This window comes from Pinus tabuliformis, chromosome 1_2 (genome assembly GCF_031772625.1).
Source record: "Pinus tabuliformis cultivar Carrire ecotype Pingquan chromosome 1_2, CPIR1, whole genome shotgun sequence".
NCBI lineage: Eukaryota > Viridiplantae > Streptophyta > Pinopsida > Pinales > Pinaceae > Pinus > Pinus tabuliformis.
The window spans coordinates 634,318,233-634,462,411 of record NC_142298.1 but is presented as its reverse complement, the minus strand read 5'-3'; the positions used below and the strand labels follow the sequence as shown (position 1 = coordinate 634,462,411).

Genomic DNA, 144,179 nt, shown 5'->3' with positions numbered 1-144,179 from the left:
CCTAATGGTCAGCCCCTATTATTCATGGAAAAATGGTTAGCCACGTGATTATGATGTAAAAGACTCTAAAAGAGTCTATATTGTAACTCTAGTTGAGAGTTGATGTAGTCAAACTTAACCACTAGTAGGCTATTGGGCTTTGTTATAACCGAGTCACTAGGAGGAAAAAACATTACATTCTTTTGATAGCATTTTGTTCCATAGTTGAGCAAAGATAGCCAGGAGAGTTATGAGGTAGAGCAAGAGAGATATGAGGTAGAGCACACAGAGAACATCTATGCACTGTAGCAGCTCACGGGCCACAGACATTACTTCTTTGTACCTATAGCCTTATTTTCCAGATAGAAAGAAAACGAAGCGACCTCACCTTCCAGTTGAGTTTTCTCTCGAAAGTGTTTCCTAGAACATATCTTGTGTTTTATATGTGTGAGCTTATTTTGTCGTTCTCTACTTTTCTGCATAATATCCTTTTGCATGCATACACTAATCACATTGAAATTTATAGATTTAGAAGTTTAATAAAAATGTAAGTGTAAAAATTCAGAATTTTAACCTATTACTATCAGATCTGTTGTGACGAACTGTCTAGTGGAATATCCACGGCAGTTTATGGATCATTAATGGAAAAACTTTTCAATCTGGTATTGTTGGTTAAATACTTTTTCCTTTAAGCATGTTTTAGAAGATGTTTGTAACTTTGTCAAAATACTTGGCACTGGAAAGAATGGAAAAACTTTTCAGTCTGGTATTGTTGGTTAAATAATTTTTCCTTTAAGCATGTTTTAGAAGATGTAAGTTTGTCAAAATACTTGGCACTCATCCAGGGAAAGAATTTCAGTTCATACGAGAGCTCATCCCACTGATTGAATCACAAATTGCTCTAGTAAGTTTGTTACCAGCAATGACCAATTCTGAATACATTTCAATTGAAAAATAGTAGTCTTCATCCCATATTTAAGTAGCATGTCTGTTGCCCACAAAATAGTAGATAGCACCATTGTGCCATGGGCAGTAAGATGGGATGACTAACTATGATAATGTTATTTGTTGGTCAACAGAAAAGCTTTTGATTTGTTTTTGCACGTTTGGCCTGTGTGAGAAAACTTGAACCTGTTTAAGTTCTGCTTGTAGTTTTGTTGCCAAATGTAACTGTCATCGCTCTAGCAGCTATTATGTAAGCTTTGAAAAATATTTTCTTCTATGACTAGAAAGTGTTTTCATAAGACTATCCTCAGTTTCAAGAAATATTGGAGCTTCACCAAATATGAAACTGGCCTCTGGATACGATTTATCTACAACAAAAGGAAAGAAATGATAGAGAATCCCATTACACTCTTTGCTAGTTTAATGTTCCTATTTTGAGTTTGAAATTTTTTGGGACCAGATGAAACAAATTTCCCATGCTAGTTTCAGAGGACAAGTTATCTGCTGCCAGAAATTCTTTGTAAAATGGATCTCCAATTTTGTTGCATAAAAAATTAACACCTCTTGCAATTTTTTGGGATGTGTCTACCAACGAAGGCATAGCCTTTATGAAAATTTGAGCACACATTTTAACGATACAATTTTAGCCATCGTCATATCCTGAACTTCATCAACACAACTAACCTAAATATGCATTAGAACTCAGCTGACCATGAAGTTCACCATATCTGCAAATGTTAATCCTGAACTCCATCAACACAACTAACCTAAATATGCATTATAACTCAGCTGACCATGAAGTTCACCATATCTGCAAATGTTAAATTCAATATTCCTTGGCTTTTGCCTCTCATAGTGCAAGAAAACGATTATAGTATCTTCTTTTTGATTGGCATTTAAGATAGAAACCCAACAGTCTGCCATCATCAGTAGTTTTCTTGACTTTATCATGAAGTTTGAAGAATTAATTTATTTTGAACTTCCTTCAAGTTTATCGTAATTTCAGTTAATGCTACAGAGGACTTGAGTCCTCTTATCCAATCTGCACTGAAATGTGGCAAGCACATCGAGTTTTAAGTGTTCATAGTAGAATTTAGGAGCTAGTTTTGCATCAGGAAATCCATATAATGAATAAGCATCCACTACATCTGCAGCATCCGGATCAATGAGGTGGTATGGAAATACCTGAATCTGGTGTTCCGTGGTCTTTTGGATGGATCTCTCTATCTCATCATAGACCAGGAGGATCCAAGCAGACACACCCTTCTCAGGCAGCAACACCCTCACTGGAAAAGGGGAATTATTAAGCTTCTTAGAGATGAAGCATACAAATTTCTTGTTCTCCTCTCCTATATTTTACATAGCAGTTTGTCATGGTGCACATGAAACTTCCAGCAATTGAAATGAGATGGATTTTTATCTTTAGGTCCAAACTTCAGCATATCCAAGGGCCTTACACTCAGAACTAATGGAATCTTTTGCTTTAAAACAAAATCAAATCACTGTTCATTACATACCATGCCACTTCCTACCATATAATCAACAGCTTCTGTGTTTGTAATGTCTAGATTTTCCATTGCTTTACCTCCAACCCCAGTGGCAAGATATACTAACGTCCTCATAGCCTTTTGCATTTCACTTCTCTCACAACGTTCACACAGGGTGTGCTCACTCCGAACATGGTCATACCTATACTCTTAATACCCTTTCCCATTCCTTGGATCTCCCTCAAATCTCTTCCCGGCAAATTTTTTCTATGCTCCAATCTAAAATCAGTTCATTCTTTTTATATACCAACTTTCTCTTCAGTGGCAGTCATTGTTAGTTTGTTATAACCAACAAGCAATGTTTAGTTTCCCTTCCAAAGGTTGATTGCCTGTTTCAGCTAACACATTGTATTCTTTTGCAATGCGTGATTTTTCAGGAAAGCTAACTTAGAATACTCTACTGAAATCGGAAAACTTGCGAAAACACTGTTGGGAGTAATATCAGAGAGCTTGGGACTGAGCACTGAATACATAAATGATGTATTTGGGGATTATTCTCAGCTCATGTCATGCAATTTATACCCAGCCTGCCCCAATCCGGAACTGGCCCTTGGTTTAGTAGGTCACTCGGACCCCGGGGGCATCACCCTTCTAATGCAGGATGATGTGGGCGGTCTGCAAGTCTTGCACCAGGATCGGTGGGTTCCTGTCACGCCTATATCCAATTCGCTGGTTGTCAATCTTGGGGACATGACACAGGTTTTGGACATTTGTACCTTTCTCTCAAATTTTCTATAGACAGACCTGTACCTGTAATGTGTTTAGATGTTTGCATCTGCTAATAATAATAATTTTGCAAGTTTGAGCAGATATTGAGCAATGGCAAGTACAAGAGCCCAGTGCATCGAGTTGTGACAAACAACAAGAGAGAACGCGTAACGGTGGGGACAGCGTATGGTCCGTCTATGAACACATTTATTGCGCCTATTCCACAGCTCGTCGATTCGTCTTGTCCACCCATTTACAAGGGGTGTTCGTACGGGGAGTTCATGGATATGTTGCAGATGAACGGTCTGAATAAGAAGTCTGTTCTTGATTCTCTCACTATCACAAATCTGTAACTCTCTAGAACCTATTATGGATTCGTGGATTCATTCACTCTCACAAATCCATAACATTCCAATAATTACTGTTCTCACACATCCATAATATTCTAATAATTACCATGCATTACTGTACCCCATAAGGATATGTTATCTCCTGAAGAATCAATCAAACATTTAAACAATCAAACATTTAAACATTTAAACTGAATGTATGTAATTTCGTATGAAACATTATCATTATTTTTACATCAGATTTCACTTTGGAATAACTTAAATATTGTAAGTTTCATGGTATAATAAGACCATTTTTTTTCCAAGTGGGTATAGATTTAAATGACATTGCTGCAATGCTGGGAACACACAATTTGATAAGGTCGATAAAATTGAAGATGTTTTTATATAATAATAATAAAAGTGATTATATATATCGAAATTTTAATTAGTTATTAAGATACTATATTTTATATGTTATTATTTATAGTATATCGATTTTATTGATCACAAATCTTTGAAAGTAATATGATGGTGTAGTACATAATAATTAATTTATAATAAATATAAATTTAAATATATATAGGTTAGATTGATTAGATTATTATAAAATTATTTTAACTTTTGGATTTATTAAATTTTCAATGAGATTAAATCTTTTCAAATGTAAATCTCTTATTTAATGTAAAATTTGAAGAAAAATTTACATTTACATATATATATATATACTTGGAATAAAAGCACAGGAATCTCTAGAATATTTCCTCACATTTTCTGGATGTTTCCGTGTATATATATATATACTTGGAATGAAAGCACAGGAATCTCTAGAGTATTTCCTTGTATTTTCTGGATGGTAAATTTGTAAAAGGATTATATCTTTTAAAATGTAAATTTCTTATTCAATGTAAAATTTGAAGAAAGGTTTACATATATATACTTGGAATGAAAGCACATGAAACTCTAGAGTACTTCCCCACATTTTGTGGATGGTAAATAGGATTAACTGTTGGCCTTGATTACAGGGCCTCACTTTAATGAGAATCAAAGAGGGTCAAACTCATGATCAACTACAACTAGCAGCAATATTAAAAAGCTTGAGCTAACCATTGGGGCTTCTCTATATGTATAATTTATTAAAATCTTTTCACATGTTTTATAAATTTTAATGTGATATTCATGATATGAGTGTGGAAGAAGAAAAAAACTTATTGAGAGTATTAAGTTTTTAAATATTTTTTTAACAGAATGGGTAATTTCTATTATATACACTGGATTACATTTTTTTTAACAAAATAAGTACTTTCTATTATATATCCTAAATTACATAACCAAAACCATTTACATCATGTTGGACAAAACTTGCTTTAGTGAACTCTGCTGCTTCTAGATTCCAATATATCCACAGCAAAATTTTCTTTACCCCACTGGCCTTATGGCTACTTTGATATCAAAACCTACAAAATTGCCCAAGCAACAAAATGTATATGCAATACATAGGAAAACGTGATTAAACGTTGTTACAAGGACCAATTTCCTCGCTGGAGACTCATTTGCCCTTGGTTGCCATTGCATCTTCTATTAATCCACAAGAGGTCTCATATTGGTCCTTGAGAGCAGAGCTTGGCATCCCAGCCAGAAAGTTCGTTGGCCTCAACAAACAGTCTGCCACATGCAAATTTTGAACCGGTGGACATCAAGTCAAATTCCATCTTGATACATTTTCTGTCCACCCATGCCTCCGGACTTTTAAGCCGAGCCTTTGTCAGGGATGCACTAGATATTTATATTGCCCTCCAGTAGCTCAACTCGGTGCGTTAGCAAGTCTACCCTGCCCATGAGAAAGAAAGCTACAACACCAATCTCGCCAAGAAACACGAGGAGTCAGACAAGTAAAAATTAAAAAAATTGTAGGTCCTATAGACCAAATTGGTCTCAGTGCACCACCACCACCACCATCATCATCATCACCATCATCATCATCATCATCATCATCATCATCAATTTAAATAGGAATTCCACCGCCTTCTTCCAATGCTCCTCGTGAGGTTCTGGAGGCTTCCAATGCTCCTCGTGAGGTTCCGGAGGCTGATCATGTAGAGATGCCATCTCCAAACACTTTAATAATGAATAAGTGCGAGAACTACGCCCAGAGAAAAGGAAAACCGATGCCCAATGGCTCAACAAAGATTGCTTAAATAGATTTTCTCCTCTTAGGCTTCCCCAATTGCTTCACTCTACCTCCATTAATTCCTTGTCCTCGCTGATCTTTATATGGATCATATTCTCGTCCTTCCAACTACCTGTCACCTTGTTTTCGGCGCGCATGGACGATGAAACTGATCTCCACTTATTGCCACGAGCCAAATTAAAACCACCAACTAGCCTCTTGCTATGGCAACCAGTATTTCCAACTCCATAGACCCATTAATACACCCTCTAAGGACCTCGCGACATGGCGACATGGGTACTCTGCCATTTATTTACCGGTCAATTCGTATACGTAATTTTCAGGCAAACTCTTTCTGGTTAATAGTTATGGAGATGTGCATGATATCATCATCCATCTTGTTGTTTGTATTGATGGCCATTGAAACACGGCGGAATGTGTAACATATGCCTATCCATTTCTCACACCATTTGATATTGATTGCCATGGAATGTGCTCATACGAAATAAAAGACATGAGCTCGATTGTTGATAAATACTGTATACGAAATGATGTATCGGGTGGAATCAATACTGTACGCATTAATGTCATGTTATTTAAATTTGAAAACCCGCTTAATATTCAAATTCGAAGTTTGAACTTGTAAACCTACCCAGCCCAAATCTGAAGTTTGAATTTGTAAACCCGCCCCGCCAATGTTTCAGGGGAAGTAGAAGCCTAAAACTAAGCCAGCGCGAGAAAAATAGGAGTCCACCAGTAGATTGGTAGGATTTTCCTACGAGCAGCCAAAAGATTCTGTGGATTCTTTTTATTTTGAATTGAAAATGAATGGAATCAACAATGTATTATTTATTCTTTTGGTGTCAGTAGTTGCATTAGCAGAAAATACCGATATTAGCAACGCTCACGGAAGTATTTTTGCAGTAGAGTTTTTACGTGCCCATAACCAGGAGAGAGCTTTGGTGGGATTTCCTCTTCTGCGTTGGGACGCCAAAGTTGCTTCTTTCGCCTGCAATTATGGTAGGGTTCAGAGGTAGCAACACCACTGTGAAATGGTGCATTTGAAGGCCAAAGAGTATGGAGCGAATATGTTCTGGGGTAGTCGGGTAGCATAAGCCTGGCCCAAGTTGTTCAGGCTTGGATTGCCCAGAAGAAGTTCTACAATTACGATAAGAATTCCTGTGATTCTGAAGAGCCATGTGGAGTTTCCACGCAGGTGGTGTGGAAAACGAATACTAAGCTTGGGTATGCCGAGGTGACCTGTGATAAGGGTAATATTTCTCTGGTTGTCTTCAAGTATTTCCCCAGGGTGAATATCATTGGAGAGAGACCTTTCTGATTGATGAACGTTATGATTCAATTAATGTTGTTAAATGCAGTGAATAGGAACATATAGATAGATAGCCATAAATATATAGAGAGCATTTAAATACAGTATTGAAATTAAAAATTGAGGGGAAATAGTAGCACTAATTGCTTGTAGCCTATTTGAAGAATGAATGTTTGAATAATACTATTGTTGTATAATCTGGTGATAGCCGCTCGTCTCTAGAGTTGCCATATAGTCAACTTTCAATCTAATGCTAATATGTGGAAGATAAATAGAGGTTATTTTTGGTGACTGGTTGGAATAGGTGTAATTTTGTATTCAAATTGAATCTCATAAATTAAATACATTTAATTAAATAGTATTATTTTGATTTTTCTTACTTAAATTTAATCTTTTAAATTGATATATTTAAGTGGATGGCATGTTTGTCATTTTTTTCACTCAAGTCAAATATTTTAAGTTTTTATATTTAATTCACTGTAAGTCAAATTTCCAATCTAATATATTGATATATTAAATGAGATGGCATGATTCTGATCTTTTTTACTCCCATCAAATTTAGTAAATTAATATATTTAAATTTGAAATAGAGTAATTATATTATAATATTATAAATGATTTAAATATATTATAATATTATAAATGATTTAAATGTAATTTTTTTTAATTAATAATCCATGTTCAGGATTCCTAAAAAAAAATAAACAACATATATATATAAATTTAATGAGACAATCATTAAATTAATTCTTCCATAAAATATATTTAATAATTTTTTGATTTAAATTATCTCATTAAAATATTTTAATGATATCTTTTTTGATAATGATGATGATGATGGTTAATGTTCACTGAGACCAAAGTTTGGTTTATCGGACCTAGAGAAACAAATTATTTAGTTTGATTTAAGATTTTATTCCTATGCTCAAAAAGTTTGGAGCGAAGCCTCGAGAGCTCACTGTAATTTTGACAACGTAAAAGGTTAGGAAGGTCAGTATTGCAATAAAGATTTTGAAACTGAGATTTAATGTGGTTGTACGCGGGGCACTCTAAGAGGAAGTGATTTTCATCCTCGATGTTCGTATTCTCACAGAGATGATAGAACCTTTCCATCCATGGTGTTTTAGGAACTACCCAACAACCCGTTTCACTATGGAGCTCATGAGAGTTCGTTTTAATCTTGGTTATATTAATTTTCTTCTTTGAGCTAGTTAAAACAGATAGATACTTTTGATCTTCTAGAGTGGGATTGATGACCTCTTTATAATATCTTAATTTTCTTTTAGCTGTTAAACCTTTTTCACACCACATTTTTTCTTTGAACTTAAAAGTAACAATATTTTTAATGTTTTTAATGTTTGGCAATGCAACATTCTCGTCGGTCTCCCAATGGTTTAACTAGGCCCTGGTGTCTTTATACCAACCTCGTTTGAGCTTTAGGTGGCTTTGGTTGGAATTTAAAGCTAACTTAGGAAGTTTATGGTCTCCTATGTTATTGAGTTTGTGTGTGTACAACAGAAGCCTAGTCATAGCTAGGCTCTCGATAGGGGAAAGACCCACTTCTATAAAGAGAATAGGATACGGTGTGTTGCTTTTAATTTTGAGGTTATACGTTATAAAACGCTTATGGATTTGCTCAATTTTTCTCCAGAATTCTCTAGAGATGCTACAACCCCAAACCTCACATCCATATAAAATAACTGGAGTGACTAAAGTTTCAAAGAGGAACTTCTTTCTATCCCACATTACGAGGTTTGCCGTTTTACAATTATTTTCAAGACCAAAATAAGCTTTCCATCCCCCATTAATTCTTTTCTCAATGCTATAGTTCCAATTGAGCTTGTGATGAGTATCAATTCCTAGGTATTTGTAGGAAGACATTTCCTCCAAGTTACTGTTGTCATGCATAAAATTAGCGTAAGTGTCCTTCTTGGATTTGATAATCATAACTTTTGTTTTGTCAGTGTTAACAATCATACCATGGTAGAGCAGAAATCCTTAAGAAGTATAAGTTGCTTATCAAGATCAGATGGGCACTTTGCGAGAAAAACAATATCGTCAGTGTAGAGAAGAAGGATGATGACTATCCCAGCGAAGATCTTGCCAGCACATCCTGTTTCTTTTAAACAACCTTCTAGTTTGTCGATGTAAATGCCAAATAGGGTAGGGGAGAGGGGGCAACCTTGTTTAACTCTGATATTACAATTAATATCTTTCGACCACCCCTCATTGCTCTTAACTTGGCAATTACATTCTTGTATAACCTTATAGCGACATCTCTCAACTCAAAAGGAACCTTTAGCTCTTCTAATTTGTTCCAAACGTTGTTTCTAGGAACCATATCGAAAGCCTTTCTAAAGTCCACAAAGCAACAAAATAGATTGGATTTATCATTGCGGCATTCCTCCACAATGATCTTAAGCGTAACGAGGTGGTCTGTTGTTGAGTGCTGCTTTCTAAAACCCGCTTGGCCTTTAGCCCACTTACCTTCACTTTCAAGCCATATGCTCAACTTCTTTTCCAAAATAATACCATATAACTTGGCTAGGAGAGGGTTGATCATAATTGTCCGATAATTAGAGGGGTTATTTGTATCCTCACTTTTAAAAATAGGGATAATGAGGCTTTGTGTCCATGGTTTAAGGAAGCCTTGCTTGACCGCTTGATTGAAAAGCTTGTGAATGTGGGGGATGAGGATAGGACCTCCAATTTTTAAGATTTCCGCCTGGTAATCTTCAATGTCCTTAGCTTTCCCATTAGCCAAGCGATTAACCCCAAAAATCAATGTCTTCTAATGAGAAAACTTCTTTCGTTGTGAGCAGGGTTGCAAAGTTATCCATGACATTTGGAGATTCATAAAGCTTTTTAAGATAGGAATTTCAGTTGTGTAAAACAATTTTATTATTATCTTTAATTTTCCTAGTTAGAATCTGCCTCCAGAATTTCTTAGGAGCTACCTTAGAGAGGTGTAAGAGATTCTCGTTTTTTACGAATATACTGCCTTTTTTTCTTTTTAGTTAGGGCTTTGTATATTTTTATCTTGCCAATTTTAAGAGATTCATCAACAACTTCCTTAATTGCTCTCCTCGCACTTTTACAATTTTTGTCATACCATGGGTTGGTTTTGCTATTTCTTTCATTACTTGAAACTTCAATTGAGAACTTGTTAAAAGAATATGAGAGGGTTGTAATAAAATTATGATAGAGATTTTCTATGTTGTCTATACTAGATAAAGGAAGCAAATTAGTTTTTAATTCATTTAGAAAGAGATCTTTTTTATTTCTATCAAAGATTAACTTCTTTTGGCTATAAGGATTATCTTCTATGGGATCTCTATGCATGACAAAATTGAGAGTTATAAGTAAAGGCCTATGATCAGAGTCAGGGTCATGGTTGTTTAAGATGTCAAAATTTGTTAGTTCGTTGTATAGAGGGAGATCGGAGATAACATAGTCTACCACACTGCTACCAAGCCCATGGACTCAGGTCATCTGGTTAGAATTAGGCCACTTCTTTAGACCGTTGAAAAATTATGAGATTCTGAGCACTGCAGAGCTTGACTAACTCCGACCCAAAAAAAATTTCCCCGAGGTCTTCAGAGCTCCTCTTATACCGGCTAGCCAGAGGAAGGTCTTCGTCTAACCATTAAGGTTGGAATGATTGCTTAGAAGAATAGTTTGGTTGCTTGAAGTTCGAGCATTAAAGTCACTCATTGAAAGGATATTGCCTTCATTCCTTAGGTTAGAAATACTATTCTCTAAACCATTGTAAGGACTATTTTTATCTAGATTCGTTTTCTTATAGAAGTTAGAATTGATGGGAGGGGGAAATAACAAATTGCTATGTAGATCTTTTTATCATAAATGTCAGTGATTTCTATCCAACTATATTGGTTGTAAGGGTTGTTTTGATAAACCCTAGCATGGGGAGAGATGTTCTTTTTAATGTAACAAGCTATACCCCTAATGCCTCTACGGAAGGATCGCTTATTCCAGGTAGACCATAATGTAAAGCCATCTATGTTAGGGACCTTAGATTCTTTGTGCCCTCAAGTTTCAATAAGCAAAATAATATCAACATCATTCGAGATCCAACTTAGCTTGGGGCTTTTATTCCATGGAAAGCCCCGATAGTTCCAAGAAAGAACCCAGAGCATGTTGAATTGCTATTTATTATTATCTTTTTGGTTTCTATCTCGAATAATGGCTTTTTTATTTTTTATTATTGCCAATTTTCCTTCCTTCCTAGCTTCCTTTACTTTTTGAACCTCCTTTCTCAATTCTGCTTAATCTTCTGGAATGAGATCTTCATTTATAAATATTCTCGTTCCTTTTAGACTTGAGGTTTTACTAAATATGTCATACTTATGGTAAGTAGAGCTCACTTTTATTCGGATCAACCTTTTTTTACTCTCATTTAGTTTCCCCAACCTTGTTGCTTTTGTGAGACACGTTGTTTCAATTTGTAATCTATTATGTAATTTTGTCTGGGCTATGGCTAAAGTATCCTCGTCTACCTCCTCTTTCAAACCGAAGATTATAAGGTTCAAGGCCCTTTTGTTACGCTCATGGTCTAATTCTATCAATTTTTTCATTTCATCTTTAATTGGTTTGATATCTAATTTACTTGCCACACTATTTAGGGTGAAGCGGCTATTAACTTTTTCTTCTAGCTCTTTAATCCTATCCTTCATTTTAAGACTCTCTAAAGTATCAACACCTATTTGCTGGGATATTTGGTTCATATCTTGGTTTTGTTTTTCTATAACCTACAACCTATTCTCCATTGCTTCCATCTTATTCTCCAATAGTTCTATTTTATTTTCTATTTGTTTTTGGATCTTGTCTTCAAGAGATGTGAATTTATTTTCCAGTATGGCTGCTAACTATGTTTGTAGCTTGACTTCTCTTTCTTCTCTACGTTTCTTTAAAGACTCTATATACTCATAGAAGCTCTGTAGAGTAACTGTGCTAGGTCTACCTTTGGTAATATTTGGTAACTGTGGTGAATTATTCATATTTGAAAATATATGAGCAGATATGTATTAGAAAAATATAAGGAATGTGTGCACCTGATATCAACAAACCGGATTGTAGACGCACGTGCCTCAGATTGTTTTTCTATTACCGTAGAGAGATCGTGAATTATTACCGCAGAGAGATCATAAATTATGACAACAGAGATCGTAAATTATTACTGCAGAGAGATCGTAAATACATCACCTTAAATTATTACCGCAGAGAGATCGTAAATACATCACCCTAAATTATTACTGCAGAGAGATAGTAAATACATCACCCTAAATTATTAACGCACATCAAGTTTCTTTATTCCAACTAAATTAAGACAATTTACTTTCTTTTCACTGATTAATGCCCATAATGTTCACGTTGGGCTTAATCATTCATTCGAGTAGGCACTCATCTGTTACAATGGATGTAAATACGAGGACAAACATAATCTCAAGGATTGAGCACCAACGTGGAAAAACTTCTAATAAATGGACGGATCAATAATGGTGGCTTATAAATGACAAATAGCCTTGAACAATGGAAACTTTCATCAAACTCACGTCAACTTATATTAGAAACGACCACCATCGACATGTTAGATAGTATGAAGCACAACAAATTATTCACGAGTTGTTTATGAGATATATAGAAACGCTATAGTTTAATTGTGTTGTAGTTTATTTGTTTTGTATTTTTTATATTTTTTAAAGGTTATTCTTTTGACTAAAATTTGTTAGGATGTGTTGAAATTACAAGTTTTTATTGTGAATTTTACGTAAATAGTACAATCATATTATTAAATCTAATAGAAATAAGTTCGAGACATTATTTTTCATCATTTATATACTAATCAATTTTTATAAATAAAAATAATAAACCTCATTTGATATTATTTATATTAAAAACATTAATATTATTAATAATATTAATATTAAACATTCATATTAATACTAATATTATATTTAAATATTATTAATATTAATAGTAATATTAAAATTATTGAACTTTAACATTATTATTCAGTTTAATATTAAATTTAATAAAATTAATAAACGTACGATTAAAATATTGGTTTATTGAGGTAAAAGAAACTTACTATTAAAATTAATAAATTTATTATTAAAACCTACCACTGAAATTTACTTTGGCACCTCGTTGATTCAAAACCCCTTAGGCACATATCAAATCTCGTTTTGTCTCAATCATGCTAAATATCCATATGACAACAATCATGATGGCTTGTTATTTTGTAGAGTTTCGTTGTGGATCTAAATGCCATAGATTGTGAAACTCTATATTATATTTTTAGATCTTGGAATAATAGATTTAAGTTAGATTTTTAAAGTGGTAGACTTTAGCTCATTTTGGTGTCTCACATTTGGCAATGGAGTGAAAATGTTCAAATATTTATTTGTTAGAAGTTCTTGAGATAGAGGAACATGATTAGTATGATATTCATGGGTTAGCTCAAGTTCATTGCTTGCAAGGCTTCGCAAAGTTATGTCAATATTACACTTTCCAGGCAAGCAGTAGGCTAAAAGATAAAGTAGATTATCTTTTAACAACTTCTATTGAAAATAAATTTGTGTTATGAATTGAAGCCTAATTTTGAATATGATATTCATGGAATGAAATACCTTGCGGGAGCTCTTGAACACGAAACAAGTTAGGATAATGTTGCAAAAAGATTAGTCACTTGATAAATATTAGCCATGTCTTATTAATTATTTTTTAATAAATTAAACATAAGAGCAACCATTCACATATCTTCTATACTATTAATTAGATCATGTATTAGACGAAGAATATTCCCAAATTATCAAATCTTAACCATTTAGAATTTAAAAATTTGAAATTCCTCAAACCCTATTCAATTATAGGCCACAACTCTAGCCTAATTAAGTGTCTTAATTTTCCAAAGTACTAAATTTCAACCTTTTAAATAATAAAAAATCAAAATCGCTAACGCCATAATCGTCATGACTCCTCTACTATTTTCTGCTCCTTTGTGGCTCATCATTGCAAAGACCAAATCTGGCCAAAATGGATCTGGTTTCACTACATTTACCTCATCCAAGTTTCGCTATGAGGTCGCCCTGCAAAATGAATTTGGCGATCCCAATGCTCAATTCTTGTCACATGCATCATCACTTTGGTTTTGCCAAATCTTCTCGACAACAAATCATGCATTATTAATTCTTCCATTGTCCACTGCACTCTATTTGAACTCGAATATTCCACAATGCACTCGATTCAAGCTCGAATAATCCACCTTCCATCGATTGTAATTGCTGAATGGTTTCCTTGGGAATACAGGGGCAAGAGATGTGGATCTTTAATATATTTGTAGATGTTAATCCTGTAACTTTAGTTGTTTCGTAGATTCTCACGTGGAGACTATCCTTTGCACAACATATTTTGGATTATTTTAAAATCAGACTTCGATTTTGTTCGTTTTCATCACATTTAAAAAATATTCATGAATCTGCAATTGACTTAACCTCAAATTGATATGCTTGTTGTTTACATTAACATATCAATCTATTATCATGTTTAAGACTTATATTGGTTAAACTTATCATTACTATCATATAAAGAATATAAAAAAAAATACCAGTTTTTAATTGATTATATTATTTATTTTATTTTAAAATTTTAAAGTTGCACATAAAAAACTATTAAATTTCTAAAAAATAAATGGAAAAATTTGAGGTGAAATTTTGATTTGTAAGTTTTAAACTAGGTTTTTGATTGTATATATGGATTCAGCACCCTGAAAAACCCTAGGGCACTTTGATTGTGTAGGGGTTACCCATCAAACTTGTGATTTCAATAAATTTCTCTTGGATTTTAGAGAAATTACCCACTTGAAAAACTTCCAAAAAGTCGCTTTAAAGACAACTCAATTGTTTTATGATGTGTTATGATTATAATGAATTTAAAAAAGAACAATTAACAAATGATGAATTTAAGAAAGAACAATTAACAAATGATGAATTTAAGAAAGAACAATTTTGTATTTAAGTTTTTTTTTACAAACCTTTATAATATTAAATTGAAATACAATTAAAAAAAACCTTAAGAAATATAATTTTTGTAATTTTCAAAGAAAATAATGTATAGAAGATGTAAATAAGGTATATAAAGGATATTATTTAACAAATAAATTATATAAAAATATATATCTTTAAAATAAGTAAAGTGCGGTAAGTTAAAGATTAATATATAAAAATAATTATATTGGTTTATTTTAGAATTTTAATTTAATTATTAATAATTATTAGGTAGATGTGGATGATAGATATTTGATTTATGGTTAAGAGTTGGACTTTATTTCAAAGGTAGTTATGTCATTTTTATTTTTTAATTTTATTAAAAAAACCATATTCATAACTATTTTGATTTCTATTAAATTTTTATTTATGATATTAAACTTGTATTAGTCTTTGCCAATTCATTATTCTAGCAATTGGTTAATCACTATTAGTTTAGCATTGACCAATTTATGGTACGCTTTATATTTCAGAATGCTTGCAATCCATGAAATTTCCATTATTTGATTTGAGTAGGGATTAGTTTCTACGAAGTTTTTGGTTCGAAGTCCATGAGGAGGGGTTGAAGATGGAAGTCACATTGAGAAAAGTAAAATATCCCAATGTACTTCTCTCGATAGAACATTGTATAATCCTACTCATTAGGGGAATTTTGAGGTCTATGGGTCTACTAAGAAAAATGTACAACCAAAATAAACTTTATAAGGACCAATAGGATTCAAGATGATGCTGTCAACTATGGGGGATGATTCACCATTTTTGGAGTAAAAAAGTAACAAGATTAAAAAATAATAAAATAATAAAACTACTTTTTCAATTCCTATTTTCAACTTATCTCCCTAAGAGTTTCCTCAAATTTTGAGCGGAAGTACTCATTGAATGCAAAATTTAATTCCTCATCCAAGGAGTACCCATGTTGCATACTTTTGATGGACCCTACTACACGAAAAATGAGAAATGCGTGAAAAAACGAGATTGCAATAATGTTTTTCATGTATTTTTCATTTTTCTTGTAGCAGGGTTCATAGAAAGAATGAAACATGGGTACTTCTTGGATGAGAAATCAAATTATGCATCTAACGAGTCTTTCCGTTCGAAATTTGAGTAAACCCACAAAGAGATAAGTTGAAAATACGAGTTGAAAAAATAGTTTTTTATTTTTTCCCTCTAAAATTTGATGATGTAATCTAATCTTATTTTATTATTTCCACTATTATTTTATAATTTCCTTAGGAGGCCTATTTTAGACCTCGAAATTCCCCTAATGGATAGCATGCCACTATGGTAGATTATTTTCGCACCCAATGGACCGTTGACCTGAACTTAACATATATATAGCTCATGAAAGCCTAATGATAAGGCCTACTGAAATTTAAAGATAGGATGTAGTATTAGTTTTCCTTTTGAATTTTTACATTGAAATCAATATTTTATACAATGAACTTAATTAGTGACAAATTTTGATGAACAAGAATAAAGTCATAGAGGGACTTAGCTCATGTCCATCATATTTCCGAAACATAATAAAATATCCAATTTAGATAAAAATAAACACACTTATGCACATTCCTTTTTCACATGACATGATATACATATTTTACAAATACTTCTACATACATGTGTATATATTTATAACTCAGTATTGTGTTTGTTAGAATCCCAACCGAGTTGTGGGTATTTTGAGAGCATATGAGTGATTTTCTAAAATGGTTCTCATAAAATGGAGAGTAACATTAATTAAAATCCAATGGTGTTTTAGGATTCTTATTCGCACATTTACTATCATATAAAAAAATAATAGAATGAAAATGAAACATGATGTAGGAGCATTTTAAAAGAAACGATTTCACCTACATGAATAATTCCCTTTTGTATTTTTGTAAATCATGATATTAAGCCTAAGAGAATATGTGTTAGTTTAGAAGCTATTTCGAAGTGTTCTTAAGGGACAAATGTAAATACTATATTAGGTGAGGTGATATTAGCCTATGTAAGAGGGATAGATGTAGGAATATAATAGGCCTAATAGTTATAGCCTTCGTTTTGTCTTGATGATATTTTATAGGTTGGAGAGGATGAGAGGAGAAGGGGGGCACAAGAAAGAAAACTCTATAACATCCTGAGTAGTTATTAGGCTCGTGTAATGAAATTCAAAATATGTGTAATCACCTAGTTTTGCATAATCTAATGCTATCAAACTATATTCTTTTTGCATGGTATGTTTGATTTTATGGTGTGTGCCAATAAATTGTGAGGAGAGGCGGTAATTAAACACCATATTTGATCGTTTGTGTAGTAGATAACTACTTAGTGAAGACCCTTGCAAAAGGGTTGAGGAGTGGATAGAGGTCATAATTTAGAGGAAGGGGGAACCTTGAGGCTTTCTTTGTAGTTACAGTTAATTTGGAATCTGCAACAAAGTACGTATTACTCCTTGCATGGGGTTTTCCCTAGTCGAATACACATTACTCCCTACACGAGGTTTGTTGCAGGAGAATACACATTACTCGTTGCACTAAGTTTGTCACTGTGGAAGTGTAGTTCCACACCTGTATAGGATTCCATGCCGAAGGCTCCAAACTAAAAAGTAGAGTGGTTTTTTTTGAGGTTGAGCTCTGATTTCGGACCTCGTCCCTCCAACCCCCCCATTAACTCATAGTAGACTAAGGGGGGCCTCAGGGTAAACAAGGGCCATAGATTAAGCCTGCAATACAAACATGCCACCACAAGGTAGTAACCCTTTAATGAGGGCCCCCTGATAAGAGTTCCAACATTAGATCTCTTGTTGTTAATTGATGATAGGCCTAGGGGACCTTGAGGTGAACTTGGGTCATTAATAGAGTAATGCTAATGATCACACCATCAAAAGAAGGTTGGCCATTAATAGAGGTTGATCCAATAGCAGTGGGTGGTCCCATAAGTTAACGATTTCGGAATACAAAAAATTTCTTGTTGGTTTCCACCACTGCTCGACTGTGAAAACACAATGCAATGACAACACCAGCATGTATCATGCAACACCAACATGCATGGCTATTCACATATTGATGATATGCAGGGTTAGATATAAGCACCTTCCTCATGATGAAAATACATCTTTAGTGGTGGACAAGTTGTTGAAGGGGGTTCATTGTCAAGGATGAAAACATTTCATCAATTGGGGAGGATGTCAGGCCTCATGGTTGAGTGCCCATGCACACCTCGAATGACATCAAGATGGAGAGAGTGTTGGATTTCCCATCACAAGATATGTGACATTTTAGGATGTTTTGGGGTTTTCGCCCAAACATGGGGCAACTTGCCCATTGTCTGAGCTAGAGTGTTGAGGATATGTCAAGCAACATGGGCATAGGGTCTTGTGTGCCCATGGTGGATTAAGAGAATTGGAGTTTGATAGGTGAGTGTGCCCAAGGGCTGTGTCCACACACCACGAACCAGCATAACGAGGTACCCACAAAAGTTGCACACAACTTATGTAACTTTCGTATATATGTAGCGTCTGTATATGTGCATATGCAAAAGTTATGCACATATACAAAATTTGCGCATATAAAAAAGATATATGCATATACGGAAGTTGCATATATGCAGAAGATATGCGCATATATGGATGTTGCACATATATGAAAGTTTTGTGTATACGGAAGATATGTTCATATACGGAAGTTGTGCAGAGTTTCAGCCTCTGTATAGGTGCAACTTCCGTATATGAGCATATCTTCCATATATGCACAAACATTTATTCGCATATATGAAAGTTGCACATATACAAAAATTACGCATATATGGATGTTGTGCATATACAGTGGCTGAAATTGCACATAAATTTTGTATATGCACATCTTCCATATATGTGCATCTATCGTATATGTACAACTTTTGTATATGTTCATCTACCGTATATGCACAACTTCTATATATGTGCATATACAGAAGTTGTGTATTACTTCAACCTTTATATATGCACATATCCGAAAGTTGTGTATATATGAAATATAAGTTGCACATATACCGAAGACATGCAATACATAAGATGTGCATATATATAAGTTATATGACTTCTATATATGCACATATTTCGTATACGTGCATGTCTTATGTATATGCACATATTTTCCGTATATATAGTAGATGCACATATACGAAATATATGTACATATATGAAAGTTATGCATATACAAAAGATATGCGCATATATAAAAGATATGTGCATATACGAAAGTTGCACATAGATAGAAATTGTGCATGTTTGAAGATTGTCATAGATACATATTATGAAAGTTGCACATAGTTTTTGTATATGTGCAACTTCTATATTTGTGCATATAGAAGGTGAGGAACTTGGTCAGATGTGCCATTTTTGTGGAAACTCCTATATCTTCCGCTTGATTTCCTCGTTTTCCATAAGAGAGTGACAGTAGATTGTCCCATTAGACAAAGGTGCTATGGGAGTCAAATCGATTGAATGCTTCACTTATCAGTACAATGGTACCCCTGTAGGTGAAGAGAAGATATCCTTGTACTCTTCCATGACCTTATTAACTTGCTTCTACTGCGTGGAAGAACTTGTTCTAGGGGCCATGGATGTGGCCACGATCTTCCCCTTACTTTGTGAGTGAATCAGGAAGAAAAAATCCCAATAGAAGTTGCATACTACCTTTGCACTCCTAGTACCATCATATGTATCTGGTTCCTTGACCTTTACTCTTATTGAAGTGATGGAAGAATTTTTCCTAGCAACATTCTTCAATAATGCAATCCTCTATGACTACTCATTGATCAAACAAAGCAGACTTTTCTAACTTTTTTACATAAGTTATTCTCAAGTGGAATATATGTGCGTATACAAAAGTTGTGCATATACAAAAGTTGCACATATATGAAAGTTGCACATATACAAAAGTTGTGAATATGTTATCACAATTTAGCTTCAGGATAAATAATTCAAGGGTAATGGATTGAAGTAGTTGTTTAAAATCTTCCACGAAAAATTCAGGCACGTTAACAGATAATTTGTCAACATTGGCTCAAAAAATTTAAAACGTTGGCGCTGATAAATAAAATGGAAACACTCTGTTTTACTTTGTTTTTCCTTTTTAAGTCATCAACTTTGGGCACGTTTTTCGAATAGCTGCAAACGAATTTTTGAAAACCAAAAGATGTTTTTTTTGGGAACGAAACCATTAACAAAAAACATCTCTTAGTTTTTACATAGGTTTCATGGTTTGGAAGATACGAAGGAATATTTGCAACGCATTTTTTCAAATTTAAATATTTAATGATTTCTTGTTTTAGCCATTAACTTTGGGTGCGATTTACGAGAAGGTGGTGATGAATTTAAAAAAAACAAAAAGAGGTTTTTGTTAGGCACTAGATAATTTACAAATATCTCTTTCCTTTTTTACACAAATATTACGGTTTGAGAGTTTTGAATAGCTCTTTGAAGCCTAATTTTCATAAATTCACCATATTTAATTTTTTCTATTTTTAGAAAATTGCCCAATCAACTTTCAATTGGAGAGCCAACTCATCAATTTGTATTGAAAGAAAACTAAATATGGATAATGAGGTTTTTAGATCCATTTATTTTGGATCTTGGTAGGATATGTATATTTTTAGTATTTTGTATTAAAAACTTTCCAAAAATTGTGGATCTCAAAACTTATGTAATTTTTGTATAAATTAGAGGAATTGTAATAGATCAAGGTTGGACTTTGAGAGAAAAAACTTTATTGTAACTGTGTTCATTGGAAATTAATGAAATATCTCTTAGAATAGAAGTATAAGGGTTTTTGTTTTGTTTTGTTTTGTTTTTGTTTTTTTTTTTTTTTTTATTCAGAGATTCCTCTTTAGCAATTGTGGTATGTATCTCAGTGTTGTATTTCCTTCTTTGTTTATCATTATATGTGTATCTTCTTATCTAAATTGAAAAGCAGATGTAAAATTCATGTGACAGTGCTCTATATCTCATATTCAGATATTCACCTTTCAACTGATGATTTTATACATAATTCCTCATATTGTTGCTCTATTTTAAACTCTGAATGTACTCTTCATCTTTCCATGCTATGAATGAATTGATGTCTAGCAATTGTTGATTGTAGGCCTTTGAAGGCAATTACTCTTTTTCACCAAGCTTTGAAGGTCTTGAGTCAGTTTCTAATAGGAATCCATGCCCAATGGTATTTTCCTTGATCCCCAACCAAATCTATCATTCTTACACATTCAATCTCGCCACCAAGCATATGAAAGACCCGCTGTTGTTGTGACCTAGAGTAGTAGAGTTGATGAGAGATCCTTCTCTAGATTGAAGGGTCAACTTTCAATCCCAAAGTGGTTAGAGGTTACCTCGGTGACTTCCATCCACATCTAGGAAATTACAAAGTGATAACAACATATACGGGAGATATGCACATATACGAAAGATGTATAAAAATGAAAGTCGTACAACTTTTATATATGCATATCTTTTACTTCTTGTGCAACTTTGCATAGGTGTTTTTTCATTTTCAGCATGTGAACCAACCTTCTGCATTTTATATAGAAAACCAAATCACCAACCCTGCACAAATTCCCTTGAGAATCAAGCCTAATGAAACCAAAATCCAACCTAATGTTTCCTTTTTGGAAATTGATCACAAAATACCCCGACCACCCCAGATAGTAGAACCTGCAAGCCTTGTAAATCACCTCCTTAAAGTGATAAACTACCCACCAGATAGGCCTACTCCAACACTATCTCAGTGATGAAGAAAGGTCTATATGTCAATGAACATGTCAAAATATGCTTTGAAATCCACCTCTTCGTGGTGTGGATCCCACCATAGAATAAGCTTTGATGCCACTTGTCATGACCCCAAAGCATTCCCATGAGTTAAGATGTGTCGCGACCTCTAAGTGTGCGGCACCAATGTGTTTCCTCAATAATGGCACAACCAAATTGCAAGTAAAACACCTTGACTGTGCCTTTTATTTATACTTATCATGTGATTAGTTAACACTCGTTGCGAAATTACAAGAAGCCAATTCACAAGTACAACATGAAAATATCTACAGCCATATAAATGTGCATCATAAATCATTAAAGAACTTTTAAGCTCTAAAATGGCACTCCTAAGGAATATTATAAAATAATAGTGGAAATAATAAAATAAGATTAGATTACCTCATCAAGTTTTGGAGGGAAAAAAGGAAAAATATTTTTTCAACTTGTATTTTTAACTTATTCCCCTACGATTTTACACAAATTTAGAGCGGGAACTCTCGTTGGAAATATAATTTAATTTTGCATCCGAGTACCCATGTTACATACTTTCAATGGACCCTACTACACGAAAAATGTGAAATACATGAAAAAACGTGATTACAGTCACATTTTTCATGTATTTTACATTTTTCGTGTAGTAGGGTCCATCAAAAGTTTGCAACATGGGTACTCCTTGGATACCAAATTAAATTATGAATCCAACGAGTGCTCCCACTCGAAATTTGAGAAAAATGGTAGGGAGATAAATTGAAAATACGAGTTGAACAAATAGGTTTTTTTTTTTTTATTAAGTCCAAAAATGGTAAATCATCCCCCATGGTTGACATCATCATATCAAATCCTAATGGTTCTTATAAAGTTGGATTTTCTTGTACATTTTTTTAGGCCCATTTTTTACCTCAAAATTTCGCTAATGTCATCAACATCATAAATTGATGAACATCACATATAAACATATGACCAAAATCGTATATGATGGAGGGTTGTAATCTCTAAATATTTTATATTTGTCTCAATTATAAACTTCAATGTAAAATATTTGAGTTACAACAAAAGGAAGGAGGCTAGGGTTACTCCCCTACCTGTCCTCTCTAAACACAAAGAAAAAACCAACTTAAACATACAAGTCTGGGTCACCTCGAGTAGTACCGACCCAACCCATCCACCTGTCAGATAGAAAACTCTACCCTTGACCTAAAACTTTGGACTTATACCTCAATATGCACCTTCCTACACATCAATCATGTACCTGTGGATTCCTCTACTCTCTCTTGGCTTTGTCAATAAACGATCACCCTAACAAACCATTGTCCTTGACCTCGAATGAGCATATCCTTGAGCCCATCTCAGCTCTGTTCTTTGTTCCATTCAATTATCCTTCATTTGACACTATACTCTTTAGTTTTGTCCATCGAAATTTTGTTTTGTTTCATCATGTGTCTCCCCCATCCACTCTTGGAAATATATACATGTCTATGATGAGGGGTGTTGAACAATTACGACCCATTGGCTACTTGGGTCATCCATGGGTCGTTGTGACTCCACTAGTGTGCATTCTTATCCCCCTCATATGGTCCTACTTGGTTAAAAGCATCAGTCACACTCCACTTGAGCCAACATGCCTCATCATCACCCACTCAGCTAAACACATCATTGTGGGTACCTCACTATGCCAGTTCGTGGAGTGTGGACGCATCCCTTGGGGGCGCTCCCCTATCAACCTACAGTTCTCTTGGTCCACCATGTGCAAGCTTGACTCATTGTGCCCATGTCGCTTGACACCTCCTCGGCACTCTAGCTCACACAATGGGTGAGTTGCCCCATGTTTGGGGGAAACACCAAAACTTCCTAAAATGTCACATGTATTGTGATGGGAATTCCACCATTCTCTCCATCTTGATGTCATTCGAGGTGTGTGTGCACACTCAACATTGAAGTCTGACATCCTCCCCCAATAATAAAATGTTTTCATCCTTGACAATGAACCCCCTTCAACAACTTATCCACCACTAAAGATGTATTTGCATCATGAGGAAGGTGCTTATCTCTAACCCTCCATATCATCAACATGTGAATAGCCCTGCATGTTGGATCCCTATGTTGATGTTGCATGATACCTGTTGGTGTTGTCATTGCATTGTGTTTTCACAACTAGGCAGTGGTGGAAACCAACAAGAAAATTTTTGTATTTCAAAACTGTTAACTTACGAGACCACCCACTGCTATCGGATCAACCTCTATTAGTCTACAACCTTCTTTTGATGTTGTGATCATGATAAATACTAAATCAATGAACCAAATTCAATTCAGGGTCCTCTTGGTTTATTGTTAGTTAACAATTGGGGGTTTGATGTTGGAACTCCTATCGCGGGGCCCTCATTAAAGGGTTACTACCTCGTGGTGGCATGTTTGTAGTGCAGGCTTAATCTATGGCCCTTGTTCACACCAAGGCCCCCCTTGGTCTATTATGAGTTAATTCGAAGGGGCGGGGGAGGGTTGGAGGTACGAGGTCCAAAATCAAAACTCAACCTCAATAAAAACCACTCTACTTTTCAGTTTGGGGCCTTTAGCATGGAACCCTATACATGTGCGTAACTACACTTCCACTGTGGCAAACCTCGTGCAATGAGTAATGCATATTCTCATGCAACAAACCTCGTGTATGGAGTAATGTGTATTCGACAATGGAAAACCCCATGCAAGGAGTAATATGTACTCTACTGCAGATTCTGAATTGACTGCAACTATAAAGCAAGCCTAAAGGTTGCCCCTTCCTATGAACTATGACCTCTGTCTACTTCTTGACCGTTTTGCAAGGGTCTTCTCTAAGTAGTTATCTACTACACAAATGATCGATATGGTGTTTAATTACAACCTCTCCTCAGAAATTATTAGCACACACCATAAAATCAAACATACCATGCACAAAGAACATATCTTGCTAGCATTAGATTATACAGAACTAAGTGATTACACATATTTTGAATTTCATTACATGAGCTTGATAACTACTCGGGATGTTATAGAGTTTTCTTTCTTGTGCACCCCTTCTCCTCTCGTCCTCTCTAACCTAAGAAAAATATCAATAGGACAAAATGGAGGCTGTAACTAACAGGCCTATTATATGCCTACATCTATCCCTCTTCTAAAAGCTAATCCCACCTTACCTAATATAGTATTTACATACCCCCGGATGCGGGTGGTCGCTAGACACTTGGCATACAAGGCTCGTCCAAAGGGCAGGTGTCCGCCCGGACGAGCCAAGCATGACGGAAGGACACACCATCAATCCACCAACCTGCAGCATTTAAGGAGGGGAGTAAAGGAGGTTGACAGAGGCGTCCTGTCGACATTCAAGGCGAGTCTTGAGAAGCGCATCATGGCGCTTCATAACAGCATTCTCTCGGACATTCTTCCGCCATTCCTTTCTGCAACTGTTTCGTTCTCGCCGGAGGTGACGGAGGTTCTGAACTTCGCCTGCCATTCTTGCCCAGAATGTGAATGTGGGTGTGTTGCTGCTGAAGAGTGGGGCAATTGGCAAGCTCACAAGCAAGCCAATTGCGCCTCTGAGAATTTGGTAACGCCTATCTGTCTGCGTCGTTCGTTCGCTCATGTTCTGGCTTCGTTAGAAGGTAAAGGGGCACAGAGTTTCAGCTCGTATCCGCGTCTTTTGTCAGCTCCTGTTCTGGCTTCGTTAGAAGGTGTGGAGGCACAGAGTCTCAGCTCTCAATCAAGCATTAAGAAAGAGGGTCAAGGCTCTGCGGACACTGCTCTTGGCAATTGGGAAACTCAGACCTGGTCTGGGAGTATTTCTGGGCCGACAACGTTGTTACATTGTGGAATTGAGCGCTCTGCTCATAAGACCAGCATGCATCGCAATCGCGGAAGGGGCAGCAGTGGAAGGGGAGGTTATAGTGGCAGAGCCCCCTCGACTTCTTCCTCAATTGAGGAAACCTCTGATTGCAGAAGGCCGAGGGGAAGGCCTCCGGGCAGAGGCAGATTGGGGGAACCTCCTGCGCGCATGGATTGTGGGCATACGGAACACCCAATGGTGAGATACCGCCTCCCCTGCACCTTAGCCAATTCTACTTTCTTTGTGACTGTCTCTGTGGAGCATTGCAGCAATCCCTGGGAAGATGAGGATGACAACCCTCGGGCCAACCCTCCGCGTGTTCCCGGGATTGTACCCATGGTGGATATGGAATTCCCTGCTGTTGAGATGATGCGGCCCTTACATGACCCGGGAGCGAGCCTGAGAGAGCCTGTTTGTGACTCAGGCGCTGGCCCAAGCGACCGTGGAGCGCGCAACCTTGGTAAAGCTATCCTACAGCCTCCACGCTGCAAGGCAGAAGATGATCCGCAGACCACTGATGAAGATTGACATGCCCAGCTCACGCTCCAGGTTTTACAGCAAGAATTTTTCTTAGTCAGCTTCCTACGCGGTTATATATGAGTCTGTCACTCTGTCTCTATGTAATGGTGTCGGTTTTATGTTATCTCGGTTCTGTGTCGATGTTCTTCAAGTGTTTATGTCCATGTGTCAGCTGCATGAGTGTGGCTCTAAGTCTTTATCCATGTGTCCTATGTCCATGTGTCCTATGTAATTCTGGCATGAATTCTCAGGCGTCTACTGTCTGTCCTCGGACAAATTTTACAGGGTCGCGGCCCCGTTGTAATTTTCACAATGTAACTCTGCTCTTGCTGTAATATAATAGTTTAGTTTTACTTAGAAAAAAAAAATATAGTATTTACATACGTCCCTTAAGGAAACTTCAACATAACTTCTAAACCAACACCTATTCTCTTAGGCTAAGTATCATGATTTACAAAAATACAAAAGGGAATTATTCACGTAGGTGAAATAATTTCTTTTAAAATGCTCGTGCATCATTTGTCATTTTCATTTCGTTATTTTATTATATGATAGTAAATGTGCGAATAAGAATCCTAAAACGCCATTGGATTTTAATTAACGTTACTCTCCATTTTATGAGAACCATTTTAGAAAATCACTCATATGCTCTCAAAATGCCCACAACTCGACTGGGATTCTACCAAACACAATACTGCGTTCTAAATATATACACGTGTGTAGAAGTATTTGGAATATATGTATATCATGTCATGTGAAAAAAGGAAAGTGCGTAAGTGTGTTTATTTTTATCTAAATTGGATATTTTATGATGTTTCAGAAATATGATGGACAAGAGCTAAGTCACTCTGTGACTTTATTCATATTCATAAAAATTTGTCACTAACTTAAGTACATTGTATAAAATATTAGTTTTGATGTAAAAATTAAAAAGGAAAACTAATACTCCATCCTATCTTTAAATTTAAGTAGGCCTTATCATTAGACTTTCATTATCTATATATATATATATATATATATAAAGTTTGGGTTAACGATCAATTGCATGGAAAAACAATCTACCCATAGTGGCATGCTATCATTAGGATTATACAATGTTCTATCAAGGGAAGTATACTGGGTTATTTTAATTTTCTCAAAGATGTTCTATCGAGGGAAGTATACTGGGTTATTTTATTTTTCTCAAAGTGACTTCCATCTTCAACCCCTCCTCACATGTTTGAACCAAAAACTTTGTAAAAACTAAACCCTACTCAAATAAGAAATTGGAAATATCATGGATCGCGAGCATTCTAAAATATAATGTATACCATAAATTCGTCAATGCTAAGCTAATAGTCTTTAATTGATTGCTAGAATAATGGATTGACAAAGATTAATAAAAGTTTAATGTCATAAATAAAAATTTAATAGAAATCCAAATAGTTTTTTTTTTTTTTTTTAATGTAAAACTAAATCTATTAATGGAAACATAATGTACAGTGAGGCCCCGGCCTCTGCGGGTCTAGGTCAGCCATATGACCAATTTAAACAACAAGACTTAAAATCGAGACTGCCCCAGGAGGGGAAACCAGTCCGAAAACGAGATAAAGATAGGTACCTTCTGCCCACGCAGGGGCTACAATTCCAGAAATCAAAATTTACTGCCATGGTAAAATTCAAAATTGACTGCCAAAATTAACCACTGTAAAAGATCAAAAAAAAACTCAGAAGACCGAGCTTGACACGTGACCTGTGGCATGCAAATGCTAGGTGTCTTAGGACGGTGGCTTCTCTTCCACGATCGGACACCCATACTCTTCTGAATCTGTATCCTCTGCCTGCTTGCCACCCGTGGTGTCCTGTGGCTCTCTGTCATCAACCTGAACGCCTTTGGCTTTGCTGGTGGCATTGCCTCCCAACGTCTTTGATCCGCTTATGGACGGATAATCCTTGGCTTTCTGCGGATGGCTTGAGCTCAGCTCCCTCTGAACATTTTCGTGCAGCTGAGGAACCTGGTTCTTCGTAGGGCTGTAGGCTGGAACAATGCACGAGCCAGCTTCCTCCCTAAAATCCACTGAGACGGTGGCAATGACAACCGGTCGGTCCATGGAGCAAGGAAAATGGAATTGAGCATACTAGGTAGTAGCAGTAAGATTGGTTGACTGGGTGGCTCCGTCAGTCCGACGAACCTCACAGGGGCGAGCTCGTCCTCTTCCACTATGCGTATCCGGATATCTGCCATGGAAGCGGGAAGAGGAAGGGCTGGGGGGCAGGGAGGCTGACGGGGAAGACGAAGCGGTGGGAGGCAGCGAAGAGGGGCGGATGGCGCTACCGCGGCTACCACCACGCCTGCATCTCATATGATGACGACGACGCATATTGCTCTGAGTGGGATGCTGCAGTGAGAAGTGAGCCAAAGTGGCAGGAAGCAGGGCGAGAGCAGCAGAGGTGATACTGTAAAGAATAGGGGAAGTCAAGTCCGGGACAGAGGCAGGGGTCAAGGCCTCAATTTGCAGGGTGCAGTGTATAGACTGGGAGAAGTGATAACCATTGCCCAGGTCGATGCAACAGAGTAGTCTGCAACGCCTTCCTGTTGCGGTTCGAGAGCTTGGCTCTGCCGCGGCGGGGTGGCAGGAGCAATTCAGAGGCAGAATGGAGGAGTGTAGAGGGCTTGGCTCCATGTTTTTATGCTTACAGGGGAAGTCTCGATCCGCACAGTGGATTAATGGTGCCGGCCGAGGGGCAGAGTTCTACCTTAAATTCCCACAGGGGAAGGAACGGACTACCATGTGGCTCGGCCACCTGCCAGGCCGGCGTCGTATCCGCCTTGAATGCTCATCTACCACCCGCATCCGGGGATAGAAATCCAAATAGTTATGAATATGGTTTTTTAAATAAAATTAAAAAGTGAAAATGACATAACTACCTTTGAAATAAAGTCCAACCCTTAACCATAAATGAAATGTCTGCGATCCACATCAACCTAATAATTATTGATAATTCAATTAAAATTCTAAATTTTTATTCTAAAATAAACCAATATAATTATTTTTATATATTATTTTTTTACAAACCACACTTTACTTATTTTAAAAAATATATTTTTATATAATTTATTTATTGAGTAATATCTTTTATGTAACTTATTTACATCTTCTCTACTTTATTTTCTTTTTAAAATTACAAAAAAAATATTTCTTAAGTTTTTTTTGTTAATTGTATTTCACTTTCACATTATAAAATTTTGTAAAAAAATGTAAATATAAATTTTCTTTCTTAAATTCATCATTTGTTAATTGTATTTCACTATATCACTATAAAGTTTTGTCTAAATTGCTTTTTAAAATTCATCATAATCATAGAAGTCGTCTACCGAAGTGGAGGAATTGCCCGGACGGCCAAAAGTGGCCAGAATCCGGGCAAAAAAATTTCAAAAAATCTTGTAGCCGCAATGTTTGAATTGTGTTTTTGATGGTGGAAATGGATTCAGCACCATCAAAAACTTCGAGGACACCTAAAATTTTGAAGTTTAACAACTATAACTTGGATTTATGAAAATCCTTGCTGGATTTTCTCTAAATATAACCAGAATTTCCATAGCTTTTTGGGCAATTCCTCCAACTCATTAAACTACGGCCTTTTTTTTTATGTATGAGATACGACTTTAAAGTTTAGAAATAAAATAAATAATATAATCAATTAAAAATAGTATTTATTTTATTTTGTGTATGATAATAATGATAAATTTAAGCCATATAAGCCTTAAACATGATAAAAGATTGATATATTAATGTAAACCACAAGCATATTAATTAGAGGTTAAGTCAATGGTCGATTCATGAATATTTTTGAAATGCGATGAAAAAGTGATGAAAACTCGAACTTCACCATCTCGAACTTCATTGGATGATGCCTCCTTTCTAAATAACAATTCTTTCTTGTCAATGAAAAACTGTCTCCTTTCTAATTAAGACAAGAAAAGGAATTTTCTTTATGTATCCCATGGAGTATAACCTTTTATATGCAATTGTGTCTTATAACATGATAGTGTTGCACCCTAACCCAACATACAACATTGTAACAATCCTAGTTCCTTTGGGTGTGTTTTGAGAAATGAGGTCATCCTTTTATGAAAATGCACGCCCCATTGGCTCATTGTTATATATTTCAACTTCTGTGCAATAAATGGCCACATTGAGTCACTTGATATCCACCATTCTAGGAGATGCACTGGGATGATCTTTTGCTTGGATATGTGATCATGTGTTTGGCACTAGACTCTAATTCGTTAGCATGAAATAGGTTTGAGAGGGGTGTTATGGAAATATGATTGATTCTCCTATGAACATCTCAAATCTGCACAAATCTGTGCATAGGTATAATACCAAGCCATGATATTTGTAGCTTGGGTCTTTGAGAAGTATGAGGCATGCAATTGGCATTATTTGGTTTAATCCCACACCAACATTTACTCGTGAATTGATGAAACCAGAGCTCATGGGCATTCACTGCATTGTCATTCATTTGAATTCACTTATTCCATGTGTGGTTAACTATATTGGAGGGTTAAACATAATTTTGAGTTTTTATACCCTCTCTGCCACTAGTGCTCTCCATTATTTTATGTCTTTTCATTTTCCAAGCATATTTCAGGGTTCTTTATTGCATATTGGTGCTCTTCTAAGGCAGCACACCATATCGCTTCATCTACCATAATAATTCTTTGGACTCCGATTAGTAGTTTCCATGCATGCTTAATGTGCTTCATATGCATTGCTTTTCAAATGTTGATTTCACAGTTTAATATAAACTGGTGATAATTTATTTAAATATTTTATATACAAAATGATGTTTGTTTGTTAGGAACACTGTTTATTTTTTGAGCACTATTTATGGAACCTCGTTGGTTTCAATCCATAACTGCATAGAGTCAACCAACCAGACTTTCATTTAATTTTCTAAAATCTCTCACTTTAATCCAACTTCCTAATGTTGTTATATAAATGATCGAATAGAAACTAACTGTGGCAGCAAACTATCTTGAGCCATTATCTGGGTAGCGAATCATCCCTGAGACATTATCTGAGGCATTGGCCTATCTCTAAGGCATTATCTATAGCAACACATTAAATCTGAGGCTTCACTGTGGCAACAATATGTCTATGAAGCAATTCTGAGATAGAAAGATACCTCTAAGGCACTGTTGATGACAATAGATCATCCCTGAGGTATCAATTATGGTAGCAAACCACCTATAAGGGATTGTTTGTGGCAATGAATCACCCCTAAGGTTTTTATGTGGCAACAAATCATCTTGAGGTATGGTCTGGGGTTTTGAGGCAAGCAAGGTCTGGTTTGGAGTTGATTGTGGCTGCAATGAGATAGTGAAGTAATGTTTATAGGCAGCAAGGAGATATTCTACAGAGATTACTTTGCATTATGCGACAACAATTTAAGACAGTGCATTACCCTTTGTAATATAATCCAGAGAACTCCTCAATGAAATTAGTATTACATGCATAGAAGTTTAAACCAACATATTTTAGAATAATTTTATGGTTTTACACGTTGTCATATATTTCAACATTTATTTATGTAATGATCCTAACTAGTGTCCACAAACTTTTCTTCACAAATTTCTATTACATTATTCTATACAAATTGGTAGACCAAGTATTTATGTTGCTTTTGGTATTTGTATTATTTATGTTTTTTATTTAGTTAGAGGTTGGATTTGTTTTTAGAAATAACTTTAAAATGATACTTCAAAAGTTTGTTTGTGACTAGTTAAATGCTTGTTGGAACACTCTAATAAGTTTGCCTCAAAGTGTTGGACAGATCTTCAATGCTCACTTAACACATATTTGGTGTTACCGATTCTATTTTCTTATCGGTTTTTTATCAAGGTTTTCTTATTTTTATGTTATTATGTGTTTTTTTAAGAATGTACCCATGGGTGTTACCAATGCTACTATGGGGGATTCAATGATATTCACTACTTTTATGGAAATGTTAACAAATGCACGAGGGCAAGACGCTGCTATGATGATGCATGAGGTAAGCTTGAATATTGTCTTTTATATGTTCAATTATCTTATATTCCTTATTATATTATGCTAATTTATGTTTGTGGAATGCAAGCAATTGCTAAAGTCATTCCAACCCCTATAACACCTTATAAAACATCTAAGGTAATGATAGTGGTAAAACTTGATCAATATTTTTGTGCATTTAGTTAACTTATTTCACTATATATATTTATTAATATTTGTGTTTTTACTAAGCGTGCATTTTGTTGGCATGCAGGATTCATTTATGCCCCTCAATACAACCAATGTTGGCATGCAGGGATCATTAATGCCCCCATATACATCTAATGTTATGCAAGATGTAAGATTCAACCATTTATTTATGTGAGTTTGATTATGTTATTTGTTGAGAAATCTAGGGCATATATTTAATAAAGTTTTTGCACAACAACTCCATGATTTATGAGGTGTTATGAAGAGCTACATCATGCCTTCAAATGGATCACCCCATCCGTTTTTTTCTTCTTGTACATACAATACTATTTTAACAAGTAACCCAAGCAATATGTTATTCCAAAACATGATGTCAAGTTACTTTTTTAGGGTTTTTATGTAATCAAGAGGCCTTTTTAGGGTTTCTTAAATTCAAACCTTAGATCATACTCTTTTCCCTTTATGTCATTCTAGAGTTTATCCCATGCCCTAGAAATCAAATCATAGGGAACAAATACCTTAAGATTAAGGTTTCTGAATACTAGGGTATTTCTTAAAATATAAACCCATAAATTCAACCCTACTACATCTTATGATGGACCCTTTAAAAGAAAATTATTATACATACCTCATGGACACCTATCTGTACTGATTAGTATTTTGGTTGCCATGATTATTTGCAACTTTACTATACATTTCATTGATCATTTGCCACCTTCATGACCTTCTTTTAATGAGTCTTCCGAGATATTGTCATTCTATAATGGGACTTGCTTCTTCATGTGTTCATGAAACCCATGCCTCAGTCATAACAAAAATAATCTTCTTTTTCCTTTTTTTACATAAATTACATAGAATTGTGATTAGATATGTCATTATGAAGACCGAACCTAGTTACATATTTCAACATTATTCATCTGTTATTCCATCTTATTATTTATATTTGTGCCTTACAGGATGTTTCTAGGGTGACCCCAACAAGTATACAATCTGTTGGTATAGAGGGTCATGTTATGCCATCTACACCTAGACCAAAACCCCATAACATGCCCTTTACACAATCTGTTGGTATAGAGGGTCATGCTATGCCATCTACACTTAGACCAGAACCCCATAACATGCCCTCTACATCAAATGTGGATCTAGTCAGCATTCTCCCACCAGGACTAGAACAAGTTTCTTTAAGGAGTCTTATAGACTCACAAACAAGAATGTTAAGGCTCCTACCAGATATTCCTGCAAATGTTCAAATCAGACAAGAAATAATTGGACAAATTCAGTTATGGGAAATGTCATTGTTGGAGAGTGTAGCTCCTGCAAGATATCAACAGGTAAAATTATTTTATTTTTTTTATAATTTCATTTGTTAGGTTTAGGATCATTATTTTAGATATGAAAAATAGTTTCATATTTTGGTTGGGTTCTTAATAGTTCCACAATTTCATTGTAAATGCAGGAAGTAAGTGACACAGTGCCTAATGTATCTATAAGGGAACCTTCTTCAATCCCCAAGACTACAAAAATATCATCGGTGACCACAAAAGGAATGCAAGAAGTTACAATCTTGCTCACTTCAGAAGGAAATGTCTTGAAGGATGAAACAGGGTTGAAATTTTATCACTTTATTTTTCGTCGTGCAGAACAATTATTTGGAAATACCATCCAAATGGATTGGAGGAAACAAGCCAATGCCAGAAAAGAGGAACTATTTAAAGATGTAGTAATAGCATTGGTAATCCTGGATTTGATAAGGAACTTATTTTACAGATTGCAAGTAAATACATGCACTCAAAGAGGTCCAATTTAAGGACAAAGTTGACAAAAAACTTGATGTATCCACGTCCAGCTTGGATCACAGACCAAGTGACGTGGGATGAACTCATGAAAGATGCCAAGTTTAAGAGGAAAGTCCTCAGAAATCCAAACTATAGGCCATCTGCACAAGGAGGAGCTAAGAGATGCCTATGAGTTACAAGAAAAGCAACCCAAGCTAGGGTGTCAAAAATTGGATCTCACAAATTAGGCTTTGGTGGATATAATAGTATTCGTGGTGGTATGGTAAGTGATATTTCCATCTATTATATTTTCTATTTTAGGCAAAGTAACCATGGTCACGTTGAGTTAATTGTATCTTATTAGTTATTTTATCTTATAGATATGATTATCTTTGTTAATGTAGGTTCACCAGTTTCAAAAGGAAGCTTCAGAGGAAGACCTAAAATATGCTATATTACATGGTTCCCAAGGTCTTCACTAACACATGATAAATCGAGGGGAAAAAGAATTACTGGCTATGGATCCGAGGTTAGTTGTTTATAATATTATATGAATAATGCAATAAATCAATTGGAGGTTTTAATGCTATTATAACAAGTTAAAGTGTGTTGTGTATAGGAATCAGGTGAAACATCTGGGAGTGAGCATGGGGAGGAGATACAAGCACATGATGATTTGCTTGTTGCACAAAATCATCCAATAGTCATTCCTGAACCTTGGTAGGAAACCATTGTTGAATTTCAACGAATGGGAGACAGAAATAATGAGGAGGGTGTTCAACGTGATGAGCATTCCACACCCATAATTAATGTAGTGCCTCCCAAAAAGAGCACAAAAAGGATTGATATGTGTTAAATTTTAATAACTTGAACATGCATCGCTCTAACTTCTAAGGAGCGCACTAGGTTGTGAGGGTCCAAACATATACTAATTATGTGTGCAACAAAACAAATTTTGAAGATACTTTGTTTTTTTGATGAGTACTTACATATTATGGGCATCATTAAGACTGTTGCAGGTCATAACTTGTATTATTTGTTTGATTATGATCAATTTGATATGCTTATATTTGTGTTGTATGTAGATGACCTGGTCCTAAAAGTTAGTTAAAAAAATTCTATCCCATGGTGCAAGAAGAAACTAGCAAGTGAAGTTGACATGAAGGACATACACCTCATGTGTTATTTCTTGGTCTTGGAGCTTTGGCTGAGTTGAGGTGAGGTGGTCCTGGAATAGGGGTAAGTAAGCAATTGAGATTTTGAAGAAGTTTCGGATAATGGACAATAAACCATAGGCTACTTTTATGATACATATTTTGAAGTTATCAGTAGATTAAGATTCAAATTTGGTTGATTCATCAGCGTACAAAAAGTATATAGGTTCCCTAACATATCTGGTAGAATTTAGCAGTCAAATTGTTGTGTGCATGAGATCCCTTGTCTCACAAACAAGGGGGGCTCAGACACCAATTTATTGTCTAGCTTGGCTGCTAATATATGGTTGAGCTGAGGTTGCTACAAATATGCTCCATGGTCTGAGGTATGCTTGGTACTTAAAGGGCACACTGGCACAGTGCTTTGAGCTACTGCATGCTTTAGTGGATTTTGACAGGGCTAGAGATGCAGGTGGCAAGAAGAGTGATTCATGGTTTTGTTTCAGCTTGGGTTCAAATATAATATCTTTGTTAGGATGGGATACCCATGTGTGCAAGTTGAAGAAGTCCCTTTCTGGGCTAAAGTAGCCTCTTGTGCTTGGTACTCATGGATTTATGAGTACTTACAGATTATGGGCATCACTAAGACCGTTGCAGGTCCTAAATTTATTATTTGTTTGATTATGATAAATTTGATATGCTTATATTTGTGTTGTATGTAGATTACCTGGTCCTAACAGTTAGTTTAAAAAACTCTATCCCATGGTGCAATAAGAAACTGGCAAGTGAAGTTGACATGTATTATTTCTTGGTCTTGGAGGTTTGGCTGAGTTGAGGTGAGTTGGTCCTCCAACACATGTAAGTAAGCAATTGAGATTCTGAAGAAGTTTCGGATAATGGACAATAAACCCTAGGCTACTTTTATGATACATATTTTGAAGTTTTCAGTAGATTCAGATTCATATTTGGTTGATTCGTCAATGTACAAAAAGTAGATAGGTTCCCTAACATGTATGGTAGACTTTAGCAGTCAAATTGCTATGTGGATGAGATCCCAATACACTGTCCTAGTCATCCCAGCTGTATAATGCACAGTTGTATCGTTGTAACACTAGCATAGGCACCAGAAGCTATGCTACTAGAAAGGATTAAAAGTAAAGTAGGATGCTAAGACCTTAATGTCTTTGCATGTCAAACACTATACTGATACTTATTTCATTATTTACTTTTTAACCATCATATGCTAACCATTTTCGATGATGCTAAATTGAATGCTCTTTTTCCTGTTTCCTAGGGAATATTACCAGAGATCCTAGAAGAGTTACTGGCTGCCAGGAAAAGAGCCAAGGCAGACCTAAAGGTGGTGAACTAAGTGCTTCCTATGTTCATGTTACATGCTTGTATTTTTTCCACTTAGCATCTCAGTTTTTAACTTCCTGTAATCTTGTTTAGGAGGCTAAAGATCCTTTTGAAAAGGCTGTCTTGGATGGCCGACAATTGGCTTTGAAGGTAATTACAGCTTTGTCAAGTCTATATTAATTATGGCTTGGACATGGAATAAAAGTAAAACTAGGTATGCTGGTGAAACACATAAAATAGTTTTGACTGTGTGCACTTGCAGATCAGTGCGAATTCAATTTATGGGTTTACTGGTGCCACTGTTGGGCAATTGCCCTGTTTGGAGATTTCGTCGAGTGTGACGAGCTATGGTAATTTCATAGTTCTTCCATGGAAAAAAACATTAAATCCATGGACACCTTGATTCTCCCCTTGTTTTTCCTAGTTGTAATGTTATTGGTGCTTCTTTTACTTACAAGATAGAGATGCTTGCAGTCCTCTCTTATTCTATATATGCATGTATCAACCATTCACATTGATTATTTTTGGGCATCAATTATATCCATGTAATTCTTTTCTTCCTCCTGGCATAATGTTTTGGGTATGAACTGTAATTGACAATCTTGTACAAATAAGATCGAGTTCTTGAATTGCATTAATTAGTCATGTGTACTTGTACAACTAAGATGATATGCTTATGCCCTCTTATTATATTTTGATTACAAGTCCAATTTAATCTTTTGACACATTCTTTGTTCCATCAGACAATATCGATTTTACGTATTGTTTTAAAATTTCATATCATTAATCATCTCATTTTTTTTCCACCTATCAGGCCGTCAAATGATAGAGCATACAAAGAGGCTAGTTGAAGAAAGGTTCACAATAGTTGGTGGTTACCAATACAATGTTGAGGTAGACTATTATTTAGCAACTAAAGGCATTTGTAACCTTTTAACTGGATTAGTAATGACAGGAAGTACAGTTGTTGTATTGGTGATAGTCCAAGTTCTTGAAATCATAATGGGTGATATGATCCTAACCAAGATTTCTACTGTAAAGCTTGATATTATATTTTTATATTTGAATCTAGGTTGTATATGGAGATATAGATTCAATTATGATACAGTTTGGTGTACCAAATATAGAAGAGGCCATGACGCTAGGTAGGGAAGCCTCAGATTATATTAGTGGTACATTTACAAAGGTACAGTGTCAAGAATTTTAAATATCCATGAAGCCTCTAGAGTTGTTAATGATGTTTTTGTAGGGATGAATGTTTTAATATCACCTTTCTTTTTAAAACTAATCTTCTTTTGACATTCCACTTCCATGAGATCTTTGTAAATATGCATAGGACAAGATGATCAGTTATGCTTTTCTGTGGCTTATCTGCATCTGTTTAGTGCATCTTTGGCATCTAATCAGTGTGTTATTTAACATATGCTTTTATGCAGCCTATTAAACTAGAATTTGAAAAAATATGCTACCCATACTTGTTGATCAGCAAGAAAAGATATGTTGGGTTGTTGTGGACAAAGCCAAATGCTTATGACAAAATGGATACTAAAGGTGACAAACCTGATCTTTTTGTTTCAAAGACAGGCCTAAGTGTTTGTGAAGGCTCAAAATGCTCTTAGAAAAATAATTTATTTGATGCCTTCTTAATTATTAAATATTCTTGATCTTTTAAATATTCCATATCAACAGGCATTGAAACAGTGCGAAGGGAAAATTGCCTGCTGGTGAATAACTTGGTTATAGAGTGCCTTCACAAAATACTCATTGATCGTGACATACCTGGTGCAGTGCAGTATGTCAAGAACATTATTTCTGACTTGTTAATGAACAGAATGGATTTATCACTTTTGGTGATAACTAAGGTGAGAACAATGAATCCTTCTGCATGTTTATGACCAAATTTGTTTGACCATTTGTTACTTTTGAAATGGAGAAAATATGATAGGGGAAAGAGGAGATTTACATTGCGAGCAAGTCACTTATTACATATTCCTGGTTTCAAGTGTTAGAAGTATATACTATATACCTAGTTGGGGCAGGCCATGGAAGTTTTCTTTTTAAGTCTGTCATGTTTCTTCTCCCTACATTCTATACTTGGAAGGGATTCAGTCAATATTTACTGCTAGCAATGGGAGGAAGAAGTGTCAAGGGAGGCTCTTATACAATTGAAGAGAATCAAAACATGACAATATATAATATATCTGCATTTTTAATCTCATCCTGAGAAAAATTGATTATTGTTTAGTTGCAGCAGAAACAGATGTTTGCAAGTCATATCCTTTATCAAGGCTATCAACATATTCTTAAGGGCATTGTTGTTTGCCTGTGCTAACAATATCTTTGTTGAGTCAGGGTCTGACAAAGACTGGAGATGACTATGCAGTCAAGGTAGCACACGTGGAACTAGCTGAGCGCATGCGGAAGGTAAATACTGGAAATAACTTCTCAGAACAAGTATAATGAATGGTGCAATGCCTTCTGGTTCCATTTCAATTCTATCTCTCTATTTTTATTACTACAATGCATCTAAAGACTCTTGTAATATTTTGCTTTTTATTGACAATGAGTCCATTGTTGGATTTTCTAAATTGATGTCGTGTTTTAAAGCCAAGTTGCCCCTGGTTTACAGAGGTATGCTGCAACTGCTCCAACTATGGGTGATCGTGTTCCATATGTCATCATAAAGGCTGCAAAAGGTGCCAAGGTAATAATTAACCCCTTCTGTGCTCAGCATAAGTCTCGATATTGCACTAAAAAATGGTTATTTTAATTATTTTGTTATGTTTTATTTGGAGGCATAATTTACAGAGGGATTATGGATATAATGACTAATGTGTTTACTTGGGCTCAGGCATATGAGAAATCTGAGGATCCAATTTACGTACTGGAGAATAACATCCCTATTGATCCACAATATTATCTGGAGAATCAACTGAGCAAGGTGAAAGACCAAAGCATCATCACTTGCAGTTTATGCTCTTTTTGAAAATTTCACCAGTGTTTCAAATATATCTTGATAGATAGTAATTCTTTCTAGCTAAGTGTTTTTGATTAGTGCCTGTTTTTGCTCTGTAGCCGCTGTTGAGAATATTTGAACCCATTTTGAAGAATGCAAGCAAGGAGCTTCTTCATGGTAGTCACACACGAGCAGTTTCCATATCAACTCCTTCAAATAGTGGAATTATGAAATTTTCCAAGAAACAACTCAGTTGTATTGGTTGTAAAACACCTATCAGGTATTTAGTTAATACAAGTAGAGGGTGTCTTGCATGTGGTTTCCTTTCTTATAGTAGTGCACAATTGAGAGTAACTATTATTTCAGTTTGGCGCTTTAGAAAGCTACTAGGGTTCATCTTTTTGATGTGGAAAAATCTATGAGGTTGCATGATTCCATGCCTGCTCTCCTTGTAAGAAACTGTCTAGATTTCTTATAATAAGAATGTCTGGTTAGGTTGCTTCATACTGAAATTCATGATGTTACCTGATTTCATGTTGCCATTGCAGCAAAGAAGATCAGACACTTTGTTCACATTGCAAAGGAAGAGAAGCAGAATTGTATCATAAAATAGTTGCAAATGGTAAGCTGGTATTCTAATACCATTACTCTTTATTTGGAGAATTTAAAGTAGGCCTTGTGTCTCTTGTTCTTACCTAGATTTTCTATCATATGACACTAATATTTGATCAATGTCAGTGTGGGAATTAGAAATGCTCTTTGGTAAACTATGGACACAATGTCAGCAGTGCCAAGGCTCTCTGCACCAAGATTTTCTTTGCACAAGGTTTTTGAATGCTATATTTCAAGTATTACATTTTCATAACATGATTTAAATTTACATTATGGATGTATTTTGTAACATTTGTGTGATCATGTATTTGTTTTTAATTAATAGGATGTTTTTTTTGCAATTACTATCTCTTTTATACTTACATTAATGTCCTATCCTTATTGCAGTTGTGATTGCCCAATATTTTATCATAGGAAGAAAGCTCAGAAAGACCTAATTGAAGTAGAGGTACAACTAGAGCGCTGGCAATTTTGAGGATGCTGCCTGTGTAGCTTGTAATTTTTTGTATTATCGAATATTTTTGTTTTCCTGAATTTTCTTTGGTGTAGGTTTCTCTGATTTAATGGACCAGGGAATTTATTTGGTCCCTGAATTAGGATGAGCATGGTTTATTTATTGTACAGTAATTGTCAAGTCCTTGTTATTTAATGTTAACCAGTTCGATATATCTTTTCTCCTTGCAAATGAGATGGAGAAAAAGTCAAAATGGATACATACTTCCCAAGGCACACCCTATAAATGCAATGTGCACGCATATCCCAAATTTTAGGAGAGCACACACTATAAAACATAGATCTGCAGGCTTACATATGTATATCCAGACATGCATATAGTTGAATGGATGGATGGATGGATAGGTAGATAGAGATGGATACACAGATAGATTGGCAGGAGCAAATCCGAGCCAGAGAAGGACGCAAAAGGATAGGCACTACGCACAAAGAAGCCATCATATTTCTCCCTCTTTCAACAATTTATGCTAATTTGAAAACTTTACTGGTCATTGCATGATTGCACCCGTCAAATGAATAATCCGATGATGATTTGACAATTATACCACAAAATTAAAGGGTATATATTAGAAAGGCCCTTGGAACATTTCTCCCCATCCTCAAAGCAAATTCAGAGTCCCGTATGTCATCTTCATGATACTAATTAGAATGCTTAGATGACCAGCCTTAGCAATCACGATTCACAATGATCATGAATAGAACTGAACCAACCATCTATTGATTTGCATATCAATATTTTTCTGGCTGGTATATTGGATATAAAGTTCCTTGTGATGCTCTGCTCAACAAAAGTCATGCTACCACTCATATCTTTGGGCATTTTCTAATGAAGTGTGCTACTTGAAGCATACATTTTCTGACTTTCAACTTCTTGTGCACAAGAACATGGCCTTACCTATAGTGCCATTTTAACTTTTACAAAGCTGTCTATTCACATTTATTAGCAGGATTTTGGTTAACACCTTTAGGAGAAATCAAACTTGTTGCATTTTTTACATAATGGCATGCATAAATCAACTAGGGTTGTGTGAAATTATAATTATATTAACCTTAAGGTGAAAGAATTTTGTGGACCAAGAAAGGTTAGACTAATTGTTTTCAGTACAGATGATAAAGTTTGCGTGATGGTCATATAGCCTTTAGGGTGTACTTTAGTCACGCACATTTATAAAGTACGTGGTACCACAATGGTACTTTGCTGCTATGTCCCAGTACCCTTTTGGAAGGAAAGACAGTAAGGACGAAAGGAGGGTCATCGACAAGCAGCAACGGGAACCACCAGAAAGCTCTCGAATACGTAAACTCCATTCCAGAACCGTTCCGTGAGAAGAGTGAAGATAGAAAGACTAGCCAAGAAAACCAGCCCTCAAGGCATTGCGTTGCAGAACGAGGAGATCTTCTCCTACAATGGGGCCAAAACAAGAGGCCTCGTGGTTATAGAGCAGAATACAGAAGCGTGGTTGAAGAATCTTCTATTCAGGCTAAGAAAATTATTCGGATCGATAGACATAATGGAAGGCATGACCAGTAGACATTCAAAATGATTTTATTTTATTTTTTTAAATAATTTTTTATATTGTCTCTAGAGAGACAATAGTTTGAATTATGGACATTTATTTTTTTTAAATAATTTTTTATACTGTCTCTAAAGAGACAATAGTTTGAATTATGGACATTTATTTTTTTTAAATAATTTTTTTTTATTGTCTCTAGAGAGACAATAGTTTGAATTATGGACATTTATTTTTTTTAAATAATTTTTTATATTGTCTCTAGAGAGACAATAGTTTGAATTATGGACATTTATTTTGTTTTAAATAATTTTTTATATTGTCTCTAGAGAGACAATAGTTTGAATTATGGACATTTATTTTTTTTTAAATAATTTTTTTATTGTCTCTAGAGAGACAATAGTTTGAATTATGGACATTTATTTTTTTTTTAATAATTTTTTATATTGTCTCTAAAGAGACAATAGTTTGAATTATGGAATTGTCTCTAAAAAGACAAAAATGTAATTGTCTCTAAAGAGACACAAATGAAATTGTCTCTAGAGAGACAAACCAAATTGTCTTTATAGAGACAATAATAATATGTGTTCTATAAATTGTCTTTATAGAGACAAATTTCTGAGACATTATATTTTGAGACACCCGCTTAGAGACAATATTTAAGACAATACACAAGTTTCATTTTGTCTTAAATTAAGACAATTGACTCAAATATTGTCTTAAAACCCCCCTACATGTAGTAGTGATAGGAGAAACCATGGGTTGTCAAAACCATGGGAAAAGTTATGGGTTGTAAAAAATTGGATTTCTATGGTTTAATTTATTTAACTTTATGATTATATAGTTAAAATTATAATCAAGAGATTTGATCTCTCTCGACACTTGGTAGATCTGAAGTTAAGATGTATCTAGGTTGGTTTAATTCCCCCTTTAGATAGGATATATTCCACATGAATACCATGGGTCAATACCATGGCTCATTTTTATTTATTTTTATAGTGTTATTTTTATTTCTTTATTTTATTTTGACACTATGAAAATGTTTACATTACATTACATTAATCTTTTTTATTTAATTTAATCTAATTTTAATTTTTATGTAATTTGATTTAGTCAAAATGTTAAACATAACATTATATCTCTACCATATTGGGTTGGAGAGCACCTCACAACAATGGACCTCATCTCCCTTTTATTGATTCTCCTTAACAACCCTCTCGTTAAATTCTTACTTTTCCTTATTCCCATTTACAACCCCTATCCCTCTCATTTACAATTATTATCACTCTTACATCCCTTGATTGATTCTCCTTAATAATCTTGTTTAAAGGTTGCCTTTGTTGCATTAAACAACTTAAACTCCAGTATTTAAAAATTTGGAAAAAAATACCTTAAAAAAAAAACCATTTCATTTATAAATTAGATTATATGAATGATTTTTTTTTCTATTCACTTAATATTTTTTTCCATTTTTTCTATCTTTTCCCTTTTCTTTATTATTTTATTATGTCTATAGCAAGTGTTTTAAGAGATTAGTTCATGTTTACAAAATAATATTTAATGTGGTTAACCTTAAGTTGATATAATTTAGGAAACTTGGTATTAAAATGTTATTCTTAAAAACAAATTTTATTTACATTGGGTTTGTTTCGTGGTAGGTTTGAAATCCTCATCATGGAATATAAATAAGGAGGTGGTAGTTAGCTAACGTTATTGTGCATTTACTCTTATTCAGTGTATTCAATGCTTTATGTTCATTTTTGTATACCTAGTAAATACATGATATCCAATTAGGATTGATCTTTGGTAATGGTGGTAGCCTTGCTTCAAAGAAACAATGGCAGTAGGCCTTGGTTTCTCTTGCACCACATGTGGAGACTTCAAAAACTACCGTGATTGAGGGTTATGAGGTGTCAAGGGATACCATCTGACCCCATCTGGTTAAAGCTTGGGAATCATTAAGCCCCCATGAGTAGGTGTGTCTAGTTTCTATGACTGTAACAATAAATTGGATTATGAGGATGGTTTTATTTCTTTATTAAAATTTATGCAACTTGAATATTCTTCCCCGTATTTGGTTTTAAACATTAATGCATTCTAACTTTGACCTTAATGATAGCCTAAGTTTCATTTGGATATAAACATATTCGATGATATTTATGGCCTTTATGTAAATCAAGTCATTCTTGCTTCATAGCCTCATGTTGTGTAAATCCAAAACCTCCTACTCTACCATGAAACATGATCATTCGGATGCAGGTGACCGGGAGAGGAAGCAAGGTTGTGATACAGGATGATGGATCCGGGAAACTACTGATGAAAACTACGCAAGAGTCACTAAGAGATGGAGACAGGAAATCTGAGTCGACAGTGACTGTCTGCAAGGTCTGGCTTGGCTAGGAGGCAAAATTGCGCAAATTATGGGAGGAATAGTCCAGGCTGTTGGCAGGCAAGTCAGGCATGCTCTGCGCATTTTTCAGAACGAATGGGAAGCAGGGCTGGACAACTAGATTTGAGCAATTTTCCATAGGAATGGGTCGGGATGCATGAAGGGTCAACAGACAGGGATTGCACAGTTTTTTTGGGGAACTGCCCGAGTCACTGGCATCCAAAATTGCGCAATTCCCATAGGGAACTTCCAGTTGGCTGTTGGGGTCACTGGTAGCCAAAACTGCGCAATTCCCAGAGGGAACTGCCAGCTAGCTGCTCGGGATACTGGTAGCAGAAATTGCGCAATTCCCAGAGGGAACTGGCAGTCTACTGCTAGGGGTTGTTGGAAAAGAAAATTTCACTGAGGCTGGGAGGCTGCCTGCTGATCATCTTTGTGAAATTTCTGAGCTGAGCTGAGTGATGGGCAGTGAAAGGCCTGCTCATGAACACTGCACAATTTCTAATATGAACAGTTGGTTGACAGTCAGGAAGACTAACTGGGAAAACTGCGCAATTTTCTGAGGGAAACAGAGACGGGCACTTGGTGTTTGTCTAGCTTGTTTGCGCAATTTCCTCCATTAGTTGAGTGGGTGAAGTTAGTGGCCTCTGCACAATTTTTGAGGGGAGTTAGTCCTGGGGTGACTGCCGGGTCCGACTATCTAGGTGGCTAGCATGAGAGTTGATTGGATTGCTTGCGGGCAGTGCAACTTGAAAAGACTAGCTTGGTGCTTATGCGCTATTCTGGTTGACAATCGATCAAGTCGATGGCAGGGTGATGGTTCGGCTGTCAGAGGGGATTCAGGTCATCAAAACCTTCATAAAAAATGGCTAAGTGTGTGAACAATCGAAAGATGCATAGGTGACCATAAGAACACACACTCGCATGACTTGACAATGAAACGACCAAACCATCCAGACACACATGTTCAACAAGACTAACCGACAGTGTAAGCGATAAGTGTGACACTCATTACTGATTGTTCATTGATCGAGACGACGCTTGCGCAACAATGAATGTGACTCTGTGTGTGAGTGCGACAAATGCTTTCATAGTGAATACAACAAGCGCATACGAAGCGAAGACTTTGAGCATAACCAGAACATGGTCACAAGCATGACTCAAACATTAGTATACAGAGACTTGAATGCAATGAACAAGCAAGGCGAATGTAAAGACTCACATGAGCTTGCGGAGTGAACCTGAGTGTGTGCAGTCATCAAGTGAAACTCTTCAAGGGAGGTTCTGAAATTGGTGCAGGCCAAAATTTTGGAGGGTGGTTTTAGCCGCTACAATAGGGAGGTAGGTAATGGTTGAACCGTGGTCAAAGCATGATCAGGTCGTAGATGACCAGGCGGAATGCTTGCAGGGGGATCGATGTACCATATTGGGATCCCCAAAGTCATGTTAGGAAGAACCAGCGAAGCCATGACAGGGACAAAAAATACGTCTGGAGAGGGAAATAGGAAAGGCATCTGGCCTACAAGGTAATGTCCCTATGGAATAGCTCCTGGATGGTTGAGACTAGGATAGTTCCTAGTGGAAACATAAGAGAGGCACCCACAAACAGAGGAGGTCTTGGGGGGGTGGATCCAGAGGGCTCAGCTGGGATGGTAACTGCAGGGTGTTGAGGAACTAGTTGTGGATCAGATGTACCAGACTGCTTGAGAGAAGCTCGTGACACTTGTAGCATGCAAACACTCATAGAGTTAGGCTCTAAAATGGGAGGGGGAGGACTAGGGAAAGCATCCAACAATGAGGAATATTTATAGACAAGTTCAGAATGATGACTCCATTGTTGTAGCTCATCTTGTTGTAACTTTGATACAAGTTGCAAAAATTCAATCTTTTCTTATGTAACTTGCAGACATGTTTGAATGTATGTGACAGTGTATTTGATAGTTGCTATAAATTTTTACCCATCAAATTTAACGTGCCTCATAAATCAGTAACCGTCACTTTGACGTTTAATTTGGGATTTTTCCCGTCAAAATTTATAGTGCCCGTCTTAAGTTAAAAACACCAAAGTAAGACTAGGCCCAAGGTCATAACACAAATGCATACAATACATTTGGCTCACATGGTGCTGGAGCCTGGCACACTTTCATAGATTTGAATCATATAAAAAATTATCTCGCTATAGTCCTTTTGTAGATTTGAACTTTATGAAGGGAGATCTCGCCCTGGGCAACTACGAACAGCTAGATTATAATCTAGGTGTTACATTCAAGGAACCAACCAACCAGTCTATGTCAAGAATGTGAATTCAACCATCGAACTGTAAGTTAGTATGTGATTACAAAATATTAAAAATATACATGCGTTTTCTGGTGCGTATAACACTTAGAAGGGGTAGTGGGCTTGTTTTTGTTCCTTAGGCTTCCCTCAACCGTTCCACACTCTCCCTCTTGTTCGATTCTCGTCATCTTCCAACATCGACGAAGAAGTGTGATCGAGAAATAAAAGCATCCGAGGAACAAATGGTGATGTGAAGGGTAGTTGCACTATTTAATTCGACAACATTTTTGCCTGTTAGAAAGGGGCGAGAGGCTTATCAAAGCCCACACCAAATTAGAAATAATGGGTAAGGCTCCCTGCTACGAAAAAGTTGGGCTCAGGAAGGGCCCTTGGACACCCGAAGAAGATCAGAAGCTTGTTACTTACATACTGGAGCACGACCATGGTAGTTGGACGACTCTGTGGTAGAAAGTTGGGTTGCTGAGATGCGGGAAGAGCTACAGATTGCATTGGGCTAACTATCTGAGGCCAAATATCAAGGGGGGAAGTTCAGCGTGCAGGAAGGGCAGAATATTATTCAAATTCATCCTCTACTAGGAAACAAGTGGTCCAACATTTCTACTCACCTTACCAAGCGAACCGATAACAAAATAACACTCAAAAGGGGTAAGCAGAAGGTGGACCTCAAACTCATTCAAAACCATAGTCACTGCCATGTTATTTTCTTGAAACGCAAGGATGGGTCGCTAAAAAAAATGTTGGATATTTCTACTGAAGTTACCCTCATCGTTTACTTCAAAATCGACAAGATTTACAAGTTTGCAAGTCCCAAGTAAGTTGCCTTCTTCAATCAATTTCAATCTCATTCAATTGTTGTTTTTTTTTCTTTCTTAGTATTTGTTTTCTGTGAAATTATCCATGGGCTTGTCAAAATGAATTTCTCTGAGGTCGGTTCTTTCCCATAAAATTTAGGAGGGGAGTAATATATCATGTTAGGTTTAAAAAAATGTCTCAAATATTAGAAAAATAGCTTGTGATTTATTCCATAGTGAAGCACACAATTACCATCTTGAAAACTGTCAGTGCTTATTTTGAATATTTTTGTTTTTTGAGTGCCCTTGCTTATTTTGACTAATTTTGTTTTTTGAGTTTTTTTACTAAATGTTGTGGAATCAACCTTATTTTTAGCACAGTGAATTTCTCTTTAAAAAATAATAATTATATAGTTATTCAGTGAAACTTCTCTTACAATAAAAATAATTATTGAAGATGTTATAAGCTCAAATTTATTTAATGTACCTATTTAGGTTGTCAACTACTTCTAATATAGCTATATTTGGAGGATGCAACCGCTACTAAGTACATGAATAGAATAAGTAATGGTATTGTCTACTGTATGCTTAATAGGAAGGATTGTTTTTTGTAATTGGTTGGGCTGTATATTTCTTCTATGATGTGGACAATAATGTGAATCTAATTTTTTAAGATGGGGACACCATAGGAAAATATTTAGGATATTATGAAAATGATTAGTTAGTAATATTCAAATGCAGATGATGAGTTGATTACCTCGTAGATTGCAGAGTTTGCTTAGTCTTGACATTTTTCAGCTTCATGGTTTTAGGAATAATGTGTTCCAAATACGTGTAATGGATATCAAATTAGTTGAAAGGATGTACAAATATTTTAATTTTTTTGAATTTAGACTTCTGTGATCCATAATAATTATAACAACATCTTTCGGTAAAAATCAAATAAGAGATAATCTTGCCGATGCATTTCGAATCAGCCAGTGTGGTTCATCTTCAGGACAAGATGAGGAACCAGATCCAGGCCTAAAGTCAAACTAGTTGTTACTCTCAAATGACTAGTTAGTTGCTCTCTACATCTATTTATTGCATTGCCTGGATCTGGTTCCTCATCTTGTCCTGAAGATGAACCACACTAGCTGGTTCGAAACACATCGACGAGATTATCTCTTATGTGATTTTTACTGAAAGATGTTATTATAATTTTAAAAAAATATTTAGCTATCATTACTGGATTTATTATTCAAATAGTTCACAGTTGGTTGAAAGTGGACTTATAGGGATTTAAGTTATCTTGGTATAAATAAAGAGATCTTGGTGAGAATTCAGTAAATAAAATATGCAGTGAGTAAATAAAGATGTGTGTGCCTGTCCATAAATAAAATATTTGGTGAAAATAAGTTATAAAGAAATAGTTAAACATGTAATTATATGTTTAATAAATTCATATGTAGTAGATTATTAGATTTAAATAAGTTATAAAAATGGATAGTAGTTAAATTCTTGATATTTAAAAAAAAATAACTCTATCTCATCTACTAGTGGTTGAGGATCCTCATCATCTTAACTATATGACTTTCTTTTGTTTCTTTCACATGTCAAAATTTATGTACATAATCAAAACTATTAAGTCCTAAAGGCTAAAAAGATTTATAAATTCTTAAAAGTATGGTTGTATGCTATAGGGAAACACATATGCTAACTTAGGAAGAAACAAGGCACTCTAAGAGGGAGATTAAAGGAAGTGGAGACATGGCTAAATACATATGCTAACTTATGAAGAAACAAGACACTCTGAGAGGGAGATTAAAGGAAGTTGAGATGCAGGAATAGTTGAAAGAGAGTTTTTAGATAAGGGGAAGTCGACACTCACAAATTCACTCAGAAAGTAAAATGAAAGGCATGAAAAGTGCCAAAACGTCATCAAAATTTCATATGACGGGAAGAGGGAATTTGAAATTCCAGGCCTAACTACAACTCATGGAAATGGCATCAAGATTTTCACATGTCCACTAGTACAAGCACGTGATTCTCGACAATTTCTCTATGTACACAATTTGGGAAATATTAATAGATTTTACATGTATAACCAACAAGCATTTCAGGTTTGAACAATGGAAGTTGTACCTCCACTTTCTCAGGTATTGGCTTTGATAGCAAAAGCGACATGTTATTGTATTCAATGTCCAATAGATCAACTTTTTTTCCCTATCCGATAACATGTTTATTGTTTTGTTTTGCAGGAGATGAATTGGAGTTTCTATTAATCTATGGATTGGGAAGAGATGACATTTTTTAATGTGCATTTTCTCTTATGCCTTCGATCTTTTATGAAATGCTAATTTGAATTACACTGTTAGAAATATACAAGTTTTATAACATGTTTATTGTTTTGTTTCACAGGAAACAAATTGCAGTTTAAATTTATTTAATATTAAAAAAAAAATATTATTTAATTAAATTAATATATTAAAAATAGATAAAGATTAATATTTAAAAATATATAATATAATTATACATTCTAGAATTTATTAAATTTATAAATAAAAAAACTGCTGTTGCGCGCGCGTCTGAAGCCCGCGCCTGAGCCTGCCTGCGACTGAGCGATCTGAATCATGGATCCTCCGGATCCGCCTAGTGGGGATCCGGAGCTGCAACGAGCTTTCTCAAACCTGGTGAAATCTCTCCCTCCGTCAAGACCTAGACCAACAACAACAAAGTTTGTGAAGAAGCTGGATGTTTTACAGGAAGTTCTTCTGCCTCCGACCATTCCACGCATGGCAGCCATTTCCCTAGCAGAGAAAGGGTTAATCGGGCAATTTACAGGACTATGGCCATCACCCAAGACAGTGCAAAGATGGGTCGAAAGAAATTGGTCGGACAAGATCCAGGGCAAAATATCCATCAGATTCTGTGGTAGAGGATATTTTACCTTTCATTTTGAAACCAAAGAGGATAAAGATCTTATATTCAGAAACGGGCCTTACTTTATGGATTCCAGGGGCCTCTATCTCAACAAATGGACCCCGGATTTCGATCCTGAACTAGATATTCCAAGTGCGGTTCCAGTCTGGGTTAGACTTCCTCACCTCCCACTTCACTGCTGGGGGGATGACTCTGTGAAAGCAATAGGGAACGCGGTTGGAAAATACATAGACCGCAGTGAACCCAAAGACAACATGCAGGCTTGTGCGCGGATTTGCGTTGAGGTTGATCTGGGCCGAGGACTGCCGGAAGCAATCAAACTGAAAGTAGATGACTGGTGCCATATTCAGCAGCTGGATTACGAGCAAATACCCTTCAAATGCAAGGTATGTCACGAATATGGTCACTTTGCAAATAGATGCCCTAAAATAGTTAATGTTGAACCAGAAGAGCAAGATGGGCAATGGGAAACTGTTAAAAGAAAAAAATCATCCCTTCCCCTCAAGCCTTCGGACTCTGAAGCCCCTGGTCCTTCCCATCAGCACCCTCCCATCCAACCCTCTTCCCTTCATCATCCCTCTTCCTCCACCCAGCAGCCCCCCCTTCATCAACCTTCTTCTCCTCCTCGGATTACAGATCCTCCCATCCCTCCATCCTCTAATCCCTTCGCTTCTCTCTCTGAGGAAGAATCAGTGCCTGATTTCCCCTCCTCTGACCCTCCACTCCACTCCTCTCCCCCTCTCATTTCCCCCCCCCCCCCTGACTTCCCCTCCACTAGGATTACCAGAAGTTCATCAAAGGATCATGGGGCGCCCAGTGATATTCCAAAGAAACATGGGCCTGGCAGAAAATCGGCCAAACAACAGAGAGAAGAAAGTACCCAGAAAGACATTGCAATGGGCTCTCAAACTCCTATAGAATCCTTTATTCTTGGGCACTCGGATAAAGAAAACAACAACAAGGGCAAAGAGAGGCAAGCACCTCTCCACGTAAACAATAAATCATGATGAAAATACTATCCTGGAACAACAGGGGATTAGGGCACCCCTCCAAGATAGCAGCCCTCAATGATTTAACCCAAAGTGAAAACCCCGAAATTGTTCTTATCCAAGAAACAAAGCAAGATCAATCAGAAATTAATAGAGTCCTCAATCAGCAAAAGCGTTACAGTGGATGTGCAAGCGAAGCAAGAGGAGCCTCAGGCGGCATTCTAACAATGTGGGACAGTAATAAATGGAATTGTAACTCCACCAGAATACACCAGAACTGGATCCGTGCTAATCTAGAAAGTAAGACAGGTGGAGCAGCGGTAGTAATCTACAATATATACGCTCCGAATCAGTATAGAGAGAAAGAAGTATGCTGGAACACTTTGGAGGCTAGTATAGAAGATGAGCGGGACAACAATCTCATTATTGCAGGGGATTTAAATTTGGTATTGCATGCAAACGAGAAAAGAGGGGGACATTTCAACCCAGATCCTTTCAGAAATCGACTTGAGAGTATAATGGAGGAGCAAGACCTTGTAGATATCAGGCCCAAGAATCGAAGATATACCTGGAGCAACAGAAGAATAGGAGTCGGCAATATCATGGAACGCCTTGACAGGTTCCTCATAAGCATAGCGTATCTGTCCACCTTCACAACAGGCCAGTCAAATATTCTTAATGTCTCCGCCTCTGACCATTATCCAATAACGCTCACTTTGCATAGTCAATATCAGCTAGGACCTCTCCCATTCAAATACTGTTCCATATGGAATCGTATCCCGGAAGCAAACGACGTGGTGTGGCAGGCTTGGATACAACATGTGGAAGGCTCCCCAACTTATATCTGGGAAACAAAATTAAAAAGAGTAAGGCAGGCTCTAAAACATTGGGCAAAGACCAACTACCAAGAGCCTGAGTTGAGCAAAAAGAAACTCAAGCAAGAGCTGGAGGAAGTGCAGCAAAACATTGAAGCCTTTGGGCTGACCCAACAAGCCAAAGAGAGTGAAATAAAACTTTACTCTCAACTGAGACAAATTACAAACGACGAAGAAACCAAATGGAGATTGAAGTCAAGACAGCTCTGGCTCCAGGAGGGAGACAAAAATACTTCTTACTTTCATAAGCAGGCTACGGTTCAAAAGGCTAGAAACACAGTGAGCACAATTAAGGATAATGAAGGGTACAACTACAATACTCAGGAAGCCATAAAGGAAGCAGCCACCAATCACTTCAAAAACCTTCTGACTGAGGATAAAGGAGAGGAGGACTACTCAAGTTTGTTACGGCATCTGCCCAAAGGAGTCACACAAGAAATGAACAACAACCTCAAGAAAGAAGTAGAAGAAGAAGAAATCCAAAAAGCGATCTGGAGTCTTCACCCAGATAAAGCTCCAGGACCTGATGGGTTCCCAATCAGCTTTTACAGAGAGCATTGGCAGCTGATCAAAAAGGATCTCACCAAGATGATACGCTGGGTTTTAAAGAAAGGCAAAATGGGGGGATTCACCAACTCTACCTATCTAGCCCTAATCCCAAAAGAGAATAGACCTTCCACCTTTTCTAGATTTCGGCCAATATCTCTATGTAACTCAGCATACAAAATAATCACAAAAATCCTGTCAACTAGGCTAAAGCCCCATCTCCAATCTCTGATCTCAGAAAACCAAGGAGGCTTCCTTCCCAATAGGCACATCTCTGACTCTATCCTTCTTGTGCAAGAGGCTATCCACTCAAGCATAAGCAGAAAGGAGAAAGGGTTTGTTCTAAAGCTGGACCTTGCCAATGCCTTTGACAGGGTAAGGCATTCCTTTCTTTTTGCTGTCCTTCACAAAATGGGTTTTGAGTCCCCCTTCATTACAATGATTAAAGCCTGTATATCGGAACCCTGGATCTCTCCTCTGATCAATGGGAGGCCGTGTGCTGCCTTCCAATCCTCTAGAGGCCTTAGGCAAGGCTGTCCCTTGTCTCCTTACTTGTTTATTCTCATGGCCGAGTCCCTTAGCCAAATCTTGGACTTCAATAGGAGAATAGGTCTAATCACAGGCATCAATTTTGAGCAAGGAACAAAGAACATCAACCACTCCCAATTTGCGGACGATACCCTTCTAATAGGAGGAGCGTCCACCACTATAGCAAGACGCTTTAAAAAGATCTTAGATCAATTCATGGAATACTCAGGGGGGAAGATCAATCAGCAAAAAAGTTGCATATATGGTTGGAATACTTCAACTCACACCATCCATAGCATTGCAAGTATATTAGAAGTCTCCTACAAACTTGTCTGGAGCCATTTCACCTATCTAGGGATGCCAGTAAGTATGGGACCGCTGAAAGCTGACACATGGAATGAAATCCTTGACAAAATAAAGAGAAAAATGTGGTTGAATCCAGCAGGACGGCTTGTACTTCTCAAATCAGGTTTGGCCTCTCTTCCCATTTATCGTTTTTCTTTATGCCAAGCTCCTGCTGTTTTCCACCTTAAAATGGAAAGAGCTCTCAGACATTTTCTTTGGCAAGGAGGGAAAACGGAAAAAATAAAATTCAACCTTGTCAGCTGGAAGAATGTCATCCAGTCTCAGGAAAAGGGAGGGTTAGGAATAAGATCTCCAAAATTGCTGAACTTAGCTCTTGGAGCTAAAATAATATGGAGAATGATCACAGGACCTGCAGCTTGGTGGAAGAAGGTTTTAGAGGCAAAATACTTGAACAGCTCAAGGCAACAACTTCTGGAAATCAATATTCCCAACAGAGATAGCACAAAAATTTGGCAACTCTGCAAGAAAGCCATACCCTTCATGTCTCAAAATATCTCAAAAGTCTCAGGAGGGGGGAGCAGCATCAATTTCTCCACAGACAGAATTCTAGGACAGCATCCTATTAATTCAAAAGTGGAGGCAACCCCGGCCATAAACTGGCTAAATGGAAAAGGAATATGGTATTTAGCTCAAATATCACAATGGGACAACCATTCCCAAGCATGGATAGGGTGGAACTTTCCGGAATACCCCAGGGAGCTAGAAACCAGTCTTGCTGCCTTAAAGAACCTCCTTCACAGCAAAGCTTCGATTCAGAAAGGCAAGAAAGATGGTTATCGTTGGGATCCAACAGGAACTCAGTACACGGCCAAAGCAGGGCACCAACATCTTTGTGACAGCACCTTCCCACAGGATATTTGGAATCAATGGAAACTTGTTTGGAGAGCAGAAGCACCCCCCAAAGTTAAATTCTTCATTTGGCTGCTCCTGAAAGGGAAAACACTAACAGCAGAGAATTTAAAGAAAAGAGGTATAATGGGACCATCCAGATGTCCGAATTGCTGCAGGTCAGAGGAAACTATTCAACACTTGTTTATAGATTGCCCGGTTGCTGATGAATGCTGGAGAAAGATGGCCTCAATTGGGGATGCTCCATGGGAGCCTCAGGCAACCATTGCAGACACAATTCACAAATGGAGAAAGAATTGTCCATGGAAAGAGAAAGGTAGTAAATTGACGCAAAGGATATGGAATTCCATTCCCCTAACCCTCCTATGGAGCATCTGGTTGGCTCGAAATTGAAGGGTGTTCCAGGAAAAAGGCTTAAACATCAGAGCTATGTGTCACAAGGCACAGTACTTAGCGGTGGAGACAATCACAGTCCACACCAAAGGTAAGATAGATATTACTAATTACAGCATGGAAGAGAGGAACCTGGTCAGTTATGTCCAAGAGAACATAACTAGCGCACAGGATTTAAGCCAAGGAAAGACTCAAAGTAAAGAAACAAACAGGGCTTGGAAGCTGAGGTTAAAGGAAGCGGAATTTGCAAGCTGGTTGAGAAACTGTAATAAGTTTTACTTATTCTTTGATGGCGCTTCTAAACTAAATCCGGGCCAAGCTGGTGCTGGGGGTCTCATCTGCAATGCTAACGGCGAAAGAATACTCCAGTTCGAATGGGGACTGGGGGAGATGTCCAACAACAGGGCAGAAGGGTTAGCTTTGTACCAGGGCCTCACTCAGCTGATTAAGTTAGGGATAAGGAAGGCTATAGTGTTCGGGGACTCAGCAATTATCATTAGACTCATGGCGCAGAGGCTGAGCACGCCGAACATCCTTCTACAGCAGATAAACAACAGGAACCAGATTCTTCGTGCCTCAATGGAAGAAGTCATCTTTTATCACATCCTCCGTGGACTGAACAAGGAGGCTGACAAGTGCGCCAACATGGCATGCGAGCGCTCCAAAGGTATTCTGTGCTGTAACAATAACTCCTCCTTACAACCGTTACCATGATTATTCCACATCCAGTCAACAGCAGGGGTACCGTGGATAATAGAATCTATGACAGCCGACAACCAATCAATTCAGTTGGCAGAACAGGTATGGTAGGCAAGATTTTGATCAGAAATAAGATTGGGAGATCTGCTCAGAGTATGGGAATCAAGCGAAACGCAGGTGAAAATCGTCCTTGTAGGCAGACCACTTGTGCAATTCAAGATAAGTCTTTGACCATGAACGGGAGCTTTAGGAGATGTAAATGGGCCCTTTCCCGCTCATCTAGCCTAAGGACAGTTTCTATATATAGATGGGGCTACATGAACCTCCAACACATTGAGAACGCCTGTGTCCACGAGCAGACGAGCAAATCCGCATCCGCCTATCTTCAGACAGTTCGTGGGAGCCAACAAAATCACAGCAGCCCTGCGCGCGCTGTGGAAGTTGCTTGCAATAAGCAAAGAGATCTGAGTTCCTGTGCTAAAGAAGTGAATAGAGCAGGCAAGAACCATCCAACGTTAATGGACCGCCCGGAAGACTGCTTTCACTGTAGAGATCTACAGGCTGAATTTGAGGAACTGCGTGCTCAACAACAGGCCTTGGAGGATCAAGTGCGAAGTCTGGAGGCAAGACTGGAAGACCAATACCGAATTCTTAATGAGAAATATCGGGCTGAGATAAATCTATTCCTTCACAGAGTCAGCTCCTTATATGAGCAATTTAGCAACCTGGCCAATAGATGTAGTCATGCTGAGGAATCGATCACTTTCCTCAAATCCATGATGGACAAAAAATTCAAAGATGCTCCATCCTCTTCTAGCGCTAAACAGAATGAGCCAGATCCTAACCTAGAAGCGTCCACTGCAAGGAAGATCAGTCACATAGAGATAGATTAATTATGTTATGTAGTTGTAAATTTTGGTGTCTGCATTTTGTCCGGATTTACAGTAGTTTAAGAAGCCTCAGAGGCAGGAATACTAGAACAAGGATCAAGGAAGGGAACCTTTTTGTAATTCCTTGGATCCAGAATGCTCACGAAGCACTATATGTATGGCGAACAGCCTTCTCTTTTTTTCAGATCAATATATAGCACCCGAACTTTGTCTAAAAAAAAGAATTTATTAAATTTAAAAATATAATATTACTTCAATTGTTATTGATTAAATTATAATTTTTACTCATCCAAAATCCCAAATACTAAATGTCTAATCTAAAAGTCCAAATACCAGTTTATGTCAAATCCAATTATCATTTAGTTTATAAATATTTTATAACCTCTATCCCAACTAATCCCCTAATTCACCTTATTTATGACATATGTAATTCAAGCCAAAAGGTGAAGACTTCAAACATATATATGTCTATATGGAAGGTCCTACTTTTTAAAGGTGAATACTTTGGGCCTTGAAAGGAAGGCAGGTCGGTCTTATTTGAGGCCAAGTAGCGAGGGGGAGCACCCACCCTGAACTATTATTCAATGAAATGTTCGTCACTCTTAACTACACCATACAAGTATTCTATTTTCTATTGAGCCTAAAAGCGTGACGGGTTACCGCTCCACCCGCTCAGGGCCTAGAAAGGGAGAGGAAAGGTATACATCAAACAACTGTCCTTTCCAGCGCTGCAGAATAAGATGAATAGTTAGATGGCATAGGTCATTAGCGGGACTATCGATAGTTACTTCACCATTGAAGGAGAGGGTTCTCCTTACCCCCGACGACTTATAGTAGAGGGTTCTTGTAGTGGATTGGATGTTATTGAACACAAGGGTCAATACATAATCCTCTTTCTGCATGGGCATCACCAATGACAGATCATATGCCGCAATTGTATCTACCTTACTATGATCAATGACCCAATTAATCAATATTCAATCTAGAAAAACATCTCAATAAACCCATGCAGGCCATTACAACCCTTTCATTACAACTCTTCCTTAGACCAGACCAAGACTAATGCTTAGGTGAGATAACCCTTCCCAATGACAGATCTTATGCCACAATTGTATCTACCCTGCTATGATCAATGGCCCAATTAATCAATATTCAATCCAGAAAAACATCTCAACAAATCCACCAAGGCCATTACAATCCTTTCATTACAACTCTTCCTTAGACCAGACTAAGACTAATGCTTATGTGAGATAATCCTTCCCACAAGGCCAAGACTAAGTACTTAAGTGAGATAACCTTTTCTTCTAAAAATAGTAACTTCGATGGTGTTGGTCAGTAAAGGTTTGAATTCCCTTAAGTAAGACTCTTTTTAAAAATAAATTTAATTAACATTAATTTTCATTTTATATATATAATTATTAAAAAATTAAAAATATATATATTTAAAACTTGAAAATTGTATTCATATATTTTTAAATTAAGATTTTCAAATTCATGTTATGATAGGTCTAATAAACAACATAACATAATGTTACATGTATCAACATCATTATCAAAATTTTAGATAAATAATTAAAAATTTATTTATTTATAATAAAAATAATATATTATTAAATAAAAATAATAAATTAAAAATAAACATTATCAACATTATAAGAATTTTACATAAATAATTTAAAATTTATTTATTTGTAATAAAAAAATATATTATTTAATAAAAAGAATAAATAAAAATGATTATATTTATTATAGTAAAATGTATATTCTAAATAATAAAAAAATCCAAATACTACGTCAATGTAAATGTAAATAAATATTGCTCTAATGGGAAATGTAAATGTAAATATTACTTTAATGTCAATTTTATTTAGATTATAAAGTCTTTATGAACTCTTTCCAATTTTTTTTTTTTTTGAAATTGATTCTTGTTTATATTTAATATTTTATTTTATTATACATGTAGTAGGTATTGTATGATATATTCAGTTTGTTTTTGACCATTCAGTTTTGTTTTTGACTGGGTATTAATTTGTCTTTGACCAAAAATTTACTACACTTATCTATAATATAACATTATGAATTCAATTTTTATTATTATTAAAATTTATTTATTTGTAAAGTGATTGGTTGAGGTCTTATTAGGAGGAGTTTAGTAACTTCCATTTCTATTGATTACTAATTTTTTGTTTTTATTTAACTTGTTGAGTGCTTTTTTTTTCACAATATTTTTAATTTAACATGACATATTATTATATTGAAAACATATTTTAATAGATTTAATTATAAACAACTATATATATTAATAAAAATAAAACATACACATGTATATGTATGTTAATATAAACAATATTAGTTAATCATATTTCTTAATTTTTAGTGATGGCATTTAAGAATACAATATTTTATTAATTGTTTTATTTTTGCGATGAAATCTTTGTCTTTATTAGTTTTTTATTTAATTAAGCTATAGTTAAACTAAACCACATGTACTAGCTACTATATAAGCCTTATTTTAAATATACAATTTTTTTATAAAAAATATTCATATTCACATGTGATAAATATATATATATATATATATTAATTGTTACAATAAATTATAATAATTTTTATATAAAATTTGCGATAAATATATATATGTTAATTGTTACAATAAATTATAATAATTTTTAAACAAAATTTAAGATAATATATATGTTAATTGTTACAATAAATTATAATAATTTTTATACAAAATTAAAAAAAACAATAATGTAGTAATCTAAATAAAATGACAAGTTTCATGGGTTATCCCAAAATTCATGCCTAACCTCTTATCAACTTTATCACAATTTATACATATTAATACATAATTAAAAAAACAAAAACCATACTAATGTTTAAAATAGAAAAACCATAAATTCATATTCTTCTAAAATGATGAGTTTCACTGGTTCTACCCTAAATTACATCTAATTAATTATATCACAATTTACAGAAAATACAGAAGAGAAAAACCATAAACCATACGAATGTCCATAATGAAAAAACCTTAGATTCATATTGGTCTGGAAAGAGCTTATGGAAAAGCTTTGGTGCCTTTCTCGAAAGAGCATTTGCTTTAGAGTACATGTTGGAAATATAGCATTTAAAGTTAATTAACATTAACATATTTATTTCATCAAAAAATTTAAGGTAGAGTAAGGATATTTTATTTTATTTTTATTTTTTTCTTTCTAAATTTATAATTTAGTTACTTTAGATTATTTTTATATTTTTATAATTTATTTAATTTTATTAAATTAAATTTATAGTTTTAAAGTTTTTATGTAGTATAAACATTTATTTTTTTGCACGGTTTTCAATTAACTTTTTTTTATTTTTTTAAATTTATCTAATAAAATATAATTTGAACATTAATATAATAAAAATGCTAAATATTTGTATTAAATTAATTATACAAACCAAATATAAATATCCGCATTAAATTAATTAAATATTTGAATCAAATTAATTTATACTAAAATCAGTTCACTAAATTAATTTAATTTATAAATTAAATTAATTAGCTTATCTCTTAGATTTAAGTGTGTAAACTTTGAATCTTTAATGGTAAAATAAAGATGTATTTGGTTATAATGGTAAAATAAAGATGTATTTGGTTATACTTGAAGAATGAATAATTAAATTTAAATATGATTAATCCATAATTTTTATAAAGAGATTTAAATATTATTTTTATAATTTAATAATAATTGAAATATTTATATTATATAAAAATGGTAGTCAATTTTATATTTAGAATTTTTTTTAAATATTTTTTTTTACGAATAAATTTATGTTATTTTAAAAAATTAGAATATAAGTTATTTTATAATATAGATTATTTTATTAGAACTAGAATATTTTACTTAGTAGAAATAATATTAAGTTATTTTAGAATATATATTATTTTATAATATAGATTATTTTATTAGAATCTGGAATATTTTATTTAGTAGAAATAATATTATTTAGTGAATTTATGTAATGCTTTCTTAGTTATGTAGAATATATAATTGGATGGGTAATAATATTAATTAGTGAATTTATGTAATGCTTTTTTAGTTATATGGGATACATAATTGGATGGGTTCTACATGTCCATGTTTTTTTTTGTTTTCTGAGCATTAGATTCTCAAAAATTAGAATTAACAAAATGTTTTTTTTTGAATTTCTCACTTTTGGTCCAATTAATTATTATATAATAAAGTTTTGTTTTATGTACATTTATAGAGTTGAGTTGGTACTTTTGTTGCATTGATGCGTCCATTATAGTTCCAATATTGGTAAATAAGTAATTATGCTATTATTATTATATATCTATTTTAATTTATAAAAAACAATTTTTCTATACAAATATCTTTTTAGAATATTTATAATAAATACAAAATTAATATTTATTTTTAATATATACATATTGTATATTTATTAATTTTATATAAACAATTAAAATATTATTATTTTTTAAAAATATTTTTTATTTTGTTTTTTTCTTAATTTCGGATTCACACATAAACCTATATTATTCTTGCACAATAAACAAAATTATATAATACCAATGTGGAAAAATAACAATAATATTATCACCACATAATTCTTATTTATAATATAAATTATAACCATATCAATACATTCTTAAAAAAACAAAATATAAAATCAATTAATTATTATATTAATAAAAATACTTATCTTCAACATAAAATTATAATAATATTAATAAAAAATTTAATAATGTTGACCGATAAATCATAATATATTAAAACTTACCCTATAATTCCATGATTACAAAAATACCAAACTTCATACAGGTCATTGCGGGATGGCAGGGACCTTCTCCTATATGGAAAGAAGCTCAAGATTTGGGTCTACAAAGACAATTGGCTTTACAATGGAACAAGATATTGACAATCATAAAAAATATTGGTATCTATCGTACAGAGCCACATGACTATCTCACATGGAAGGGGAAAAGGAAGACGGATAATATAAGGGTTGCTGAAACCTATTTAACCATATCCATGATACAACCTCCCCTAACAGGACGTCAATTTCCAACTACCTTATGGAAAACAGGGGTTCCAAGCAAAATCATTATTTTCTCTTGGTTAGTTTTTCATAATAAAAATCTCATATGGGAGAATCTGCAAAAGAGGCAGTGGCAAGGGCCGGGTATCTATTTAATCTGCAAGGTTGGAGCGGAAAATAATGAGCATATCTTCCTACATTGCAACCTCACCTCTCAGGTATGGAGAAAATTATCCAATTTTTTTGGTTTCAGTTTTATAATGCATCCTTCCATAAAGGACTCACTGGAATGGTGGAGTGTGTAGAAGGCTTCCTCGAGGTCCATCCCTCAAATAGTTATATGGACAATCTAGAAATGGAGGAACAATGTTTTGCTCCAAAACAAAAATGAAGAGTTTCAGCAAAAAACTCACAAGGTCATCTCATATTACAGCAGTGTCATGCCACAACTCAAACAGCATAATAATAAGCCCAGTGGACAAAACAACATTTTGCTGGAATACCCAAGGGGCTTTTTTGATGGTGCAGCACAAAAAGGAATATGTGCTTGTGGTGTTTGCATCTCCATGAATGAACATCTAAATTTCAACATTCACTGGAACAGAGGGAAAGGTACCAATAACAAAGCAGAGGCAATGGCACTCTCGAGCCACTTATGTTTCAGTAAATATCTAAACATACCTGTTCTACATATTTATGGAGACATTATAATCGATCATGTCTTAGGGAAAATTTCCATAAACAATCTCCTTCTAATAGGATGGATGAAAAGAAATGAGTTTTTCTGGCAAGCACAAAATGGTTATTCTATCCAACATGTTGACAAATCCCAAAATGAACATGCTAAAAGTTTATCAAAGAAAGAGCTACCCCAAGAACCGGATAAATGGTATATGGATATATTGTTGGAAAATATTATCTATAACATGGAGGAATTTCTCCTCCCAGGAACATAAATCTGAATCTTTTTCTCTTATTTTCCTTGTTGATGAACTTTCTTTGCTTGGCCATTGGGCTTCTCACAGTGTCCTCTCCGAAACGAGGTTTCTCCTTTGCAGATGGTGATATCTAGTTTTCACTTGATCCTTCCTCATAATGTTTTTTAGGGGAAGATGACTCATGATGTTATACATGAAGCAAATTGTATTTGATTACTGTTTTGATTGGCATGTTTTGCCATACTATCTGTGAATTTTGTAAATTTCTCTCTAATATTAATATGAATAGCGCTTTTTTTCGTATGAAAAAAAAAAAACAAAAACAAAAACTACCAAACTTCATAACCACTTGAAAACGAGATTACAAAACAGCCCATTTTACAATATTTACTATTAAATTCCATACAAGACTTTTTGCAAAAAGCAAAATACATATTCACTTTGCAAGAATCAAATATCGTATTAATAAACAAAATTAAAATAACTGATCGACTCGGCGTCTAATCATTTGGCTGGAAAGTTATTTTTCGCTTAAATTTGAAGTTTTTTTTATAAATCTAAGTTTTTCTATGATTTATTAGAGTGTTTGAAAAGTTATTTTTAGTGGAAATAGATTTAGTACCATACTTTTTTTAAAGTCTAAACATAAAAGTGTTTGATTTTTTTTGGGTGAAATAGATTCATAAAATGTTTAAATTGTTTTTAGTGAAATAAATTCATCACAATTTCAAGTGCCACAAAATCACAACAACATAAAATTTTGAAATTCTTTTTCATACACATGAAATTGAATAATTGTAACTCAAATTTTCTAAAATTTCTACAAAATTAAGCAAAAATCATACTCAAATTTCCACTATTTTCTACAAAATTTAAGCAAAAAATCATACTCAAATTTCCATTGTTTTCTGGGCACCAATTTGTCGCCTCATTAGACTAGTTAGGCCGATAGGCCTTCCTTTGAGTGAGCCTTTTGCCGTCCTTTTGTTTCTAAGCTTGGCAGCTAGCGTGCACATTCAGCGGGCAAATTGTTCACGTCTGTTGTGCAATTTCTGTTTCTCCTTGGCCTTTCATTCTCCTATTGACAATTGGCATGGTTGCTTACAATTTCTGTTTCCTCATAATTTCATTCTCCTATTGACATCTGGCATGGTTCTTACTCGATATTTGGCGATGTACCTGCACGGAATGAGGTCCAGGTTCATTGCATCTATGGTCGTCCCTTCCATTTCAAGCAGATCCCAACTCCGAAACATGCTTTTCATTTCTCCCTTGGCCGTTGGCGCTCTGCAACCTCGCTCTTCTGGTGCTCGAGGTGAAACCTACACTAGCACACCACAGGTATCTTTTTCCTCCTCGGACTTAGAAGCCGTTGCAAACCCTCCTTCAGTGTTACAAATCCTCTCTCTGAGGTTTTCGCCAGGAATTTTGTTTATCTGCCTTGGATAGATCTTTCCCAATTTCATTTGGATCTTAGGTTCATTCAACAAAAGCGTAAGGTCAAAACATAATTGGAGGTGACAATGCCAAACAAATAGCAATAAATGGTTTGAAAACTCAGTACAGTTGAATGGAAATGGCATCAAACAGCAAGCATTCAAAATATTTCCCAGAATTCTTATTGCAAGGTCAAACAGAACACATTCAAGCGTGAACCCCTTACAACTACAGTAACTAATTTGGATAATAACAATTAACCTACCAATAAGAAATGTCAAAAACAGTTAGGTTGCCTACAAACAGTTAACTAGGCAAATAAGAATCGTTCAAGATCCACAACAGAACTAAAACGAAAATGGTGAAGCCCCTGCTGAACAAGGGCAATTACAAGCAAGTCCTTAATAAAGCTGAAACCACAAGTAAATTGCAGGGCTCTGGAATTGTTAAAAGATTCTCCAAGGAATTAGAACAACCATTGTACCTATTTATCTTTTTGTAAGTCTATAATGCCTATATTTATTTCGTAAAGGGGACATCCTTGGACACAGAGTCCAAAGTCCACAAATCACATAGGGTTTTTGCATTTGGTCAGACAGATATTGCAAGACGTCAATCCTATGCATCAAAAAATAATGTCAACATGCTTGTAATGACACAAAACCTCAGAATAGCAAGAACAGAACTATTCAGCTCTTGCAAGCAGGCACTTGGTTCACTTGTAAGTTGTGAGGTCAACAAAGTTTTAAGCCATACATCAGGGTTCTATCCCTGCTGTTGTATGTGCCAAATGAATAGCACATCGAAAAGTGATGAGGTTTTCACCAGGAATTTTGTTTATCTGTCTTGGATAAATCTTTCCCAATTTCACTTGGATCTTAGGTTCATTCAACAAAAGCGTAAGGTCTTCTTGGAAAGTTTTTCAACATTATCACCCACTACATGCCAACCCTCGTAGGTAAGGCTCTTGTTGAATATATGATGTTTATGTTATCATAGGTCTTTTGTTTTGCATGCTCATAGAAATCCACCGTTCGATCATATTTCAAAGCTTTAGCACTTGCTTTTGAGAGAGAAACCCCAGAAAATATCCCCTGAACGGCACAGTTTTGAGGTCGGTGAAGAAATTAGCGACTCGATTAGGTTTTGAAAGCTTCCGCGTTCTCTTTCCCGTTTGGATGCAAGTCTTTTGATAAAACTGTAAATGTCTTATATGTATTACTTCTTTCTTTTGTGAAAATCTGCAATTATACATTATGATGACTTGTACCGTAGAAATCTTAGGTTTATTTAACACTTCATGAGTTTGCAGGTGTGTTCCCCTCGGTTATGATTTTCTGAAGTTTTTGGTTGTTGGAATTGTCTAAGTCTCCAGCCTTGATATCCCCGATATCATTGCTACAAGATATAGAGCTGTCGCTGGTTTCGTTCAAGCAGTGAAGCCCTTTTTTTAGATTAAAAACTGTTGCACCACAGATAATTGAATATTTGTCGTTTTAAATATCTATACGAGTGGTATTCTGGGGCTAGCTTGTGGTTGAGATTTACAAGTTGGAAAAATTTAGCCTTTCTTGTTTGATTTTGAGAAGTTTTCAAATAACTGCAAACAATTTTAACTTCATGTAACAGTTTCTTTATGTAAAAGTTTTCGTCTGATTAGCCAGTAATCAGTTATATAATTTCAATAATAGCAGTTTGCAGAAAAAATTCAATGATACAATTTGTTGTTTTAAAATGCCCAAGCAGTGAGTTATAACATTTACTCACGCACTTAAAAATTTGGAACTGGTTTGATCTTGATCTTCTCAATGATTAAAGTATTTTGTCTGATCTCAGAGTAGTTCTTTCAATTTGGTTGGCTGTATATTTATTATTTTGAAAGATGTACTTCTTTCGGGACTATTCCTTATAGCAGGCAACAATTAGCTTATGAAACTAATCCTATATTCAAACTAACCCAACGCCTAATCCTATATTCATCTGGGACTGTACATGTCTTTGAAATTATCACAATTTAATAATCTTATCGGCCTCAATTTAATAATCTTATCACCTCTCTTTGCACCTTTTGGGGCAATTGCTAGTCTATCTTAAAATGCCTTTTGTTTTTTTGTGTGATGCGGTGGCAGGGTGTGATGATCATGTTTTTCCGTGCATGATGTTAGGCACTTTGAGGTGAAACCTATCGGTTATACCTTACCACCTATAGTTGAGGGGTATAACCTTGCGGATCGGTTTATCCCATACCATATCTTATACGTACGGAATGAAGAGAAGTTTGGGAATTGGATAACCTGAGTGGAAATTCTGTCCAGGAGTGTGAGACGGACGGGACCATGTGATTTTTCGCTTCGCTCTACAATACCAGGGGTCAATTGTAGCCATTGCATTGATGACATTATGATCTGGCCATGGTCATGGCTGCATCGACAACTTCTCTTCCCAATCAACATATTCAGCCACGCAACAATGAAGATGAAAAATATCCTGATCATTACAAGGGAGTGAAAGCCCTGGTAGACATTGGCATTCATGCCGTTCCTGACATTTACATAAGGCCCGTCGAGCAGCGCCCTGTGTTGTTCGATTCTCATCAACACGAGGACGATAAATTGCCTTTAGTCGATCTCGCTTACCTTCAGGGCGATGGCGAAGGCAGAGGCGCAGTGGTGGAGGCCATCGGGCAAGCATGCCGACAATGGGGATTTTTTCTGGTAATGCCTTTCCAGGTCCTCTACTTCTTTGTTTTTTAACTTGAAGATTGATGATTGTGGGGTTGCAGGTGAAGAATCATGGCGTTCCGGAGTCCGCCATGGCAGAAATGATGAGAGTGGGGCGAGAGTTTTTCCACCTGCCGACGGAGGAGAAGATGCGCTACTTCTCTACGGATCCCAAATGTCTGATGCGCTATGCTACTAGTTTCAATGTTAAAGAAGATAAAATCCTCATCTGGAGAGACTTCATCCGCTACTCCTGCAAACCTCGCGAAGAGATGATGCCGCTTTGGCCTGACAAGCCCACAGATTTCAGGTAACACTTCCTTACCTTCATGCAACCCATTTATTCTTGGTTTGCCAAGTGTACTCATGCAATTTCTTTTCACTAGGCAGGATGTGCTCTTGTATCATTCTACCCTCGATAAAATTGCCACTTCCTGCTCACTATGTAGAACTTCTAGTTGACTGTGCATCAATCACTGAAATCCCTTTATACTCTGCCTCTGAAACCCATGTTGCCTCCTCTCTCTTTCCATCTCACTAAATGCTGCTTGTAAGTTTGTCATCGACTACTGATATTCTTTTCATCCACGAGTTCATCATTTTCGTCACGCTCATTTTCGTGAATTTTGATCACTCAAATCAGCTGGGTTGTCCTCGTCTATTCCTGTTTGTTCACCTTCTTGATAGTATATATATCTGCTGCATTGCAGATTGGTGAAATATCCAACTCTTCAGGTAGCTCTACCCCATGTGTATCATCTGAAAACTTTCTTAAAATCACACAGGGACCTATCGTCTGATAATTTGCTTTTTTGTAATTACCGTTGGAAACCTTTCCTTTCTTAAATAAACCAACACCTGGTTTCCAACTGTAAAAGACTTTAAACCCCTAGACTGATCAGCCTCTTCTTTGTGTTTTTGATTCCTGGGCTGCAATTTTTCCCTTGGCCTATTCATGCATCCTTTGCCTTTTTTCTGTAAAATTTCTGCATTTGCACTTCTCTTTTCAGCCAGTGCTTATTTCAACTAATTAGTCACTCCGTTAGGAGCCCTTCCGTAACCAATTTCAATGGTGTCAACCTTGTAGCTCAGTTCAGTGAGTTATTGTGTGCAGACTTTGCTTGTGCCAATATTGCGTTCCATTGCCCAGGCTTGCTACCAACTAAGCTTCTTAGCAGATTTCCCAAGCTTTAGTTGACTATTTCCGTTTGTCCATTTGTTGAGGGGTGATAGGCAGAACTATATTGAAGCTTTGTCCCCAAATTCTTCCAAAGAACTCTCCAAAAATGACTCAAAAATTGAATGTCTCTATTCGAAGTAATGTTCTTGGGTTGGCCATGGAGCTCACAATTTCTCTGAAGAGTAAGTCTATTATCTTAGTAGCATCACTTGTCTTCTTGCATGGGATGAAGTGTGCCATCTTATGTCCACAACCACAAATATAGAATCATTCCTTCACTGCATTTCTGGCAAACCTAGCACAAACTCCATGGATATTTCCTCCCGCAGTCTACTTGGCACAGTTAATGGACTATACAGTCAAGTATTTTGACTTCTCCGTTTTCCCAATTGGCAAACGTTGCATATTTACACATATCTTCTCACATCTCTCGTTATGCGTAGCCAAAAATACTTTTCTTTCAAAATGCATGGGTTTTGTCCCTTCTGAAATGATCATTCAATCCTCCACCATATGATTCCCAAATTCTAGATTAAATTGTCACTGATGGAACCTCTTGGCACACAAAATTGTTTTTTTTGAATAAAAATGCTTCTTGAAAAAATAATCCATGTAGGATGTTTGATCTCCCATCAATGATTCCTTACATGTTCTCTTTTCCTCTGAAAACCGTTATCATGCTCATACAAATTTTTTATAGCTTCAAACCCAACTACCTTTATTGATATAGTTGCCAACAAAGTAATTCGTTTACTCTTTGCATCAACTATAATCTTTGAGTTGTTTTATTTGTCTTTTCCCCAGAAGAATAAATTTGCAGATATCCAACCCACCTCATATGCCTTCGATTCAATTTGGTTTCATTCTTTATAAACTTTAGTGGTCAGCGAACAAGACAAATCTCTTTGGAAAATGATATCGCCTCCAATTTTTCAATATTTGCATTGTCCTCAATATTTTTTTTATTTTTCAAACTTTTGATTATAGACTGAATATCTTCTCTTTGCCTTCTGAAGCTTCACACTGTTTGCATCACAATCCACCTGAATAATTTTATTAAACTCTAGCAAAGCTAATATTGGGTTTTCTGTCACTTCTTCATAAGTTCAAAACTCTTTTGAGTTTTTGTTGTCCAGATAAATGTCTCTTTTTAGGGATTTAGTTAGTGGGCCTTTACCTTTTCCGGATTAATTTTTAGCTTATCCCAAATAAACCAGATCTTTTTTGCATAAATGAACAATTCAAATTTATTTGCAATTGTTCAATGCTTCAACTTTTCCATCATCTGTCTTAAATGTAGCATATGCTTCAGCTGTATTTTGCTGAAAATAATTATCTCATGAATGATGAAACTATATAGAAGTGCAGATTTTTCCAAGAATGATATGTGCAGTTGCACTTCATTCATCAGTCATATAAAGGTGCTTGGGGTATTTGTCACTCCAAATGGCATAACTAGCCTTTCATATAGTCCTTTCTTAGTTTGAAGGATATGTTCCATTCATCCCCTTCTTTTATTTGGATTTGATGGTAACCACTTAACAAATCAGTCTTTGAAAAATAACAAGATCCAATTAAACAGTCCATAAGGTCATCTCTGTACCTTTCCCATCTCTTATTTGAATTTAATGGAAATCACTTAGCAAAATAATCTTTGAAAAATAAAGAGCACCACCAACTATATGCATAATGTCATCCATTATAGGTAGTAGAAATTTATACCTGATTCTGATCTTATTGATGGTTATGGAATTGGTATGCATCCCTCCGTACCTTTGGAGTTATCACTGTTGGAACAACACATGAGCTGAAAGTTTCTTTAATCAATCATCTTTTGGGCAAATCATATACTTTGCTCTTTCCCATGGGCTAACCTATATGAAGCCCGTTTTGGCAAACTTGCTCTTGGAATGAGATCCATGTGATGTGTATCCATTCACAATGGTGGCAACTAGCAGGTAATCCCTTAGAAATTATTTCATTGTATTCTTAAAGCGCTGCCTATAGAACTTTCATGTAGGCCATCCAAATATGACTACTCTAGCATGTAACTCTTTCACTATATCCACAACTACTCATGAAATGATTTTGAAATTCATGATTTACCAGCAATTCCATCATTTCAGTTGTTAAGATATTAGTTTCAATGAAACATAATGCAAGCATGCATTCACATAATGCATTCAAATAAAGTAGTCAAGTCAACATAAAGGTGTGCATAACCACAATTTGCACGCTTTCATAACTTACTCATTGACATCTATTCAATGCATCATTGCATTGATTCAAGAATGCCATATTCTTATGTCAATGTATTTCACCATGATGAGTTGGAAAGTCTGTTGATTTTTGTAGCTCGAGTAGGTACTTTTAGCCTTTTGTCTTGACGAGAAGGGCATTGTTTTGCCTCTTTAGGAGTTTGCATGCGACATGCAAGGCATCCATGTGAATTGCATGTGACACGTAGAGTTTGCATGTTGATTGCATGCAACATGCAAGGCATGCATGTGAGTTGCATGCGACATGCGGAGTGTGCAAGTGAGTTGCATGTGACATGCATCTAATGCAAACTAAATTTATTATTGGTACTTGAGTTAAAGAAAGCTAAAGATAAGAAAGTTGACTAATGTTAAGTAACTTATCTTCAGTTAACTTGACAAGCTAATTTTGGCCATCGATATTAGCTTAGAAAAGTTATAAATTGAGCCTAAGGGTTGAGGCAAAGACACAACAACGACACTAGCCTCAGGAGGAGGAGGAGTGTGATACTCTAGTGCGTTGGGTCCGAGGAAAGACATGTTACTGCAAAGGATATCTTGATCAACAATATTGAAGGATATATCTAGGGCTTGATCAACTGGATAACTCCAAGTTTTTTATTGTATATGTAATTCCTCAGTTGGGGGCCTGTTGACCACACTTTGTCAACAGTCCGAGAAGGCAGTGTACAACGAAGTGGAGAAATGTTTTCGAAGATAAAAGTCATCTCTCAGCATTGTAAACCCAAATTCTATAAAGTCTATTGTAAATGATGCTAGTATGACCCTTTAATTATGTAACAACACCTAAGTAAGCCTGTGATTTTGGCAAAGGATTTCATCCTAGGAATTTTTTTAACCTCCCCAAATTATGTGTGTTTGTAAACACACATAATCGACAAAGTTTTTCTTCCAGCTTAACCCCAAAGCTAGGGTGGAATTCGTTGACAAGGTCTTAAGTGAGTCCTAGTGTTTATCGAGTCTATTGTAAAAGTGTGTTTATGAATAATTTTAGTGCATGGTCCCTCATAGACAAGACACAATGGCTAAATTATTTTATTATCGACACACTTGGCTTCATACCAGATCATATTGTGTTGCAAAATTGGGTAAATTATTGAGGGTCTATGTCTAAAGGTGTTTTCCCCTTCCAAGGGTTGATATTGTAATTATTTTGATGTAAAAAATATTTTAGTGCATGGTCCTTCGCAATCAGAAACCATGGCTAAAATATTTGAAGGTGGAAAAATTATTAATCTCCTCTATAGTCAATTAATTAATTTTTCTGGCTAAATTAAATAAAAATCCTAAGCCAAAAAATTAATTAATTTTGAGTCAAAAAATAATTATAGAGAAATTAATTTCTCTCTAAGTGGAAAATAATAAAAAATTCATGGGTCAAAAAGAAGTTAATTTTTGGAGGTCCTCCACCAAGGGAAAAATTGACATTTTAAGAAAATTTGGGCCCTTGGATCTTGGTGGTTAAGTCAAAGTCAAAATATTGAGGAAATTAATCCAATTTTTTATTTTAATTTTTGGATTAATAAAAAATAGTTTTTAAGAATTTTTCATCAAAAATAAAAATTCGATGGTGGAGATTAAAAGGTAATCAAGTTATTTTCGACGATCGAGATTATTTTGACGAGAATCAAGCCAGCTAGCCGTTATTTTCCACTTGGAAGGGTTTTCTCTATATAAGGAAGCCATTTAGCTTTTGGAGGTCCTCCACCAAGGGAAAAATTGACATTTTAAGAAAATTTGGGCTCTTGGATCTTGGTGGTTAAGTCAAAGTCAAAATATTGAGGAAATTAATCCAGATTTTTTAATTTTTGGATTAGTAAAAAATGGTTTTTAAGAATTTTTCATCAAAAATAAAAATTCGATGGTGGAGATTAAAAGGTAATCAAGTTATTTTCGACGATCGAGATTATTTTGACGAGAATCAAGCCAGCTAGCCGTTATTTTCCACTTGGAAGGGTTTTCTCTATATAAGGAAGTCATTTAGCTTCTACTTCCCATCTTTGGATGAAGTGATTTTGTAACGCATGTATTGAGCTTCTACTTTGTTGGAAACATTTTTCTCATAATAGAAAGACTTTGGGGTTCAGTTCATGGTGTTCTGCTATCTGCTGATCTATGGCATGTACTAGTTACGTGTTTATCTTTTATATTGTGTTGCATATTTAACTGTTATTTCGTTTGTCAGCGATAAGAACATTATATTGGTAAGATTTATCTTAGGTGATTAGATTCACTATATGATCTAACAGTTTATCTTAATATTTAATAGAAATTTATAGGTACGCTAGCCCTTGGTCTCCAAGTTCACAGATTGTGGGGAAAAGTTTGTTGAAAAGTATAACTAGGTTCAGTCTTCATAATGAAATGTGTAATTGTGATTTTATGTAATTAATGTAAAGAAGAAAATTAAAATTATTTTTGTTGGAATAAGGAATTACTGAGAGGGGGTGAATCAGAAATAGTGAGATTCTTAAAGACTTTTTGCTGAATATGATTTTAGTTTTCTTTTCCTATTGTCTGTTACTTATGAGAGCATTCATTCATAAAGTGAGCAACAATTGTAAGCATTCATATGTTTATACAATCTATCACATGAGCGGCACACACATATTGACGCAGGTGTTTTCACGTAGAAACCCAAAGGGAAAAAACCACCAATTTGTTGTTGTTTACGATGTAAATTAAGCACCTACTTAATTACATCAGTTTGTTTGTGAGCACTCACTCACAAGAGGCACCGACCCCCCTAGGTTAGCAAACACCTACTTTCCAAGAGGCACCAACCTCTTTTGAATGCGGGCTACAACTTGCTCTTGCCACTGTTATACTATTTCATACAATTTTCAAACTGAAAGCAGAGGCATATACAATTATGGAAAAATACCAATTTGGTTGGTTACAGAAACAATTTCTGCTTTCGGTTGTTCCACAAACTCCCATGGTCTCATACAACAACACTCTATCCATTTCTATCCTCAGCGCTCTGCCTTCTCTCGCACAGGCTCTTTGATACACACCCTTCAGCTCTGCTCTCGCTGTTCATTTCATAGCACACACACTGCTCTCTTTGCTCAACACTTCAACAATACACACTTCCCCACTTTGCTCAATGGCAATTGATGGTTTTGATCCTCTAATGCACACTGCACAATGTTTTCTCTGCGACCTGTTTCCATACTACCCAAGTGTACCTCAGTATGGCTCCTCCTGTTGCTGTTGCGTTTGATGGTTGAATTCTGTCATGGCATTAAACATAAGAATGGGCTGCTGAGTTCTTCACTGACTCCCTGTGTAATCCTCCATACTGAGAATTTAATCTCAGTCAGCTTGCACATTTTATCGTGTAGGAATTTACAGGGTAAGTTCCTCAGACATAACACCAAAGGACACCGCTCACAAACAGATCACAGATCAATACACCAGTACTTTTGACGTGGTTAAAACCCTCAAAGAGGGAAACAGTCCACGGCCTGAGCCAACGCAGCCACTTCAGGCAATTTATTAATAAAAGAATGAAAATTTACATAAGCTTCTCTCATGAACGGTTAACCTACAAATGACCCTCCATGCTCTTTAAATAGAGATCATGGACCAATCGGGTGTTAAGCCACAGATCAAGTGTCGGTAATACCGAGGAGAGAATGAACCGTCGGATCACTACATATCGTGACCGTCGGATTGTAAGTTACAAAATGTACATAGTAAAGAAACACACTTTACCTAACTCTATACTAGACCAAGTTATACTTAACTATTTCCTATGTGTCGGAATATCCTAACATCCCCCCTTAAGAACAACTTGGGATAGGATTGAAGGATTTACAAATATGACACAATAGGTGAAGGAAGGAGGCACTAGAGCCTATCCCCCCTTAGTGACAACTTCCTGAACTCCAACCATAAATTGAAGTTTAGTGAACTTCGCCTCTGTGAGAGCCTTTGTAAAGATGTCTGCAACTTAATCATCTGTTGAACAATATTGCACTTCAAGAACATGGTCATGAATGAGCTTTCTGATGAAGTGCATGTGTAGTTCAATGTGTTTGCTGCGCTGATGTTGGACTGGATCTTTGCATAGTTGAATGGCACTTTGATTATCACACCAAAGTGTAGTCGGATGTTGCTGCTGAAAGCCAAACTCTGACAGGATCTGACGAAGCCACAAGGCTTCCTTACTAGCTTCTACGGCACCACGATACTCTGCTTCTGCTGAAGAAAGAGAAATGGCACCTTGTTTCTTGCAAGCCCATGTAATAGGTCCTGAACCAAGAGTGAACACATAACCTGCAGTAGACTTCCGATCATCAGGGTCACCAGCCCAATCGGAATCAGTGAAACCAACCAATAGAGGAGATGCTTCGGCACTGTAATGAATCCCAAACTGAACTGTACCTCGAACATAACGAAGTATTCTTTTAGCTGCTTTCCAATGACTTTCACGTGGGTTTTGCATAAACCGAGCAACAAGGCCAACAACAAAGGAAAGGTTAGGACGAGTATGGGTTAGATACAAAAGTTTTCCTACAAGTTGACGGTATAAGGTAGCATCAACTTCAAGAGAAGTACAAGTGACTGAAAGTTTGACTCCAGACTGAAAGGGAGAAGGGGCTGGCTTACAGTCTTCCATGTGAAAATGGCGTAGAATATCACAGGCATACTTGGACTGGGAAAGGGAAATACCTTCCTTGGATTGCAAGACTTGAAGACCAAGAAAATAATGCAAGTTTCCTAAGTCTGTCATTTCAAACTTCCTTTTAAGGCTAGACTTCACATGGTTTATAAGGTTGGGATCACTACTAGTCAGGATAAGATCATCAACATAAAGAAGAAGAATGATAAGAGACTTGCCCACTTTCTTGGTGTAGACAGTATTGTCAGAATGACACCTAGAAAAGCCATTTTCTAAAAGAAAGTTATCCATTTTGGCATACCAAGCTCGAGGAGCTTGCTTGAGACCATAAAGGGATTTCTTAAGCCGACATACAAGGCTGGAGTCTGTTTGTATAAAGCCAATAGGTTGTTCCATATAGATTTTTTCATGCAAGTCCCCATGCAAGAAGGCAGATTTAACATCCATCTGATGGACTTCCCATTTGAAAGAGGCAGCAAGGGAAAGAACAAGGCGGATAGAGTTCATTTTGGCAACAGGGGAGAAGGTTTCAGTGTAGTCAATTCCTTCAACTTGTGAAAAACCCTTAGCAACAAGACGAGCTTTATGTTTATCAACTTTCCCATCTGGTCCATACTTGGTTCTGTAAACCCATTTGCATCTAACAAGTTTTCGTCCCTTTGGTAGAGGAACAAGATCCCATGTATCATTTGCCAATAATGAATGATATTCTTCATTCATAGCTGCTTCCCAATCTGGATGGCCTGAAGCTTCTGCAAAGGTGTCAGGATCATAATTCACTGAAGCTTGAGCCAGTAAAGAAGAGGCCCTATCAAACTGAGAACGTGTACGTCGCTGATCTGTAGGATCACCGACAAGATCACCTGCTGCATCCCGAGTAGCACGGACCCATTTTGGAAGCTGAGGAGCTGAAGGAGGATCCTGAGAAGGTGGGGGAGGATTTTCATCCTCGCTTTCATCATCTGAAGAAGAAATATTTTCAAAAGTAGAAGAGAAAGGGAGAGGTGGCACATCCGCCGAACTAGGCTCGTAGGCCAATATATTTTCAGCAAACTTTACATTTCTTCTAATGATAACATTTTTGGACTTAAGTGGAATAAGTCTATATCCTTTGACATCTTCAGAATATCCAACAAAAATACATTTTTCACTCTTAGGTTCTAAAGCTTTATGTTTCTCATCGGGAATATGGGCCCATGCTTCACTTCCAAAAACACGAAAGTGACTCACATCTGGTTTAATTGAGCTCCATGCTTCTTCTGGAGTGATATTCTTTAAAACCTTAGTAGGAGTGCGATTTATTATGTAATTTGCACAGTTAATTGCTTCTGCCCAATAATTAAGACTAAGTCCTTTAGATTGAAGCATACAATTAGCCATTTCCTTTAAGGTGCGATTCTTCCTTTCAGCTACACCATTTTGTTGTGGAGTATATGGAACAGTATGTTGCATTTGAATTCCATGCTCAGTGCAAAAGTTGATGAAGTTGTTTTTAACATATTCTCCGCCATTATCAGATCTTAGCTTAAGAATTTGATGTTCAGATTGTTTTTCAACAAAGGCCTTAAAGGCCAAGAATATGTTAAATACTTCACTCTTGAGTTTTAAGAAGTATACCCAAGTGCGTCTGGAGAAATCATCAATGAAAGTTAAGAAATACTTGTAGCCAGAGAAGGAAACAACTGGAAGTGGACCACATAAATCACTATGCACAAGCTGTAAAGGGGCTGAGGCATGGCAAGAGGCACGTTTTTCAAAACTGTCCCGATGATGTTTTCCGAGTACACATCCGGAACAAACACCATCTCTGCAAGATACCATTGGAAGACCTGTCAACATATTTTCTCTACATAGATTCTGAAGAGAGCGATAGTTTAAGTGACCAAATCGCTCATGCTAAAGTTTGCTCACTTCATCATTATGAGCAACAAATACTGAGGGAAGATTTGATGACCCAAAGTTGTGAAACTTATACAACCTTGTAGAATCATCAGCAATGCTAGTAGCTAAAATCTGTCTAGGATCTCTTAGGTCCTTAATCACAACATTGTGAGGTGAAAATTCAACGATTTTACCTTCACCTGAATGAGTTATCTGATATACAGATAGAAGGTTGCAGGATAAGGTTGGAACACATAATACATCATTAAACTGACCATTGTCTATATGAACAGTTCCAGTCCCTACAACACTAAGAGATCTATCATCACCAACATATATATTTTTGGTGTTATAATCAATTAAAGAAGAAAAATGGCTTTGTTTTTGGCCATGTGATAAGAAGCTCCAGAATCAATGAGCCACTCATGAGAATGAGAAGAAGAAGATACATTTAGTGCATAGCCAGACCGAGATGCTTGACAACCACATGCAGAAAGTGCCATTCCTGAAGATGAAGTTGAAGTTGAAGAGTGCTCCAAATGGATGTTATGCTTCTTCATTGCTGCTTCCAAGGCTTCCATCTTCTTAAAGCATTTGGATTCTAAGTGGCCATCTCGATTACAAAAGTTGCAATGTCTATCAGTCTTCTTCCCTTTGTTTTTATTTGTCTTATCATTTTGTTGAAATGATTTTTCATTTTGAGGTTGAAATTGCTTAGGACCCTTGTTTGGTTTAGGACCATTCTTTTTATGATACAACTTCTTAGGATTCTTTGGATTTGGTTGCTGCTGGGCGGCTAACGCTTTCTTAGAAGAGTTTCCAAGATTAAGAAGACCAAGGTGTAAGAGTTTTTCTTGTTCTCTTATTAAAGAATCACAAAAAGAATCAAAGAAAGGGGACTTGTAGTCTTGTCCTTGAGAAATGAAGGCTTCTCTTGTAGAATGGAAGGTGGAAACAAACACAGAGTAGGCTGGTCCCAATTTAGTAAGAATGGAATAGATAAGGTTACTATCTTCTTTCTTAACCTTAACACCTTCCAAGAGAAGTCTAAGGGTCTTGAACTTGGACAAAAAATCTTCAATGCAAGAAAAATTATTGGGGTCCAATGTAAGCAACTCATTTTCAAGTTGATGGGCTCTAAGTTCATTTTTGATTCCAAAAACTTTAGTAATCTGTTTCAATGCTTCATCAGGAGTATCAAGTTCTGCAATATGGAATCTAAGATCTGGGGAAATAGACATCCCTATCAACCCACGTGCTTGATCTTGCCTATTTTCCCATTTAGCTGCCTTATCTTCATCTTTCGGTTTGGTTTCTTGGCCTGTGGCCATTCTGTAGAGACCTTTACTTCTAAGTAAATCCACAATGTAGGACCACCATTGGAAGTAGTTGGTGCTGTCAAGAATAACTTGGCATGGACTTTCCATTTTAACAGAAACTGAAGCTATAGATGCTGAAACTAAGTGTTCCAATGGAAAGATCTCGAAAAATTAGGCTGTTTCAAAAAAAACGGTTCTGAAAACGGCTTCCAGATGAAGAAGTTATGGCTTTTTGAAGAAAATTTGATGAAGTCGCCGACGAAGTGCGGGAATGTGCGGAAATGAAAAATCCGCCCCCACAAAAAGGAGACTTGAACTCAAGACCTCTACTCTCATAAATTAGCTTTGAACCAAGTGAGCTATACAAAAAGTTTGAGAGAGAGAGGGGGGGGGGTTGAAGCTTTGGGTTGCATGCTTGCTTTGAGAAAACTCTTTTTCCCTACAAAACAAAAAACACAAAACCCAACACGGACATACAAAAAAAACGAAACTTACGGCTCGAAGTTAGCTTTAGTCGGAAACTAAATATTTTCCTCAATGTTTCTGATTTTCTGAGATCACACTAAGGCACAGCGGAAAAGAGCATACGCATGAGAAAAATCCTTCCTTTCTGTTTCTGATTTGCCCAGATCGCACAGAGTCGCGGGGCAAAGAACATATGCAGAAATGAAAGGTATAGATCCGGTAATAAAAAAGGCTAAATAAACCGAAACCGAAATAAATAGAGAGAAAATAACTGTAAACTACAAATAAACACTGTATACCTCCAGATCTTAAAAATGACGCAGCTAGGGCTACCGGAAACCTTTTCGCGTGAAACGAAAGGGGTTCCTCACTGGAACAGATGCTCCCAACACAACAGAGCAGTCCTCTCGGCCCGAAAGCAGTCAGAAACAGTAGATCTAGGAAACGGTAGTCGGATGCAGTTCTACCAGCTTCAGATTTGGATCACCAACGGACGCGGCCCTCAAATAGCTCTGATACCATGTAGGAATTTACAGGGTAAGTTCCTCAGATAGAACACCAAAGGACACCACTCACAAACAGATCACAGATCAATACACCAGTGCTTTTGACGTGGTTAAAACCCTCAAAGAGGGAAACAGTCCACGGTCTGAGCCAATGCGGCCACTTCAGGCAATTTATTAATAAAAGAATGAAAATTTACATAAGCTTCTCTCATGAACGGTTAACCTACAAATGACCCTCCATGCTCTTTAAATAGAGATCATGGACCAATCGGGTGTTAAGCCACGGATCAAGTGTCGGTAATACCGAGGAGAGAATGAACCGTCGGATCACTACATATCGTGACCGTCGGATTGTAAGTTACAAAATGTACATAGTAAAGAAACACACTTTACCTAACTCTATACTAGACCAAGTTATACTTAACTATTTCCTATGTGTCGGAATATCCTAACATATCGGACTTCCCATGCTTATTCATTGCTCCACAAAGCTTGAAAGTACTCAGGAATGGCCACTTTGTTCCTTATTTAAATCTTCAAGACGTGCACGGGAAGTAAGAGATGGATTTCTTCATTTCATTAGTTCTTCTCCGTGGGCCGTTGTCCTTGTTTCCTTGTCTTAGCGCTTTCTGCATATCCCACTGAGTCCATAAACCAACTTCGCTGATTTGCATTTAATCTCTCGCTGTCGACTCATTCAATCTTTTAATTCTTTGTACTCTTACATCAGAGCCACAACATATCGTAACTCATATAAAAAGAACATTACGATATCACACAATTTCGATACCTTTAGCCCCTTGGCGCTTAGCTCCCTGAGCGTTTTCTTTCTCATAAGACCAGGTTTGTGATCGTCGACTTAGCATACCACTGTAGCGTTATATCAGAGCCCTTGCATATCGTAACTTTTGCAAAGTCTCGCTCCCTCTGCTTTGACCTTAGTTCCTTTGGTATCCACATGACCATGTGCTAGATAATATCAGAGCCCCTTTTATCGTAACCTTTTCAAATGCCATTTGCATAGGAGTTACAAGGTCCTCAACCTTCGATATGCTGACCTCTGAGATGACGTCATGCTTTCATCATTTCTCCACATGGTGCCTCTTGAGTGGTGACATGTGTCACCCTGATTTGCCCCATTCGGCCACCGAAAATGCCAAAACAAGTTGCCACCTGTCCACCATACTGCGATGCCATGCTGTCGTCATTTGCCACTTTAACTCTTCAGGATGAATCACCTGTTGCCATGTGTCCTGTCTGAGGAGAGAGAAAGAACTTCCTTGTTCCCTGGTCCTGCGCCGAATTCCTTTGCATTTCTTCTTCTTTGCAAACCACGACACTTTCAAAGAGTTGCAATTATAAGAACTTACGAGGTTCTAAGGTTCCGATGGCCTCTAGCTTCCGTTATCCCGATATGACCTGCTCCGATATTAGCCTTCTGACGTTCCTATGGCCCTATGCTCCAGGTTTCTGATATTTCGATCTTCGATATAGTCTGTTCCGAGGTTCCAATATTCTCTGACCTTCGATATAGCCTGCTCCACGGTTTTGATATTTTCCGACCTCCGATATAGCCTGCTCTGATGTTTCGATATTCTCCGACCTCCAATATTCATCCTTTCGCTTTGCTGACCTTCGATATTTCAGCGTGCTTAGGACTTTAAGACTCTGACTTCGGCAGACCATAACTTTTGATCCAGGAGGACATTTTTAGACTTCCACACATCATCGGAAAGCTCTTTCAAAGCACTTTCCAATAGAGAGGGTTTGGTGTAGGCTTTGAGCGCATCTACTACCTATAAAATGGTTGCAAAATCTCTGCCATTATTTGCTCCTTGACTCTTCTTCTTGTGCCTGGAATCCTGAAGTCCCAACCACCATAGTCATCATTTATGGCTTCTCCAATAAGCCTGCTACTATGATGATTCTCTACAAAGCAATGCAATAACCATGGGACTCCTTCTGGACTCCCAATCACCATAGTCATCATTTTAAGGCTTTTCCAATAAGCCTGTTACTGTGATGATTCTCTACCGGAAGCCTATAGCTACCATAGGATTCCTCTTGAGCCTGGACTATCAATCACTATGCTAATCCGGTTGACATCAATGCCAACACACTCATAGCCACTAGCCATCTAGACAATGCCAACTGTCCAACAATCTCCCCCTTTGGCATTGATGGCAACACCATAAGCTCCCCCTGAAGCTAGGCATGGTCTTCTCCGATGCCCCAATAATCTTCTCCCCCTTTGGCATCAATGGCAAAGAATACTTCTTGAATACTCCCCCTAAACCACTGCAGCCTACTCTTCCATTGATCCCACATGCTGAGTAGCTGCCAACACCTACCAAAATGGAGTCATTTGGAAGGAGGAGTCACAACTCCTATCTGCTGCCTGAGATATTCAAAGGGTTCTCTTGCCAGTGGCTTAGTAAAGATATCTACAAGTTGGTCTTTAGTGGCCACGTATTCAAGTCTGACAACATTGGCTACAACTTGTTCCCTTAAGAAATGGAACTTGATAGGAATATGCTTAGTCTTTGAATGCATGAATGGATTTTTAGAGATGCTGATGGCACTTGTATTATCACACATAATTGGAATAGGATCAGTTAGCTCTACTTGAATATATTTTAAAGTCTGCTTCATCCATAGAATTTGCATGCAACAGGTAGCAACAACAATATACTTTGCTTCAACAGTCGATAAAGAAATGGAGGCTTGTTTCTTGCTGATTTACGACACTAAGCATTTCCCCAAGAAGAAAGCTGCACTAGAGGTGCTCTTCCTGTCATCAAGACTGCCAGCCCAATCAACATTAGTATAGGCCTTCAACTTAAATTCTTTGCTCTTAGCATACCACAATCCATATTCTGTTGTTCCTTGAAGATATTTGAAAATCCTTTTGACAGCAACAACATGACTTTCATGAGGGAAGGCCTAAAATCTGGCCACAAGACCCACAACTTGCATGATGTCTGGCCTCGAAGTTGTAAGATACAATAAGCTTCCTATCATGGATTTGTATTCAATCTGATTTACCAGTGGTGTCTCATCTTCTTTGCATAATTTGCAGCTTGTAATCATAGGTGTGCTCACTAGCTTGCAATCTTCCATCCCGAACTTCTTCAGAGTTTCTTTGAGATATTTGGATTGGGAGATAAACACTCCTTGTGGAGACTAAGAGATTTGCAATCCCAAGAAGAAGGATAGCTCACCGATCATGGACATTTCGAACTATGACTGCACTAAGAGATTTGCAATCCCAAGAAGAAGGATAGCTCACCGATCATGGACATTTCGAACTATGACTGCATATATTTTGTGAATTGATGCCCCAATTATTCCATGTCGCTGCCAAAGATTATGTCATCCACATATACTACTACAATTAGTATAAATTGCAGTCAACAACATTACCCACCACTTTGTGGGTGATATCCCCTAGAGAATTTTTTCTCCATGACGAGCCTCAGCCGACAACCAACAACCCCTTGATGCCTCCTACTAGCTCGTTGTGCCATTTCTCTGCCACCTAAGCTAGCCATGTGGTCCTTCACCCACTTGTATTGATCGTATGTTTGAAGGTGGGCCTCCCAAATCTAAATGTATGTCTTGTCATTTGGTAATTGAGTATTGGGTTTACTTATCATGGATACTTCTAGGTATGGATTGATGGGGGGATTTGGCGGAAAGAGTGGGCTTAGTTTGTGCTCCTGTCCCCTTGATCTCTTTTGGTTGTTACCCTTGGATCTTAGTCCCGTGGGATCTCCTTTATTGACCATTTGGTCCTAAGGTGGTACTATTTGGGAAGCCTCGATTTTGGTTGCGTGGTCCCGCTCATTTATCCGCACATATCACTCCCTTTCCACTCACTATACCTCCATTCATCTTTTCTCCCACCTGGGTCTACATAGGATTAGCCAACCACCTTGGGTCAGGCCTAGAATGATGTCCCGAAGGTTGAAGCAATTAAAAGAAAAAGTGAAAAGCATAAATGGCCACATTTAACAGGAAATTGTACCACAAAATGCAAAAGATGGTCGGGACAAAAATAATTAGCACGTGGGCAAAAGCCATTACATGAGCTCTACCCTAATCATTGGCCATCACCTTGGTTCCATAGGCCCTAGATGAGCCTCCTCTATCATTTAGGAACCCATGATTGTCCCAACCCCTGGAGGGCAATAAACTGCCCTACCTAAAAGGGGGTAATCACTACTATATCTTACACATCATGCTCTTGTCCTTTGAGCCCGAGCAGTTAATTAAAGAAAATTCATAAAAGGCAAAAGGTATATGGAGAAGAGTGGAAAAATCAAGGTTGGGGCAACTCATGTAGGTGTGGCCTTCCCCTTATCTAGCTAACCCAATGCCCCACTATGTGGCCCAGGATTGCCCTTCTCATTTCCTATTCCATTCCACTTATTTGTCACTTGCCACCCCCATTAGAGGGATGTACCTTGGACATACTATCCCCTTTAAGGGTTGAAAACACCTAATAAGGTACTTGGCTAACCCCCTTTGGAGCTTGGAGACAATAGCACATGCCAAAGCCCACTATGGAAGGGAATGCTATTGTGAAGTACCCACGTTGTTAACCCGGATTTGTAAGCTTTTTACTTGATTATTTCAATGACTGGTTGCATTGGAAGCCTAGGGGTCACATTGGACCTTATATAGGATTACAGGTGGTTTCCACTTGGGTTTGGTTTCCCTATATGGGATCTTAACCCCCAGAGGTCTACATTGGAATTGAGCATGTTTTAGCTAATTTAATGTATGGGCCATTGTTATATGAATGAAATGTCCTAGAGATTTATTTATCTTGAGAAGCTTGCATCATTTGCTTTGAAGGTCACTTTTCTTTTCTTTCTCTCAACATTGGACGAAGTTGACTTTCTGGGCCTCCCTGATCAAGAAACCAAGTTTACTCAGCATTATCCTTGAATCCATATCCCCAAGTGAACTAGGCACTTATCCCTCAAAAAGGGTGATCATTTCAACCCTATTTTAACAATTTTCCCCCTTTTCCCCAAGTTTAACCCCATTAGGTCACCTAGGGCATCAATTTCCCGGGAATTGACCCAAGGAAAAAATTCAATCTTGTATAGCTTACTGCGCTGGTGGGTCCCCTCCCTCTATTCCAAATTTGAGGCCATTCTAATGGTGGAATCTCCGGGAATCTCAAGCCCTTGCTATAGGATCGAATTGTGCCTAGGCATCCCCAAGGCTAGACTTCAATAGGATCAATTCAACCTTTTAAGAAAGTATTCTTGTTTGGTCCTTTCCCCTCACCTTGTCCAGGATAGGAACATCATTGATTGCTACATTCCATCCTCGAACTTGGGCTGGGTCCACTTGGCCCTGTGTGGTCCCACTTCTCAATAAAGACTATTTTTCAAGGACCATTTGGGAATCCAAGTTTCCCAAGGATTATAGGGATTGAGAAACTTGTTCATAAGCCTATCCTTTCTCCCTCGACCCTCCAATCCTCAACCCTTATCCTTGGTGGACCAAGTCCCTTACTTAAAGAGCAAGTAAGGTCCATTCTTCACTCCATCCTTGGGAAAGGGTTTTCCAGGTCACTTTTCACCTATCCGTTGACATATACTTTACAAGTGAATCCCTACACTACTGAGACTCCTCCCATTGGTGAAAGTCTATAAAGAGCAGAGAGACATAGCTGTGGTGACAGTGGGCTAAGCCTTCACAATTGCCCTTAAACTAGAAGTTGCCCTCTTAGGAACCCCTTTAGGTCCCCTGCTGGTTTGAGTGGTAACAAACAATACCTTTCTTAAAGCCTTGTTGTTGAAGGTATCTATCTAGCCTTTCGTACCAAGCTTTGGGGGCCTGTTTGAGTCCATATAGGGCCTTTTTCAGTTTGCATACAAACCCTTCATCTGTGGTGAGCATAAATCCTTCTGGTTGCTCAATGTAAACTTCTTCTTCCAGATCTCCATTGAGAAATGCAAACTTCACATCCATCTGATATACCTTGATGTTTTTATGACTGGCAAGGGCAAGAAAATTTTTGATAGCTTCCAGTCTTGCTACTGGTGCAAAGGTTTCCTCGAAATCTACCCCTTCTATTTGGGCATACCCTTTGCAAACCAATCGAGCCTTGTTTCTGATTACTTGACCCTGCTCATTCAACTTGTTTTTGAAAACCCATTTGGTTCCAATGACATTTTTCTCTTTAGGTCTTGGAACCAGCTCCCAAGTGTCATTCTTTTCAATTTGGTCAAGTTCTTCATTCATAGCTTTCACCCAGAACTTGTCCTCACTTGCTTGGCTGAGATTCTTGGGTTCAATCTGTGACAACAGAGCTAGATTTGCACAACTTGAACTGCCAACAAGTTTTCTCTTGGTCTGAACACCATGTCTTTGATCTCCAAGTATTTGACTCTTAGGATGTTCTTTCTGTACATACCTGGAAGGTGTTTTTGGCCTTGGAGTTGTGCTTGTTTCCTCGCCTTCACTATCTGAATTTATTTCTTCTTGATCTGAGGACCTCATATTTGGATTTATTTCACCATCTGAGTTCATGTTTCTTTTAGAGGACTCAGGTTGTGAAGCTATTTCATCTACTATCACATCAATGCAATCCTCAATCTTCTTTGTTCGCTTGTTGTAACACTTATATCCTTTACTTTGAGTAGAGTACCCGAGTAATATTCCCTCGTCAACGCGAGAGTCAAACTTTCTAGGATTCTTATCATTCCTTTTGATAAAGCACTTGCTCCCAAACACCTTGAGGTGTTTAATTGATGTAGGTCTTCCCTTCCACAACTCATAGGGAGTTTTATTACTATTAGGCATGAGTTGAGTGTTCGACAGATACATTGTTGCCTGTGCTGCTTCTCCCCAGAAGATGTGAGACACATCTGCTTCATCCAACATTGCTCTGGCCATTTCCTGGATTGTTCTATTCTTTCTCTCCACTACTCCATTTTGTTGTGGAGTTCTAGCCATTGAATTGCCTTCTAATGCCATGTTCTTCACAAAATTCTTCAAACTCTCTTGAAGTGTACTCTCCTCCTCTGTCTGATCTTAAGCATTTTCTCCTTAAGTCTTTCTCATTTTCTACATGAGCTTTAAATTTTTTAAAATGCTTAAATGCTTCCGAATTTTCTTTTAAGAGCACAATCCGAGTGTTCCTAGTAAAATCATCAACGAGCAACATGAAATACCTTTTTCCTTTTGGGGTTTTTGCTCCAGTTGGGCCACAAATATCTGTGTTAATGATCTGCAGTGGTCTAGATGAGGAGAACTCTTTTGAGTTGAAATGAATCCTAGTCTGCTTGCCAAATTGGCATGACTTGTAGATTGAGTTATCAGGCCTTAACAGTCTTGGTAATCCTTTCACAGTTCCCAACTTGCTAACTTTTATCAAACTGTCAAAATTCAAATGGCCAAGCCTCTTGTGCTATAACTGTGCTTCATTTGTAGCTAAGAACCCTTGACTTATGACCTTATTGAATAAGTAGTAGACACTCTTCTTGATCCATCTTCCTGCAGAAGTGAATCCCATTCTTTTTTTTAAGGGTGGTTCACAGACACTGAGTGACCGCTACATCCATGGGAAAATCTAGGTAGATCAACCCAAAGGGATCTACCCGCCGACCAAACTAGCAAGGCCTAACCCCAAGGGCATCGAGGAGATTTGACCCTGTGACCTCACAATAGGCGAGGTACTTAGCAATAGGAACTCGACCAACTTAGCTATCCCGTGGAGCTAAGTGAATCCCATTCTTATCATAGATGGAGAATTCATTTCCTTTAAGCCAATGAGGTGATGTTCAATCTCCTTCGACCTTAGCTCTGATACCATGTTGAGAAATCAATGCTAGTAGGATTAGGGTTAGATTTCTCTTTCTTGATAATTACTTGTGAATTATGTTGGCTTCTTTTAGTTATCTATTATGTTATCTTTCATCAAGCACTTACCAAATTATGTGTGCATGCAGATCATAAAAAACACAAGACACAAGATGTAGGCACTCTGCCAGGGAAAAACCCCTATCTAGGGGAAAACCCAGTCAAAATCTTTTTCTTCAATAGTTTTCCTTGAGGCTCTTCTACCTAGACAAAGACCTCCTCCACACTAAGCCAATCTCTCCTTCTTTGATCCAACCTTCGACCTAGCAGCAACAACACTTCGACCCTAGCAATTTCGACTTGGCAGCTTTTGGCATCAGCAACAACTTCGACCTAGATTAGGAGACTTCGATCTCCTAAACCAGCCCACACGAGAGAGAGAGATTGGCACCAAAATTTCGATTCTCTTCTTCTCTTCACACTTCTTCCGAGCTTCCAGCTTCCAAAGATCGAACTATGCTTGAGAGAGTGAGATGCTCAAATGAAGTTGAACTGCCTTGTATATATATCCTTCTAATGAGCTCGAATTTCCTTCCTTGAGGCTGACTTGGTGTGGAGGTTACATAATTTATTTTTGACTCAAAAATAATTCTTTTTACATCGTTCGAAAGCCAAGAAGAGTCTCATAAAATATACAATGACTTTATTGACTCCTAAGTTGCACGAAACGGGGAAACGGTTAGGAGTTTCTGAAACGGGCACGGGTACAAAATGTGACCCCCCCAAATTTTGGAAACGGGGAAACGCAATATATATATATATATATATATATATATATATATATATATATTAGGACATTTAAGAAATATGTGCAATCATAAAGCATATATGATACATTCTAATTTATTACATTATGATTAAATTGTTAATTGTCAATGCATAAACTATAAGTCTTTAAATTTACATCACATTTACTCATGAATGATCTCATAATGAAAATAGAAATATCCAAAATTAGCCACAAGAAATTTCTAATTTCTTGTCTCGTGCTTGATTGGGAGTCTCCTCCTACATAGTCGAACGACCTTAGTGCTCTTGATTAAATACAAGTTTCATACCCTAGTACCCTACATGCTCTTGATTATTGGAAGTCTTCCATGCATAGAGGGCTTGGTTCTCTTGATTAAATACAAGTTCCATACCCTAGTACATGACAAAATCCAATGGAAACATTGCAATCCCCCCAATCTTGAAATCCTGAAAAACAGATAAGTCTGCTGGATTTTGAGTGAGATCTAAAATTTTACTTTCTCCATATGAAATCCAATGAGGGCAAAACCACTCTTAAACATCTTGAGTCATTTCATGGTAATGTTAAAAATTTAAGTAAAAGGATGATCATCCTTTTACTTTAAGAATTTAACATTACCATGAACTACATATCAACACTAGGGCCATAGGCTTGAACATTCGGCTGCCCCACTCAAACAAATACTTTTTTTTTTTTATAACTTGAGAGACATCAAGAAGCATCTAGAGGATATTTGAGTCGCCCAATAAAAAATTAGAAGTGAAAAAATAAAAAAAAAATACAAGAAAAAGTCAAGTTACAAGAGGAAACTCCGATGTACGGCCCGGAAACTTGTTTCCGGCCATACTGGCCACGTTTCCTCCTCGAGAAACATGCTAGTACGGCCGGAAATGAGTTTCCTTGCCGTACTGTATGGGTTTCCCTGTTTCCATTTCGTTTCTGTACGAAAACGGACCCTGGACCCATGTTTCTTGCAACTTAGATTGACTCTTTATTAATCCTGTGAGACCTCAATGGGGGCTTTGACTAATAAAATGATGACCCAAGCATGAAACCCATGCTTTAATAAGTCACTGTAACAATAATAAAATTTATTTTGACAAATGCATTTTATGAAGACTGAACCTAGTTACATTTTTCAACACCATGTTCTATAGCCCCTTAACAAACCATTCCCCTCTAAAGGTGCTCTTAGTGTTGGAAAGAAGCTTACAATCTAGGACACCAATATAAGTAGGGAGACCATTTCATACTTTTGTAATGCTATATCCTTTCTATATCCAATGACATTATGGCCTCACACATGGCTAGCTCTCCTAGAATTCACTTCTCTAATAGGATTATAACTCTTGACCTACCTTAGTTATAATTCATAACCAACACAACATGACATGTTGTTTCTTTCACATGAATGCATTCAAAGATTAAATAGCCTTTTATATGTCTAAGGTCTCCTGCCTATACCACACCAACTGAGATATCATTCACATAAATCCATTCAAATTACATATTCCTATCAAGCGAGATATAAAATCCTTTGAGGGAATTCTTACCTAAATTCCCTTCAACATCTTTACAACATTATCACACTAGATCCATGCCTACATGGTTCACATGATTTATTTGATGCTACCTGATCAATTGGTGCATTGTTGAAGCTCACATTCTCTTTTCACCAACCTTTTAGTCAACATTTTATTTTTTCTCGCTTTTTTTCATAAGGTTAACTATCATATTTAAGAACATCATCAACATCTTTAGCCATGTTATCACCTTTTTTTGGTTACGTAATCCATTAGCCACATTTAATCATCATAATATATATATATATATATATATATATATATATATATATAGTGTTCCACGGGGACGTGTCCCCCTGGGTGGGGTGCATGCACTGCATGTTTCCCATACACTCAAGATGGGGGGGCTCCTAAGGAAACATCTCCCCACATCCCCCTTTTGGGGCAACTTGGGGAGACACAGGGGAAATGTTTCCCCCAATGTGGGGACACGTTTCCCCAAAACCCCAAAAATTGGGTTGGGAAACCCCCTTGAATTTTTCTTGAAAACAATAATTTATAAGTGGGGAAGCCTAATATTCAACCCTAGGGCCCTACTAATACTATGTAATTAATGGTAATTTTAAATTCTTAAAGTAAAAGTGACATTCTCTTTTATCTTTCACTTTCATCCTTCTATTTAAATTTTTAACATTACCAATAATTAACTCATGATGTTTGAGAGTGGTTATGACCTCATTGGACTTCATATGGAGAAAGTAGAATTTTAGATCCCACTCAAAATCCAACAGACTTAACAATTTTCAGGATTTCAGGATTTGGGGGATTGCAACATTTCAATTGGATTCTATCATGTATGAGGTTAGGAACTAGCATTTAATCAAGAGCACCAAGCCCTCAATGTACCTCGATGTTGGTGGCATTGATTATTGAACTCCTAGGTCATGATCCTAGTAAAATTGTACCTATCACTCAAACAAAATCTCAACTTGACATGTTAAGCTTTTTCTATCTTATTTTAATGCTTAGAAGATGATATTGATGATGAAGATCCCAATATGTGCAATGATTTTGATGATATCTAGGTATTTGTTGTAGCATGAATTTTTTTGGACTATAGAGGCTATCTAGAACCTCTTTGTTGATGTATTTTTGGTTCAAATTTGGATTGCACTCTGTGCTATTTATGTTATATGCAATTTTGCGATATATATGAGAAGCTTTGCATATTTGTGTATAATAGTTTGAATTCATATGGATGCACATGAATATTTATTTTTCAAAATTTGAATATTTATGTATTTTTTGGCCGATAGTTTGTGGTTTTGGGGTCAACCAGTTCAATCACTAGTCCGGTTCTGATGACATTGGTTTACTGTCCATTGTTCATTTTTAGTTTTAACTTTTGAGTCTTGACTCTAGACACTGATGACCTTAGATCAAGTCTTTGACTCTTGTCACTTTTTACTATTTTTGAGTTTGAGTAATTTCACTCTACTATTACAATATTTAGAATTTAATATCTACTATTTTGCTTAGTACTAATCACATTCTAGAATAATGAACACTGAATTTAAATCAATGTATTTCATTATTGAATTTGAATATCTCTCTCTCTCTCTCTCTCTCTCTCTCTCTATATATATATATATATAGAGTCTAGACACACCTCGACGTCCCCCTGTCCCCCTGAATTTCCCCAAAATTTGGGGGTGCTCCCACATGTCCCCCTCGTGTGTCTCCCCGTTCCCACATCCCCCATCCCAGAAACTTGGTGAAACATTGTATACATATATCCAAGCATTTCCATATGCACTAAAAGCGTTTGTATATGTACCAAGTATTTATTCTTAGCATGCTTACTAGTGGAATTCTAGCTATCTAATCCCTCCCATTTCCAACATGCATGTGTTTTAAAAGCATTAGCATATAACAACTCTTTCAACATGAAGAATATATTAATGTAGAAAGAGAAGGGTTAAGGAATTCACCCTCATTATCATGGTTGCCACACTGGTTGTGCTCATCAGTTGCTGGTACAACAATTTCATCAACATTCTGTAGCTTCATGTAGCATTTTTCAACTTCCTCTCCTATCTTTCGCTGTCCTAAAATCCCATTGGATTCTTGCAACATTTTTATGCTCTCATTCTGTTCATCTATACATTGCTACTCCCTCTTTTGAGCTCCTTTTAGCCAAGTCCAATTTAACCATTCTACATTTCGAGCCCATATATCGTATTTGTATTGCATATTCATTTTGTGCTTCATTTTCTAGGTTAATCTTGCCGAACTTTACCTTGCTTGAACTTTCTAGCACTTGTGGTGTTGTAATTTATATTACTCTAGCGCAATATTGATATTATAGTCTTATTAACTATTCTCTGCTTCTTTGGCCATTCTAGCCTCAGCCTTGACTTCATTGATCAACATTGCAGCACACTGTAATGCTGCATTTATGTCTCTTTAGTTTCATATAGACTCCTTCAGGGTCCACTTTGTGTTGTATCTACTATCAAGCTTCTATATACTTTCCTTTTCATATGCCTTCTTAACATTTTTATTTCGGAATTCACTATAATTCTCATGTTCTTCTGTGGTTTATTATCCATTTACACACTTGGAATGCACTCAACATTCTCTACATGCATCAACAATCTCATTTGTTGTTGTGATCATTCCCTTAGTGAGCATTCATATTATGGTATCTTCTATCCATATCTCCAACGATCCATGAGACTTATTCAATTTGGAATTATCTTCACTTCCTTGGATATTTCTCAATTAAGTCTGCTTTTATCCTCCAAGATAAATCTACACACGACGAAGTGCTTTATTCCTCCATTGGCACCTTTAAAGCGAATGGACCTGCAATTTATCTTTCATTGAATTCCTTACACATAAGTTGCTGGTTCATAGATTGCAACTCTTTCAAGCATTCATACACTAGCCCACAGAGATGCTCACCCATTCCATGAGCCACTCATCATTTCATGAGGTCCTTGTTCTCTTTTTCCTGGGCAGATTTTTTCTACCATACCAACCTCCACTTTTTTCTTTGAAAACATGCGTTGTAGCCATTATTGCTTAGTTTCCTTTCTCTATATTAAGGGGTTAAGAAACTTATCTTAGCTCCCTATGCATACTGGTGTCATTCTCTATTTGTTGGCTTGTTCTATGCTTCTTATTCCTATCATTGTTACTTGGCTATACATAATAACCAAATGCAATGGTCATGACTCTCACAGCTCTTCTCTACATACTGGTATCATTCATACCCTTGCTCAATGGCATAGAATATTCAAATCCGCTAACCAGGAGCTCATATGGTTCTTTATTCATGTCATCATTTCTTTACTTCATATAGTGTGCAGCTACAATGATCAAGTCCTTCCCTAGCTCTTTTTTTGTAATGTTGATTGCACTTACCATTTACAATAAATATTCTTTATGCATTCTTATTCAAGACACCCACTTCTTAGTTCTCTATTCTTCATGATTGAACTTGGGATCCAATCTACAATGGATCTTAACAATCTTCTTTCAGGGTGTTCGACCATCTTCGTAACACAGCTTACCATAACACTTCTGCCTCGACTATTCTCGCTGATCAATAGCAGTACCTTGTTGAACTCAACCCTTTTTTTCCACATTGCTGCACAAGCACCATCATGAACTGTTTGTAGCCTTTACTGCTAGTATCCATATCTGGTATGCACCTCTATCATCCTTAACTCTTTCTAAAAGTAAAACTGTTTTTGAAGTCTTCCACATTTGACAGTTGCATTGCTCATTCAAGCTCATGGATCATGTTCCTGGGACTTTCAAAAACAACTAGAAGCTTCCCTTTAAGACTTAAACCTTTTACCATGTTTTCCTATGAATTGCCTTTCCAATGGGTATAACCATGCTCAATTCTGAGATCTGAGCTGAAAGTTACGACTCTCTGAATTTTCGATTTTTGCTCATTTTCTACACTTTTTTTATTGTTACAATCAAGGTTGGAGATCAACTGCTGCCATTTGTAGAAGAAAATATATTAAGAACCATGAAAACTTTTGTATTGGGCGTAAATAATAAATATTATTGTGAGTACACAACAACTTTCAGATTGGCAATCTGATGATCTAGTCATTTTGTGCATTAGTTTGGAATTGTCAACTTTGTTGTTTTCACTTATTTTCCAGACTTTGAATTTTTGTCCAAAATTGCTATTTTTATAACAAGAAAAAAAATGGAAAAACCTCGATAAGACAAAGTTGCTTGGATTGTTGAGGACATCAAATTTCGACTAGGGATTCTTTTTAGATTTGTAATCTTGGTTCCATTTTCCTCCCTTGAATATTTCAAAAATTACCAAAAATCTCCTGGAATTGTAGATTTTGGCCAAATTCTCCACTAGGTTTCTTCATGCCTTCTCCTATGTCTTATTATTCAAATTTCACCATCAATAGGACTGTTGGCATCGAGTAATATTACCGATTGGTTTGGTGGCCCCAACAAGGTCCTATGTGGTGCTAAGGTGGTATTGCACAAGACAAGTGTCCATTATTATCTCGGCACAACTCCCCACTCCTTAAGCCCAATTCCTATTAAAAGGTTATGGGAGACTTCCCTGATACACACAAGTGGCTTCATCCAAATTTTTATAGACCAATGCTTAACCTTAACTTTTAAAGTGAAGATATGAGTTAATTATTTAATTATTTGCTAATCTGGAAATGAAATTTACTGTAGAAGTAATGCAGATCAGCAAAAAAAAATCACTCATTTATTTACCTTTCAAATCAACAGAAGGATTGAGTGATAAATATCCTTACCAAGTATGAAATGTTTTCTTTGTTTTACCCTTGGATAAATGGCTATAAGTAGACAAATTATTTGATGTTCTATACTTTCAAAACTGTAAAACTGTTAAAAAATGCATAAAACCAGCAAACTAATATGCCTAATGAGGCCACCCACAAGTGTAAATCCCACAAAATCAGTATATCTATGAGTGAGAAGCTTGGACAACAAGTAAATAACAATAAAGATTGCCGAATACATAAGATCTGTAAGTAAAATTCGAGTTTTCAGCAATTTGGACACCACTTACAGAAAACAGGAGTCAAATCCCCTAGTATCAAGACCCAGAAAAATTTTCGGCAAGCAAATTAACCTCATAACAACTGGAATTTGTATATTTCAGCTTTACAAAAATGTATGATATGTTATAAATTAATTTTGCAATAAAACAAAGAGTTATTGGGTAGATACTCACTAGGTCAAGCCTGTTTGTATAAGGATTTTGTCAGACATGTTGTTGTAGATTTTTGCTGTAATAAAGTGCAGATCTGCAAAATGCTTTACAATACCCTCATGAAATATAAAATATAAGTATAGAAATGGAGGGAAAAATAGGTCTAGTGCTAAAACTCGAAAGATCTACTAGTTAGTAAGGTAAAATTTCAAGCATAAGCTAGGGAAAAGGAAAGGAAATATTTTAATTTTTCGTATTTTCTTTTTAATTTTTATAAAAAACAGAAATAAAAATTAATTTAAAGTTTTTAAAGAATGGTTTCTATATTGAGGATTACCTTGGCCTTGCTTACCTTCCAAAATATCAAATTGCGATCACGACTCTCTCTAAGTCAGTTATGCACCTTGGACTAGAGAATGGATTGGAGTCTAGTGATTATTAACCCCAATATAGTTTAGAATAGTTATTCAAGCCTTTTGGATCCTACTGAGAACATCTCCCTTGCGGGGAGGTCTCCAACCCTTGGCTCAACTATGGCACCAAATAGAATTTTATTTCACTGAAGGAACCCCCATATAATGGTTTGTTTAACACTTGGGTTTAATTAGTACCTAATGCCAACAAGGGTGAGATGAGGTCTAGTGTCTTGAACTCTCCCTTCATGTGGTCATTGTCCCTCGGTGGATCAACCCACCTGCCTTGTAATAATCTAGAAGTACTAGTATCTATTCTATGAAGAACAACTACAATATAAAGCTAAGAAGAAAGAGAATCGAAAAATCAATCCATACAAAGGTTTGCATTTGGAATTTATTTTTATTAATATGGTATGAATGATCTCACAATTCAACAACAACCTCTAATGGTAGGAAGATCTAGCTTTATATAATTTTTCTTGTAATGGCTAGATAACAACTAGTTTGACTCTCTCCCAAAATAATATTATTTGACATGTCATCCACCTGTTGGAGAGTAAGTCATTTCATAAAAATAATTATTTGCATTAAAAAGAACTAATTAACCCACAAGAGGCTTGACTGGGCTTTGAGAGGCAATGTTGGGGCCTTCGAGCCATGTGGGGCCTACTGGACAAGGCACAACAAGTCAAAGTCAAAATGCCAAATAAGCAAGTCAAAGTTCCAAGTGGCAAGTCAAATGGTCCAACGATGAAGTTCATGAGGCACAACGAAACGTTTGAGGTTCCAAAGTTGATTTAATTTAAACACGGAACAAGATAAAGTGACTTGGCATATAAGACAAAAGAAATCAATAAAAAAAGATTTGTGTGGGGGACAAGCTGAGTGACATGGCAGCCACCTAGACAAGTCAAAGCTGCACAGAGTCAAAGGGAGTCGAGTTGCCTGTCGTATCTTTTCTTCTCCACAGATTTGGTAATTAGATTTAAGTGGGGGACATGACTGCCACATAGGACAGATCTTGGCCCCCCACTTAAAACATATGTTGATAAATAGTCTACGTAGCCAGTTAAGGAAGGACTACGCTAGCAGATTTTAACCAATACGCAGGCCTGTGTACAGCAGTTCGATGGCAGCAGTTGGCACTTGTAATAGGTGTCATCTTTTTGGTTTGGTTAGTTGAGAAATGAGTGGGATCTTGCTGCCTCCTTCACCCACTTGTACCACACTTGGCAGTCATGAAGAAGCAACACAGAGCATGAGGGAATACGCTGCCCACCTACAGCAGCTCAAATTGCATTTTGGCTGCCACCTGCAACAGTTTGAGGGCCACTTGGAGGAGCTTGACCAGCTTTGGGATTTGCATTTTGGCTGCCACCTACAACAGTTTGAGGGCCACTTGGAGGAGCTTGACCAGCTTTGGGATTATCATTATTTGCCACTTGTTGATGCATTTTTCATTGGGATTTCCTCCCAAATTTGTATAAAGAGAACTCATTGGGCTCTCATTGATTCTTGATACGTGCTCTCGTGCTTGCGGAAGCTCTGCTTTTCTATATTCTTAATACAATAAAGACTTTGGGGTTTCACTTATGATTATTTGATCAATGCTCTTATTTCTTTCTACTTGTGCTATTATGTTATTTGCTTCCATATGCTTTTATAGATATGTCGATGTAGAGCTATCTTGCATTGATGTATGATTTAGGAATTTGCTCTAGATATAGAATGTTTTAGCTGATTTAAAATAAATCTCTAGAACTCCTTTATCATTGTAAATTTTGAAGTCTATATGGAGCTAATCTTTGTTGGAGTATTGTAGAAGGAATACCTCTACTGAATGAATTTTCAAGTGAGGGGAAGTTTTAGGAGGAACCATCCCACTCTTGAGCGTGCTTTTGGAGGAACTCTCATTTGTTTCGGCTCATAGTCTCATCATTTAGATTTTCTTGCAGGGACCCTAGCCTTGGCTTGTAGACAAGTTTAATCTACTCAAACTTCAAATATCTTGTGCTTTCATTGGTTGAAATTTGCTATCAAGATCTTGATGATGGCTAAGCAAAGAGAAGAGTCTTACTCATACTCTTTAGCTAGTCCCTTGTATATTAGTTGTACATATTTCCTTCATTTCCTTGCTTACATTTGACTTGTTTTGCAGCCTTTGTTAACTCATTCTTGTGGCAGGTTTGAGGGAAGAAGCGCTTGAAAACTACTAACACATTTCCTTGTAGGACCTTAGCGAAAGATTGAGGCCAAGTTGTCAAGGCTGTGAGCATCTAAGGAGCTGGTTTTGCAGCAAGGCTGAGAGCATTTGGGGATATTCTCTTGCTGGGCCGAGAGCATACTTGAGGGCAGCATTATACCTTGTCAAAGCCGTGGGCCAATAGAGGCATGGCCTCTCTTCCTTTGCGCTGTTTGTAACTTTCTTGGAGGCTGATTGGTTGGTGCAAAACAGTCCCTAACATTTCAGATTTGCTGGAACCTCTCTTGTAATTTTAATTTGCTAAGTTTTGCCTTTCTCAAGGAAGAAATCTAGTGCTCATTAGCACCAGTTTTGTAAAGACTCCCTTTAGTTTTAGTTGAGGTCATTGGTAAGGCTATTTTCATTGTAACATTTTCTTGAGGGAGCTTGGGAAGTTTTCCCATGGTATCCCACCTCCTCATTTAGAAGGACTCTTTCTTAGGTGGATTGATTTTCATAGTTTAGATTCTAACTCTCATGTTTAGTTCATTTGCATGCACTCTACTTTGCTAATCTAATTTGTTCCATGCATGGTTAATCTCTAGACTTAACACAACACTCACATTTCTCTTCATTTGCAAAGTTGAATTTGTCAAGTTTGCCATTTTCATTTCCCAAGTTCTTGTATTGTGCAATTTATTGTTGCTTAAACTACGACACTTGCAACATATTTTTGAGCAACTTATTTAATGTGCTTTTAAGTTACAACATACAAACAAGTACTTTACATTTTCATTGGCAAGCCTTGATTTGTTCACTAATCCAGGCTACTTTACTTGACAAATTGTTTCATAAGCTATTTGGGTACATGCTTCATCATTTCATGTCAAGTGCCATCTTGATTACATTGTTCATTTGACATATTTCTTGGAGCATTGTATTGTCATCATTTACTTGAAGCAATTTGCTTTGAGCATCTTATTTGTCTAATTTCACTTGCTCATTTGGTTTGCAAGCAACTTTTGGAGTTTATGATCTCATGCAAATTCTCATTTCTAAGCTTAGGAGGTGATTTCCATTCATTGTTTCCATTGGGATTGTTGGTACATATCTCTTTTGAGCACTATTTCAATATTTGGAAGTATTGTTATCAACACTATCTTGGAAGAATCTCATTAACATTCAATCTTTTCACTTAGGCATTCTAGCATTAGTTTTGCATCCGTAAAATTTACCTTCAAGCATAAGCTTGGTTGTATAGACATCATAGGACAAAAAAAATTCTTGATTTTTTTTCCATTTGGTACGGAGTAAGGTTCCTACCACGTGACCCTGTAGTTATGAAGGTGGCTTTGTCCCCTTGTAGGAATGAAGGCACGTGAGATTTGTAAGGATTAGGGGAAGAGTATCGTTAACGACAGACTTAGTGCCGCCTCAGACCCTCTTGTTGGGCGCGAGATCCCCTAAGGGAAGTTTTGGGGCTTAGAGCCCAGATTTTGGTCAATTTTGTAATTCCAATGTAAAGACTCTGCATTCAGTGGGTGCGGAGCGCGTAGCTTGTTAAAGAGTCAAGGTTGTCCGTCCTTAATTTTGATAATGTAATGTCGGCTGTAGAGATCTACTCATGGTTCGCGGACCATGGGATTGTATAAATAGAGCGAAGCTCTAAGTAGTTAAGACATCACGATATGGAAAAAGATATGATGTATGCGAGATATATCTGAAGTGAAAAGTCTAGTTTTGGGTTGTAGCGTAGGAAGAGGCTCTGCAGCTGAGTGCACAGAGGCCTAGTAGTTCGCAGCTGAGTGCGCAGACCCCTGTAGCTGAGTGCGCAGGGCGAGTCGAAGTCTGTAATCATTTGGAAGCAATAATAAAGAGAAGTTTCTATCATTTTTGTGTATTTATTTCCTGTTTTATGCATCAGATATATTGGGTATGAATTTCACTTCTATTGTTTATATGATGCGCGAATATATATAATTGTTATTGTTAAGTGAATGCAAGTGAGAATATCTGTTTACGCGAAGATAATCAAGACATGTTAATAAGATAAGTAAGATACTTGGCGTAATTTGGGAAATAGCGCAGTTCGCTGCCATAGTAGTGCGAAAGCATCCCAGCCCCTGGTTAGGGCTGCGCGAAAGACGATTGTGACACTTCGCGAGGGTACTGAAGGTTGGAACAGTGCGCGAAGCGACTTGCGCGAAGGCAGGCATAGTTGGACTAAATTGACATCATAGACATCTCAAGGGTGCGGAAACTTGGTTCCAGCATCCCCCCATACTGCTTCAGGTGAGACTTCAGTCCGTGCTCCGTGGGCTGATGTCGAAAGGGCCAGTAGTGTAGGGATTTGTTTGGCTAAATAACTCTGAACCTGGGTCAGGCCCCCATAAGCCAACAAATGGTTCTGTTGCCAGGATCAGAATCTGCATAAGAGATGTCTGATGTCGTATCATTGGAATCCAACTAAGAAAGAAATTGAAGGTTGGCTGGACAAAAAAATTCATGAGTTCGCGACGCAGGAGAACAGAAACCTGCAACTGTCAAAAGAAGAGTGGCTAAACAGCTACCCGTATACGGAGATCCACAAAATCTTTTTCGCATCTTTCCCTACTAAGCTATACGAGTGGATCGCGAAGCTAGCAGATAGCCAAGGAAGGTGGAAGCTTGACGGTCCTATTGTGTGGACCCCAGAGCTAGTGCGAAGGTTGGAAGCATCGGAGGATAAGATCGCGCACGCCGTTGATCATTGGCTCGATCGTATTATAGGAGGATTCGTTACTGAGTTTGCGGTTGACACCTCAGTCAGCTACAACGAGGCAGAGCGACGCTTTCTCAAAGGACCGCGAGGTAAGTACATAAAGTCTTTGAATACTTGGATTAAAATGTTGTTGTGCGAAAAACGGGTTATGCAGTTACCTTGATGTTCGGGGTTACATGAAGTGGAAAGGTTTACAGGGACGAAGGAAATAAGTGTCTAGAAAATAGCCCCTTGATTTCACCTCCGCGAGGGGATGAGGAAGAGCTTGCGAAGGTCTCTCCACGAAGTGCTATTCAGCTGATAAGACAATGAATTCCGCGAATACCACCTCCACCCACACCACCATCGACTTCACTGCCATCACCTCCATCTTCACCCGTACCAACTCCACCACCACCGCGATTCAATATGGCAAGCTCAGTGAAGTTGCATGTGTTCAAAGGTTTGGGGAATGAGGATCCGAACCAATTCTGGTTCGTTGTAAGGGTTGTATGGGAAGCACAAGGTGTTACAAATGACCATATAAGTAAGGCGACACTGGTTAGCGCCCTACAGGACCACGCGCTGACTTGGTATATTAAGTACTCCAACGATAATCCAAATGCAGGAGTCGCGGATATCCAAACCGCGCTAAATAAAGAATTTAGCAGGCCTAATTCTGAAGTGCAGTCGATAATTGGATTCAAAGAGATCACGATGCTACCAGGGGAGACTCCTTGGGAGCTGGTTCAGAGGCTGAAATGTACAATTCGCGAAGCTAATATGAATCTGACAGATGGACATCGGGAGTGGTTTGTAGCTTCGCTACTACCACATTTAAGGAGTGCACTATCGCAACGAAAGATAACAACTCAGGCAGAGGCCTTAGAGATTGCTATGAGGCTACACAGGCTACACGAGCCCTCGATGCAAGATCCTTAACCTAGGTGTTCAGCAGATCCATGCACAACTGAAGAATCTGTGCCTTGAGATGCAGAGTCTGAAACATGATAGGATGGTTCGACCAGAAGTGCACGAAGAAGTATGGTGTGTGAAATGCAAGAGTCAGTGTCATGACAAAGACCATTGCCTGGTTTTTACGAATTACCTCGTAGGAGGAGGACTGATGCCTTTAAGGCCAGAAGCACAAACAGGACTTAGTGCAGCACCTGCTTTGTGGTGCGCGATTTGTCAAATAGCAAGGAAACATGCCACGGACAACTGCCACTTGTTACAGAAGTATAAGCAAAATTCGTGACAGTTGTTCTGCAACTTTTGCAGGTCGGTGGGACATGACGAGCGTACCTACAAAAGTTATGAGTTGATGATGGATAGAACTCCCACCTGCAGAGTTCAGGCCGAAACGCGACCCCTTGACCAGAATGCAGGGATGTCGCGAACAAGATTTCAGGGGCGTGGACGAGGCCGAGGTGGAGGAGGACCTGGAAGAGGTCGCGGACAGTTGATTTGCTACAATTGTGGAGGGCTAGGACACTATGCTTGCAATTGCATGAATCCAACGCACCTGTCGTGCAAATAATACATGCTGTTTGATCATGAGACAGAAGATTGTCCTACATTGATAGCTAGGATACGCGACAAAGGAGCGCTACAGCCTCGCCCGACTCAGAACCTGCAGAGGATGAGGTTTGAGCCGTGCGAGGAAGATCCGAATGTAAACATTGTGCTCTGAAGTGGAATCGTGACAGGAGATGACAAAGGCAAACAACTAGAAGATAGTACTTGGGTTCGCAAAGCTCCGGCGAAAGAATTTGAGTTTGATTTGGAGCGCACTCGGGAACTCTTCATGGAAGCTAGGAAGAGCTTCGCTGATGCCTCTAGTTCATGAAGCAAAGATAAAATGGAGTCGAAAATGGACCCATCTATGCTCACAATGTTCCTGGAAACCTGTATGAAGTTACTGTGCGACAATAAAGCTGTGAAAGGGTTACATGAACTCATCAACAGAGTGCTAGGACCACGACAGGACTGCGCGTAGTCCGAAAGATTGGAAAGCATAAGACAAGGACAGGACGAGAAGTGAGACTAACTGCACAGATCAGAGAATATGAGATGGATTAAGTCATCCTGGATTTAGGATCGGATGCGAATGTTTTGCCAAAACAGACATGGGAGCGAATGGGAAGACCTACGCTGCAATGGTCTCCAATTCAGCTAAGGATGGCGAACCAGCAGAAAATAATACCCATGGGGTGATTGTAGGGAATAACTGTGGATATTGAGGGAGTGAGCGCGCTGGCAGATTTTGAAGTGATAGAGATTGTTGATGACAACAATCCCTACCCCGCGCTCTTGGGAATTGATTGGGCTACTGACATGAACGGGGTAATTAATCTGAAGAAGTGCAAAATGATTTTTGAGAAGAAGTCACTGTGCGTAATTGTACCCTTGGACCTTGCTGAAGGATCGCGCTATACAGAACCGGTTCGCGACTATGAAAGTGATGATGATTTGGACTGCATCTATAAGATAATAGCGCGAGACCAAGACTAGGTGAATCCCACTGCGGATGGACGGATTACATGGGAGCGCGAGAGCTCCTGTACTTCGGATTTTGATGAAGAAATAGAGTGATGGCAGAATCAGTTACACGAAGTAACTACGCTGAATTGCAATATGATGACCAGATTGCTGCACTGTGTGTCGACAGAAGTAAGAGATCTGCCTACTTATGATGGTTTAAGTGAGGTAGATACCTTCTTGGATAAATTTGAAAGAGAGGTGCTAGAAAAGTAACGCTTCTAGGCCTTGGACTGGGTACTGCGCGCTACGCCCACGAGATGGTGGGGTATGCACAAAGGAAGCTTTGACGATTGGCGCGAATGTAGGAAAATGATGAGAGTATGATTTGGGAAGCCTAAGGTGCGACTGACAGATGATCCACGCTCATCTGGCCAAGTGGATGCAGGCCTATGGAAAAGAGCACTAATCTGCGCGCATGCACATGTACTCCGCGCTGAAAGACTTGATCAATAGGCATCTGTTGGGGGGCGAACTTGCAAATGGCTCTTAATGTTGAGAAAACATTATGTAGGAAGAGAAATCGCGTAGAAGATTCTCCATGCAGAAGCATTTAACAAGGTATGCAACGTGCTGACCAAGGTATGCAATGCGCAGCGAAGTGATTGGGACCTGCGCATACCAGCAATGTTATGGGCTTATCGGATGACATGCAAGAAGCTGACGGGACAAACACCTTTTAGGCTTGTCTATGGAGTGGAAGCTGTAATGCCTATGGAATACATCGTGCCTAGTCTGCGCATAGCAGCACTCACAAGTATGATGGATCGCGGAGCCCTGGAGGAGAGGCTTGCGCAGTTGGAGGAGCTCGAAGAAGAACAATTTTTGGCTGGATTTCACCAGCAGGTCCAAAAGCAGCGCGAAAAGGCTTGGCACGATCGACATATTAAACTGCGCACCTTCAAGGTGAATAATTTGGTGTTGTTATATGATAGTAAGTTTGATAAATTTCCAGGGAAGCTCAAAATGCATTGGCTGGGACCATACGTTATTAAGGAGATTACCGACAGAGGCGCGGTACAGTTTGTAAAGTTAAATGGAGAACCCTTCTCAGGAAAAGTGAATGGCAGTCGTTTGAAGCCACACACAGGAGGCTTGACCACTTGACTAGCCGACGAAAGCACAGTCTTAGCGCTCCAGGCAACTGAAAGGAGGCGCGGGACTATAAAATACTCTGCCCGGGAGCTGCGCGATGTCAGGACTGCACGTAGTAGCAAAGTGTCACAGGGTCTGCGACAGCGCGAGGATAGCTGCGCTGGCGCGCAAGTTTGCTGGAAAGTGATCGTTAAAGTCACTATTCACGATGTGATGCTTGGTTTGAGACCGAATGGAGCGGGCGACAGGGATTTAAGGCAAACTTTATGGGCTAGATTCTTGAGAATCTGCCGCCACTCAAGCATTAATGGACTGAATGGGGGGGAACGGTCGAGTTCAAATTTAAAAGGAGCTATAAATTATAATTCACTGTTCAGCAAACAAAACTTGGCAATTTGAGAATTGAATTGTTGCGCGCTTAGATATTCATGAACCGAGACTTGTTCAATATTCTGAAAGCGAATTCTTTGCTTGAGCAGTTACCGGAGACACTGAGAGAACTGTGGAATCGCACTATGGCAACACCCAAAGAAGTCATGGAAACCAGAGCAATGACAGTCGAGGAAGCCGCACAGGAAATTACGGAAGTGGAAGCCCAGAGAGCGCCGAGATAGTTGCAGAGATCCCTAAATCACCGCGCACGCCGAGACCCAAGAAAGACAAGCAGGTTATGGTACCGGTGCGCGTATCACCTAGAAATCCGCTGAGGACCAAGCTCACAATGGAGGAAAAGGGGAAGGCCATCAATTTGGAGGTTGATGAGGAGGAAGAGTTTGAAGAAATCCTAGTGGAGGAGGAGGATGTAGAGATGGAAGTTGAAACCCAGGGTGCGGACCCTCTCACCAGGCTGCCTGCATATGTTCCTCCGCGGAAGGGTAAAGCAAAGGTGCCCAAAGATATAGATGAGAGCAAGAGTTCTCTGCAAACTCCATTGCTCCCAGATGATATTGTGTTTGAAGGAGCGCACTTGGGATGGGTGCCCGTGCTGAAATTTGAAGATTGGGACCTCGCGGACCACGAGAAGTTCCTGCATCTCACGACCGCGCAACTAATGCGCCAGAAGAAAGACACGCCGGCTGGAATAATAGAGTTGGAGCCGTGCAAATGGCTGAGAGGTGTAGAGAAGGCAGGATTGCTAAACTTGCTCTGGGTGCCGCATTACCATCGTGCCCCAGTGACCATTTTTATCATTAGGGAGCTGCTCTGCTTGGTGCATGATGGGTGCTTATGGCTAGAGGAGCCCATGCCCATGCCCATCATAGACCATCTGGTTCATAGGATTACACGGCTCCCTTGTGCAGGGGAGGACCCAGCGAACATTTCAGAAGGAAAAAGTGATGACTTGGCCATTGCGGAGGCCAGGAATAAGAAATTTAAACTAGAGAAGAAGAATTGAGGGTAAGCCATTTCCAGCATCAACTACCCTGCAATCAAGGTCGCGATGCAGATATTGGCAGGGAAGGTGATGCGAAAGTGCCGCGCAGATGAGGTGCCCATGCCTCTGGTTGCACTAGCAGCGCAATGCGCAGAAGGGGTCCAGTTCAATTGGGCAAACTATATATGTAGAGAGTTCCTTGAGAACTGCCGCGAGGCACAGGAGTAGGGAAAAACATTTCATTATGCATGGCTCATGTTGTCAATCGTACTGGTGGTATGAAAATTGCCCGAAGATAGCCAGTTCCCAACGATCGCGCAGGACCTTCCAGAGGCAGCGAAGTACGCTTCGCTATGGGCAATCAAGGATGCACAAAGGATAAGGGAGAGCAAGATCTTTTGGGTGCTCATGGAGATGAACACCAGAATGTGGATTAATCGCAAGCCGCGGTTATCGCCCACGATTTACAACAGTCTGCAGAGCTTCACGGAGTTCAATGCAGACTTCCACCATGTCTTCATCAGGGCGCGGAAGGACCCCACGAAGACGTGGCATGAGTTACCCTACTTGGCGACCGACGATGTCATCTTCGCGGTCCTCGAGTCTTGGCCGTCGGAGTGCCGTGCTCTAGCTGGCTCCGTGGTGGAAGCAGAGAAGTCCGCTGCGCAGCGGAAGAAGGAAGAGACGAAACTGCAGATGGCGCAGCTAGCGGAAAAGCACAGGAAGGAAGAAGCAACAGCTAAGGACCAGGCGGCACACTACGCTGCGAAGTTGGCCAAGGAGCAGCAGAAGAAGAGCGCGAAGGACAGAAGTTGCCTTCGCCTGAGCCAGAAACATTCATAGAACAAGGTGGCATGGACCCGTAGACAATGTCCACCTAGCTAAAACGTCCGTGCCTAAGAGAGCAGGTAGGGCCGCGAAAGAAGACGAAGGCCTCAAAGACTTCGTTCGACCCTATCACCCTTACTAAAGGGGATCTACATGATATTGGTGAGACGGTGAGGGATGTCACTGTGGAGGACCTCCAGCAGTTTAAGTAGCAACACCAGATGGTATTGGGGGCTCTTTGGACATAGATACAAGAGTTGCAGGTGTGCACTCCACAAACTAGCACAGTGTCATCCAGCCTTGCAGTTGGCACTTCAGCGCCCGAGGAAATGTTGCGGGTTAAGATGAACAACACAATAGTGCTATGAGATGGTGCACTCGTTACAAAGAATGAGGCCGACAGGCCTATGTTCAGCGGGTTGAAATGGATCGGGTTAAAACATGGTTGCGCTCCCTCGAGAGACGCTCTATATTTTGCAGGATGGAGTCACTACAGAACTACGAGCCAGGGAGAGCCGCGTGCTACAGGTAATGAGCGAGCAATGCATCAACAATTGAGTAGTTGAGCTTGCAGCGCAACGAGGCTGTGGAGCAGAACAGACAAATAGTGTAGGTGGTGGAGGAAGCTTGCCAGATGGTCCTAGAATTGGCCATCCAAGCAAAGGAATTGGTGGAGGCGCGTGTACGCAAGTTAGCAGTAGGGGTGCGCAACACAAGAGCGGAAATGGCGAGGGTTTAGCTGGAGCTGAACCTACAGATAGTAGAACTGCAGTTGAAGGCGCAACCTTCAACTCCGCCGAAGGTTAAGGAAAAACGCACCACCGCAATCACAACAGCAATGGCGACGGTTAACAGTGTAGTGACAAATTGCACGAAGTTGTTCGAGCAGTTGTTCGAGGTCCTCACCACCCTACAGGAGGACCCGAACATAGAGCGCTTGGAGACAGAGGCATGTGAGCTGCAGCAGAGATATGACGAGGTAAAAGGGACCGCGTAGACGGTTGCCCTTACATAGAGGCTTGCCAGGATGCAACAGGCAAAGGCACTCAAGGAGCAGGTGGATGCTGCTCGGCATAAAGAAGCAGTTTTGAAAGTGCGCCTATAGTCGTGGATCGATGAGGCTTATACCATTATAGCCTCCATTGAAGCAAAACTCGCGCAGCTGCAAGCAACACAGGAGAGGATTCAGGGTAGCAGTTCAGCCACAGCAGTCACTGAACAGCGCGTAGAGGAAGTACAACAGGCAGCCGCTCAGTGCGCTACCGAACTTGCAACGATCCAATCAGAGTTGGGAGGTCTTCGCGCAAAGATCTCTGCACTGACAGAGTGACTCGAGGGCGAGTCGCGGTGTCTGTGTTGGGGCCCTGTTGGGCGCGGGATCCCCCAGGGGAAGTTTTGGGGCTTAGAGCTCAAATTTTGTTCAATTTTGTAATTCCAATGTAAAGACTCCGCATTTTGTGGGCGCGTAGTTTGTTAAAGAGTCATAAGGTTGTCCGCCCTTAATTTTGATAATGTAATGTCGGTTGTAGAGATCTACCCATGGTCCGTGGACCATGGGATTGTATAAATAGAGCGAAGCTCTAAGTAGTTAAGACATCACAATATGGAAAAAGATATGATGTATGCGAGATAGATCTGAAGTGTAAAGTCTAGTTTTGGGTCATAGCGTAGGAAGAGGCTCTGCAGCTGAGTGCGCAAAGGCCTAGTAGTCTGCAGCTAAGTGCGTGGACCCCTGCAGCTGAGTGCGCAGGGCGAGTCAAAGTCTATAATCATTTGGAAGCAATAATAAAGAGAAGTTTCTATCATTTTTGTGTATTTATTTCCTGTTTTATGCATCAAATATATTGGGTATGAATTGCACTTCTATTGTTTATATGATGTGTGAATATATATAACTGTTATTGTTAAGTGAATGCAAGTTAGAATATCTGTTTACGTGAAGATAATCAAGACCTGTTAATAAGATAAGTAAGATACTTGGCGTAGTTTGGGAAATAGCACAGTTCACTGCCATAGTAGCGTGAAAGCATCCCAACCCCTGGTTAGGGCTGCGCGAAAGACGATTGTGACACTTCGCGAGGGTATTGAAGGTTGGAACATTTCGCGAAGCGACCTTCGCGAAGGCAGGCATAGTTGGACTAAATCGACATTACAGACATCGCAAGGGTGTGGAAACTTGGTTCCAGCATCCCCCCATACTGCTTCAGGTGAGACTTCAATCCGCGCTCCGCGGGCTGATGCCGAAAGGGCCAGTAGTGTAGGGATTTGTTTGGCTAAATAACTCTGAACCTGGGTCAGTACCCCATACGCCAACACCTCTTCCTTGCAAGTCACCCCAATATTTACCCTTTGGTAAGAATTTGAAAGGGGAATTTCGCACCTTAGTCTAGGCATCTCACCAAGATAATTGCATTTCACATAGTTTAGTTTTAATATCATCCTATCAAGTTGTTTTATGAGCATTTTCATGTCACTTGCAATATTGTTATCTAACTCTTGCACTTAGAGATTTATTTTGCTCATGATTATTTGATGTCATTGTTCATTTCTATTTGAGCATATCTTTTATAACTGTAAGCTTTATTTACTTTTGCAAGTCATGTTTCTTGTTGCTCATAGTTCATATCTTGATGTAACATTGGTTTTTCAAGATTACTTGTCATTGTAACTTGAATTTCCATTTCCATTGTGCAAGTACTTGTTATTTACATTTGAGCAATTATTTACAAGGCACTGGTTTCTACTTTTTATTCTTGAATGTAATATGGATCATCATTGAATATATCTTTCATATTGCTCATACATTTACATGCTTATATCTTGAACCAAGTTACCTTGGAGAAATAGTTCCATTGACTTTAGTCCCCTAGAGCTCGTTGTTCCAACAAGTTTCACTTTACTAACCATTCTTAGGGACCACCCCCTTAGCTTAACTAGGAGAGAGCTTTATGGAGAGAGTTGGGATTAGGAGACGACTGTTGACAAATCTAGGGCATTAGAATTAGTTGATTTCTCTTCTTTGGTGACTGCTTGTGAATGCTTTTTACTTGATTAGATTAGGATCTTCTTTACGTTAGATTCTTAGTGTTCTTCTTCATCAAATAATAACCAATGCAAGAACATAAATAGACAAGAGACACATCATGTAGGCTATGAGCCAGGGCCAAAACTTCTCACTCTTTGAGAGGAAAACCCGCACAAATTCTTCTTATAGATATTCCAATTGACGAATACCAAGACCGAGACCCTTGACCTATTAGCCACTTCCTGAGCAAGACACAAGTCCTCCTCCTTCTTGATTGCTTTTTTTGGGTTCCTTAAACTTAGACGCTGAACCATATTCGTTGCCTTCTCATATACCAACGAACCCTTCCTTCTTTGTAACAACGATGGGATCTGTTGTGACCTTTTGTTTGTGAGAGATTGAATTCTTCCAGCAGTGATAGTACCGAATCATTGTAGCATAACACGAAACTGTGACTACTTCAAGAGCTTTGGACTGTGGTCTATTCAAAGACCAATATACTTCTTCGTTGCCACTGTGATCTACTTTAGAGATGGATTTGAATTCACTACCACAGAATTATAGTCTTGTCCTTCACTGAGAATATAGATGATCTGAATCCTTGCTGTCTCTATTCATCGAAATTTCAGAGATATATATCAGAACTTGCCTCTACTGCTACCTATCCGAAAACCATAGAGATCTATGAGGTTTTGTCCTTAGATATCCTCTCTGTCCTTACCTTATTTGAGTTTTGCACTATGATTAGACATCCGAAAATACTTCATTGTAATTGTCCTCTAACAACTACAGAAGGATCCAAACTGTTAATTGTGTTTTATGCGAAGTTTTTCCACTCTATTTATAGTGATTGGTCCATATATATTAAGCCGACATGAGCACCAAATGGATGTCTTCTTGAGTGAGCCAACATGAGCCATTATATCATCTTGTAGGTTGACATAGGAAGAGGAGGATTGTGCTTATCTTTTGGAGGGCTTTCTAGACACTTGATTGACTCATATACATTTTACATATGCTCAAGAAGATCTCTTCATACATGACATTAATTCTTTGACCTTAATGACAAATCCTAAGGCTCTCAATGGGAGCCACCTAAAATAAAATCACTTGCTCATGAAACCCATGAAGCAAGGCTTACAAAAATAATTTTATTTCCTTTATTACATCATTTACAAAAGTCACAATTACATGTCATTATGAAGACCGAACCTAGTTACACTTTTCAACACTCCCTCTTAACTAGGGAGGTATTCATAATGGTACTTGGTCATTCTCAATCTGAAGAATTTCTCATAAGAAGAATTCGGATTTGTAACTCATTTGTATAGCATCATATCAACCAACATTGTTATATAGCAAGGCCTTGACTAACAACTCTATCTCTCCACAAGATCAGAGCACAATGCTGGCGAGACCAATGATTTATAGACATACTCATCATTGTCTCTCTAGGAACATACCCCACCCGGGTTCACCTAGTGTATGCTCCATAAGGACTATTCTTTTCTTGGACTCCCCAGTCCTACTATCGGTCCTCCATGACTACTCTTATTGTTGGATGCCCTATCTCATCGTCAAAGAACATCGGATGCCAAATGATTACACAATCGTCCATTCTGTCTTCTCCGATGAAGAACAGAACGACATGTCTATCTCTTGTTTTCGAACCAGGAGGACATGTTCCATTAAAGGAATGTACTCATTCCTATCACAAAGGAATGTACCTAAGCTCCCTGCTTAGGAATTTTCCAAGTTTCTTCCAAGTAAGAAACTTCTTTTCAGGCTCCCTCTTAACCAAGGACCTATCGCAACTCCTCATGTGGAGATCCTAAAACAACCAGTTGCTTGAAGAGCTCCTTCCTTCGATGTCATGAATTTCTTCTTCGTCAAGTAGTCTTCATTTTTGGGAACTTTTACGTAGGGCAGAGATCATCCAATGCTTTTATCCAAAAGTTAGTCATATTCTCAACTCATCAGAAAGTGATCCATCAGATTTTCCATCTGGCTTTGCTTCATATAATTCTGCTTTCATGCCATATTTTTCGGAAGGACATTATATCCTTCTATATGGTCTGCTTAGAAGTCATTCACAAATCTTCCCTTTGACAGTCCTACATAAGCCCAACCAGATGTTACTTCAAAAATAATCAATGAACACTTCAAATCAAAATTACATTTGTGATGATCTTTCACCATGACATTGTCCTGTAAGTATCAGCGTCTTGCATGCAAATTGACACATCTCCCACAAATATTCAGTGTCAAGGGTCTCTTATCTTTTTCCGACTTCCATTAGAGTCTTCACATCCTTCCCGGAGATATTCTAGTCATATCTTCTTGGACTTCGGATGTTGAATACCTTCTACCATCGTTGCATATTATCGCGATCTCTTCCTATCTCTTCACACTTCATTCTCAGGAGCTTCCAATCAGAGTTCCTCAATCGTAGTCAACCACCTCATACTTCATATGAGGACATATTATGTTGATTTCATCTAGTGTGACTCATGCCTTCTGACATTCTTTCATAGGAGGAGATTCCTTTCCTTTGATCATGCTTCAAAATAGAAGTAGTGATCCTTGTTACTTGCAACCATACGACATGACTTTATAATATTAAATACAAGCATACATACCTTATTTACCTTTAGGTCATCTAGGTTTCTTTCAACAACTTCCTTGATTGAAAAGATCTTCAACCCCTTGATCTGCTTCATCTCTCATGTCATCATACCATCATCTCATGAACTCAAATTGGAGTTTCAGATGAAACACTTGCTTTCTCTCTAGATCGGTGAATCCTCAACGAGGATTCCATCTTGCATATCCTTATTCAACAGATGTTTCCCTTTTAAACAGATGTATGATGAGACTTGTCCTGGATGAATTCTTCCTTTGATCTTTCAATGAGGTCACCAAGAGCTATATCCTTCAAAGTTGACTATCAGACATCCTTCATGTTTCCTATGGTGATGTCACGAGCTCTTGTTTCTAATGCTTCCATGATGCCATGATGCATCTTATTATTTATTATAGCCATATCCTATAAGGTTTAGGAGCTATGACAAGAACTTTTGTGAGGGAGACTATCTCAGTTGAGATCTCTTACTTCCTCTTTTCTTGGACTTCCTTTCTTCAACTTCCTCCACTTCTTTGGTGATATGGGTTTTTTTTTTTGATATGATATTGTCACTTTAGGACAATCTTTCCTGTAAAGTGCATAGTCTTTACTTCCATAGCATTGAATCTCAGCTATGCTCTTCTTTCTTTTCTGAGGACCAAAATTTTCTAAACTTCCTTTCCTTCCAGCAAATGTTTGAGTCCTTTAACCTTCAACACTTTTTGCCCTCAACTTGTCTTCTTCTATCTTGCATAGAAACCACAAGTTGTCGAATGAGGTAACTTTCTTATCCCCATGGATATCTGTTACCTTGATCATCAGTTAGTGCATTTTAGATCAATGGTGATTATCTTCTTATCATCTCTCCTAGATCTCGTAGATGAGATCTTATGAAGATATCCCTTCATCCTTTGATACCTTTAATTTTTGTGTAGATCAGATCTAAGTCATGTGACCTTCTTTACCACATCTTCAGAGAATATTCTTACGAGTTTATCATATACATCTCTTTGATGTCTTCAATATTGCTATATGAGGGGACCTTTCATAAGAATCCCTTTCCATGAATTCAAAGGAGACCTTTTCATTGATATGTTCAATGACTTCGCTTTCTTCGAGGACTATATCTATTCTCCTTTTCTATGTAAGGAATTTCGATGCCCCATCCAACTTATAGATCTCATTGCAAACATGAAGTCATTTTACCAAATTGATTAAAGAATGAAAGATACTTACTTGACAAGTGAAGATGAAATCTTCTTTCTTGATCACTTTGATGATGGTTGAAGAAGATGTATTTGTTGCTTCCTTGGATGATTTTCTTCAAGGGCAAGGAGAGGAACCTTGCTTGAATGAGAGGGAACTTGCCTCATAGCTTTGAAGATGATGATAACGCCTTCTTGCTTTCAAGATACTTCAAGATCAGAATTGCTACTAGGGTTTTGACTTTCTCCAAGATGATGTGATCGTCAAATTTAAAGTACTTCGAGCTACGTTGCTTTGTAGATAACTTGATGAGGGTCTTTGTGGTCTTTTGATGATGACTATAGAAACAAAAGCTCTTGTTGTTGTAGACTGCTTCTTTGATCTAAGGTTTGTTTCTTCAATGTAGATCTTGATCTTTTGCTTTGATAATCTTCAACTTGCTTTGATGCCTTTCTTGAAACTCAATCCTTGAATGTCTCTTTGATTAGATGTCTTTCCTTTGACTTTAGCACCTTAGCTTCGATACCATGTTGAGAAATCTAGGGCAATAGAATTAGTTGATTTCTCTTCTTTGGTGACTGCTTGTGAATGCTTTTTACTTGATTAGATTAGGATCTTCTTTACATTAGATTCTTAGTGTTATTCTTCATCAAACAATAACCAATGCAAAAACATAAATAGACAAGAGACACATCATGTAGGCTATGAGCCAGGGCCAAAATCTCTCACTCTTTGAGAGGAAAATCCGCACAAATTATTCTTATAGAGATTCCAATTGATGAATACCAAGACCAAGACCCTTGACCTATTAGCCACTCCCTGATCAAGACACAAGTCCTCCTCCTTGATTGCTTTTTCTGGGTTCCTTAAACTTCAGACGCTAAACCATATTCGCTGCCTTCTAATATACCAGTGAAACCTTCCTTCTTTGTAACAATAATGAGATCTATTGTGACCTTTCTTCTTTGAGAGATCGAATTCTTCTAGCAATGATAGCACTGAATCACTCTAGCATAACACGAAACTGTGACTACTTCAAGAGCTTTGGACTGTGGTCTATTTAGAGACCAATATACTTCTTCGCTGCCACTATGATCTACTTTAGAGATGGATCTGAATTCCCTTCCACAGAACTGTAGTCTTGTCCTTCACTGAGAATATAGATGATTTGAATCCTTGTTGTCTCTATTCACTGAAATTTCAGAGATATATATCAGAACTTGCCTCTGCTGCTACCCATTTGAAAATCATAGAGATCTATGAGGTTTTGTCCCTAGATCTCCTCGTTGTACTTACCTTATCAGAGTTTTGCACTGTGATTAGACATCCGAAAATACTTCACTGTAACTGTCCTCCGAAAACTACAGAAGGATCCAAATTGTTAATTGTGTTTTATGCGAAGTTTTTCCACCCTATTTATAGTGATTGGTCCATATATATTAAGCCGACATGAGCACCGAATGGATGTGTCTTCTTGAGTGAGCCAACATGAGCCATTATATCATCTTGTAGGCTATCATAGGAAGAGGAGGACTATGCTTATCTTTTGGAGGGCTTTCTAGACACTTGATTGACTCATATACATTTTGCATATGCTCAAGAAGAGCTTTTCATACATGACATTAATTCTTTGACCTTACTGACAAATCCTAAGGCTCTCAATGGGAGCCACCTAAAATAAAATCACTTGCTCATGAAACCCATGAAGCAAGGATTACAAAAATAATTTTATTTCCTTTATTACGTCAATTATAAAAGTCACAATTACATGTCATTATGAAGACCGAACCTAGTTACACTTTTCAACAACCCCTTCTCTAAGCTCTTGCCACCAAGGCCGCACCTTGTGGGGTTGAGGATTTTTCCCACATTAACCTAGGTGTGTAAGCGAGGAAACAATACCATTTTGAAATACACCTAGTACCTTGTCTAACTCTTGAGGCTACAGGATACCTCTTGAAATCACAAATTTTCAACCATAATTTCTTTGATACCTTTTTTCATTATCTTGCTATTAATTACTTGTATGTAGGCATAACAATGTAGGCTTATGCAACATAATTAACTTCTTCATAGTTATAGATGGAGGCTTAGCATACAACAAAATTGAATTAATTAGCCCCAAGGGATAACTCTGCTGGTCGAGTTCTTGTTGCTAAGTACCTTGCTTATCGAGAGGTCGCAGGGTCAAATCTCCTTGACGCCCTTGGGGTTAGGCCTTGGTAGTTTGGTCGATGGGTAGATCCCTTCAGGTTGATCTACTTGGATTTTCTTGTGGATGTAGCGGTCACTCAGTGTCTGTGAACCACCCTTAAAAAAACAAAATTGAATTAATTGTTGGTGTACATACACGTTACCTACTCTTACCTACCCTACATTTCCTATCCTTTATCAGCTTTTACTATTTTTAGCAGTTACAATTTGTAGTATGTCTATTTTTAGGAGGGGTTGCCATGTAGGATGGTATGTGGCAGTCACTGTGCATATACTAGATACTGACATGGATGTTTCTTATTGCACAATTCTTTATTACTAGCCACCTTATCCACGAGTGTACACTTCCTTCCTATTTTTGGAGATAAATCTTATCCAAAACCTTATCCTCTTATCCCTTTATCTTAGGAAACCTTATCCTTTTAGTCCTATTATTGAAGTTTTTTCTTATATCTAGAGTTACGAGTGGAGTGTGTGAGTTCTTTCTTCAGTTCTCACTTATTTATGGCTCATCCTATCCTTAGTTTACTCTATTATTGATTTTAACTTTTTTTAAGACCCTAAAACTCCATTTTTTGTCTAATTAATTGGAACTAAGGAACCACACTTAGTTGAATTAATTGTCTAATTGTGTGAGTTTTGCATGCACAAGGAACCACACTTAGTCGAATTAATTGTCTAATTGTGTGAGTTTTGCATGCACAAGGAACCACACTTAGTGCTCATTGATCCTATATATGAGTATTATTTAATTCAAATCAACTCAAGCAATGTAATATAAGTGAATTCAAATTGGTCTTTCAATTAATTAGTCCATTTGAGTGTTATTTCATTCTCTTTTCTCTCTTTTGTCTTGCATTTGCTATTGTAATTTTTTGTCACAACTAGATCTTGTTCTTGTGCTTAAAATATGACATGGCATCATAACATTTATCGAGTTTGCAAGAAATATAGTCATATTATTGCAGATCAACAAGGATTAAACAATAAAAAGAGGATGGATTAGCACGCTATTCGTGTGATTCTTACTCCATGCAACTACTTTGAGTGCAAGCCAAAGATCTTATTTCTATTGGGCATTAAGGGACTTTATAGATTCACTATGGGGATTGAAGTAGAGTCCAATTTAGTTGTAGAGAAGGAAAAAGGAAAAGTACTTTAATAGAATGGATGAGGCCTATGGGATCCTATGCTTGTCCATTTCCTCAAACATACTCTTTCATCTCGATGCCTGCCCATTTCCTCAAACATACTCTTCATCTCAATGCTTGTATAACTCCTAATGAAGTATGGACTAAGTTGAACGGTTTATTTGGCATGTTGGATGAGTTAAGGGGACATGAGATGGAGAATGAGGTCATAGCTTTGAGCTCAAGCAACTTCGATACCCTATAGGACTTCTTCTCCAGGTTCAAGAGTTTGCTTCAATAAGTAAAAGCTTGTGGCTTTGATAGAAAGGCGGAACAACTGATCTTCCTAGTTCTTTCAAAGCTAGGACTTGAGTATTTAGTGTTTGATTCTTCTTTCCACACTACTAAACTTTCTATGGGTAAATATTGGAAGATGCCTTCTTTGAATAGTTTTATAGAATCACTAATTCATGAGCAAAACAAGCTTATTCAGATGGAGCTTGTTGCCTCAAAATCCAGCAAGCCTGGTTTACAAGGCAAGACCCAAACCAAGATGCAACAATGATGTAGATTGCCACTGTCACCTCAACAATCCTCCTCTTTCTCTTTAGTGAAATTTCATCACACAAGAGGCTTCCCATTTATCACCTAAAAGATATTCTAAGTCAATTGGCTTAAGGTGATATATGTGAAAGGCCAAGCATTGTACTTAAACGGACCAAGGCACAATTCTCTATATAAAAGGACAACATACTACAACAAAGCCTCAAAAGATGCTTGATAACCTAAAGTTTCAAGGTGAAGTTCAATAGGAATATCTATGCATGTAATCATGAAGACAGGTTTGCTTAATGATAAATTCAACAAAAGGAGATGGAAAACCTTCAAGATAAGCCCTAAGTTTAAACCTTGTTTAGAATTAGGGTTTTGTTAAGGCACAAATTGGTTAGGGTTGATGATGTCAACCCTATTAGGGAAAATTTCACCATGAAAAGAGCTAGATTTTGAGTTTATAAGATCAATCAAGGTGAGATCAAGCCAAGATAGCCTCAACGTCTTCCTTCTAAAAAGCCCTAGTTGAATTTCACCTTGCCCTATCCCTAGTGGCCTACCTTAAAGGGCCTGGAAAATAGAAAAAGGAGAAAATATAATAAGTTTGATGAATTTTTACCACCACAAGGATCCCTAATGCCTTTCCCTATTTGGGTGATGGAGTCTTTAGGGCTAAATTTAAGAGAGATCAAATATATGCATGGACTAAGGGGGAAAACCCTAACTATCTTTTTATGAGGAGAGAAATTAACTAGAAGAAAGCTCTCTAGGAGGTCTTCTAGGGCATTCAAGGAAAATAGATTTAACATGCAATAATTAACCAAGATTTTTCAATAACAATATGCATTTAGACAAGGTACAAATGAAAAAATCTAACAAACATTCAGCGCATGTAAAACCATTAAAAATATGCAAATATACTCACAAGTTTTCCAAGAAATTGCCTTCTTTTACTCCCAAACAGACATCTTTAATACATAGCAATAGTTCCAAAAAAATCACATCTCCACAAACAACAAGTAGCAAAAACGGTTAAGTCAAGCTCTCTAAAGGAGGTTGAATTCCACAAGTGACGATGAAAAGAAAGAATGGAGTGATCCTCTTGTTATAGGAAGTCTATCACATCCATTAATCCAACTAAAAGCCCTATTGTTAAAATTTGATAGCTCAGGGATGAATTTCTCCTAGAAGAAATCATATCTTTCAGTTCCGTTTGAACCACCTATCACAAAATTACATTTCTAACAATTCTAATATGACTTTCCAAAAATAGTAAGTCAAATATCAATTTGGAAGTGACTTTCCAAAAAGAGGAATTCATGTCTAAATGATCAAGGATTATCTCGACGTATGGAATCCACTTTAAAATCAAATCAATCATGATTATACAAGTTAAGAATTAATATTTTTAACCTTACTAGTATTATTATTATTATGATACTATTATTTATAAAATATTCTATAGTCATTCACTTTTAATGGATTAATAAACACGAATTCTCTCATGAAATAAGTAAATAAAATTGAAAATCTCTTACTTGGAAATATGAACCTCTCTCTTGGAATAAAATAGTAATTCCACTTAAGAGAATGTAACTCTCCCTCACTAGTTCAATTTATGACAAAATTGTAACTTCTCATTAAATGCACTTGTAACTCCCTCATTCAATTCGATTTGTAACTCTCACCAAATACTCTCTCTCTCCCTAATTCGAATTGTAACTCCTCAAGACAAGTGTACCTCTCTCTCTATTCTTGGGATGAGTTACACTTCTCCTCAAGTAACTCCTCCCTCATGGAATTCAATTCTCCTATTATTGGCTCAAGGAATGAATTCATTTTGTAACTCTCATTTCTCATCTATTTAAGCAAGAGCAAGTGAGAGTTGAGAGTAACATGTTCATTGTGAAGAAGGAGAGCTAGAGTTGAGTGTGTGCAAGAGAAGTGTGAGAGCAAGTGAAGAGTAAGAGCAAGGGAAGAGCTGGAGCAAGTGTGTAGGACAAGATCTAATCAAGAGAAATAAGAGATTTTTCAGGAAAAAGTAAGAGCACTTCAGTTGCGATTTGATCAAACATCGGTGAATTTATTCATTCTCATTCTCTCTCTCTCTCTCTCTCTCTCTCTGTACTCTGTTGAACAATTGAAGAAATCTAATAGAAGAAAAATCATTTGGGTTTTCCCCTTGTGGGTTTTGCCCTGGTCATTGGACCTAACTCTCAGTGTCTCATATTTGTGTTTGACTGTCTTCATATGATCCTTAATTTTATATTCTATTTACAATTGTTGTTCTGAAAAGTTGTGAAGAAGAAATTTGCATTCTAAGTAATTGTAACAACACAGTACATTGAGTTTTCTGCAAAGTACGTTCAACTTTCTGCAAAGTACATTCAATTTTCTGTAAAGTACATTCAGTTCCATTTAGTTTTCTGCAAAGTACATTCAATTTTTGCAAGTACATTCGATTTTCTGCATAGAACTTTCAAGTTTCTGCAATGAATTTTTAAATTTCTGCATAGAACTTTCAGATTTTAACATGGTATCAGAGCCTTGGTGAAGTCAAGTCCAAGGAGATTAGAGATCACTTGAGGAGACTCCACTCGCTGCCAAAGTTTTTTGACTGAAATGTCTTCGTCCTACTTCAAGATAAAGGAGAAGTTGAATGATGCTTCAAATTTTGGTCCATGGAAAACAAGGGTAGATATCACTCTTGAAGAACATGAAGTTCTGGAGTATGTTGAAGACACAATAGCTAATCCACCAGAGAATGCAAGTGATGGTGTCAAATCCAAATATAAAAATGGTGAAATGAAAGCTAGAAAAAATTATCCTTGATTCTCTTAGTGATCATCTCATAACTTATGTCTCTAGTTTGAAAAAAGCTAAAGAAATGTATGACAAATTAATTGACATGTTTGCAATTAGTAACTTAAACCAGATTATTGCTTTGAAGAATTAGTTGAAGGACATCAAGATGAAAAGAGGAGAGACGATTCAAGCATACTTCTTGAGAATGACTAAAATCAGGAATCAATTGTCAACAATTGGTGAAGTTGTACCCGACAAAGAAATAGTGTTGATTGCACTTTAAGGTCTTTCTCCTGTTTGAGAGAATTTTATCACCACCATCAGCAACATCAACACTATTCCCACATTTGATGAGCTCTTGGGAAAGTGTATCCAAGAGGAGGCCAGAATGATCTCTAGAGGAGGAATTTCACATCATGAAGAAAGTGAACCTACTACATTTTCACCTTATGACAAGAGAACGAAAGGTAATAAAAAGAAATTTTCTTTCAAATCAAGTAAAGGGAATCTAAACTTGTCAAAAGTTATATGCTTTAATTGTAAAAAAATGGTCATTTTGCTCGTGACAATAAAGAAAGAAGAAGAGTTCCTAGATTCAAAAGAAAACCTGATTACAGAAAATACTCTTCTGAGAATCAAAGAAAAGGGCACCCCAAGAAAACAAGAAATCCAAGATATAGAAATAATGCAACAGAAACTCAATCATAATATTTTATTGTTTCTGCTCTTTCCAGTTCTTCTTCTGCAGATTCATTTGATAGCTGATTAGTTGATAGTAGTGTTTGGAAGTGCTTCCAAACATTTAACTGGTTACAAGGAGGCACTCTATAATCTAGTTGAGAGAGAGACTAATTTAAATGTTATCCTTGGAGATATTCTACCCACCAAGTTAAAGTTTATGGTTCAGTTTCATTTCAATTAGATAATGGCAAACTTAATTTTCTACAAGAAGTTTTGTATGTACCTGGTTTGAAAAAGAATCTTGTATCCATATCTGCTCTAGAAGATAAAGGAATGAAAGTTGCTTTTATTAATGGAAAAGTTCTAACTTGGCCTTTGAACTCAAGTATGAGAGAAGCCTTCACTCTTGGATCAAGATGTGAAGGGCTTTACAAAGTCAATGGTAAACCCATTCATGCATTGGTCCATGATATTGATCTTCAGTGTGAGCTATGGCACAAAAGATTTGCTCACCTACACTACAAAGCCTTATCTCATGTAAGGAAGATGGTTTCTGGAATGCCTGAGATTAGAATGGATCATGAAGGAGTCTGTCCAGGATGTGCAAGTTGAAAGCATATAAAGGGACCATTCCCTTCAAGCAGAACAAAACTAGTCAAGTACTTCAGTTCATAGATTTTGATTTATGTGGATCTATGCTTGTTATTTCTCTTGGTGGCTACTTGTATTTCATGATTTTTGTTGTTTTTTCTCGCAAGACATAGATATTTTTTCTGAAAAAAGAAAGGGGAAGCATTTGACATGTTCAGAGATTTCAAGGAGTTGATTGAAAATCAAAAGGGAAAGCTGATCAAAGCTTTTCAATCTGATAATGGGGGAGAGTTCACCTCCAATGAGTTTAATGATCTTTGCAGAGACGCTGGAATAAAGAAAGAGACCACTGTGCCGTATAATCCACAACAAAATGGTGTGGCTGAGAGAAAAAATAGAACCATTATGGAAGCAGTTAGAGCCATGTTGCATGATCAAAAACTACTTAAGTTTATGTGGGGAGAAGCTGCAAATACTGCTGTTTATGTGCAAAACAGAGCTCCTCATCAGGCCTCAGACAATAAGACTCTGAAGAAGTCTTCACTGGTTAAATGCCTAAGGTGAGTCACTTGAGAATCTTTGGTTGTCCTGTGTACTTCCATGTGCCGAAAGAGAAAAGGAACAAACTGGAAGCTTCAAGTAAGAAAGGTACGTTTGTTGGTTATTGTGATAATTCAAAAGCTTATAGAATTTATGTACCTGGTCAAAGAACTATTGAGTTTAGCAAATATGTAATATTTGATGAAGATGCAACTCTTAGAAAAGCAAGAGACCCTCCTCCTCATGCCGTTGCTGAAAGATAAGCTGTTAATGAAAAAGAGCTCGCATCTGAGTCTGAACTGGAACCTGAGAATGAACTTGTTGATAATCCAATGGGTTCCATGGATCCTATAGATCCTCCACCACATGGTTCTCCTACCAGAAAGAGACCACTATGGCTGTGAGATACTTTGCAAGATGCTGAACAACATGTTGCCCCAAGAGGAACGTTTAGACAAAGTAAGAAGCCAAGTTGGTTTCAAGGGTACGTTGTTGCCATGAGCAACATCATTTAGGCAGAACCTTGCACCTTTGAAAAAGCTGCAAAAGAACAAGTCTGGAAAGATGCCATGACTGAAGAATACTTGTCCATCATCCAAAATGATGTCTGGGAAGTGGTTCCCAGACCTCATGGTAAATCTATTGTCACTTCCAAATGGTTGTTTAAGATTAAACATGGTGCAGATGGTAGTATTGCAAAATATAAGGCTAGATTTGTAGCTAGAGGATTCTCTAAAAGAGAGGGAATAGATTATGATGAGATTTTTTGCACCTGTAGCTCGATATTCTACTATTCGATTTGTTGTTGCCTTAGCGGCTAGCCAGGGATGGACTTGATGCGGATTTAAACAGGAACGCAACAAATTACAGAAATAACCATAAATACAGAGATGCAGCGAAAATAATGCTTCATTTCATTAATGTAAAATACTGAAATATGCTTACAAACAGAAATGGAAATAAAACAGCGATGGCGATGGTAGCTTATCTCTGAGAAGAGATGTGGCAGCTACATGCCTCTAAACTGTGTTACAATGAGGCTCGAAGGCCTATTTATTGTTGAGAAACAATGGAAAACCCTAAACATCCAAAAACTTAACCCTAGGAGATGAAACGCCAAACTATGGGCTCTATTTCAGGTAAATTAGTACATCAACTTCCTGGGGTCGTAACTTTGGCATACGATCTCCATTTGACATGCACAATAGCTCGTTAGAAAGATCTATTCGAGGACTGCAACTTTGGGAAGAGCAACATCGACCCATGGACCCATGTTGCTCCCAGATTTCCCAAAAAATGTCGTTTATGGCCTCAAAACAGCACCGAAGTTCAGGATCCGAAAAACTGCTAAAAATAGTACATTGTCTTACAATTAAGGAAACTGAAAAACTGAAAGAGATAGTTGTGGGGGTCCATGTGGGATAGGTGGGTGGCCACCAACATCCACCTGGATTAGGACTCTTCACCAAATGAACATGAAAACTTCTTTCTTACATGCCTTTCTTAAGGAAGAGGTATTTGTGGAACAACCACAAGGCTTTGAAGAACATGACAGAGAAACTCATGTATACAGACTGAAGAAAGCCTTATATGGGTTGAAGCAAACTCCAAGAGCTTGGTATGCCCACATTGATAGCTCACTGATAAAGCTTGGTTTCACAAGAAGCATTGTTGACCCAAACCTCTACTTCAAGACAGTCCAAGGTATACCATTGATTTTGGTATCGTATGTTGATGTTTTATTCTTGATAGGAGGAGAACCTCTTATCCTCCAGTGTAAGAGGGAGTTAGCTTCTGAATTTGAAATGAAAGACCTTGGTTTGATGCATTACTTTCTGGGACTAGAGGTATGGCAAAGACCTGGTGAAATTTATCTTTCTCAAGGAAAATATGTTGTTAAACTTCTTGAAATATTTGCTATGGTAGAATGTAAGTCCATGCATACTCTTATGGAAATGAACTTTAAGAAACTATGTGGCAAAACTGTAGGACCTCGTCTAGCCCCCACAGAGTATAGACAACTCATTGGTGCTTTGATGTTTTTGGTAAACACTAGGTTTGATATATGCTTTGTTGTAAACAATTTAAGTCAGCATATGATTGATCCCTTTCATGCCCATTGGATTGTTGCAAAACATGTACTTAGATACTTGCATGGAACTATAAATCTAGGATTGAAATATACTGCTAAAAATGTAAGACTTCATGGATATACTGATGTTGATTGGGCAGGTAACTCTGCTGATAGAAAGAGCACTTCTGGGTGCTGCTTTAGCTTGGGATCTGCCATGATCTCTTGGATGAGTAGAAAGCAGAAGTCTGTTGCACTAAGTACAACTGAAGTTGAGTACATTGCTGCTAGCATGGCTAGCTGTGAGGCAGTTTGGCTAAGAAAGCTTTTTGGGGAACTATTTGAGCAAGTTCTAGACACAATAGTTATATATTGTGACAATAAGAGCGAGATTCGTCTTGCAGAAAATCTTGTGTTTCATGACAAGTCCAAGCATATTGAGATCAAGTATCACTATATCCAGGATATGGTGCAGAGAGGAGTAGTGAGGCTCCATCACATCTCCACTGATGATCAGATAGTTGGCATTCTTACCAAGCCTTTACCAAAATGGAAGTTCTTAGTTTTTAGAGAACAACTTGGACTTATAGATGTGACCCTTCAGGGAGGTGGTCACAGTTGATCGAGAACACTGAGTTGCCTTTCCCCCTTGTTAGAGCTCACAGGATTAGGGAATGATGCCGGAAAGCTCTTGAGGACAAGGGACCTCTTGTGTAGTGTGTGCCACAAGAGTAGGCCTCAGTGTGCATTCGACCCATAGTCTGGGACGTGGGGAGAGCCACCTATCTGGCCAATAGGTGTAGTGAGACTTGTCTAGGATGCAGGTGTTCCACCACTTGACACTTGGTTGTGTTTGGTTCTTGTTTGTGTGACTTGTTTGAGTCTTGTTTATGTGATGTCTGTGTTTTATCACATTTTTTTTGAGATGAAATTTGGTTGAGTATAGTCCTTGTTTACGTGACATGTGATAGTTTTTTCCTTTACAAATTTGTGTCAAGTGGATGATTCTTATCTAAATTGCGACTTCATTGTTATAGATATTACCGAATAGAGTTGAACTGAGATGAATGAAAGAGATCAAAGAAAGCAAAGATCTTTGATTTCAAAAGAAATTCCTCCCCTACTGAGAGGGAGTATTAAAATTTGACAGCTCAGGGATGAATTTCTCTTAGAAGAAATCATATCTTTCGGTTTCGTTTGAACCGCCTATAATAAAATTTCATTTCTAACAATTCTAATATGACTTTCCAAAAATAGTAAAGTCACATTTCAATTTGGAAGTGAGTTTCCAAAAATAGAAATTCATGTCTAAATGATCAAGGATGATCTCAACATATGGAATCCACTTTAAAATATCAATCATGATTATACAAGTCAATAATTAATATTTTTATCATTGTTAGTGTTATTATTATTATTATGATACTATTATTTATAAAATAGTCTAAAGTCATTCACCTTTAATGGATTAATAAAAACGAATTCTCTCATGAAATAAGTAAATTAAATTGAGAATCTCTTACTTGGAAAATTGAACCTCTCTCTTGGAATAAAATAGTAACTCCACTTAAGAGAATGTAACTCTCCCTCACTAATTCAATGTATGACAAAAGTGTAACTCCTCATTAAATGCACTTGTAACTCCCTTATTGAATTCAATTTGTAACTCTCACCAAATACTTTCTCTTTCCTTTCTCTTTCCCTAATTCGAATTGTAACTCCTCAAGACAAGTGTACCTCTCTCTCTATTCTTGGGATGAGTTACATTCCTCCTCAAGTAACTCCTCCTTCATGGAATTCAATTCTTCTATTATTGGTTCAAGGAATGAATTCATTTTGTAACTCTCATTTTTCATCTATTTAAACAAGAGCAAGTGAGAGTTGAGAGTAACATGTTCATTGTGAAGAAGGAGAGCTAGAGTTGAGTGTGTGCAAGAGAAGTGTGAGAGCAAGTGAAGAGTAAGAGCAAGGGAAGAGCTAGAGCAAATGCGTATGACAATATCTAATTAAGAGAAAAATGATATTTTCCAGCAAAGAGCAAGAGCACTTCAGCTGCAAGTTGATCAAACATTGGTGACTTTATTCATTCTCATTCTCTCTCTCTCTCTGTACTCTGTTGAACAATTGAAGAAATCTAATAGAAGAAGAATCATTTGGGTTTTTCCTTTGTGGGTTTTGCCCTGGTCATTGGACCTAACTCTCAGTGTCTCATATTTGTATTTGATTGTCTTTATATGATCCTTAAGTTTATGTTCTATCTACAATTGCTGTTCTGAAAAGTTGTGAAGAAGAAATCTGCATTCTAATTAATTGTAACAACATAGTACATTCAGTTTTTTGCAAAATACATTCAATTTTCTGCAAAGTACATTCAACTTTCTTCAAAGTACATTCGGTTTTCTGCAAAGTACATTCAATTTTCGGCAAAGTACATTCGGTTTTCTGCAAAGTACATTCAATTTTCGGCAAAGTACATTCAGTTCCATTCAATTTTCTGCAAGTACATTCAATTTTCTGCATAGAACTTTTAAGTTACTGCAAATAATTTTTAAATTTCTGCATAGAACTTTCAGATTTTAACACCTATAACAAGTTTGTTTTTTAGTAGAAATAAAGAAATGGGTTACAAGCCAACCCAATAGCTCAACAAAATAAAATATGCCACTATTTGCCCACACATGAGCCATAATGCCTCTCTAAGCATGATGTCACGCCCTTTTAGGAATAACGAGGCTCTAGAAATGCATACAAGGGCTAGGTGCATCTCCAACTATTGTGATCAACCACAATTTGAGGAAGGGTCCTCAAATCAAAGCCTTGAAACATCTCCATGTGTCCAAAAGGTAGCTCTTGGTGCCTTGTGTCATCTCCATTGGTGAAGTTTTCTATCCCTACTTAAGGATGTGGATGTATGAGTGTCAAATCCAAATGAACCAATGTCAGTTAACTCAAAGGATGGATGCGGTATCAAGAGAAGGGCGAAAAGTGGTAAGTGTGGAATGGTTATGGACACGCTACTTCAATCAAAGTTTCCCAAGTAGTGCTCCTCCATAACCCTAAGGCCTTAAAGGGGGTCCCACTGGACTAGGGCTAAAGACTAACCTAATTGGTAAGGTGAGAGAGCAAGCTTATAGTCAAGATTGGTCAATTATCTAGATCACCCCTTTATCCATGTTAAAATGCTCAAAATATTAAGTAAAAGCACTTGATTGCAAATGGTTAAAGTACCTGCCAAGTGGTAGCCCACCTTTATTCAAGGGGAATGCTAGATGGTGAGAGGTGTATGGCCTGTGCAAATGGCAGAGGAACGTGGTAATATCATCATCACTAATCAATATGTAAGGCTGTTGGCTAGCTGGTTGTCCAAGACAAAAGAAATTTTTTCTCTTATAGGGTTACCCACTTTTGTTGGGTAACATTTGGCTCCAACTTACGAACATTTGCTCACCACAGAGCGCATGATCCATATGCTCAAATGGGGAATTCATGAGAACCCTTGAAATCCCTGGGTTTGCAGACCTGTTACCCGCACACCCAAATCAACTTGTTTGCTAGCATGTGTATGTGGTGCTGATTGTCACCCCTGCATTTATATGATATAGTAAATCCATGCTGAAAAGAAAAAGGTCAGCTAGATGCAATCCAATCTAGAATGCAAAGCAACAACATGAATAATGTGTAAGTAGGATGCACACATAATGATGCAATGTAACTACCTACCCTAACCTATGTTGGCATACAATACATCATCTAAGTATAGTCATATGGCCAATGTAGCTAACATATCATTAGATCAATATCATACCTCTTACCCCTATGACTAATCATTAGATAAAACAAGGAAGCATCATGGTCATCTTTATCATAATACTCATGCTAGATCATAAGCGTGGCAGGTGGGAAAATAAATGAACCATGGATTGGTTTTGCTACCATGAGAAGGGACAGAGGATGAAACGGGAGAATCCAAATTTTGCCTACATGCTATTTTTTTCTTGCAACTTGAATCTGGAGTAATTAATGATCAAATTTAGGAACTCCTGCCCATTAGCTATTTGAGGCATACATCATTCGTTGTTGTTGCTAGGGACATGCTGTGAGTGGCCTGAGGAGAAAGGTGGTTGGAGGATAAGATCTCGACAACCTGGTTGCTTGTCATAGCAGTCGAAGTCAAAAGGGTCAATCAAAATTAGACACCGCGTTCAAAATTTATGCGACTTATCACTGAGGGATGACAACAAGAAAATCTAAAGATGGCTCAAACATATTAACAATCGTATCTTCCTGATCACTATGTGGGGTGTAAGGCAGGATTAAATCTTCATATTTTGGTTCCCCCACTTGAAGGCGAAGGACTGTGGTTCTCCAATATCCAAAGGGAAAGATGCTTCAGTAGAAACCCCAAACCCCCCCTCCCCCCCCCAAATGCATTGGTTGCAGATACCATTAGCCCCAAGTTTGCAACATGCTACATGGGTTTGAAAGAAACCCCATTCTCTTCAACCTTCATGTTGTTGCCCTTAGCTTAATCAGTGTTTCACATCCTCTAGCCCTAATGGCCTCAATGTTGAAAGGCATATATCTCCTGACAAGTGCGTCATAGAGGTGTCCTCCTCGAGTTGTCTGGCCTTATTCCCAACTTCCGAAGACAGTTTGTTCTTCTTCCTCCTGGACCTTGGCTGAAGATTTCCTAGGGAAATATTGAAATAGATCCCTATGGGTGAGGCTGAACCAACAATGAAAAGGTAAGTTTTCATAGTCAATCCTTTGACACTAGGATTGTTCATCTCGTTCACCACCTAAATTCTCTAAGTACCCACCCTGTCACAAGTTTCTTGGGCCAAACCCTGGATGGAGCCAATCTTATCTCCACAATACTGAAATTCTTTTGGCCTTAGAGATGAAGGGGCAAACAAGGGAGGCGCACCCACAAGGCTGAATTTTTCCTTCAAAACTGTCTCAAATCAAAGGATTGGGACCAAGGTTTTAAGAGCAAACGGGAAGAACGATAGTTTCAGGGACACCCTGAAAAGACTGCTTTCTTGTCCACCAGACTATGGAACAAAAAAGAATTGAATCATCTTTGTAAAGCAGATAAGTGAACCCTACCTTTAGTAACAATAGCCCAGGAAAATCCAATCCAATTAACAAGCATAAAATTATGTGGTTCTCGACCACAAAAGTATTCTATCAAGGTCTTGGTCTCCAGGTCCTTGTCACCTTCCAAAATCCATTCACCCAGCAATGGAACCCTTACCAAATCAAACGTAGGAATATATTGTTTCCCTTGTGGAAATCTCGACACCCTTTCACCTGCCTCTTTTGTCCTCAACTCATACTTCCTTTGCCAGGCATTTTGTAACATTATCATATTAATACTCAATTTTTTTTTCCTATTCTGGAGTCTCTCTCTCTAATTCCGACTTTAGTAAACCATCCCCTGAGAAGCCAATTTGGGGATTCAACAAACATAACAAGCCTCTGTGGTTTATTTGAAGCAAGTGTATTGGGTTCACTATTTTCTAATTGGCCTTTAATGACCCGAGATTCAGACTTCGAGATCCAGGCTTCACTCTTAACTTCATGTGTGGCTTCCTCATAAGAAGGCGACTTGTCATCCAACTGCCTTCCGACTGAATTGTATAAGGCTTTTCAAATAACATGTGTTTGGTCTAGTCTGAGCAGACAACTTCCATGTGGGTGTCAAATGCATATATATTTTAAATTTTTTAAACAATGCTCATATCTCATAAATATGAGCTCTGTGAGAATGATGTAGGGACCATGTAGCATATCTGGATTGACAAGATCAGGATGGATGAAAAATATAAAATCAATGGTTAGAGTGGTTCTCAATGGGTGATAATAGCAGTTAATTATAGACATTTCTGTGTGTATGTTTTCAATTCATTAAGAATGTTTTTAATTGATTTGGATTGGATCATTATATTATTTGTTATCCATCTCGATGCATTCAGAGTGGAAAAAGTGGAGGAATCAACTCATGGGACCACTTTTATCGGCGAGAACTAGTTTGGCGAAATGGGGTCTGAAACCTTCCGGGAGTGTTTTGAGACATCAAATGACGTTTTTTTGGGGGTAAAACTTTGATGCTTTTGTGCGACACCTTTTCATGTTGTTTTATGTACAAAGATCTTTCCAATGGCGCAAAAAGCACGTTAATTGGAGTTTGTATGCAAATGTTATGCCACTCAGAAGTTGACCTTCATTTTTTCACACATATAATTCGGGAGGACGCTGCATTAGGGGAATTTTGAGGTCTAAAATGGGCCTCCTAAGGAAATTATAAAATATTAGTGGAAATAATAAAATAAGATTAGATTACATAATCAAATTTAGAGGGAAAAAAGAAAAAACTATTTTGTCAACTCGTATTTTCAAATTTTGAGCGGAAACACTCGTTTGATGCAAAATTTGATTCCTCATCCAAGAAGTACGCATGTTGCATACTTTCAATGGACCCTGATACATGAAAAATGAGAAATACATGAGAAAACGTGATGACAATCACGTTTTTCATGTATTTCTTATTTAATCACGTTTTTTCATGTTGCAGGATCCATCCAAAGTATGCAACATGGGTATTTCGTGGATGAGGAATTAAATTTTGCATCCAACGAGTACTCTGCTCAAAATTTGAATAAAACCTTAGGGAGATAAGTTGAAAATACGAGTTGAAAAAATAGTTTTATTATTTTTTAATCTTTTTACTTTTTTACTCCAAAAATGGTGAATCATCCCCCATGGTTGACATCATCATCTTGAATCCTATTGGTTCTCATAAAGTCTATTTTGGTTGTACATTTTTCTTAGGACGCCCATTTTAGACCTCAAAAATTCCCCTAATGGTCAGCCCCTATTATTCATGGAAAAATGGTTAGCCACGTGATTATGATGTAAAAGACTCTAAAAGTCTATATTGTAACTCTATTTGAGAGTTGATGTAGTCAAACTTAACCATTAGTAGGCTATTAGGCTGTGTTATAACCGAGACATTAGGAGGAAGAAACATTACATTCTTTTGATAGCGTTTTGTTCCATAGTTGAGCAAAGATAGCTAGGAGAGATATGAGGTAGAGCACATAGAGAACATCTATGCACTATAGCAACTCACGGGCCACAAACATTACTTCTTTGTACCTGTAGCCTTATTTTCCAGACAGAGAAAGAGAGCGAAGCAACCTCACCTTCTAGTTGAGTTTTCTCCCGAAAGGGTTTCCTAGAGCATATCTTGTCTTTTATATGTGTGTGAGCTTATTTTGTCGTTCTCTACTTTTCTGCATAATTTCCTTTTGCATGCATGCACTAATCACATTGAAATTTATAGATTTAGAAGTTTAATTAAAATGTAATAGTGTAACAATTCAGAATTTTAATATATTACTATCAGATCTGTTGTGACGAACTGTCTAGTGGAATATCCACGGCAGTTTACGGATCATTAATGGAAAAAATTTTCAGTCTGGTATTGTTGGTTAAATAATTTTTCCTTTAAGCATGTTTTAGAAGATGTAAGTTTGTCAAAATACTTGGCACTCATCCAGGGAAAGAATGGAAAAACTTTTCAGTCTGGTGTTGTTGGTTAAATAATTTTTCCTTTAAGCATGTTTTCGAAGATGTAAGTTTGTCAAAATACTTGGCACTCATCCAGGGAAAGAATTTCAGTTCATCCTGGTTCATAAGAGAGCTCATCCCACTGATTGAATCACAAATTGCTCTAGTAAGTTTGTTACCAGCAATGACCAATTCTGAATACATTTCAATTGAAAAATAGTAGTCTTCATCCCATAAATAAGTAGCATGTCTGTTGCCCACAAAATAGGACATAGCACCATTGTGCCATGGGCAGTAAAAATGGATGACTAACTATGATATTGTTATTTGTTGGTCAACAGAAAAGCTTTTGATTTGTTTTTGCACGTTTGGCCTGTGAGGAAACTTGAACCTGTTTAAGTTCTGCTTGTACTTTTGTTGCCAAAGGTAACTGTCATCGCTCTAGCAGCTACTATGTAAGCTTTGAAAAATATTTTCTTCTATGACTAGAAAGTGCTTTCATAAGACTATCCTCAGTTTCAAGAAATATTGGAGCTTCATCAAATATGAAACTGGCCTCTGGATACGATTTATCTACAACAAAAGGAAAGGAATGATAGAGAAGTCCCATGACACTCTTTGCTAGTTTAATGTTCCTATTTTGAGTTTGAAATTTTTTGGGACTAGATGAAACAAATTTCCCATGCTAGTTTCAGAGGACAAGTTATCTGCTGCCAGAAATTCTTTGTAAAATGGATCTCCAATTTTTTTGCATAAAAAATTAACACCTCTTGCAATTTTTTGGGATGTGTCTACCAACGAAGGCATAGCCTTTATGAAAATTTGAGCACACATTTTAACGCTACAATTTTAGCCATCGTCATATCCTGAACTTCATCAACACAACTAACCTAAATATGCATTAGAACTCAGCTGACCATGAAGTTCACCATATCTGCAAATGTTAATCCTGAACTTCATCAACACAACTAACCTAAATATGCATTAGAACTCGGCTGACCATGAAGTTCACCATATCTGCAAATGTTAAAGTCAATATTCCTTGGCTTTTGCCTCTCATAGTGCTAGAAAACGATTATAGGATCTTCTTTTTTATTGGCATTTAAGATAGAAACCCAACAGTCTGCCATCATCAGTAGTTTTCTTGACTTTATCATGAAGTTTGAAGAATTAATTTATTTTGAACTTCCTTTAAGTTTATCGTAATTTCAGTTAATGCTACAGAGGACTTGAGTCCTCTTATCCAATCTGCACTGAAATGTGGCAAGTACATCGAGTTTTAAGTGTTCATAGTAGAATTTAGGAGCTAGTTTTGCATCAGGAAATCCATATAATGAATACGCATCCACTACATCTGCAGCATCCGGATCAATGAGGTGGTATGGAAATACCTGAATCTGGTGTTCCGTGGTCTTTTGGATGGATCTCTCTAACTCATCATAGACCAGGAGGATCCAAGCAGACACACTCTTCTCAGGCAGCAACACCCTCACTGGAAAAGGGGAATTATTAAGCTTCTTAGAGATGAAGCACACAAATTTCTTGTTCTCCTCTCCTATATTTTACATAGCAGTTTGTCATGGTGCACATGAAACTTCCAGCAATTGAAATGAGATGGATTTTTATCTTTAGTTCCAAACTTCACCATATCCAAGGGCCTTACACTCAGAACTAATGGAATCTTTTGCTTTAAAACACAATCAAATCACTGTTCATTACATACCATGCCACTTCCTACCATATAATCAACAGCTTCTGTGTTTGTAATGTCTAGATTTTCCATTGCTTTACCTCCAACCCCAGTGGCAAGATATACTAATGTCTCATAGCCTTTTGCATTTCACTTCTCTCACAACGTTCACACAGGGTGTGCTCACTCCGAACATGGTCATAACTATACTCTTAATACCCTTTCCCATTCCTTGGATCTCCCTCAAATCTCTTCCCGGTAAATTTTTTCTATGCTCCAATTTAAAATCAGTTCATTCTTTTTATATACCAACTTTCTCTTCGGTGGCAGTCACTGTTAGATTGTTATAACCAACAAGCAATGTTTAGTTTCCCTTCCAAAGGTTGATTGCCTGTTTCAGCTAACACATTGTATTCTTTTGCAATGCGTGATTTTTCAGGAAAGCTAACTTAGAATACTCTACTGAAATCGGAAAACTTGCGAAAACACTGTTGGGAGTAATATCAGAGAGCTTGGGACTGAGCACTGAATACATAAATGATGTATTTGGGGATTATTCTCAGCTCATGTCATGCAATTTATACCCAGCCTGCCCCAATCCGGAACTGGTCCTTGGTGCAGTAGGTCACTCGGACCCCGGGGGCATCACCCTCCTAATGCAGGATGATGTGGGCGGTCTGCAAGTCTTGCACCAGGATCGGTGGGTTCCTGTCACGCCTATATCCAATTCGCTGGTTGTCAATCTTGGGGACATAACACAGGTTTTGGACATTTGTACCTTTCTCTCAGATTTTCCATAGACAGACCTGTACCTGTAATGTGTTTAGATGTTTGCATCTGCTAATAATAATAATTTGCAAGTTTGAGCAGATATTGAGCAATGGCAAGTACAAGAGCCCAGTGCATCGAGTTGTGACAAACAACAAGAGAGAACGCGTAACAGTGGTGACAGCGTATGGTCCATCTATGAACACATTTATTGCGCCTATTCCACAGCTCGTCGATTCGTCTTGCCCACCCATTTACAAGGGGTGTTCGTATGGGGAGTTCATGGATATGTTGCAGATGAACGGTCTGAATAAGAAGTCTGTTCTTGATTCTCTCACTATCACAAATCTGTAACTCTCTAGAACCTATTATGGATTCGTGGATTCATTCACTCTCACAAATCCATAACATTCCAATAATTACTGTTCTCACACATCCATAATATTCTAATAATTACCATACATTACTGTACTCCATAAGAATATGTTATCTCCTGAAAAATCAATCAATCAATCAAACATTTAAACTGAGTGCATGTAATTTCTTATGAATTATCATTATTTTACATCAGATTTCACTTTGGAATAACATAAATATTGTAAGTTTCATGGTATAACAAGGAGCCACTGTTGTGGCGCTAGTCCCTGCCGGTTAACAGAACAGTTTGGTCAGTTATTATTATGAGATTTAATTTGCGTTATCATGAGAGCTGGTTTCCATTAGTGGTGTGTTGTAGGCATGCTTACTTGTATTAAGATTTAATGAATTGGATGGCCAATTGTTGTATGAACTTTTTGACTTTATGCGAAGAGTGAAATATAATGAACTTTGCCTTTGTTAAGTAAGAATTGTCATAAATGTCATTGAACTGATAAATGCTTGTTACAATTTTACTATATCTCAAATTTTTTGTTTCATATTACAAATCTATCCATCTATTTAAAATAATAATTTAATTTGTATCTTAATACATTAACATATATATTTAAAATATCTTTTAAAAGTATAAAGTAAAATTACCTTATCACTTGTCTTATTATTTTCAATTATAAAGTAATTTTTAAAAGACATTGGTCCTATATTTTCTTATTATGATTAAAAATAATTTTCAAAAGACACTTGTCATATATCTTCTTATAATTTTGAGTTTGTATTTCTTAAAATAAGATTAGTTTTAGATATAATTTTCCAATGTCTCATGATTTAAAAAATGCTTAGATTAATAATTAAAATATGATAAAATTTAACAGTGAATCATAGAAAACTTGAGGGAAAAAAACTATAAAAGGTAATAATAATGCATTATAATGTATGAAGAATTAGAGAGTGTTAAAGTAAGTTATGTATTTTAATAAGCACGGGGTATAAAATATGTTGAAATGCATAATAATGAATTATAATGTACGAAGAATTGGAAAGTGTTAAAGTGAGTTATGTATTGTAATAACCATGGTGCACAAAACATATTAAAATAATAGGAAGGTGTTAAAGTAAGTTATGTATTTTAATAACCATGGTGCACAAAACAAGAATTTTCTTATTTTTTTACATTTGAATATTATGGAAATATTCATAAAATGATAATGACCAAATAAACATTATTATGAATATAAATTTGTTAATTAAATTCGTGGTGGAGAGTGTTCAATATTTACATAGATCATTCTCGAAGGTCAAAGAAGAACTTAAGCATTTAAAAATTATAGTTATGGAGTCTTGAACCCATGATTGAAAGATTACATATCTAGTAACATGTTTGGACATAAATGATACCATTCAGGTTAATCTCAATGATTGAGGAATTATTCCATGGTCAAAAGAACAAAAAATATATTTATTTAAAAATATTGTTTATCATAACTTTAGTGTGAACTTTAAATTTGTCCAATTACTAATTAGCAAAGAAAATAAACCCTGCATCTAATTTCTAATTAGTAATTTGTTGCATTTAATTAATAATTTGTTGTGATGCAAAAGGACATGACTTTTGGCCTTTTTTTTATAGTTTTGGGTTAGTAAATATAGCATCTAAGTACAATAATAAAATAATTTTGATAAGTTTATTTTATAAATTAAAAATTAAAATAAACAAATTAAAATTAAAAAAACATTTAAACTTTACGAGTTGAAATGTAAATTGATCATGATCCCCAAGAAAAAATCCATTATCTTTTGGTGTTCTATACTCTTGCTTTCTGCAATATCATAGTATTCGAATTAAAAAATATAATTTATAATTTAAACTGATAAGCTAATACATTGTGTAATAATATATTGAATATATATAAATATATATATTTTTTACATAGAGAACATTGGTTTTGGAGCGTAAGCAGTGGCAGTAGAATCCAAATTCAAAATATAATGCAGTTGATGTTTATCAAAATCGTTTTGTCATTTTTGTTGCAAAATACATTTATGTCAAGTCAAAGAAATGGCACTTTATAGGCTGGATAAAGAAGTATTGTGTCAGTACAATGTCAAATTTTGTGCTGTAACATTTTGTCATTTTGTCAGTACAATGTCATTTTGTCAGCAATGACAGCACTTCATTCCAAGTCTCCATGTTTCAAAAATTTCAGTTGAAGGGGATCCCATGGAATTTGCAGAAATTTATGCTTCTTTATACGAGCTTAGCTGCTGAATTTTAACAACATCATTTCTAGACTTTCCTAGAATGGCTGCAACTGTGCGTTCAGATATTACAACTTCAACTGTAGCTTTTGTGATAAGCTCACTAGCTGCTGTGACACTGCCAAAGGTGATATACAATGCCAGGGACATTAGTACATAAATGGTGATCAGCAAAACCCCCATGATAGCAGCAATTGACAAAGTTTTGCAAATCTTGTGCACCTTCCAAATCTGGCAGAACTCCCTTGACGAAGAATTGGCTCCTCAAACTCAGAGAAATTGCCAATACTGTTTATATCGCGATTTGACTGAATTTTGAAACAAAGGATATAGTTAGTACTACAGGGGTTGGTGTTTGCAGACAGATTTATGCTTAATTATCTTAAATATAAATTTAATTGCACCAAGGAATCTGCTTTTATTCTAAGAAATCAAAATCAAAAAGTAGTAACAGAGGGACAGTAGAGGAATTGTTGGCAAATGTTGGAAAATGTCGGAGGGAAATCAAGAACTGCATACAAAATGGGTGCACTTGTTTGCTGTGGAGTGCCTGAAATTTCAACCAGTGCTTCAGATGTTACTGGTGTAACTTCAAGAAGATTAACTTTGGCATGAGAAATCTGACCATACAAAGAAAACATGATCAGTAAATAAAGGGTCTTCATAGCAAGGTATGAACAATTGAGCTTGAATCACTAGCGATTTAACACATTGTTATTTCTTCTAGCATTGAAGCTAAATTTATGGTTAATCTCATACTGGTGCCATATTATCTCATTGCGGCGAAATGTGGCAACAATTTTAAATATACAGAACAGGTCCCGTCAAAAATTGATCCAGTACAAATACCAGAGCAGAAATAATGTCAAATAGTTGATAACAGTCGTCAAAGACAAAAAACCTTGTTTTAATTAACAGTGGATGAAAATAAATAAAAATGTTTAAACAAAGCTGACCTTTGATGACCATGGGGCTGGTGAAGACTGCATAGTCGGATAGCTTGATGATGAATGGGATTGATCAATAAAGGATCTTCATAGCAAGGTATCAACAATCGAGCTTCAATCACTAGCCATTTAACACATTGTTATTTGCTCTAGCATTGAAGCCAAATTTATCGCTAATCTGATACTGCTGCCATGTTATTTCATTGGGGCAAAAGAATATTCAAAATAGAAAACTCATAAGGTATACAGGAACCAGTATGTGGCAACAGTTTTAAATATACAGAACAGGTGTTGTCAAAAATTGATCCACTGCAAAATTCTGAAAATGACAGAAACTGTCATTTGCTAAAATTCCGAAATTGAAACATGATACATTGAACCAAGCGATTATAACCTAAGTCGAACCAAAGTTTTGGGGTGGAAAGGTTTTGGGGTCTTATTGCGGGTTTCGCATTGCTTTGCAATGTTGACGATATCTCTTTTGATTTGAAAAAACAATTTATTAGAAAGTGAGTATTGTATATACCTGAACCAACTGATCAGTGTTGAAAGCACACCGAGGAAGGTCTTCTTTTTGCAATATTCTAATATTGGCAGCTGTTGTGTGCCTCGTATCAGAAGTCACTGCAGCAGCCCTGCCAATTAGACAACACAATTTCAAAATAAGATCAAGCTGTTGAAAGGTAGTTTATCATATGCAATCCTATCACTGGTTACAGAACTGTATCTGCCATCAAACTTCAGATTCACGCTAACTAGCTGAACATGACAATGCAGAAGGAGAGATCAAAACCGTGAGGCTACAAAGTCATAATACTTGTATTGCAGTAAGAGCATAATATGAAGAAACATATTCATATTACTTTTGCATTTGTTCTGAACGTGAAGGCCAGCATGTTCCTGCATTTTGTAATCTGTATAACAAATAGTTAGTTAGAATAAAATGATAACATTGTAAATTGAAGAGAGGACATATTTGAGACAAAACATCTTAAGGAGTTATGTGAACTAAAGCTTCTTGTGCAATCCTTATATCATGTACAATGTGTCAAAAGTTTGTTTAACATTAAAAAGAGTATTTGATTGACTAAAGCTGTATAAGAGTAAAACAGATCTCTAACATGGCTTGTTGCAGCTTTCCAATCTTGACGAGATCTCTTTTAATTTGCAAAAACAATTTATTAGAAACTGAGTATTGTATATACCTCAACCAACTGATCAGTTTCGAAAGCACACCGAGGAAGGTCTTCTCTTGGTAATATTCTAATATTGGCAGCTGTTGTGTGCATCATTTCAGAAGTCACTGCAGCAGCGCTGCTAATTAGATAACAAAATTTCAAAATAAGATCACGCTGTTCAAAGGTACTTTATCACATGCAATCCTATCACTGGTTACAAAACTGTATGTGTCATCAAACTTCAGATTCACGCTAACTAGCTAAACATGACAATGCAGAAGGAGAGATCAAAACCATGAGGCTACAAAGTCATAAACTTCTGAAATAAGGCTTGGAGTGCCTGCTTTTCAACGAGATCTAATACAAACATTGGCTCAAAATATTCCAGAGTGCTGAGGACGGCATGTACTATGGTGGTCTTATCGGAGGACAACTGTCCCTCCTCGAGATCCTGGAAAGTTACTCGGCTTGGGTTTTACCCTGTTCGCGCCCTTTGGGTTATTATTGTTACTTGGTTGTTTAGCTCTGCAGTCTCTGCGATTTTTCCTTTGTATTTGTTGTATTGTCTGTGGTGAAAACAGAATGCGGTTCCTGCTTGCTCGGTTAACTGTATAGCAAATGTTTGGTTGCGGTTCTGTTGTTCTCCCTCAAGAGTCCATGGTTATTTGAGCATTATAAGTTAATGGCATTCTGGTTAAACACTGAGGGTTTCTCTTATCTGCATGGGTTTTATGGAAATTTCCGTAAATGTCGGTTTCGACCACCATGTCATTGCCATTGTCTTAGTATACAACAAAGGGGCAAAATGGTGCAAGAAAATGCAAACAGCCAACTAGAAATTCTAGGCACGGGTTTCATAAAAACCTTTAAGTCCCCTTGCCGAAGAACTCCAAAGGTAGTTTCTTGATAGGAGCCTAAATGCGGAAGACGAGGTCTGTTTAATGAATTTGGAGGAAAAGACAAAAAAAACTTGCTGGTGTGGAAAGAAATACCAACCAACAGTTAGGGAATGTCGAAAGAGAGATCGATCAGGGGATCTGTAACACACAATGCAGCTTCCACGAGTGGGGATATGGAACCGCTTCATTAGGATGTGCCAAGGAGAGCATAGAGGAAAGGGTTCTGTACCTCCAGAGGTATAAATCCCCATAGAATACAAGATTAGGAGTTCAGGGTGGGGATAACCTAGTATCCAAAATGACTCTGCTCCACTGACACCTTTGGCCATCATAGGGTTAGAAATTACAGGTCTTCATCTTTCATAAATGAAATTATTGTTATACATATTTCTTAGATGAAATTATTGTTATAAAGGATGACATTTACCCATGTAAATTATATAATGGAGCAGTTAAGCATTGAAAGCTTAACCGCAGAAGAGAAAGTAGTAACCATGGAAACAGAAACAACATGAAGGTGACATATATTATATTCTCAACTTATTAAAACTTATTTAAGCAAATGTCTATCCTCTTAATTCAATTTATTTTACTCTGTTTCTCAAAAAAGATTGATGAGTCATAATTTACACAGTAAGCAATGATCAATCATAATTTGAGCAGTAGGTAAATTTGATCAGTAAGCAATGCTCCAATTAGAGACAAGTTAGCAATAGCAATAAACATAAACTCTACCAGGTCATTCGCAAAGCATTAGTGCCCGTTTTTATTGCATAGGACTTGGATATCCTGGTCAGCAAGTATGCATTCCAATAGATTTCCATCCGTCCCAGTTGAGAATTTATGTTGTTTAGCTCAAAAATACAAATAAGACTGGAACTGATATCTAATGGTTGAGTGATGCAAAGATTGCACCTTCTCCTGAAATAGAGAGCTACGTATTATGAATCTTAGTAATTTTATGTATAATGTTATGTACAAATTTCTAGTGGGAGACACCCACAACTGCAGAGCCAAACACCGACCTTCGGGTTAAATCTATCTCCCTAATTCATTCATTTTTCTTATAGAAAGAAGAATATTATTCATGATTCCTGTGAAAATTTATATTATTCATTACTTCTGTGCGAAAGATAAAAATAATTGAGATTTCATGGAAACCTTTCTTTTAGAAGGACGTTGTTAATGCCATTGCATCATTTTGGAGTTATTAATGTATCAGACTGTATTGACATTGCATTGAAGGATATGGTTGTCTACTATATCATCATCCATAACCTCCCCTGTTTCGTAAGTATTTATGTATAATAATGGCTGAAGTTTCGTAAGTATTTGTGTATAATAATAACTGAGAGAATTTAAGCATTTCTGGGTAACAATCATTGAAAGATAATGTTAAATGAAGGCTTCTATATTTGATAAAGGATATCTGGTAAAGGACATCTATATTAGGCCATAAAATATCAATTCTATCATTTTAAAATTGGAAAATATCCGTATATTGGAAAATATCAATACGTTGTACTTGAGATGTTGTTGACCTGTTGTTGTTTATTCTTTTGATTCATTTAAAGATCCAGAAAATGATCCATATATGTAAGAGGTCTAATGAAGAAGGTCAAACTTCCAAAGAACAATACCTGCTCTGGAGCATGTTTAGTAACTCGATGCATTTTCCCTTCATTGTCAATATAAGTGAGAGCTGTCCTCTTGTCAGTTGGATTGAAAGGAAGAAAATGGACCTCTTGAATGGTTGCCCGTGCCTTTTAGATGCATGGATGTTAAAAGCCACAACAAAAGATACAAATCAGTAAAATAAGCATAGGCCTGCTTATCAACTAAAATTTAATATGATGACATAAAAAAAATACTTGCCTCCTTAGGATCTGTAAGCATCCCAACAATTGTTGCATCAATGGCATCTTGATTCTCTGTTCTGGATGCTCTTGCAACCATCAAGACAACAACATCCTTGTCATATCCTTTCGTGAAAACCTATTCATGACAACAATTAGTAATTGATACTTGTTTGAAGGAAGCTAACAATACTGGATCATCCAATATTACCACAAACCCTAACTAGCCAATTTGGTACAACTGCAGTATCACCAAAAATTATGTATTTATGAAATAAGAGAAAGCACAAAAAAAAGAATCAGAAGTCCAAAATAAATACCAACCTTTTGGAAGTGGCCAACTTGGTTTGTACTGTTGACAATATGTGTTGGTTTACCAAAAAAGGTATGGATCCCAGTAGCAATGACAACACATTCAAGTTCACCCTGTTTGCAAGTAGAGCGAGAATAAATCCCATTGCCAGGACGCTTTGTTACTGGTAATGACTGACCACTGAGGGCAGACTACACACATTCAAAAATATTGTCATAAAGCGTGGCTCAGGAAAAGTACCAAAACAATTGAAGTTAATCCCAGGAACGATATAAAAGCATACCGAAAATTCGAGCACTTGTAATCAGAAATAAGAAGTAAAGAAAAGGATTGGATTAAGACCTGATCAATCTTTAAAGGATCTCCTTCAAGAAGACGTGCATCTGCAGGAACAATATCTCTAAGTTTGATGCTGATTATGTCACCAAGAACAAGCATTGCTGCATCTTCTTCATTCCATTGTCCATCTCTGAGAACTTGTTAAGTTCAAAGTCTTAAGTCATTGACCAAGGAATTTAAAACTGTAGCACCCATGATCTTAAGAGGATTCTGAACATCCAATTGCATGCTTCCCCTCAAAAACCAGGATAGAAAACTGAAAATATTGGGGCTGCCACTCATACAAAAGATAGTGAACAGACCTTGCTCTTTGGAGCCAGCCAAGTCATCAGTGCTGCAGCAACATTGCCAGCATTGTTTTCCTCTATGAAACTTATGTTTAGATGAGATTTTCATTCCTTGTACAGGTAACAGAAACATAGGTAAAATAAAACAAAAACTTTCGAGCCCAAAACTTTCGTTCGACTTAGGTTATAATGCTATTATAATGAAAAATCATGTCGGTCAACCAACGGTCAGCAATTGATCAATTGCATATAGTCCTAGGGAAGGACTAATAATACCAAATGCATTATGCCATAATTCCATTTTCAAACAACATATATTCATTTTAAAGTCCATATAGTTTGGTGCTATTTATAAAGTCTAGCTTCAAGCATGTTGCAGAATGCATTCGATCTCAAATACAGGACAGAAACAGAAATAGTACAAACAGACATGTATAAAGACTTTCTAGCCCTGTTTCCTGAATCGTTACCTACAGTATGCAAGAAACAAAAACTAACATAGCATTCAGCCATAACATAGGAAGAGACAGAAATGACTAGCCGATTCAATATACAATTTGTCATTTAACTTGAGTAGATAATAAGTGCCATGTTTAATCAATCTATGGAATCTTTGGTGTTTGCATTCAGCAGCTGTAGATACAAAATTATTGCTGATCTGATGTTGCATTTGCTGTATTCAGTGATATAAAGCATGATGCAGAATGCGTTCCATTCGAGATAGAGAACAGAAACAGAAACAGTACAAACACAGATGCATAAAGACTTTCTAGCCTTTTTTCATCAACCGTTGCGTTACATATTCTTTGTAAATGAGTCAAAATTTCAAGTCAAATACTTGTATTATAGTAAGAGCATAATATGAAGAAACATATTCATATTACTTTTGCATTTGTTGTGGATGTGAAGGCTGCCATGTTCCTGGATTTTGTAATCTGTATAACAAATGGTTAGTTAGAACAAAATGATAACATTGTAAATTGAAGAGAGGACATATTTGAGAGAAAACATGTTAATGCATATGTTCATGTACCTTCCATTTGTTAGTTGACATGTAATAGCTCACTATCTTCATTGAGTGTGAACTTGCTCTGAATTTTGAAGTCACGTAAGATGTAAACAGTGGTAGCTTTCTGTTGCAAATATGTTTCATATGACATTGATTTTAAATCAGGAAGCAAGTCATGTAATAAGGGCTCCCTGATAATGCACTGGACAAAGTTATTTGTAATGGATTCTATTACAACATTTATACAATGCTTGTAGAGGAAAGGGCAATTATCATTGCATTGTGAACAGAAAATTGTTGCATTGGCTATTGCTATGGATGAATTCACTGGGGAGTTACAAATTGCACGAACAGGTTCGAAAGGAGTTGAATATGGATTTGTTGCGATCAGAATACCTTCGACCTGTTTATAAAACATTCAAGCATTAATTTACATTATTACATGGCAAATGCAAAGGCAGCAAAAACATTATTATTGCTATACTTACAACATAGGTAGATGTAGTTAGTTTTTTGAGATTGTTGAGTGCATCTGTGTTAAGTTCAGTCATGAACGTTGACTTCGATGCTCTGAATATTGTTTCTTTTGTGTTTACCTTTTTTGTTAAATTTTTGAAAAGGATCAGCGGAAAGTGTCCTTTTTGCAATTTTTTTTCCATTGAAAGGAAAAATTGTTCATATGTGTCAAAGAGTTGCAATTGCAAAACAGAAATTGTTATGTATTGAAAAATACAAAAAGTAATATGCAAATACATTGTTCGTATGCATTGAAAAATTGCAATTGCACTAGACAAATTACAAAAACTATAGACAAATTACAACAACTATGTATTGAAGTGATGCATGTTATCTACTGAAAATTAGGAATAAGTAACATCTGAATACATACAGTTGCATTGTCGTTTTCAGAATCTCCATCTTTGATATGAAGTATGTAATGCAATCCAACTCGTTTGGCAAGTGTAACGGCGGCAGCGATTGTGCCAATTGGGTACATTACTTTTTTGTTTGCAAATTGCCTAATGGTTGTATTGGGAATGAAGCAATATTCTTTGCAAACTTCAGGTACAGTTTCTATGATACTTGATTCATTAAGCAATATTATTTTGTCACAGTCACCGCGATCATAAACAATTTTAGGTACTATCCTGAAATTTGTAATTGAGATGCTGTTGCCTTGCAAAATTTTGTGTTCATGTCGCTCCACCAAATGTGCAGGTACACTCAACGTTATAGTCATCATTCCTTGAGCATCTGTCAAATCAGCTCGCAATACTTGACGTGATTTGTTTGCTTTATCAAGGAATGCAGTATAGACAACCATTATGTCTCCAACAAATAGCTGCCCAATTTTATGACTATTGAGATCTTCAATTGATACTTTAATTGGCAGTATCTGTTTTTGCCTATTAAAATT

At 37.1% G+C, this 144,179-nt stretch overlaps 3 protein-coding genes across 3 annotated transcripts; all 3 read left to right on the top strand.

Moving 5' to 3' along the window:
• Window positions 1-2,821: 2,821 nt before the first annotated feature.
• On the top strand, window positions 2,822-3,834 carry LOC149207232 (fe(II)/2-oxoglutarate-dependent dioxygenase 4-like). Its single transcript, XM_089393878.1, has 2 exons — window positions 2,822-3,170; window positions 3,281-3,834. The coding sequence occupies exons 1-2, from the start codon at window positions 2,976-2,978 to the stop codon at window positions 3,530-3,532; spliced, it is 447 nt and encodes a 148-aa protein (XP_089250004.1). The 5' UTR covers window positions 2,822-2,975; the 3' UTR covers window positions 3,533-3,834.
• Window positions 3,835-33,647: 29,813 nt separating this feature from the next.
• LOC149207231 (DNA polymerase delta catalytic subunit-like) lies at window positions 33,648-40,767 on the top strand. The gene is made up of 16 exons (XM_089397970.1): window positions 33,648-33,767; window positions 33,893-34,168; window positions 36,660-36,725; window positions 36,818-36,874; window positions 36,987-37,074; window positions 37,539-37,618; window positions 37,797-37,910; window positions 38,161-38,275; window positions 38,414-38,586; window positions 39,077-39,148; window positions 39,354-39,428; window positions 39,576-39,665; window positions 39,800-39,960; window positions 40,229-40,302; window positions 40,419-40,506; window positions 40,680-40,767. Exons 1-16 carry the CDS (start codon window positions 33,648-33,650, stop codon window positions 40,765-40,767), a joined length of 1,737 nt encoding a protein of 578 aa, XP_089254096.1.
• A 25,738-nt stretch (window positions 40,768-66,505) lies between these two features.
• On the top strand, window positions 66,506-134,006 carry LOC149207230 (protein DMR6-LIKE OXYGENASE 1-like). The gene is made up of 4 exons (XM_089395670.1): window positions 66,506-66,986; window positions 67,055-67,302; window positions 132,972-133,293; window positions 133,403-134,006. The coding sequence occupies exons 1-4, from the start codon at window positions 66,684-66,686 to the stop codon at window positions 133,652-133,654; spliced, it is 1,125 nt and encodes a 374-aa protein (XP_089251796.1). The 5' UTR covers window positions 66,506-66,683; the 3' UTR covers window positions 133,655-134,006.
• Window positions 134,007-144,179: the final 10,173 nt, after the last annotated feature.

What these genes read in the sequence shown, in the direction of transcription:
- LOC149207232 (XM_089393878.1), top strand. Translation starts at nt 2,976, where the DNA reads ATGTCATGCAATTTATACCCAGCCTGCCCCAATCCGGAACTGGCCCTT. An exon ending in ATCTTGGGGACATGACACAG is followed by an intron (nt 3,171 to 3,280) that starts GTTTTGGACATT and finishes AAGTTTGAGCAG; the next exon opens with ATATTGAGCAATGGCAAGTA.
- LOC149207231 (XM_089397970.1), top strand. Translation starts at nt 33,648, where the DNA reads ATGTTAAGGCTCCTACCAGATATTCCTGCAAATGTTCAAATCAGACAA. An exon ending in GAGCCAAGGCAGACCTAAAG is followed by an intron (nt 36,726 to 36,817) that starts GTGGTGAACTAA and finishes AATCTTGTTTAG; the next exon opens with GAGGCTAAAGATCCTTTTGA. An exon ending in TTAGTGGTACATTTACAAAG is followed by an intron (nt 37,911 to 38,160) that starts GTACAGTGTCAA and finishes GCTTTTATGCAG; the next exon opens with CCTATTAAACTAGAATTTGA.
- LOC149207230 (XM_089395670.1), top strand. Translation starts at nt 66,684, where the DNA reads ATGGTCATGGCTGCATCGACAACTTCTCTTCCCAATCAACATATTCAG. An exon ending in GACAAGCCCACAGATTTCAG is followed by an intron (nt 67,303 to 132,971) that starts GTAACACTTCCT and finishes GTGATTTTTCAG; the next exon opens with GAAAGCTAACTTAGAATACT. An exon ending in ATCTTGGGGACATAACACAG is followed by an intron (nt 133,294 to 133,402) that starts GTTTTGGACATT and finishes AAGTTTGAGCAG; the next exon opens with ATATTGAGCAATGGCAAGTA.